General features: G+C 41.4%; 1 protein-coding gene across 1 annotated transcript; it reads right to left on the bottom strand.

The window, feature by feature from the left end:
• Positions 1 to 26,404: 26,404 nt before the first annotated feature.
• On the bottom strand, positions 26,405 to 142,238 carry LOC309793393 (RAD52 motif-containing protein 1-like; the record flags this gene model as incomplete). The annotated part of the gene is made up of 6 exons (XM_082603865.1): positions 26,405 to 26,627; positions 28,089 to 28,174; positions 29,825 to 29,923; positions 30,881 to 31,049; positions 31,426 to 31,548; positions 142,149 to 142,238. 6 exons carry the CDS (start codon positions 142,236 to 142,238, stop codon positions 26,526 to 26,528), a joined length of 669 nt encoding a protein of 222 aa, XP_082459991.1. The 3' UTR covers positions 26,405 to 26,525.
• Between the last annotated feature and the right edge of the window lie 1,941 nt (positions 142,239 to 144,179).

Raw genomic sequence — 144,179 nt, 5'->3', positions numbered from 1 at the left:
TTCATCTCTCTCACAATGTGCTATCTCTGCTTTCATTAGGACTAAATGGGGACCTCAGTCCATAATCACAATGAGCAAAACCACCACAGACCCGGGATCATGAAAATCATTGCATGCATGCTGGCCTTCCAGAAGTTCTCTGTGTCTGTCCAAAATGGACCCCAAGTGTCTCTGGAGAGACATTTCTATGTGGCTTAGCATGGAGCATAGGCAGGATTTTCAGCCCCGTTCACCTTTCTTTGCCCTTGGCCAACTGCCCTCGTGCAGTGAAAACACTGCACAACGGCACTGGGCAGAAACTTGTTACTCCCTTAGACGCGCTTCACACCAGTCCGCTTCGGACTTAGTCGCACATGCAGCATTTGCTGGGGGTGTGGGTGTGGGGAGAAGGCGATTTTATTTTCCTGGCTGCTCTATCCTATAAGTTGAATCACACCAAGTAAACACCTGAACCCAACGAGCAAAGTCATCTATAGCTCTCTGACTTTCACTCTGCAGGCTGTCACTCAGGTGTCAGTGAATTGTGGAATCCGTTTAAAGGCCACGACCAGCAGGGAAGCACAAAATACTCTTTTCGAATACAAATAGAAGAGAAAAAAATCACAGTGCACAATAAGTTTGTTTCAGAAACTACTTATGTCCATATAGTATGTGTCTACTCGACTGTGACATAAAACGTAGCTCACAGCCCAAGCACAGTGTGTGATCAGTGGAGAAGTCCTCAGTGGAAAGGGACCATCTTCTTCTTGGTAATCACTAGCAGTATGACCATGGGGCAAGATAGTTTCCCTTTCTCTTTCTCCAGTTCCTTATTACAAAAGGAAGAGACAAACTAGTGTCTAAAGTTTCTCCCGGTTAAAATTCTATGAGGTTTGGATAAAGGGAATAGAGAGTAGGGGCCTGAAAAACAGTACGATGAGAAGGAAAGTTTTCTTGCCACTTTCCAGGAGGGACTCATATGTTCTACCTTTCGTCAGCTTTGAGTGAGGCCAGCCCCTAAATCCCCAACCATGTGGCCCTCCCTACCCCAGAGCCTCCTAGAAGGCCTCTGGCCTGGCCTGATGCCTGGGAGCCAGGCATCAGCCCAGCAGGAACAGGTACAACCAAAACCTCTCCCCGTCCACCCTCTTTCCTTAAAGGACTAGTGAGAGCAGATGAATGTGTGCCAGTCCTGTTCTAACTCAGCTTGGGCTGGGGAGCTAATTCTGCTGATAAATAAACTAGGGTAAACCATTAGGGTAATTAAACGTTCTTCCTGCCTTTGGTGAGGAAACTGAAATAGATGAGCTCTAAGTTCTCCTCTAGTTATAAAATTCTGCTTTCAAAGACCAATATTTACCTTCTGCATCTTTTTCTATCTTCCTCTTTTGCAATTCTATGAGAAGAAATCTGTTTTGAAAGAAAACAGGATCATGATTATCCATTACAACTATTTCCAAATCCTTATTCATTCCTTTTTACTTTAAATCTGATCTATCCAGTAAGATGTTAACTCTTTCAAGGAAAGGAATTCTACCCTGTTTAAGAATCCTTTGACTCTTCCACAGTACCTAACTTAGGGTCTTGCATGCAGCTGGCGATATATTTTATTGACTGTTTTAGATAACGTTCAACAGATAATTCCTAATAAAAACTCTTAGAAGTAGGAAAAGAAAATAAAAGTATCTGGCAGAAACCTAAGCATTGTTTTAAAGTCAAGAACAAGAGTAGGATGCCCAATCATTACTGCTACTATTGAGCATTGTGGAGGAGGTCTTAATCAGTACGATAAGAAAAACGAAGTATTGGAAAGAAGAGACAAACATATCTGCATATGAAACAAGGGACCCAAAAAGACCAAAAGAATCAACTGAAATTTTACTGGAAGTAACATGAGTAAGATGGCTCCATACAAAATCAAGAGATCAACATATTAGCCTCAATAGCTTTCCCATATAACACAACTAACTAACTAAAAAACAGAAGAAACATCCCATTTACTATATCAATAAAAATGCATAAAGCACCTAGGAATAAATTTAGCCACAAATTTGTAAGACCTATGTGATGAAAATATTAAACCTTTTTTGAAGCACATTAAGAAGTACTTACATGGCATGAGATACCATCCTCCTAGAATGTTGTAAAGAGGTCAATTCTCTTCAAATGAAACTAAAAATTCAATGCAATCCATTTTATAACCAAAATAATTTTTAAATAAACCTGGCCAGCTGACATTTGGTAGAGAATATATGTGAGAATAGTTATGAGATGTATGCCAAAGAAGGTCAAAGAGTAGGACCTTGCCCTACCAGAAATAAAATATGTTATAGAGCAACTGGAATTAAGCAGTGTGATATCAGTACTGGTACAGGACAAGATAACTGGATCACAGAACAGCATCCAGATGAAGATAGCATAGTAGACCAGGGAAGAAAGAATAAACCATTCAGTGAAAGATTTGAAAAGAATCAGATCTTCATGTAGGGGGAAAAAGTTAGATCCCCTACCTCAACCACACGAACAAACAAATACAACAAATTCTGGACAGATTATAAAAGTACTTGAAGAAAATCTTAGAGGTGATTTTTACGTCACGAGGTGACAAAGGCCTGGCTAACAAAACCCACCCCACATGAGCCATGAGGAGACGACAGGCAGATATGGTGGCAGACTGTCAACACACCTCCTACTCTTCACAGCCCTCGCCCCCTTTTCCCCTGGACTGTTTGTCTTCTTCTTGTTGACTTATAAAACTCTTGGGAGTTCCCTGGTGGTCCACTGGTTAGGGCGTGGCTCTTTCACTGCTGTGGCCCGAGGTTCAATCCCTTGTCAAGGGACTAAGATCCTGCAAGCTGCACAGCATGGCCAAACCCCACCACTTCGAAACAAACAAACAAAAACTCTTTATGGTAAAGAAATACTGGCTTTCATTGAATTTCAGTGTTTCGAATATTTCCAGTGTTTTTGTCTCTAAGGAGACAAGACAAAAGAGTGGAGGAGGGAGCACCAGCTTTGCAGTCGGGTGAAACTGCCTTCTGCTTTCGGTTTGGCCGCTGGGGCCTTACACTGATCTCCTTCATCTATGAGGGAGGGATAGTAATATCATCCTCACAGGACTGTGGGCTTTAAATCAGACAATATATGGAAAACTCTTCATCTTACGCTCGGCATGAATCAGTGCTAAGCTGGTGTCACAGACAAGATGGTGGAATATATCAAAGGCTCTGCTTGTGGCATCAGGCTCTGAAGGCTCTTTCCCACCAGAAGATTATAGAAATATTGCTTTTATTTTCTTCTAATACCTTTATGTGGTCTTTTTTCACATTTATGGATATATGTTTATTTAACATGAAACATGGGGATCTGCTATTTACCCCCCAAATAGTTAGGCAGCTATTCTATCACCATTTATTCATTTTCTTCCCCTGATTGCAATATTAAAATATGACATTTCAAAAGTCTTAAGAACACAGGGGTCTATTGCTGGACTCTATCCTACTTCAAATAAATATTCGGTTGCATTATTCCTCACTGTGGAATTGACATAACGCCTCACCTCTCTTCCGTTGAACACCATTATTGTCTACCATAGGAAGAACACTGCATGGCCCCTGTCCTCCAAAAGCTTATCGTATAAGTGGGGAGAGGAAATAAAGGTTAGGACTCCTCGCTTTCACTGCCGAGGGTACAGGTCCAATCCCTGCTTGGGGAACTAAGATCACACAGGCCCAAACAAAACAAAACAAAACAAATGCAAGAAGTTAAAAACAATAAAAAGGGGACTTTACAGAAATTCTAAAAATGCCAAAGGCCATATGCCACCTGAGATGTAGAGGGTACAGTCTGGGCAACGGAAAATGACTAGCAAGCTAGTCCCCGGCCTCCTAGGCTCAGAAATCATACTCTTCCTCACCAAGCGAGAACTCACGTCTTCCTGTTGTAGCAGTCTCACTTTATCAATATCACAGGATTGATCAAACATCAGAATGCCAAATTATTACTTGACAATGAGAAATACATCTGTTCTACACACGGGGCATCTGTGTCTACACAGTCAGAGAATTACCTTCTGTGGGGACAGGCCTCCGTGGCACACTGAAGCACAATCACAGAATCGAAGGCTACTTGGTGAGATCAGAATTAGAAAAAGAATCAGCTGAATCCAGAACTTAATGGGAAGGCCTGAGGTAACTGGATCCATCCATCTCCTCAACAGGCAGCCTGGCTAGTGGGCCTGACTCTTCAGATATGCTGCCTAAGGTGCCATCTCTACTCTTGGGCAATGTGAAGATGGGCACTGCCCATGTTGGTCTCTCCTCACCTTTTCTATGCTTTCAGTAGTGACCAACCCTCCTGCAGATAGACACATTTCTCTTTAGAAGTTAGTACATCATGCCAGGTTTGATTCAAGTGTGATAGGCCAGGAAGCCATTGGTCCTTACACATCTCTGCTCAGCTCCATGATGTGCTAACCTTGGTGGTTCTCTCTTGGGGGGCTGCCTTTCAAAAAACTGCTTACCACTTTTGTGAGTTCTGAGGGGAGGGGACTGCTTTGCTATGGCCCCTAAGAAATGGTGACAAACCTCACAGGACTAGGGTCAGGAGGGCTGGAGTATTCAGGGAAGGCTTTACAGAGAAAGATATCTGAACTTGAGTTGGCTTTTCAGAGATTCATAGGAGTTCCACAGGCAAAGCAAAATAAAGGAATTTTCGATGGACAAAGGCACAGACAAAAGTAGGAATGGGTATGGTGTAACTAGCGTATAGTGAGGAGCTGCTTTGGCTGGAATGGAGGGCTGCCATTACAGGAGAAAAGATAACTAAAGTAATGTGGAGTGGTAGGGTAGAATCAAGACTGTCAGCCTATTAAAATCACTCTTTTAATGTTAGCAACTGCCTGCTGGGAAAAGTAATCAACCACTATGTAACTGAACAAAAGGTAAACAGGCTAGCTCCAGGAATTGGCTACTATAAATATTTGAGGGTAGCCTGCTGCAAGATTTTACTTGCAGTGTTTTAATGGAACCTATCTACACAATTCCTAATACACCGGAGAAGAAAGCTGCTAAGTAAACCTGAGGAATTGACGAGATCACACTTTTGTCTTTCAGGCATGTCCTTTTAGCCCTCCCAGGGTGACTGATAGCTCCTTGAGTATGGAGATCCTATATCTCTCATCACTTCAGCCAAGAAGGAAAGAAATCAACAGTAGAATGAGAGTGACTGGTGAGTACATCAAATCAGCATACTTTGTTGGGTTGAAGAAAATTTACTATCATGTCAACTCTGGCCTTCTTATAAACTTCACGTGTCAAAATAGTCCAATAGCTTGTTATCAGGGATCCAATTCCATAGGGATCTCCTGGGAGTGAAGTTCCTTTTAAAAATCCTGTGGGGACCTCCCTGGTGGTGCAATGGTTAAGGATCCGCCTGCCAGCACAGGGCACACAGGTTCGATCCCTGGTCTGGGGAGGTCCCACATGCTGCGGAGCAACTAAGTCAGTGTGCCACAACTCCTGAGCCCGTGCATCTACAGCCCATACTCCACAACAAGAGACGCCACCTCAGTAAGAAGCCCACGCACCGCAATGAAGACCCAACGCAGCCAAAAAAAAAAAAAAAAAAAAAAAACACAAAAAAAACATCCTGGGAATATACTTTTCATTAAAAGAACAAAGTGTATGTCAGTCCTCATGGCTAAAGGGAAGAATCAAGTAGTAGCAGGTGGAAAGGTGGATTTGATTCTCAGTTTCTGGGTTCTGAATCTGAATTAATTATTGTCCTTACCTCACTGAGACAGAGAATTCTAACACAAATCGTCACTACTACAGGTACAGATACTGCCAAGATGAGTTTGTTGTTATAGTCATAACCTGGAACTTCTTTTGTGAGCTAAAGAAATATATCACAATTTTTAAAAACAAGGAGATAGAAGGGATGAAAACTTACGATTCTTAATCCTATTCTAAACGATAGCTAACTCTTCTTAAACTACTATGAAACCGAATCCTTCCAGGCGAGTAGCTTCTATAAGAACAAGCCAAATTGAATGTTATTAGTCTTATCATTAGCATTTTCTTCTACAATTTATCTACAATTTATTTATCTTGTGTTATGTCCTTTTCGCGTCTACCCTAGGAATAGTGACACACTCTCTCAATGAGCAAAGTTGGAGATCACTGTCTTAGCCCGTTTCATGGCTGAAGATAAGATACTGACTAGGAGCCCGTGGTATTCCCGCTTGGGCACATTAATGGCATGTCCTAAACTGAGTAAAAGTCCAAGTCCCATGTGTCAGGGGTTATCCTCACCTCACTTGACTCCTGCTCTTTCTGCTCACTCTGGGCTTCTGTGCTCTCACTGATATAGTTGTCAGCTTTCCACTGGTCCATATCCCATTCCGCTTTGGACACATTTACTTCTTGCTGCTTGCTGAGAAGCTTCATCAGGAGGCCTGTTCTAGAGATGAGGTTGGCACAGGCCAGCTGCACGTGGGTGTCCGAGCAGTCTATTTTCAAAGTCTGGATAACATGAGAAATGAGCCTTTGCACGTCAGTGTTGGGGATGAGGGACCAGAGCTGCTGGTTTAGCTGAGTTTCAACTTGATCACCCGGGGATGCGAGCCCTGGGAAAGTGAAGCCTGTGGGCTTAGAGGATAATTCAGTGACCATGTTGTGGTGCTCCCATTGTGTTTTGTTGCTGTGTTGAACAGCTGGCATACTGTTGTCTACAGCAACAGTAGAATGTGCAGTGGAGACGTTCCTATGGCTAGTGTTTCCAGGGCCGGTTCCTCCTGGCAGAGTAGCGTTTCCTGTAGAAATAATTGCTTCAGAAACATTTTGTGCAGTATTGTTTTCTGAAATAGTGTTTTCAGCAGAAGGGTCTGAAAGAGAAAATAATTCTGGAAAGGGATTTTCCTGAGAAGTCACTTCTCCTGAAGATGAAACAGCCTCTCGTGGAGGGGAATTTATGAGACTCCTCACGACAGAGAACGGAGGGCTTGCAAGCATCATTCTATCAAGTGAACTTTTCTTTCTGAACTTTCGACTCCCTTTTTTTTTTTTTTTTTTTTTTTTTGCAGTACACAGGCCTCTCACCGGTGTGGCCTCTCCCGTTGCGGAGCACAGACTCTGGACGCACAGGCTCAGCGGCCATGGCTCACGGGCCCAGCCGCTCCACGGCATGTGGGATCTTCCCGGACCCGGACACGAAACCGTGTCTCCTGCATCGGCAGGCGGACTCCCAACCACTGTGCCACCAGGGAAGCCCCTCGACTCCTTTTAACTTTGGGTTTTCTGTGGACCCGATGAGACCTAATTTTATGGAAGATGTATTTTTTTTCCAGAATGTGAGATTAATTCGAAGTCCTTAATATTTCTAACTCTTGCCTTTGCATCTTCGAAAACATGAATAGCGTTGGATAAGTCTTTTGATTTGCTTTTAACCTCAGATGGGGATTTTGGCGGGATGGAGGCACAAGGCCTGCCCTTGAAGTACGGTTTCAGGGAAGAGGAGCCTGCGGCCTTGTGTTCCTTTAGGAATGAAGACTCTGCATTGGAGGACTTTCCCACCAGCTTCCTGGGCCTCTGCACCACGAGAAGCTGTTTCAGCTTTCTTGGGGATGGCCTCCTGAGCTTTCATTCTTTGGCAGTGTTCGCCACAGATGGCTGGGCATCCTGTTTCCTCCTGATGCTCTCATCTCCCACTGCTTTGAGGTGCATTTTCTGTATGCCCCTTGAGGACCTTGTTCACTCTCAGCAGCTTTTCCTCTGTACTCTCAATCTTTGCTAGGCTGTCTTTCTGTGGTTGAGCAGTTTCTAATTTCTTTTGAACGATGTAGCGTGTAAACATGGCACTTAAAAGGTTGGAACGCGTACACGTGGCAGGTTTTTCCTTCCTTTTTAACCTCATCAATTTTTTCTTGAGTTTCTGCATCTAACAAATTTTCCACAAAATGGAGTTCCCTCAATTTGTTTTTATTAGTTGAATTGTTGGGTACAGAGTTAACAGAAAGGCTCCTTGTATCGTTTTTCAAAAGGCCCAGCGGCATATCTCCATCTTGTGTATTTGAAAAAAGTAGTTGAATGAATGGTAATAATGTTGATTCCACATCTCCTAGATTTCCCTCTAAGACATAAGGCAGTATGTAATTTAGTGTACTGATAATATCACTTTTATTATAAAAGTCCAGCTGCTCATTCATGAAGCCTGACAAGCTGACAGCACTGTTAGGTGAGGACATCCTCTCTGACTCAATAGTCAGCTCGGTACTGTTTTTCTTCTTCTGGACTTGTAACAACTTCATCAACGATCCTCCTGCATTCTCTATAGATGTTTCTTCATCTGTCAAAAAAGAAGGGACTGTTTTTCATCACTGAAGACTGATGGGACAGCCTTTTTTCAGTCCACAGCCAAAGAAATGAGGAATCAGTCAAAGTTTGAGTGCCACTTAGGAGAAAAAGAAACCCACACTTAAGCCTATGACTGGCAACAACAAAATGTGAAAAAGATCTCTCTTGAAAAAGGGGCTATCTACTCAGAAAATTCTGTAGTGTGAAACATAGGAACTATATTCAGGATTACTCCACTGGTGCCCAGGGGCCAGTACTCAAGAAAAGCCAAGGCTGGAAGACAAATATTCCCCTAATCAGCTGGACTCTCTGCAGATCTACTGTGACTCCTCACATTCATATACCCCATCCTGTCCTGCCTCAGAGGCACAGGAGTGTGAGGCTTCCTCTCTCCACCTCTTCAGTGTGCTTGTGTTCTTGCTGCTATCACAGATCTCCACGACAACCACCGCCGCTAACAGGTCGTCATCTGGACATGTCCTTCTCCAACTACCCACTGAGTCCTTTGTTTAGTCCCTGCTTCTATATATACCAGTCCCCATAACAGAAGGCTCTATACAGAAAAAAAACACTATGTCCGTCCTGGCTCTTTGCTAAAATTTGGGCAGGGATCTCGGGTATAAGTTAAGAGATTTGCCAGATTGTATGCCCATGTGGAATGTTCAACAAATCAATGGAATAATACTTGAGGCCCTAAAATGTAGACGGGAAAAAGCAACTTCTGTCAGATGGCTACTTTGCTTTCAATTCATTTTACTTCTAATGTTTCCAGCTCTACTTGGGGAACCATCCAAATCTTCTGACTGTGTGAAGGTAATGTGTACCATTGTGTAGCTGGGCTTGTCTCCCAAAAGGATTAAAAGTATTTTTGGTGAGGGTCAAAGGAGGAGGGAAGGGTCATGAGAAAGGAGGAGCAGAGGCTAGCAGACAGCCCCAAACTGGGGACAGGAGATCGGGGCCCTAGGGTCATAGCACTTAACACCTCTGATCTTGTTTTTCCTCACCGGTAAAAGGAGAGTAAAAATGCCTTTTCTGCCCACTTCTGGGGGAGAAGGGAGTAATATAATTAGTAAAAAAAAATGTTTGGGGGAGTTCACAGGTGGTCTAGTGGTTAGGACCCGGCTCTTTCCCTGCTGTGGCACGGGTTCAATCCCTGGTGGGGGAACTAAGATCCCACCAGCTTGGTGGCCAAAGAAAAAAAAACTGTGTTGAAAAATCAGCAATATTGTCTTTATATAAGTGGCAAAGTGTTATTATTTATGATGTGTTCTAGATCACTGAAAGAGACCTGTATTCAAGCTACCTGGGCATGAAAGCACATTTTGGAAGTCATCAAGTTAGTGCCCATAAATCTAATATATAGAAAAATAGTTGAAAGCCCCTGAGTGTTTTGTGGATGGAAAAACTTGCGATTCAGAGCAAGTTCAGAGCTGGACAGTCAAAGAAATAACTAGCTCTCCCATGCATTAGAAGGGCTTGGTAGCAGCTTCTGCTTATGGAACCAGAAACTCTCAGGCTCCAGATAGGACCTAAAACAGCATCACTTGTACTCTTTATAAAATTGCAGAAACAAACAAAATAAACAAAAATATATTTACACCTGTCTTATAAGACAAAGGGTACTTGAGACCTAATGTATATAAAGTCAGTTTACAAACTGTGATGTACTATGTGAATAAGTTCTCATTTGCACAGAGGGCAGCATAGGATATGTGGCCATTAATGTGAATTCCCTTCCCCCTTCCATTCCTTTCTCTGGTTCCTTTACATATGCAGATCAGTTACATTATGAAGCTAATAATGTAACTGAGCTATTCTTAGCTTAATAATGTAACCAAGAATCTGATTTTTAGCAAGGGGGTAATTCTTAGAAATTTAGGGAGCTGGAACTCTGAATGAATGTATTAAAATAATGTAATTACATCATTAGTTTTAAAATGTATCATCCTTGATTAAAAATAAAAAATTAACTTAAAAATTAAAAATGTATTATCCTGCAATTGAGACTCACCACAACGTGTGACGTCCCTCAGGCGTTCACTGTCACAACGCAGCTTGACTGTCTCACAGACAACCTCAATAGTATTTTTAAATTGGCAGAGGCAGCAGGCCCTCCGGCTGGGTAAGATCCTATAAATGGAAACACAGGTCATTAAATTCGTGGTAAAAGAGTTACCTGAGTAGGTAGAAGAGGTAGGCCAAGGCCACCACAGACTAGTGCAAAAAGGAGTTCTTGGGGCATATGGACTATAGAACTGGATAGGGGCCGGTTGGCCAATTGCTGCCCTTGACTGTTGGAAATAAATATCGAGGAGGAGAGAGGTGCCCAACAGAAGGATTAGGATGGCAGTAGGTATGATATGCCTAGAAACAAGGGAATAGGGATTAGAATTGGGTGACATTGAACTGCAGTTTAATTCAGAAGTATCTCCTTCCAACCCGAAAGCCTCACTTTGGGTTGAGAGTACACAGGAAGAAGGCAGACTTCTAAGAAGAGTATGAATTAGACCGCACATTCTGGAGTCACTTTCTCAGTTCCTATTTGTGAGGAGTAATATATTAGAAATTATTCTAGTAATAAAAAAGCATCATGTGGCTAAACAATAACAGAGATCGCATTGACCAAATCTGGACAAAAGGAACATTTCAAAGAATAACATTATCATTATACTAAGGTATAACATAGTTAATTGAAAAAAAAGCACATGGGTTCATAATGATACTCCAAATGAAAAGTGGGGGAGCTCTTCTTTATAGAATAATGTCAGCTAATAAATGCAAAAGGAAGGATAGAATTAGGAAAGTGTTATTTTGCAACGATCAATGTAATAACCGATTCAGACAAGGATTATCATTGATGCACAGTTGGGTGAAGAGTTGTTTGAAAGTAGGATCTTCACTGATCCCAAGGATCACCCCACATATTATTTATCAATTACCAAGGGGAAAAATAACTTTACAATGGAGAGATATGGAATAGACCACCTTAATCAAGTGATCAAACTTAGCACTGGGCCACCTCAAGGGATGAAGTATGAAGAATACATCACCTATATAGTATTCTTCCCCAAAATGTTTACTTTGAATCTAATGAGGAAACAGACAAATACAGATTGTGGGGCAATTTACAAGACAACTGGCTTAGACTCTTCAAAAAAGCCAATGTCATAAAAGACCAAAAAATTATAGTAGGGAAAAATTCTAGGTTAACGGAAACACAGACATGACATGCAATGCCTCATCTTTAATTGGACCCTGTATCAAAACAAAACAGACTTAAAGAATGTTATTGGCTTCTGGCCAAGGTGAAGTACAAGGGCCAACTTAACCTCCCAGCTGAAACAAGGAAAAAATCAGATGGAACATATGAAACAACAGTTTTCAAGAAACTGAACCTCAGGCAATACATTTCAGTGATTCCCGAGGAGATGGGAAATATATGAAGTGATCCCTATAATTGCCCTTACTTCTCTGAGAGAGTATCCACGTCATGGTACAGGGAAGAGAAGTCCAGACAGAGACTAGTGGGCTCCCTGACAGACGAAATGGAGAGAAGAGTCTGGGAAAACCAAGGTAACTAGAGTTCACAAAGCAGAGTATCAGAGAGAAAAGAAGTGCACAGACAAAGAACTCTGGAGATATGCAGAGGGAGCTCTTGAGAATTCAACAAAGTATGGGTCAGTACATTTGTGTGAGGAATAACTTGATGCCAGGAAAAGAACCACATGAAAGGATTAATAAGAAGAACAACTGGATATCACACAGGGTTGTAGGAATAGTACCTGTTCCTACAAGTCAGACTGGAAAACCTCATGATACGCAGAAAGGACTTGTCTCAGTAGTTGCAAATAATGAGCTCCAGACTAAAGGCTACTTGGACTCCTACCCAACGAACCTTAAAAGCTAGACCTAAAAGAATACAATTGTTTTGAGTAACCTAATTTCACCCAAAACAAAGCCCAGGCATTTTACAGGAATAAAAATATACATAACACACAATAAACTAAAACTCACAATATCTGGGATCATATGAAAAATTGCATGCACGCATGCAAAGAAGTAGGAAAATATGACCCATACTGAGGAGAAAAGGCAATCAATCAACAATAACCCATAATCGATACAGATGTTAGAATGGGCAGGAAAGAACTTTTAAAAAGTTATTATACATGAAGAAAAGTTATTATAACTGTATTTCATATGTTAAAACACCCAGACTAAACCCTGAAAATGTTAAGTACAGGCATGCAAAATGTAAAACAGACCTAAATTGAGCGTCTAGAGATTAAAAACAATGTCTAAATGAAAAAGATATTGCAGGAGGTTAAAGGCTAATTAGACACGGCAGAAGGTCAGTGAACATTAAGGCATAGCAACAGAAACTATCCAAAATGAAACAAAAGGAGTAACAAAACAACAACAAAATGAATAGAGCCTCAGTGACTTGTGCAACAACTTCAAGTGGCCTAATACATGTGTACTTAGAGTCCATGAAGGAGAGGAGAAATATAAAAATTTGAAGAAATAATAGCCAAAATTTTTCCAACTTGGTAAACACTATAAACCCACAAAGTCAAGAAGATCAATGAACTTTAAGCAGAAGAAACATGGACAGAACTACACCAAGGCACAGAAAATAATCGAATTGCTCTAAACCAGCAATAAAGAGAAGAATTTAAAAGGAGCCAGAGGAAAAAATTATACACTACGTACAGAGGAACAAAGATAACAATGACAGCAGGATTCTTGCTTGAAAAATCATAAACGAGAACTCAGTGGAATAACATCTTTAAAGTAGTGAAGTGAATTCTACCAAGCTAGAATTTTATACCCAGATCTGTCAAAACAAAAGCAAAATAAAGACTATCTCAGACATACAGAAGCTGAAAGAATTCATTGCTAGTAGACTTTCACAATAAGAAATGTTAAAAGAACTATTTTTAAGCAGAAGGAAAATGACACCAGATTGGAATATGGATCTACATAAAAGATTAAGAATACTGGATACATACAACAAAGAAGACCCAATTCAACCAAAAATAAATAAACAAATTAAGAAAAGAAGGGAAAAATCATATAATCACTGCAATAGATGCAGGAAAAGAATGAAAACATCTAACATACATTCCTGATTAAAGAAAACAAAACAGCCCTCAGTAGACTAGGAATGGAAGGAGACTTCCTCAACTTGATAAATGACTTCTACAAAAAACCTAACATCATACTTAATGGTGAAGGACAAAGTACTTTCTCACCAGGATCAGGAACAAGGCAAGGATATCTGCTCTCATTGCTTCTATTTGACATTGCACTGAAGGTTCTAGCCAGTGCAATAGGGCAACAAAAAGAAAAGAGATATTCAGAATGCAAAGGAAGAAGTAAAACTATCTTTATTTGCAGATAACATGATTATGTAGAAAACCTGATAGAAGCTACGAAAATGCTACTGGAACTAATAAATGAGTTTATCAAGTTTGCAGGGTACAAGATCCACATACAAAAAGATGAATTTGTCTCAACAAACAATCAGAGATCAAAGTTTTAAAATGCTACTTATAAAAGAATCAAACATATAAAATACTTAGAATAAGTCTGACAAAAGACTTGCACACTGAAAACTGTAAAATATTGCCGGGGGAAATTAAGAAAGACCTAACTAAATGGAGAGATATAAAGTATTCATGGATCAGAAGATTCAATATTGTTGAGACATCAATTCTCCCCAAATCGATGTATACATCAAAACCCCAGAAGGCTTTTCTATAGACATTGACAAGCTAATTCTAAAATTCATATGGAAATAAAATTTAGAATAACTAAAACAACTTTGAGAAAGAACAAAGTTGAAGAACTAACAGTAACTGATTTCAAGGATTAAGAAGCTACACCTTCAAGACATTGTGATAGTAGTGTAAAGAGAGACAAAAAGACCAAAGGAACAGAATACAAAGTTCTGAAGTAGAGAGAGGGGGAGAACTGACTTTCAGGTTCAAAGGCATTTCAGTGGAGAAATGATAGTCTTTTCAACAAATGATGCTGGAACAACTGAATATCCAGGTGCAAAAAGGAAAAAAAAAGGAACTTCCATCTAAACCATATACAGAAGTGAACTCAAATTGGTTCAAAGATCTAAATGTAAAACATAAAACTATAAAACGTCTAGAACAAAACAGGTGAAAAATTTTATGACCTTGAGTTCGGCAAGATTTCTTAGATACAACACCAAAAGCATAATGCATAAAAGAAAAAAACAGATAAATTAGACACCATCGAAATTAAGAATTTCTGCCCTGCAAAAGACACTCCTGAGAGAACGAAAAGATGAGTCACAGAATGGGAGAAAATACCTAGCAACTTACCTATTGGATAAAGGACTAATTTCCAGAATATATAAAGAACTCTCAGAACTCCAGAAAAATATAAATAAAAGATTCAAAGATATACAGATGGAAAATAAGCATATGAAAAGATGTTTGACATGATTAATCATTAGAGATGCTACAGTGAGATACAACTACACACCTATTAAACTATCTAAAATTAAAAATACTGAGCATAGCAAATGTTGGCCACAACGTGAAGAAAATGCAGCTCTCATACACTGCTGGTAGAGATGTAAAATGATCAAACCACTATGGAAAATAGGTATTTTTTAAAAACTTAAACATACACTTACCAATGATGCAGCCATTCTACAGGCAGGCATTTACCCAGGAGAAATGGAAGTAAACATCCATACAAGACTTGTACACAAATAGTCATAGCAACTTTATCTGTAATAGACAAAGACTCAAACAACTCAAATGTCCATCAATGGTCAATACATAAATGGTGGTACATCCATATAAAGGAATGCTATTCAGCAATAAACAGAAATGAATTACTGATATATACAACAATATGGATGAAGATTAAAATAATTATGCTGAGTTAGAAGCCAGTTAGAAAAAAGTATACACTGTATGATTCCATTTATATAAAATTCTAGAAAATGCAAACAGAAAGCAGATCAATGGTTGCATGGCGATTGGGAAGTGCAAGGAACGATGGGAAGGAAGAATTACAAAGAGACATTAAGAAACTTTCTGAGGTGATGGACATTTTGATTTTCGTGATGTCTTCATGGTGTGTATGTATGTGAGTGTGTGAACACAGATTACTGCATGTCAATTGTACCTCAAAAAGCTGTTAAAAAAATGATATTATATAAGAGAGACAATTGGGGAAATTTGAATAGCAACACTTTATTAGGTAATATTATTGTGTAAGAATTTAATTTCTTCAATACTGTGTATTAACAGTATTGTCGTTAAACAGGGAAATAATTTTTAATATCCAGAGAGGAAGGCATGTAGCTGACAAGAGAGGGATCGCAATTGTGGCAGATGCTGTGGGACGCTGAGGAAGATGAGGCTAGAGCGGTGACCAATGCGTGACGGCACGGTGAAGGGAGTCATTTGTCAGGTGACCTGACAAAGACGGTTGGAACAGACTGCTAAATGCAGGGCCGTTTCTACATACTAATCTCATGCAATCCCCTCAACTAGCCTTGGCGTAACAGAAAGTTTCTATTAGCTTGCCATATGGGAGGGGGGATGGCACAATTTAAGGTGTAGTACGTTGTGTAATAAACTGTCACAATAGGGTCCTACAGAAATAGTTTTTTAAACCGCAAAAAAATAAAACTTGACCCTTCCCTCACAACATATATGAAAATTAACTCAAAATGAATCATAGACCTAAATGGAGCTATACAACATCTGGAAGAAAATGTAGGAGAAAATCTTTGTGCTTTGGGGTTAGACAGTGGGGTCTCAGAGAAAGATTTCTTAGATTAAGACACAAAAAAGCAGAAACCATCTAAGAAAAATTGCTAAGGGACTTCCCTGGTGGTTGAGACTTCGAGTTCCCAATTCTGGGGGCCCGGGTTCGACCCCTGGTCAGGGAACTAGGTCCCACATGCATGCCTCAACTATGAGTTCGCATGCCAGATCTAAGAAGCCCATGAGCCGCAACTAAGGGGCCCATCTGCCGCAACTAAGACCCAGCACAACCAAATAAATAAATTAAATAAATATGAAAAATTAAGAAAAACTGCTAAATTAGAGTTCATCAAAAAAAAAATTAACACTTCTAGTTTTCAGAGACACTTTAATATAATGAAGATAAGTCACAATCTGGGAGAAGATATTTACTAAACACATATCTGAGAGCAAAGACTTTTTCCATTGCTTTTTATATAAAGCACTCTTAAATCTCAATACAAATATCCAATTCAAAATGGATTTGAAGAGACACTTCATTTAAAAAGATATTTGCACATGAATAGACACTCAACATCATCAGCTATTACAGAAATGCAAAATGTGGCAAAAACCACGAGATTCAACTACACACCTACTAGAAAGGCTAAAATTTTTTTAAAAACAAATATAAGGATCAGGTGAAGAGGTAGAGCATCTGCAACTCTCATAGACTGCTTGTGGGAAAGCAACATGGCACAGGCACTTTAGAAAACAGTTCAGCAGTTTCTTAAAACGTTCAATAGGCACCTAGCATATGATGAAGCAATCCCACCCTGAGGTATTTTACCCCAAAGAAATGAAAACATATGCTCACACAAGACATATGTTCACACACACATGTGAGTGTTTTCAGAGGCTTTGTTCATAATAGCCAAAAAACAAGAAGAAACTCAAATGTTCATCAAACGATGAATGCGTATCCACACAACTAGAATACTGCTCAGCGCTCAAAAGGAATGAGCTACTGACGGGTGCAACAAAACAGATGAATCTCCAAAGAGACTGGCTAAGTGAAAGAAGCCAAAAACAAAAAGCTACATAACACATGATTTCATTTATCAAATATTCTGGAAAAGGCAACATTATACGGACAAAAATCAGATTGGTGGTTGCCAGGGGCTGGTAGTGACAGGAGGATGGATTGACTACAGAGGGACAGGAGGGGTCTTTTGGGAGTGCAGAAGTTTTCTTTACCTCAAATGTGGTGGTGGCGGCTACAAAACTATACGTTTGTCAAAACACATCACACTGTATATTTAAAAAGAGTGAATTTTGTTAAATGAAAATTATACATAAATAAACCTGACTTAAGAAGATAATCAAACAAACCTAAAAATACAATTGAGTGAAAATCAATGTAAGAAAAATCAACTTACAGTGTTTCCAATTCAAGGGTCATCATGAGGATGCTTTCAATTGCTGTAAGTGACACTTGTGCTGTTCCCATGTCTCTGAAGGAGAAGCCCAAACATGCATGATATAAAACCCAAAGACAAAATTTCTAAACTGAAAAAGATACTTAACATGTGATTACTTCAACTTTGGCTTCTTACTTGCCATAGATGATAATTCTAAAGAGCTCTTTTGGAAGAAATTTAAATTTGCATCATCAAATTAATGACCTTGGTGCTGAACAGTACAATCATTTTCTATTATCCTCACTTCTCATTTTCAATTGCATCTACCTCTTTTGATCACTCTTTTTAAAAAAAATAATGTACCCCTTATTCCTTTTTGCTTTCTTGGATAAATACTATTCCTATATGCATCTTCATGTTCCATATCTATATGTGTTCTTCAACACTCTTCTCATCCTCTGCTGGCTCTCTTACCCATATATATTCTTTCTTAATCCTTTTCTTTGCCAATAACTCTTATTTTCAATAACCCAGTTAAAATCTAAATTATGACTGTTTAGCCAAAGTACTCAATTTTTGACGAAAGTCAAAAGGAGCAGAAATTATCTCATGAGCCATGAAACTGTTACAATACTTACAAAGAGTTTAATGCTGGCACTTTAAAAAGACAAGAACCTTCAACTGTTGGCAAAGGATTATGATTGAGAATTCTGAAAAATGGAATGGAATTAAAATTATCTGCATTTTCAATTACTTCCATGAAAGTTTATATTCATTTTTTTTGGTATGGAACTTGAAGGTTAAAAAAATCATTTTCTGTCTTTACCTATAAATCACCCTTAGAATCTGTAAAACACTCTTTCACTGGGAGCTACCCAGGTCTCTAGATGATAAAGTGGAGAAGAGAAACAAACAAACAATAAAATAGAAAAAACGTGGCTAGCAAAGAAAAAATATGTCGAAGTACTTTTCACGTTAAAAACCCTCGAAGTGACTATGCTGGTAGGAAGCCCTTGCTCTGTAAAAAAGTACTATTTCTAGTGTCCTCCATAATTCAAGGGGTTTTTCTTTCATCTCTACAAAGTTTGAAAAACTTCATGATTTAAACTACCCAGCTAAAGACAAAAATAAGGCTAATTCCTTGGTTCTGGAGCCAAAGAAGAGAGAAATCCAAGAGGAACTGGTGAAAGCCATACTCCCATCACATAGTCCCGTGTGTATTCTTGTGCCATAGCCTTTGTTACTGTGTAATCAACTGTTTACTTGTCACTCTCCTAGATTGTCAGCAACTTGAGAGCAGGGACCACACTTTATTGTCATTATTATTCCTGTGCCTGACATAGTGCCTAATAGTTACTAGGCATTTAATAACTGTTTGCTGAATAAATAAATAACATTTTGTTTATATATCAATAAAATAAACAAATTAATTTTGAGGAACAAAATTTTATTCCAAAATGTTGGAATAGATTTTCTTCATAGTTCTTTCTTTCTTTCTTTTTTTTCCCCTTAGTTCTTTAAAACAAATAAGGGGGAAAAAAAAACAAAAAGAAACAGGAAGAAAGAAGAGAATATCTGACTTTAGGTTAGCTCTACTCAAGAATTATTAGTGTACTTTTGCAGAATATTATAAAGATAATTATCAAAACTAATATCTTTTGGGTTGCCATGCATATGTGATCAGCATTTAACATTTCATCCTCACAGTAACCTTATGTGATATATATATTACACAATTGTACAAATGAGGAAACTGAGGCACAGAGAAGTTACATAACTTGTCTTAAGTCATCAAGCTCGTAAGAAGCAGAGCTGGAGTTGGTACTCAGTTCTGACTCTAAAGCCTGTGTTTAACCTGAATGAAAAAAAAGGGTTTTTTTTTTTTTTTGAAACATCTGTTACTTTAACCTTAATTTTGACAGCACTAAATACAGAAATACCTTTTCAAACTTCATCTACCCATCTGGGAAAGCCTCTATGAGAACTATATTTTCTCTTTTTATTTATTTATTTCTCTTTTTATTTATTTTTTCCTTAATCATCTCTCGTGATAAATATTTAATTAGCCTATGGCCATTGAGACTTTATAGATTTTTTTAAAAAATTGCAGGAAAATCAGTAAAAATGATGGAGGAAGGACATCTGAAAATTCATCCCCGCATGGAAGCAACAATAACAACAACAACAAAACTGGCAAAAATGGTCAGAATCAACGTCTTCTGAACTCTGGGAATTTAACCAACACGCTGGCAGCAAATGGGGGAGCAAGTTATTCAAGGAAAACAAATTAATTTCTGTAAGAACAACGAGATCTGTGTTGCTTGAACTTGCCCTCGACCTTTGGTCTCCATGCCAGTGGTAGCCTTGAAAAACAGCCCACATCCCTGGTACCAGAACGAGCAGCATGGACTGGGAGGTCCTTCAAAGCCTCATCCCCAAAGAACTGTCATTGTTGTACATGTCTGGTGGTCCCCTGGAAGACCTCACTTGAAAGGCTTGCCTTTGACCTGACTGAGGGCTGTCTAGTGAGAAAAGCCTCTGCTCAGGTGGCATTTCTGGAAAACATTTTCAAGCAAATATTTTAACATGGCGGTGGCATGAGGCAATGGATAACAGTTTGGGGCAAAAAACAACCCAACCGCAAAGCTTTAAAAGAAAAGCTGAGGAATGAGATGTCCACAGACACTTTGCAATATTCCAATGTATTCCTGGGAAACTGGAAGACCACAAGACATATTCCTGGGCATCTAGGAAAATAACTGTTAGCATTAATAAATGAGTTCAGCAAGGTTGTAGGATATAAGATCAATATTATTTCTCCACACCAGCAATGAGTAATCGAAAAATGGACTTTAGAAAACAATTCCATGTGGAACAGCATCAAAACAAATATAATACTTAGGGGAAAATTTTACCAAGTAAGTGCAAGATTCACACTGAAAAGTACAAAACTGTTGAAAGAAATTGAAGAAGATCTAAATAAATATAAAGACATGCTGGATTCATGGACTGGAAGATAATCTTATTAAAATTTCACTACTTCCCAAATCGACCTATGGTTCCATTGCAATTCCTATCAAAATCCCAGCTGACTTCTTTCCAGAAATTGCCAAGCTCTTTCTAAAATTCCTATGGCAATTCAAGGAAACAGAATAACCAAAACAATGTCGGTAAAGAACAAAGTGGGAGGACTCACACATCCTGGTTTCAAAACTCAGTTCAAAGCTACTGCAATCACAGTGTGGTACTGGAATAAGAACAGACATGTAAATCAATGGAACAGAATTGACAATATAGAAATAAACCCTCATATTTATGGTCTATTGATTTTCAACAAGGGTGCCAAAACAATTCAATGTGGAAAGAACAGTCTTTTCAAATGATGCTGGGACAACTGTACATCCACACACAAAATAATGAAGCTTCACACCGTATATGAAAATTAACTCCAAATGGATCAAATATCCAAATGTCAGTGCTAAGGCTATAAAACTCTTAGAAGAAAACACAGGAGTAAATCTTTATGACCTTGCTTTAGACAACAGTTTCTTAGATATGATACCAGAAGCACAAACAACCAAAGGAAAAATAGATGAATTGGATTTTATAAAAACTAAAAAGTTTGTGCTTCAAAGGACACTATCAAGAAAGTGAATAAACATATAGAATGGGAGAAAATACTACAGGTGGGAAGAATAAGATGCAGTGGGGAGAAGAAAAGTATAGTAGTTGCTAGGTGTGGTAATCTCAAAATTTTGAACTATTACAAATAAAACAGCCACCCTGAATCACCCCAAAGGGCAGACCCAAGTTATTTTTGCTTTTAGTGTTTATGCCTTTCTAAATCTGAGAAGCTGCCAGGATTCTAGTACATAGCAAAAAGTGAGGACAACACCCTCAAGTGTGTAAGCTTTTGTGTGTACATAGCTATGTAAAGGAAACCAATGCTAGCTGACTGGGGGAGCATTAGGGCGGCTCTGTGACCGCAGCTCAATTTGCCTTCATAGTGTGGCCACACCTCCCGCACTGATATTCTCAACAATGGGGTAAATAATTCAATAGGGATAAGGCTTTGATTTTCCTCTTATTCTCTCTTCGTGCTTATGTTCTTGGTACAATATTGATGTACCACGGACAAGCCAGCATGTGAATGTGCTCTGTCTGGTTAAGTTATATAGCCTTTCTACATTGTAGAGTCCTTCAGTTTCTAAAATCATGGAGCTTGTATTGTTAGATCCAATGAAGTGACTAAAAGAATTTTTAAAAATAAGCCATCAGTCTGGACGTGCATAGGTGAATGAAGGAGAAACACTTTACAGTCAGAGAAAGAAAGCATACTTAACATTTAGGATTATCAACCACTGCCGGTTTTCCATAGTATATTTCATTCCTGATTTTATCTGAAAGAGATATGATTACTACCACCATTGAAAAAGTGGTACTTTATAAATTAATAAGCTCTTGGCTCATCTTTGAGGTAGATTTCGGATTTAAAATAGACTACCACACTGCTAACTACTTCACCTGATATTTCTCAATAACATAGAGCCTTCATTCAAGAAACCTACTGACTTATAATTACCTGACACCCGGTGATGAATCAAGGTTTTGTGGGGCCTGAACCTCATCTACTTTGGGAAATCCTATCTAATAAAAATATGCAAAGTTATAAATAGAAAAATCGCTAGGACCCCTCTCAAACCTTGGAAGGGTCCTATGCAAGTGAGGAGCCCTGAAGCCTAAGGTTCATTGAATTCATGATAAATCCACCTCAGCTGGGGCCCTTTTCCAAACTTATTTAATGCAAGCAACTTATAAACACCCCAGTAATATGTCATTATAGGTAGTAAAATGATTTAACTCGAGGGTGGCATCTTCCCTTGGTGGCTTGCCTTTGGTAAGAGATGCAATAAAGTTTATATCTCACCATGGCAAATGTTTCCTGAAGCAAATTAGCTTTGTCTATTAGAAAGACTTAGTCCAAAACAAAGACTTACTATACTGTGACAATCTTTTGAAAGCAACTGCGAATAAGTTTTCGGAGTACAGTACTAATTTATTTACAACACCGATAGCTCTGATTCTTTCACTACCTTTTTCTGTCATTTAAGAGGAGCACAAATTCCAAAGGAACAAGTTGGTGCCTCTTCCATTACAAATCTTTTCTAACCTACCACCCATTTGCTACTTCATCACCCCCCTCCCTCTCCTTGTTACCCTGCTGCATAGATGCTAGAATGGCTCTCATATATGTTTTCCCATCGACATCCATATTTCTCCTTCCAGTATGAAAGCTTCTTGGGGACAAAGTCCCTGCCCTATGTGTCTTTGTATCCCCAGCACTTAGTACAGTGTTCACAGACAGTGGGCAACGCACTCAGTGAAAGTTTTGGAATGAATTCATTAATTTTTAAACTGTGATTTATTTATTTATTTCCACAATGTATTTTCCTGTGTTGCCTACATTAACTATAGTGAAACTCTGATTCTTATAAGGAACTCTTGGTGTTCTAGGATGTTTAGGAAAAGTGGTGAGTTTCAGACGTTGTACTGACGCTACTAAAACCTCCTGGTGAAGGGACCTCACGAGCCTGCTCTCCGGTGTGCTAACAAAAGAAAAACCGACCCTTGGTGCTCTCTCCCCAAGGTAGGCGTCAGCAAACTAACAAGGGAAAGGAAGGAGGCCGCTAAATATAGGCATCTGCAGGAATTGTTAATCCAGCTCCAGACACAGCCTCAACACCTTCATTAACCCAAAATGTGGGAACTGTGTGAAACTGGATTTCTGAACCATAAGACAGGTAAGAGAGTCTTTTCCAAAGCCAGGTGTAGAAGAGCTCTTTACCTTGAGTCTAAAATCGCCTTCGGGCCATTGAACGTACCCACTATCATTTCCTTGTGTCATGAGAAATCAGAGAAGTTTTGAGCTGAAGGGGTGTAAAACCCACACTTCTTATTGAAGAGTAGTCAGCAAAGAAAACATATTGAATTAGGCTGCAGCAAAGTCTTTTCTTTATATTTTTCACACTACAGCTGAACACAAACGACGTCTTTTTCCATACCTCAAAGGTTCCTATTGGCCACAGATAATTCACTTCAGCAATATATGCTTTTTTGAAAAATAATGTTCTGGGTGGCTGGGGAGAGCCCTGTGGTGGGTGTTCAGGAATTCTTTCTGCTTTACCATTTAAAAGAGCTAATGATGGTTGGGGAAGCACCCACACCCACTGAACCACACCCTGCTAAACTTAGTTCTCTGCAGCTCTGTGTTGCATACATTTTAAGCAGTTAGGAACTTTGCACATGAAAAGGAATCAAAGTGAAATTCAAAAGTGGAAGTGCCTGGACCATTCGCATATTGGAGAGGCATCCATGGAGTGGGATTCCATGACAATGCTAATCTGAGTGTTTTGGTTCGGGGCCTTTAATTGACCATGCCAAAGATCAGTACTATGGAAAGCAGAGCCTTTCATATATATGAGTTAAACAAGTCTCTTGGCCTCTTTGTACCTTAGTTTCCTCATTTGAAAAAAAAAATAAATGGCTCTCAAGACATACTTTCCAGAATTCATACTGGGCTTACTTACACCCAGCTAACCAATAACTGCATGATTGTTTTTACACACAGTTGTTTACATGTATTCATCTTCTATTTCACTTACAACTTGTGTAAAAACTGCATTCCATGCCAGGCCTGAAACGTTCCAAAGCTCAGTTCTGGGAGTAAATTGCAACCAAGATTTCTACAAAAAAAGACACAAGCAAAAGAATTAGAAAAATAGATATTCTTTCAGAACATTTATCCTTTGGCAATAATTCTAATCTATATATGATGAAACATAACATCACTACTCCCTCCATACACTAAAGAAATCTCACTGTGGGAGATATTATGATTTATACTTTCATGATTATATATGTGGTGCATTAGATACAAAATACTAAATGCTCATTAAATACTTGTGTTAAGTCATCTTTATTTCTCTAGCTAGGCAGCACTATTGACACTTTGGGCTGGATAATTCTTTGCTGTGGGAGGCTCTCCTGTACACTGTTGGATGTTTAGTAGCATCTCTGGTCTCTGTCCACTAGATGCCAGTAGCATATACAGTTCTGACAAGCAAAACTGTCGCCAGACACTACCAAATGTCACCTGTGTGCAAAATCACCCTGGTTGAGAACCACTGCTCTTGATACTGGGTGATGTTGGATGCTCAGCATGATCCTGCTCTGTGCTGGAACTGTCACCTCGGGATACAATGGAGACTGAGCTACAACTTCCTTAAGGAGCTCTGGAGGCTGAGATGGGGTCTTCTGCTGGACTGGAGAAGGTTCAACCTCTTTAGTGACCTGTGGAGTTATGGGAAGGGCCAGAGCCAGAGATTTAACAGTGACATTGTACAAGTGTGACTGCTGAGCTTCATTTACCCCATGATGAACACATGGTCAAACTACAACCTCCTTAAGTGTCTCCAAGGGCCGGGCGAGGGCCTCCTGAGGACCTGAAGTTTCTAGTTCCTCAGGGGCCTCTGAAGGCTGAGATGGAGCCTCCTGCGGAAGTGGAGGTGGTTCTACCTCTTCAGTGGGCTCTGCATGCTGAGCCTGGGCCTCTGCCTGGGGTGAAAAAGATTCAACGTCCTCAGGGGTCTGTGGATGCTGAGCAGGGGCCTCTTGATGAGGTAAAGACTCAGCCTCCTCAGTGAGCTCTGGATGACGAGTTTGCGCCCCCTGCTGGGATGCAGACATTTCAGCTTCCTCATGGGGCTCTGGAAGTTCATCTGGGCTTCCCAGAAAATCCCTAGGTATGCTCTCCTCAGGATAAAAGGCCTCCATACTTGGATGTAAATAATCACCCTGCAACTGTTGTTCTAGACACTGAGTGTTTTTTTTCAAATTGGCCTATAGTTCCAACAACAACTTTGGCAAGCCGTCGATGCTGAACTAGATCTTTCTTCAGGTTTGGGGGTGAAACAATAAAGCTCATTGGTTTTGAGCTCTTACTACCTAGAGGTGGAACAAGTATTTCAAATGATTGGTGACCTTCAGCCTGATCTAGACCTATGTGTTTAGTCTTACTTTTGTGTCGAGGAGGCAGAACCAAGGGCTGATTCTGATCCCACTCTAGCACTGGAACCGCCTCTGGGAGCTTTTGATGTTGGATTTGCTCGTTATTCAGATACTGATGTGGAACAGCAAACTGATCTGGCCCTATAGGCAGCTCTACAACGGAATCCGTGTCCGGGTATGGAGCCTCAGTCTCACTCAACTCCTGATGAGGCAGGGCCAACATCTGGACTGGAGACGAGGACGTCAAGTAATTAAAGCCCCCGGCTTCTTCCAGGGGTGTAAGGGCAAGGGGCAATTTGGGAGGGCTGTCTGAGGTGTATGAAGACCAAGTCTCGGTCAGGCGCGGGGGTTAGGGGGTCACCTGGACGCGGCTCAGGGCCCACTCCGGAGGCTGAACTGCCTGGACTAGAAGCCACAGTCATTGCCATGTGAGGAGGAGCCGTGGGGTGCAGCAGCAACACAGAGGCACAGCCAGGACATAACATGTGGCGGCTCCCAGGCACAGCGACCCAGGCCAGCGAGAAGCCAGAGCCACATCCTCCTTCAGAGCCGAACTGAACCGTTATGCCAGCGCTGCAACACAGGGCTCACGGTTAGCAACCGTTAGCAACCACGTGTCCCTCCCTCACCTAACGTCCCACCCGTTATTTATGACATCTGTATTTACTCCACCTTTATTAGGCTCCCGCGGAGATCCAATGCACGCCACCAGAGTGAGCCTTTTTCCCAGAGTCCCCAGGGCACAAGCCACCCTTCCCCTTGCAAAGGAGACAATTACCTCCTGCTGGGCCCCCTTCCCAACCCCGCCCTGCCCTCCCAGGCCCCAAACAATGAGGCGGGATTTGGGCTGCAGACCCCAGTGGCCCCAAACTCCAGCAGCCCAGGGGTGGAGGGGGGTTGGGAAGGATGCAGAGCTTCCCGAGGAAACCACAGGATGTGGCATTCTGGGAAATTCAAAAGTGCTAGTCCAGTTCTGACAATCTGAACTCTTCCTCCTCGAAGCTGAAGTCTGAGAGACATTCTTCCTCCCTTTGGCTACAGGGCTGACAAGAAAAGTAGCTGACCTGCAAAATGAGCACCAGTCAGGGTGGCGGGAGGGGAACACACCTTACAAGTATTCTAAAATGTTGCCATTTCCTCCAAACTCTCAGTATTCACGTCTCATTATTAATTCACCACTCTGTCATCAGAGGTTACCACTGAATCAGTGATGACTCCAGAACTTCTGTAGGAGGGGTTTGGGGCAAGTGAGCAATTCATTCTGGGAAAGAGTGTCTAAAACCAAGCGAATGGCCCTTTATATTAGCATGGGAAAACTTCCCCCATCCCACCTTGTCTCAACAGAACCATTAATCTAGAAAAAACTACTGTGTCACTTTTCAGAGGTCTACCCTGTGTGCAGACATGGAGAAGACACTTAGAATGTTAAAGTCAGCATGTGAAGTAGTTTTCTCCAAATACTGTAACTAGCACCCAGTTTACTTTCTTCACAGTCCTTTTCATAATCTATTTAATTTTAGTCCTTTTTAATTGTCTGGTACACCTGTAACACCTAAACTCCAAGAGAGAAGGAGCTTCATCTTATTTCCAGTGCCTGGCACATAATGGTTTCTCAATGGAACTGATTCCAAGATTGGCCTCATTTAGGAATGGATCTGTTGTTACAATCAGTTTTCTGAAATCTTTACTATCAATACGGAGTCCTTTCCTCTCACATTTCACAGGAAGCTAGACTTCTTAATGTCCAAACATGGATACGTTTGAAGTTTCCTTGACTGATTTCAATTGAATTAAAATAATTATTTTGTACAGGAAAAACTTTCAAAATTTCTACATTTTTCAGAACATAACCACCTTTTCTTTCTCTACTTTCTTCCCTTCAAAACAAACTTTGCAACGTTGGGGTGAGTTAAATCATCAGAAAACTAGCCCCAAAATAAGCTCTCAATGACATGAAACACATTTTTTGCTCCTTTTTAATAAAAATCCTATATACAGTACATTAATGTTTTCTTTTAGAAGTTACGTTGACAACTTAATCCCTAATTCGAGGCATCCATATAATTGGTTTACAGAAAGGTGCTTCGGCAAAATATTTAACACAAGATATATATGAGATGCTGAGATCTGGGTAATATACCTTACTTGAAAGGCATGAATAGTTTTAAAACACTGTAGCATAATCACACTTAAGGCCATAGTTACTTTGTTCCCAAATCCCTGCAATTCTATTTGAGGGGAGTTCTAAAGGGCCTGTGTCTTCTCCTGTGTCCACAACTGTAGACGTACACTGATGGCCCTCAATCCTGCTCTCCAAACTTCAAATAACGGGCCAGAGACAAGGCTCGGGACTTGGGAAAGTCCTAGAAATTCCCTGCCTCAAAAGCAGTTTCAGAGTTTCACATTTTCCTAAGGAAGACAGAGCTGAGTAGACATGCCAAAGTCTTCCAAATCCTGCTGCTTGTTTTGAATTATGGCTACACTGGCTGTGTACCCCTTGAGTTTGTATCTCCACATACACATACTTGAATTAAATCCTGTAGTTCCTCTTTGGTTCTAGCATCTGTGACCTCTTCACAGAGTCTATATGCCACGGCTGTTTTACCAATTTCTGAGATAAAGTTAACAAGGATCAATTCAGAAGTTTTCTTGCTCTAAAACTTCCTGTATACAATGGTAGCACCCAATAATTAGACATTCTTTTGATTTCTAAAAGCAGAAAATAAGAGCATTTTCCTAGAAGTTCCCTCATCTGACACTCCAGTTTTTATCATAATTAGTTGTGAAAAAATATATAAGAAGTATCAACTTTGGTTCAAAAACCTTTATGATCTTAGAAATAAGAACTAAGGAATAATGACATAGAAATTAAAAGCTGTGGAAACAAAAATGTTCAATCACAATACAATGAAATAGGAAGGCATTAGGTGGGGGTCAAAATGAGTTCAAACCTGGAGAGGTACCACTGGACTATAATAGATACTTCATATTAGAAGCAAGGCAAGTGCCTACTCCTTGGGACTAAACTTCTACCAGATACAATGAACAAAGCTTTGGAGACAGAGACAGAGAGAGACAGCATTTGAACACTCTACTGGCAGAAACTAGCCCATGTACCTTTTGGACAATACAGCTTTCCTCAAGGCAAGCTAGAGCCACCAGGCTTTTTGGTCTAAGGAGTTTGGAGTACATATAAGGAATACCTTGGCATATTAGGGACAAACAACCCAGACATTTAGTTTCGTTCTTAAAGGTTGTTACCCAGAGTTGACAGCTGATGGAGATTCTGCCTGATGACCAGGGAAGTCAAACTTCACTGGAAGGACTGCCCAGGCTGGAAGGCCAAGACCAATCCAGGGTCAACTCTTACAAGCAAATAAGGTCTCTGACAACTTTGCTCGGATTTTCTCTAAGCCTGCAGGGCTGTGAAGCAGGGGAGCAATTCTGTTCCGGGAATCTACTCATCATAAAGTTTCCTTTGGGCACAGCCTGTGACATTCTCACTGCTGTATAACTCGATAGGGAACACAATCAACACTATTCAATAGCATGACCACTTTCAAGGCTCACAAAGACGTAGCCAATTATTATATAAGAATCATATTCACCCAATATATCAGAAATGAAAACTGAAATTAAACTGATTTCAAAAACATCATCTGATAAACTCTTCAACAAGAAAAAAACGATAATAATAATAGTCAATATATTTTCTCTGCTTACTATGTTTCAGGCATAGTTCTAAGCTTTTTACATTCATCATCTCATTTACTCTTACAATAGCCTCCATTAGGTGATAAGCTGTATTACTAGTCCTATTTGCAGATAAAGAAATTGCAGCTTAGAGATATTAAATACCTTCCAATGCCTCTGGCTAGAAAAGCCTAAAATTGCAACAACAACGACAACAACAAAATCTAAGAGACGAAGTTAGGACTCAAACGCAGGTGCCCAAGGCTTATCATCACTGCACTATTCTGGAAGATAAGCAAGCAATTGGGGAAGAACGGGATCAAACGCTTTCTGTAGGAACTGTGGCAAGTCACTCTACATCTAAACACTGGGGACAATAATATTTGCTGTCATTTTTCTCATAAATGCCACAAAGAACAAATTTAAGACTGCTGCTGTGAAAGCACCTGGTGAATGAAAGAATATGTAATGTTTTCGCTAACCATTATTTTCATCCAATTAACTTTTCAAGTAACTTTACTTGCTCACTGAAACTGAAGTACTTCAAGGACAATCAAAAAGGTCTTACCTAAAGCCACAATCAGCAGTTTCTGGAATGCATCTGTCATAGCCTTCTGAATAGCAAGCTTCTGGGTTACCTTCCTTTCCATAAGGAATGATAATGACCCTAAATCCAACCAAAACAGATGAATTTAAAATGCCTGTCTGAATAACTGATTTCTAGGTTATGTGTGTAAAACTAAAAATGCATCTGTGATTCTTAGATCATTATCTTAGTGATTAAGGGCAGGCACAACACTGGGGTACGGGTGAATGTCTCTGTTGTAGGTATACCCTGGCATGGCACATTTTGACTGCTCAGATCTATTCTGGAGGTTCCTAAAACACTCGATGGGAAATGGAAACCAAGAACGTGCACAAGTCTCATACTACTCACAGATTTCAAATGGACAAGCTGAGGCTGCACTGCTACAGACCCTGCTCTCCTGTGCGTAAAGGGCTGGATTCATACAGTGACATAGATTTGGCGGTAGTGCAGATGATCTGGCCTCTCCTCAACCATCACCCACTCAGGTGGATGGTGGAGCCTCCTCCACTCCATTCGCTAACAGCTCTGCCTCTGAGTTAAAACCCTAAGCCCAAGTGCCATGGATTCTAGGAAAAAACTCAGTACCAATCGGAATCCCCTTTCTAGGGATCTACATTAACTTTTTCTGCTCAGGCCCTTCTATAGGAGGCAAAGGACTGAATATTTACACAAGAGTTTATTTCAATCTTTAGACAATGATTTTCTTGGGATAACTGAAGGCCAGAAGACATCTGTATTTGAAGGAATATTTTAGCACGTAACAAATTATTAACAACAACCACAACAAAAACTAACTAATTTTCCTTCCTCCTAAGCTTCTTGGCAGGCGGTCAGTTCTCAAATTCTAAAGTTTAAGGTGCTGTCAGGTATTGCCTAAGATAAAAACCTATATTGTCAGGCAGAAAAAATCTGCCCAGGGCTTTAGTGGCTTAGAAAAGCGATGATGTGTCTGAAAAGGTGAGTTTCAGAAAGAAAGGAAAAAAGAGAAATCCCACTCCCTCACCTCCCCACACACAAACATACTGGAAAACAGACCTTCCTCCAACTTATGCAAAGGTTCCTCAGCCATGACAACTCCGGGACTCCTGCACTCATGGGAGGGCAACACCACCTCTAAAGCACAGAAGAACTTCAGGCTTTGCTTCTGAATTGGTGTCACAATAGCTTCATTTCCCCTTTCTTCAAGGTTAGAAAGATCCTGAAGCTGTTAGGATTATGAATTAAAGGCTAGACTTCAAAATATCCTGTTGTTAGAAATAAAAACGAAACTCCAGCAATCCCAGGTAATAGTTTAGGTATGCAATAGCTTCAAAATCAAGTTGGGACTTGCAAATGAATGACTAGATATGGACAACTATTTTTTATCATATACCATACAAATACTGGCGAAAATTATGGACACCGCCATCCAAGTCATTGAGATTATCACTAATTCTAGGTGGCAGGCCAATGCTCACATACTTCCATGTGGAAGGCTCTCACATCTCCTCCCCATAGCCCTGTTCTATTCTTCTCTCTAAAGTCTAGGAGTTCAATGTTGAAAGGAGTCTGGTGAGTCAAAGAAAATCTACAGACTTCACCTTGATGATCCTTTTTGACCACCCATTGAAACCAAAGTAGTGATTTGCCAATTCTTGGCATCTGGAGCTGTTTAGGGCCAGCGTATTATGTTGAACCGCCTTATGTCTGGTGCCAAGACGAACCTAAAGACATAAAAGTCCTAAAAATATCACAATCCTACATAGAGACTTGTTTTGGATATACCTGAGATTTATCAATACCAATTTCCTAGAGTGGTTGTGAAGATTAAGTAGGACATTTTAAGCAATGAGCTCACAGTCAGCCCTAAATAAATGTTATTTATTATTTTTAAGTCAGTACTTTTCTGCATCATTTCCAGGGCCCCTGATTAACCGGAAGGTTCCCTGACCTCTGGTGGTGAAAGTGATGATGAAAACAACCAAGGAAGCCCAGCAGAAGCCTATCATGGGGCTGGGGGTAAGCAAAGGAAGTGAACTGTTTTACTCGTCTCATCCTGTAGCTCCTGCTTGACAATATGACCTGAAGAGGAGGTAAGATGGACCTGCCACTGAATCAGGACCTTAATCTGTAGCACCCCCTCCCCAAGTTACTAACCCCTGTTAGAAGAGGGAATACCTATACCTCTATAAATGTAAATAAAGCAACCAAAAGAAGTAGGGGTTCATCTGCATGAACAAGCTTCTTGGAGAGTGCAAATATTGCCAGTCTTAACTCTCTAAATAACTTACATATTACTGTGGATTTTTTACATCACTAGTTCTTTCTTAAATATCTATTTCCACTTTGAACAGGGTGTAGTATATAAATATAGTCATAAAAATTCAAATAATACAAAGAAAGTCAAAGCATTGTTAATTCTTTATTGATTGGTTTGTGCATCTTCCTCTGTCACTAGTTTATGAGCTCCTTAAGTGCTTGAAGGAACCATATATTATTCTTTCCTTGTTACCAGAAGCAAGCATAGATCTTGGCATATAATAGAGGAGTGATGGTCTGTTGACTGAGTGAATGAACGAGTACATAAGAAAATGAAGTTACTTTCTCCAACTGAAGCTGCCTGCTGGGAAGGAGAAATGAAGACTAATTTTTAAATGTTGAGTGTCGCATGAGAGGCTAGGCCCTATACGGTGAGTCATAATGGAGCTGTCCTGGACAATTAGGAAGCTTCAGAAGGGCTCTGAGCCCCTGGTAGTAGAGACAGTTGACATCTGGGATAACCTTGCCACAGTTCTTGCTGGCAAACATTTCCCTTCGTGCTACTGAGAAAAACTCAGATACATTAGGCCTTTCCTTCATTTTATTTTAAGATGTTATTCACTTTTCTGTATTTATAAAAATACAGGGGGAAAAAGATAAGAATTATGTATACATGCCAATGAATAAAGGAACACATAATTGGAACTTCCCTGCTGGTGCAGTGGTTAAGACTCTGTGCTCCCAATGCAGGGAGCCCGGGTTCGATCCCTGGTCAGGGAACTAGGTCTCACATGCATGCTGCAACTAAGAGTTCACATGCCACAGTTCAGGAACCTGCGAGCCGCAACTAAAGGAGCCTGCCTGCTGCAACTGGGGAGCCCTTGAGCCGCAACTAAGGAGCCAACCTGCTGCAACTAAGACCCGGTGCAACCAAATAAATAAATAATTAAAATTTACAAAGAACACATAATTAAAGGAGGTAACAATATCGGGGGTGTGGGTAGTAAACTAAGGCTCGGCATTAACAAAAGAAATATAGGGCTTCCCTGGTGGCACAGTGTTTGAGAGTCCGCCTGCCGATGAAGGGGACACGGGTTTGTGTCCCGGTTCAGGGAGATCCCACATGCCGCAGAGTGGCTGGGCCCATGAGCCATGGCTGCTGTGCCTGCGCGTCCGGAGTCTGTGCTGCGCAACGGGAGAGGCCACAACAGTGAGAGGCCCGCGTACCGCCAAAAAAAAAAAAAAAAAAAAAAAAAAAAACCAGAAGGTGCAAAACTGTTTCCTATCCCAGACTCCTATCTTCCGTCTTACAATACTGTAACTGACACTTCAGAGAATCAAAGTCCACACCGTGTAGGATTTTTCCCACCAGTACAAAACACTGGCTCAAGGGCAAGTTCGAACTGGCTATTAATTCAGTTCAGCAAACATTTCCTGAGGCCAGGCCCTGTGTTAGCAGCACTAAACGCAAAGAGGAAGCATGCCATCACTGCTTTCAAGAAACTCAGACTCTAGCAAGACAGGCAAAGCACAAATGAAAAATAGCAAGAAATACCTTCCATCTGCCGAAAGGCATGAGCTGCCCTCAAAAGAAGAACACAAGTTCACTGTGCAGAGATGATAGGGAGAGCACAGGGGAGTTTATCAGAGAGAATGCACAAGAAGTCACCAAGACAAGAAAAAGCACATGATACACTCCAGGTGTGTCAGAGAAAGAGGGAAAGGAGCTAAGAATGCCCTCCAGTGCCACAGGAAGTGAGGGCTTTATTCCATAGCAATGGAGCATGATGGGAGGTGTTTAAATAAAGGAGGAACCTATCGGGCAGTGCAGTGGTTGGGACTCCGCGCTTCCTCCACGGCGGAAAGGGGCGGGGAGAGGGTTTGATCCCTAGTCGGGGAACTAAGATCCCGCAGGCGGCATGGTGTGGTCAAAAAAAAAAAAAAAAAAAAAAAAAAAAGAAGGAACCTGTCATGTAGAAGTCCTGTGAACAACTGGTGATAAGCAGGCATTGCCATTAAGAACAGACCACTAAGCAGTCCAAGTAATAGAGATTGAGAATTCAAGCGCAGCTATACCACTCATAATGCAGGGAGCAGCAATCCTGGGCAAAGAAGACCTAAGATCCTCTGACCTGACAGTCACAACATTGCTCCGGCGGACCACGCTTGCAGACCTCCCACCACCATCTCTGTTGGTTCCGAGACTGCTCTTCTTGCCTCTTCCCACCCTCGCTCACTCTCCCCACTTTCTACCTCACCAAACGGCCCCAAGGTACAGGTCTCCTCCATCCTTCCAAAGCTCAATTTATGCCACTTCGCTTTTAAGAAAGACCCACGTTAGCGCCTGTTTTCCCAACCAAAAGAAATCCAAAGAGGTATCTATTTTCACAAAAAAGGGGGGAAAATGAGAACAGTGCCCGGCACGTGTTGTGCAGCAGCCCGTACAGAGGCAATTCGCACTGTGCGCTGCAAAAGCGGGTGCAAGGGGCACCACCCAGCTCCTTCCTGGGAACCACACTCAGCACCTCAGCATCAAGCCACCATAGCTTTGAACTGTCACTGAGCTTCCGTACTTTAGCTCAATTTATTTTGTGCATCCGTTAGCAAGATGTGTCCTATGGTCACTGCTTCTTCGCTTTACGCCACTTCGGCTTATGAAAGGTTTCATGGGAACGCTCTGCTTTCAGTCATTGGGGGAAACCCATACTTATTGTCCTCCCGCCTCCCTCCAGCCTACGCATCCACTCTCGGCCTGGCCTTTCCAGCTTTGAAAAGACAACCTGGCTCCGCCCTCTACCGCCTATATACTGCAGTGAAAGATGAGGGGAGAAGCTGACAGGCAGACAAAAGGCAGCAGCAGTGAGTGAGGCCTGACGACAGACAACGGAAGAGTTCCAGGCCCCTTCAACTTTTGAGATGTTTGGTATAATAAAAAATGTAGAAACACCTAAGGGATGGGATGAGAAAGAGCTCAAAATGGACTTCAGTATTTGTTAGCATTTGTTAAATATGGGTGGTACATACACGGGGTACAATGTAAGATTCTCCACTTTTCTCAGTATGAAATTTTTAATTAAAAATATACCAAAACACGGTTTTAAAAATTACAGGATATTTAAAATGTTTATACATTTGACAAGTTAACACAACACAAAAAATGAAATCTAACTGTGTAATTCACAAGGTAATCCAACAAATATTTAGAGTATTGTATCCTCAGGCATTACATGGCCTCCCTTTAAACTTCCTCAGCTCTCCCTCAATGGGCTATAATTCCCAGTTTACTTTAAGGGAACTTCAATATTTAAGTTATGGTTGGTGTTTATGTCCCTTATACAAACATGCATTCATTTGGGGAAATCAATTATCAAACAAACATCAAAAGTAATCATTTCTACATTACTAATGTGACTTTGCCCGTTAGAGATCAGAATGGCATTACAAGGTCATCAGTCACTTATTCTATAGGCCAGAGTTGATGCTATTGACATTTTGGGCTGAACAATTCTTTGTTGCGGAAGGCTGTCCTGTGCTTCATAAATGTTTCAGCAGCATCCTGGCCTCTGACCACTAGGTGCCAGGAGCACGTCTCCTGACTTACGACAACTAAAGATGTCTGTCTCCAGACATCAGCAAATGTCCCCTGGGGGGCAAAATCATTCCTGGTTGACACCTACTGATCTAAACAAGCATAGAGTGTTTGCTTGCCAAATAACAGCAACAGAAGATGGATAAATCCATGGATTCCAAAGGTCCTAGAATTAGCAAATCTTCTCTATAAAACTCCTAGCCCACATCTAGAAAATATTACAAAAAGAAGCAAAATGAAAAGAAAAACTAACAACACATGAGCTAAAATCTTTACTAGGGACAGAACACAGCATAGTGATCCAAAGCACAGGCTTGGAGCCAGAGGACTTACATTCAGAACTCACCAGCTGTCACTCACCAACTGTGTCACTCACCAGCTGTGTGACCTGGAGCAAATGACTTAGCCTCAAGTATCTCAACTTGCTCACCTCTAAAATGGCAAGGAGACAACTAATACCTACCTCCTATGGTTATTTATTTTCACTTAAGAATTAAGCGAAATAATACGTGTAAAGTGCTTAAAAGAATGCCTGGCATACAGTGAGTGCTCAGTAAGTGTTAGCTATTGTTATTTCACTAAAATTCCATATTTTCAATTTATACAAAGTGGAAATCACTTTACAGATTTCAACATACAACACTCTATTTTTAGAAAATAAAATATCATGCTATGTAACTACTTTATCTACTTGACAGAGGAATTATTTTCACCCATTTTCACCATCTCGGTAAAATAATAATGGTTATGATTATGCAATCATAAGAATGATTATGCTCTCCAATAGCCATTGGAGAAACAAGTGTACTTGTACATCACTGACAAACACAAGCTAACCCCTAAAACTGGCTCTGAGGGGAGATCACAAAGCCTACCATCAACATTAATCACCAAACATATCAGCCAGGGATATCTCAATAAAAGTAACACAGAAGTAGAGATTAGGGACAGAATTACTAACTCCGGGAGCTATGGGGGGAACTGACTTAATTTCAAGAGTTAATGTCTCTGATATGTAGGCTCAGGTGCCCACCTCAGCACTGGATATGAAGATGCCTACCACAATTAATCAGGTCCCAACAGTTCATTTCTAACTGCGGTCTCCCTGAACCTCACTGCGGGTACTTCTGTAGCGTAGCTCTCCATACAAGGCAGGTCTCTGGTAACTGCCTTCTCTGGTTCTTCAGAAAACAGCATGACCTGGCTACACATACTCCTGAAGAAGTTCAAGCGTCTTCTTGAAAAACATAAAATAGAAACTGCCAGCCGAAGTCAAAGTGAGACAATGTCTCAAGCCACACTAAAATGGACTATAAAAAATACAGAGATCTAGGGCTTCCCTGGTGGCGCAGTGGTTGAGAGTCCGCCTGCCGATGTAGGGGACACGGATTCGTGCCCCGGTCCGGGAAGATCCCACAAGCCGCGGAGCGGCTGGGCCCGTGAGCGATGGCTGCTGGGCCTGCGCGTCCGGAGCCTGTGCTCCGCAACGGGAGAGGCCACAACAGTGAGAGGCCCGCGTATCACAAAAAAAAAAAAAAAAAAAAAAATACAGAGATCTAGAAACTACCTCTAAACGACGCCAGCACCAGACACACCTCACCATGTAGCCAACACTCTTGCCCAGGATACACAGATACACCCGTGTCTACAGCATGCAACCCTGCCATGTAGCGGACAGACACTGACCAAGCTGGGTCTTGTACAGCCTCTGCCACGGGGACAGAAAGGCCCGGAGAAGGGCGCTGAGTCGCTTAAACCCACCAGTGTGGGAAGAAGCACCACGTCCACCCATTGAGAAGGCCACCCCTATTTGCCTTGACTCTTTCTCTTCCTGTTAAACATTATCCGACTTTCACCAAAAGAATACACAACACTAACTTTCTGCAAACTCCTGCCCCTGTGGGGAACGGCATTCCTGGAGACAAAAAAGCTGGAATCAGTAACCAAGGTTCTAATTCAAATCCGGTCTAATTCAAATCCATTAACCCCTGTGATCCGTTGCCGATCTACAAAAAGAGCCTAACAGCACATTAGTCGTTTGACCAGCCAGCGTCCAGCCCTTTTTCTGGTAATAAAAGCCCACAAAGTCCCTCAGAGTAGGTACCTCTCCCCGCCTCTCAGTCAGCGTGGCTCTGGTGGGCTCGACTCCGCCAAAGAGCCACGGGTGACACGTGACCAGAACTGGCCAATCCCAGTCTCACAGCCTCAAACAGCGATTGGCTCCAGGTCAGACATGTGACCCCATAAGAGCCAATGAGACATCATGAGACGTTTGCTGAGGCTTCTGGGAAAGAGACAGGCGCTCTTTCCGGCTGAATCTAAACGCTGACAGGCTACAGGGGGTGAATATGCTACAGCCAAGTTTCTAACATACAGTTCCGACAACTGAAGTCCATACAGGAAAAGGCAGAGTTGACTCGTGGGGAGAACCTGAGTCCTGATGACTTTACTTGAGCCCTGAATCCAGCTAGCTGTGCCTGACTTTGCAGTTAGGTGAGCCTAACTCAAATTTCTTTCCAGCTTAAGCCAATTTAGGTTGATATTTCAGGCAGCTGAAGCGAACTGATGTATATGTGTATATCTGATTAGTACCTCACAGGATGTGAAAAATGGAATGAACTGATAGCTGGCTTGTAAAACAGTGTATATATATACATGATTATTAAAAACACTGGTCACAGGTATTGATTAATAATAACAAGTGCAAAGAGAAAAAAGTGGGCATGGGAGAGAAATGACTTAGTGTGATATGTGGTTATTCTGACTCTTGAAAATATTCCAAAACATTTGTTTAAACAATTTTATCATAAAGCTATTTCAGCAATAATAATAATAAGAGCCATTTGCTGAATGCTTCCTGCGGGCCAGAGGCCGTTGAAATGACTATATTATGTAATCTGCTTGAGTCCTCATAATGACCTTACAAGGTGGATGTTATTATTATCATTCCCACTAACAGATAAGGAAACTGAAGCACAGACAAGTTAAGTTACTCACCCACAGTTACACTGTAAATAAAAGGCAGGATTCAAATGCAGACATTCTGATGCAGCTCGTGCTTTTAGCCATGACACTGAATCTGAACCTACACTCAGAGTTCTAATGCTGTTCCAGTGAAGCAGAAACTCAAACTCAGGCACTCCCCAAAGCATCAAATGGGAATGTAATATACCACTATTTTAACCCTGGAAGAGTCTTAAGGACTAATTCCTACATAGTTCTGCATTACGAAAGTATACATATTTAACCACATTAGTGATCATCATTTTTTTAAAAAGTGTGAAAACCCTCACAAACCTCAACCAATTGCATCCTTTGGTTAAACAAAAGTCCTAGATGTTCCCAAGACTAAGAGGTATATTAATTAGTACTACCTTTCCAGAAAATAACATTTGCACCTTCCACAAAGTCAACTTTATGAGGACATTCCCATCACTAAGTTACTTTTCACCACTTTTATAGAACAGAAACTTATTTTAAAATCTACCCATCTTAGTATAATATAAAAAAGAAAACAATTTATGAACTGGACTTTCTCAAAATTAAACCTTTTTCCTCTTTGAAAGACACTATTATGTTAGAAGGATACGAAGCCAAGCTAAAGACTGAGAAAAAACCAACGGCAAATCACATACCTGAAAAAGGATTTGTATCCAAATATATAAAGAATTCTCAAAACTCAACAGTAAGAAAACAACCCAATTAAAAGCTAGGCAAAAGATTTCAATGGCACTCCACCAAGAGGATCTAATGATGGCAAATACGCACATGAAAAGATGTCCAATGGCATTAGTCATCAGAGAAATGCAAATTAAAACCATGATAAGATACTACCACATACCTATTAGAATGGCTAAATTAAAATCACTGATAGTGTCAGTGATGTGGAATAGGTGGAATTCTCGTACATTGCTAGTGGGAGAGTATAAAATGGTACAGACACTCTGGAAAAAGGGTTGACAGTTTCTTATAAAGTTAAAAATATACTCACTATACCATCCAGCAATCCCCTCTCCCCAGAGACAGCTACCCTAGAGATAGAGAAATGAAAACTATGTTTGCACAAAAGTCTGTACACAAATGTTTACAGCAGCTCTATTCCTAAATGTTAAAAATTGGAAACAACGCAAATGCCCTTTAATGAGTGACAATGGAAAACTACTGAGTAATAAAAAGGAATAAACTTTCAATACATGCAATAACTTAGATGAATCTCAAAGACAGAGTAAAAGAACCCAGTCTCAAAAGCTTACATGTATGATTCCATGTATAGGGCATTCTCAAAAAGGCAAAACTATAGGGATGGAGAAAAGGTCAGTGGTTGCAGAGGTTATAGGATGGGGACAGTTAACTATAAAAGGATAGCATCAGGGAATTCTGGGGGGTGATAATATTATTCTGTATTCTGATTGTAGTGATGGTTGCACAAACTACACGTGTTAAATTAACAGGATAAAAGAAAAAAGTTAGTTTTACTGTATGATAATTTTAAGAATAAAATTTTAAAATTATGTTTAAATATGAATCTCAATGTCACAATGGACACGGTTTTTAAAAACTGGAAAGAAATAAAGAAGGATAAGTTTGTTAATAAAAGGTAAACCTGGGCTTCCCTGGTGGCGCAGTGGTTGAGAGTCTGCCTGCCGATGGGGGGGGACACGGGTTCGAGACCTGGAATGGGAGGATCCCACATGCCACGGGGCAACTGGGCCCGTGAGCCACAACTACTGAGCATGCGCATCTAGAGCCTGTGCTCCGCAACAAGAGGGGCCACGGCAGTGAGAGGCCCACGCACCATGATGAGGAGTGGCCCCCGCTCGCCACAACTAGAGAAGGCCCTTGCACAGAAACGAAGACCCAACACAGACAAAAATAAATAAAAAATAAATAAAAATAAATACATTGAAAAGGAGAACCTATACATTTCCCTTTCTGCAAATGTAGGTTTTCGAGGCAAGAGTAGAGCCTCAGAAAGAATGTCTGCAAACAGAACAATCACTAGTTCACTAAGTACAAAATGTAGGATACTTTTGAAGAATCCCATCACAGCTGGATAATTGGTCCAGGACCAAAAGTAAATACTGGAAGAAAAATGAAATCAACAGTGTTCCACAGAGGTGGTAGGCAGACTGGCCTGGACTAAGACATGTTCAGTAATAGATAATAAGGGTGCTGATTTGTAAGCATCATTCTCGTCCCACTGTGGACTTCCTTCTGCGACAGTATAAGGATACCACCAGACCATCTTGAAATCAAGTCATGAAATGTACTTTTATGTTTTTAAAAATCCATTCTTGTCCTTAAATTAACTTTTCTTATTAGTTTAGTCATGGTCCTCTATTACTTCTAAAACATTAAATCTTATTTGATTAGAGACAGACTTCAAAAAATAAAAATAAACTGTGATCAAATAGCAGGAACAAAGAGTAGTAACTAAAATTTCTTCAATCTAAACTGAAGATGATTTCTGTATCTCTGTCTTTTACATTTGTCTCCATTAAGGGAAAAAAATGATGTACCTCATAATTAACTTGGCTGGAATGAATCAGACTGCATTTGCAAAGGTTTCAGAAGACCAATGAGCTGTGCTAAACAGTACCACTATCCACCTGAGCAGAAATTACTATCCATAAGTTTCTTTACATAACTAACGAAACAAAAATTTAAACAAAAGAAGAACTACTAGAAAAATATTAGAGATTCATTATTGAAGTCAATAATTTGCCTCACACATTATTATTTTCCCTGTGGAAACCCAATTATTACCCTGAAAACAAGACCACGTTAGAAAGTAAATGCATTGTGACAAAAGAAAGAAAAGGCAGATTGATACATTATTAAAATAACTCACACGCCATACCCTGAGGAGTAAGGAAGCCATGGCAGAGCAGGCCCCTTTCTCCTCAATGGACAGCACAGCTGTGGGGAAGACACTGCAGCTAGCACAAGCGTGTCACACTTCCTCAGGGAGGAAGCAAGTTACACACCACTCTAGAGAGGGCGCCCATAAACTGACGGCCACGCTCATTACCCAACGTCCAGGCCACCCACAGGCTGACTGCAACCCAACTTTCCCACCATTCCCACACAGGCCCCAGGAACCGTCAGGCCTCTGAGGCTCTGCCAATGCCCTTCCCTCTACCCAAATATCCTTTCCCTCCTCTCTCCGGACCTCAATCCTGCCCAGCTCTAAATGAACACTTCAAGGCCTATTTCCCTAAGAATGCCTCTCTCAAAACCAAAATTACTTCCTAGACAATGATCTGCCTCTTACTCATCCATTATCTTGGATTAAATACATCATGTAAGATGCCTTATCTGACCAACACAACTATTTTATAAATAGGAGTCATGTTTTATATCATCTATGACATGACATGACAACCAATCAGCTCACTAAAACCATTCAATAAATACTCTAATTGAATTTCCCAAAGAGTTGACCTAAAATAACCTAAATGCTAAGCAGTTCAAGAACTGTCCTGAACCAAATTCACTTCTCATTTGAATGCCAATGTCATAGACAGGGATGTTGTATTGTCTTTAAATGTACTTGCCTTTATCCAAAACTAGAATCTCTGATGAATCTATGGGACACACATGTAAAATATTCTGCAAAGGAAAAAAGCTTTATTTAGTGTACTGTGCTTAATATTCAGCCAGACTTGCATTTTTCTCTAAAACTTATACAATTACTGAGTATGCAAGAAGCATTAGAAGAGAGACTAAGTCTATTGAGAAGAAAACTGGAAGCCAAGGTCAGCAATCACTTTCTACGTTGAATCATCTCTTTCATAAAGAGGTAAATTCTCCTAAATTCCAGAATAAATGGAATTCAAAACAGCAAAGTAAAATGCTTTAAATACATAAAATAAATATCTTGATGGACCTTCCACCATCTGTTTTAGTAACTTAAATTATAAAAAAGAACCCTAACTTTAAGAAAAGTTATATCAAGAGCTAAAATTGAGATTGTTTTTCCATCTATTACTTTGATTTTCCTGACCCATTTTTGAGAACTGTCAGCATTCTGGATCAATAATTCCAAATTATTTCTTGAAGAGAGTGAGATTCCTCCCAAGTCATTTAATATGCTTACTAATCAATAAAGATATGAAAAAACAAAAAATCCATATTTATGAGGCAAGCAAATTATATTAAAAGACTGACTTTGAGAAAAGGTTGCTGCTTGCCAAGAAAATTTTATTATTATAAAATATTTTCTGTCATTTGTATTTCTTCATTTTCCCTTCCAGATTATCTGTGTAGCCTTGTAAACACATCATAATCCAAAGCAGTGGAGCTTTACCAATAAAATGTAAATCAACACAAGAGAGCCAACTGCATAATTAAAACAAAAGCGTACCGGGCTTCCCTGGTGGCGCAGTGGTTGAGAGTCTGCCTGCCGACGCAGGGGACACGGGTTCGTGCCCCAGTCCGGGAAGATCCCACATGCCGTGGAGCGGCTGGGCCCGTGAGCCATGGCCATTGAGCCTGCGCGTCCGGCGCCTGTGCTCCACAACAGGAGAGGCGACAACAGTGAGAGGCCCGCGTACCGCAAAAAAATAAAAAATGGGCTTCCCTGGTGGCGCAGTGGTTGAGAGTCCGCCTGCCGATGCAGGGGACACGGGTTTGTGTCCCGGTTCAGGAAGATACCACATGCCGCAGAGTGGCTGGGCCCATGAGCCATGGCTGCTGTGCCTGCGCGTCCGGAGTCTGTGCTGCGCAACGGGAGAGGCCACAACAGTGAGAGGCCCGCGTACCGCAAAGAAAAAAAAAAAAAACAGAAGGTGCAAAACTGTTTCCTATCCCAGACTCCTATCTTCCGTCTTACAATACTGTAACTGACACTTCAGAGAATCAAAGTCCACACCGTGTAGGATTTTTCCCACCAGTACAAAACACTGGCTCAAGGGCAAGTTCGAACTGGCTATTAATTCAGTTCAGCAAACATTTCCTGAGGCCAGGCCCTGTGTTAGCAGCACTAAACGCAAAGAGGAAGCATGGCATCACTGCTTTCAAAAAACTCAGACTCTAGCAGGACAGGCAAAGCACAAATGAAAAATAGCAAGAAATACCTTCCATCTGCCGAAAGACATGAGCTGCCCTCAAAAGAAGAACACAAGTCCACTGTGCAGAGATGATAGGGAGAGCACAGGGGAGTTTATCAGAGAGAATGCACAAGAAGTCACCAAGACAAGAAAAAGCACATGATACACTCCAGGTGTGTCAGAGAAAGAGGGAAAGGAGCTAAGAATGCCCTCCAGTGCCACAGGAAGTGAGGGCTTTATTCCATAGCAATGGAGCATGATGGGAGGTGTTTAAATAAAGGAGGAACCTATCGGGCAGTGCAGTGGTTGGGACTCCGCGCTTCCTCCACGGCGGAAAGGGGCGGGGAGAGGGTTTGATCCCTAGTCGGGGAACTAAGATCCCGCAGGCGGCATGGTGTGGTCAAAAAAAAAAAAAAAAAAAAAAAAAAGAAGGAACCTATCATGTAGAAGTCCTGTGAACAACTGGTGATAAGCAGGCATTGCCATTAATAACAGACCACTAAGCAGTCCAAGTAATAGAGATTGAGAATTCAAGCGCAGCCTCTCCTGAGCTATACCACTCATAATGCAGGGAGCAGCAATCCTGGGCAAAGAAGACCTAAGATCCTCTGACCTGACAGTCACAACATTGCTCCGGCGGACCATGCTTGCAGACCTCCCACCACCATCTCTGTTGGTTCCGAGACTGCTCTTCTTGCCTCTTCCCACCCTCGCTCACTCTCCCCACTTTCTACCTCACCAAACGGCCCCAAGGTACAGGTCTCCTCCATCCTTCCAAAGCTCAATTTATGCCACTTCGCTTTTAAGAAAGACCCACGTTAGCGCCTGTTTTCCCAACCAAAAGAAATCCAAAGAGGTATCTATTTTCACAAAAAAGGGGGGAAAATGAGAACAGTGCCCGGCACGTGTTGTGCAGCAGCCCGTACAGAGGCAATTCGCACTGTGCGCTGCAAAAGCGGGTGCAAGGGGCACCACCCAGCTCCTTCCTGGGAACCACACTCAGCACCTCAGCATCAAGCCACCATAGCTTTGAACTGTCACTGAGCTTCCGTACTTTAGCTCAATTTATTTTGTGCATCCGTTAGCAAGATGTGTCCTATGGTCACTGCTTCTTCGCTTTACGCCACTTCGGCTTATGAAAGGTTTCATGGGAACGCTCTGCTTTCAGTCATTGGGGGAAACCCATACTTATTGTCCTCCCACCTCCCTCCAGCCTACGCATCCACTCTCGGCCTGGCCTTTCCAGCTTTGAAAAGACAACCTGGCTCCGCCCTCTACCGCCTATATACTGCAGTGAAAGATGAGGGGAGAAGCTGACAGGCAGACAAAAGGCAGCAGCAGTGAGTGAGGCCTGACGACAGACAACGGAAGAGTTCCAGGCCCCTTCAACTTTTGAGATGTTTGGTATAATAAAAAATGTAGAAACACCTAAGGGATGGGATGAGAAAGAGCTCAAAATGGACTTCAGTATTTGTTAGCATTTGTTAAATATGGGTGGTACATACACGGGGTACAATGTAAGATTCTCCACTTTTCTCAGTATGAAATTTTTAATTAAAAATATACCAAAACACGGTTTTAAAAATTACAGGATATTTAAAATGTTTATACATTTGACAAGTTAATACAACACAAAAAATGAATTCTAATTGTGTAATTCACAAGGTAATCCAACAAATATTTAGAGTATTGTATCCTCAGGCATTACATGGCCTCCCTTTAAACTTCCTCAGCTCTCCCTCAGTGGGCTATAATTCCCAGTTTACTTTAAGGGAACTTCAATATTTAAGTTATGGTTGGTGTTTATGTCCCTTATACAAACATGCATTCATTTGGGGAAATCAATTATCAAACAAACATCAAAAGTAATCATTTCTACATTACTAATGTGACTTTGCCCGTTAGAGATCAGAATGGCATTACAAGGTCATCAGTCACTTATTCTATAGGCCAGAGTTGATGCTATTGACATTTTGGGCTGAACAATTCTTTGTTGCGGAAGGCTGTCCTGTGCTTCATAAATGTTTCAGCAGCATCCTGGCCTCTGACCACTAGGTGCCAGGAGCACGTCTCCTGACTTACGACAACTAAAGATGTCTGTCTCCAGACATCAGCAAATGTCCCCTGGGGGGCAAAATCATTCCTGGTTGACACCTACTGATCTAAACAAGCATAGAGTGTTTGCTTGCCAAATAACAGCAACAGAAGATGGATAAATCCATGGATTCCAAAGGTCCTAGAATTAGCAAATCTTCTCTATAAAACTCCTAGCCCACATCTAGAAAATATTACAAAAAGAAGCAAAATGAAAAGAAAAACTAACAACACATGAGCTAAAATCTTTACTAGGGACAGAACACAGCATAGTGATCCAAAGCACAGGCTTGGAGCCAGAGGACTTACATTCAGAACTCACCAGCTGTCACTCACCAACTGTGTCACTCACCAGCTGTGTGACCTGGAGCAAATGACTTAGCCTCAAGTATCTCAACTTGCTCACCTCTAAAATGGCAAGGAGACAACTAATACCTACCTCCTATGGTTATTTATTTTCTCTTAAGAATTAAGCGAAATAATACGTGTAAAGTGCTTAAAAGAATGCCTGGCATACAGTGAGTGCTCAGTAAGTGTTAGCTATTGTTATTTCACTAAAATTCCATATTTTCAATTTATACAAAGTGGAAATCACTTTACAGATTTCAACATACAACACTCTATTTTTAGAAAATAAAATATCATGCTATGTAACTACTTTATCTACTTGACAGAGGAATTATTTTCACCCATTTTCACCATCTCGGTAAAATAATAATGGTTATGATTATGCAATCATAAGAATGATTATGCTCTCCAATAGCCATTGGAGAAACAAGTGTACTTGTACATCACTGACAAACACAAGCTAACCCCTAAAACTGGCTCTGAGGGGAGATCACAAAGCCTACCATCAACATTAATCACCAAACATATCAGCCAGGGATATCTCAATAAAAGTAACACAGAAGTAGAGATTAGGGACAGAATTACTAACTCCGGGAGCTATGGGGGGAACTGACTTAATTTCAAGAGTTAATGTCTCTGATATGTAGGCTCAGGTGCCCACCTCAGCACTGGATATGAAGATGCCTACCACAATTAATCAGGTCCCAACAGTTCATTTCTAACTGCGGTCTCCCTGAACCTCACTGCGGGTACTTCTGTAGCGTAGCTCTCCATACAAGGCAGGTCTCTGGTAACTGCCTTCTCTGGTTCTTCAGAAAACAGCATGACCTGGCTACACATACTCCTGAAGAAGTTCAAGCGTCTTCTTGAAAAACATAAAATAGAAACTGCCAGCCGAAGTCAAAGTGAGACAATGTCTCAAGCCACACTAAAATGGACTATAAAAAATACAGAGATCTAGGGCTTCCCTGGTGGCGCAGTGGTTGAGAGTCCGCCTGCCGATGTAGGGGACACGGATTCGTGCCCCGGTCCGGGAAGATCCCACAAGCCGCGGAGCGGCTGGGCCCGTGAGCGATGGCTGCTGGGCCTGCGCGTCCGGAGCCTGTGCTCCGCAACGGGAGAGGCCACAACAGTGAGAGGCCCGCGTATCACAAAAAAAAAAAAAAAAAAAAAAAAAATACAGAGATCTAGAAACTACCTCTAAACGACGCCAGCACCAGACACACCTCACCATGTAGCCAACACTCTTGCCCAGGATACACGGATACACCCGTGTCTACAGCATGCAACCCTGCCATGTAGCGGACAGACACTGACCAAGCTGGGTCTTGTACAGCCTCTGCCACGGGGACAGAAAGGCCCGGAGAAGGGCGCTGAGTCGCTTAAACCCACCAGTGTGGGAAGAAGCACCACGTCCACCCATTGAGAAGGCCACCCCTATTTGCCTTGACTCTTTCTCTTCCTGTTAAACATTATCCGACTTTCACCAAAAGAATACACAACACTAACTTTCTGCAAACTCCTGCCCCTGTGGGGAACGGCATTCCTGGAGACAAAAAAGCTGGAATCAGTAACCAAGGTTCTAATTCAAATCCGGTCTAATTCAAATCCATTAACCCCTGTGATCCGTTGCCGATCTACAAAAAGAGCCTAACAGCACATTAGTCGTTTGACCAGCCAGCGTCCAGCCCTTTTTCTGGTAATAAAAGCCCACAAATTCCCTCAGAGTAGGTACCTCTCCCCGCCTCTCAGTCAGCGTGGCTCTGGTGGGCTCGACTCCGCCAAAGAGCCACGGGTGACACGTGACCAGAACTGGCCAATCCCAGTCTCACAGCCTCAAACAGCGATTGGCTCCAGGTCAGACATGTGACCCCATAAGAGCCAATGAGACATCATGAGACGTTTGCTGAGGCTTCTGGGAAAGAGACAGGCGCTCTTTCCGGCTGCATCTAAACGCTGACAGGCTACAGGGGGTGAATATGCTACAGCCAAGTTTCTAACATACAGTTCCGACAACTGAAGTCCATACAGGAAAAGGCAGAGTTGACTCGTGGGGAGAACCTGAGTCCTGATGACTTTACTTGAGCCCTGAATCCAGCTAGCTGTGCCTGACTTTGCAGTTAGGTGAGCCTAACTCAAATTTCTTTCCAGCTTAAGCCAATTTAGGTTGATATTTCAGGCAGCTGAAGCGAACTGATGTATATGTGTATATCTGATTAGTACCTCACAGGATGTGAAAAATGGAATGAACTGATAGCTGGCTTGTAAAACAGTGTATATATATACATGATTATTAAAAACACTGGTCACAGGTATTGATTAATAATAACAAGTGCAAAGAGAAAAAAGTGGGCATGGGAGAGAAATGACTTAGTGTGATATGTGGTTATTCTGACTCTTGAAAATATTCCAAAACATTTGTTTAAACAATTTTATCATAAAGCTATTTCAGCAATAATAATAATAAGAGCCATTTGCTGAATGCTTCCTGCGGGCCAGAGGCCGTTGAAATGACTATATTATGTAATCTGCTTGAGTCCTCATAATGACCTTACAAGGTGGATGTTATTATTATCATTCCCACTAACAGATAAGGAAACTGAAGCACAGACAAGTTAAGTTACTCACCCACAGTTACACTGTAAATAAAAGGCAGGATTCAAATGCAGACATTCTGATGCAGCTCGTGCTTTTAGCCATGCCACTGAATCTGAACCTACACTCAGAGTTCTAATGCTGTTCCAGTGAAGCAGAAACTCAAACTCAGGCACTCCCCAAAGCATCAAATGGGAATGTAATATACCACTATTTTAACCCTGGAAGAGTCTTAAGGACTAATTCCTACATAGTTCTGCATTACGAAAGTATACATATTTAACCACATTAGTGATCATCATTTTTTTAAAAAGTGTGAAAACCCTCACAAACCTCAACCAATTGCATCCTTTGGTTAAACAAAAGTCCTAGATGTTCCCAAGACTAAGAGGTATATTAATTAGTACTACCTTTCCAGAAAATAACATTTGCACCTTCCACAAAGTCAACTTTATGAGGACATTCCCATCACTAAGTTACTTTTCACCACTTTTATAGAACAGAAACTTATTTTAAAATCTACCCATCTTAGTATAATATAAAAAAGAAAACAATTTATGAACTGGACTTTCTCAAAATTAAACCTTTTTCCTCTTTGAAAGACACTATTATGTTAGAAGGATACGAAGCCAAGCTAAAGACTGAGAAAAAACCAACGGCAAATCACATACCTGAAAAAGGATTTGTATCCAAATATATAAAGAATTCTCAAAACTCAACAGTAAGAAAACAACCCAATTAAAAGCTAGGCAAAAGATTTCAATGGCACTCCACCAAGAGGATCTAATGATGGCAAATACGCACATGAAAAGATGTCCAATGGCATTAGTCATCAGAGAAATGCAAATTAAAACCATGATAAGATACTACCACATACCTATTAGAATGGCTAAATTAAAATCACTGATAGTGTCAGTGATGTGGAATAGGTGGAATTCTCGTACATTGCTAGTGGGAGAGTATAAAATGGTACAGACACTCTGGAAAAAGGGTTGACAGTTTCTTATAAAGTTAAAAATATACTCACTATACCATCCAGCAATCCCCTCTCCCCAGAGACAGCTACCCTAGAGATAGAGAAATGAAAACTATGTTTGCACAAAAGTCTGTACACAAATGTTTACAGCAGCTCTATTCCTAAATGTTAAAAATTGGAAACAACGCAAATGCCCTTTAATGAGTGACAATGGAAAACTACTGAGTAATAAAAAGGAATAAACTTTCAATACATGCAATAACTTAGATGAATCTCAAAGACAGAGTAAAAGAACCCAGTCTCAAAAGCTTACATGTATGATTCCATGTATAGGGCATTCTCAAAAAGGCAAAACTATAGGGATGGAGAAAAGGTCAGTGGTTGCAGAGGTTATAGGATGGGGACAGTTAACTATAAAAGGATAGCATCAGGGAATTCTGGGGGGTGATAATATTATTCTGTATTCTGATTGTAGTGATGGTTGCACAAACTACACGTGTTAAATTAACAGGATAAAAGAAAAAAGTTAGTTTTACTGTATGATAATTTTAAGAATAAAATTTTAAAATTATGTTTAAATATGAATCTCAATGTCACAATGGACACGGTTTTTAAAAACTGGAAAGAAATAAAGAAGGATAAGTTTGTTAATAAAAGGTAAACCTGGGCTTCCCTGGTGGCGCAGTGGTTGAGAGTCTGCCTGCCGATGGGGGGGGACACGGGTTCGAGACCTGGAATGGGAGGATCCCACATGCCACGGGGCAACTGGGCCCGTGAGCCACAACTACTGAGCATGCGCATCTAGAGCCTGTGCTCCGCAACAAGAGGGGCCACGGCAGTGAGAGGCCCACGCACCATGATGAGGAGTGGCCCCCGCTCGCCACAACTAGAGAAGGCCCTTGCACAGAAACGAAGACCCAACACAGACAAAAATAAATAAAAAATAAATAAAAATAAATACATTGAAAAGGAGAACCTATACATTTCCCTTTCTGCAAATGTAGGTTTTCGAGGCAAGAGTAGAGCCTCAGAAAGAATGTCTGCAAACAGAACAATCACTAGTTCACTAAGTACAAAATGTAGGATACTTTTGAAGAATCCCATCACAGCTGGATAATTGGTCCAGGACCAAAAGTAAATACTGGAAGAAAAATGAAATCAACAGTGTTCCACAGAGGTGGTAGGCAGACTGGCCTGGACTAAGACATGTTCAGTAATAGATAATAAGGGTGCTGATTTGTAAGCATCATTCTCGTCCCACTGTGGACTTCCTTCTGCGACAGTATAAGGATACCACCAGACCATCTTGAAATCAAGTCATGAAATGTACTTTTATGTTTTTAAAAATCCATTCTTGTCCTTAAATTAACTTTTCTTATTAGTTTAGTCATGGTCCTCTATTACTTCTAAAACATTAAATCTTATTTGATTAGAGACAGACTTCAAAAAATAAAAATAAACTGTGATCAAATAGCAGGAACAAAGAGTAGTAACTAAAATTTCTTCAATCTAAACTGAAGATGATTTCTGTATCTCTGTCTTTTACATTTGTCTCCATTAAGGGAAAAAAATGATGTACCTCATAATTAACTTGGCTGGAATGAATCAGACTGCATTTGCAAAGGTTTCAGAAGACCAATGAGCTGTGCTAAACAGTACCACTATCCACCTGAGCAGAAATTACTATCCATAAGTTTCTTTACATAACTAACGAAACAAAAATTTAAACAAAAGAAGAACTACTAGAAAAATATTAGAGATTCATTATTGAAGTCAATAATTTGCCTCACACATTATTATTTTCCCTGTGGAAACCCAATTATTACCCTGAAAACAAGACCACGTTAGAAAGTAAATGCATTGTGACAAAAGAAAGAAAAGGCAGATTGATACATTATTAAAATAACTCACACGCCATACCCTGAGGAGTAAGGAAGCCATGGCAGAGCAGGCCCCTTTCTCCTCAATGGACAGCACAGCTGTGGGGAAGACACTGCAGCTAGCACAAGCGTGTCACACTTCCTCAGGGAGGAAGCAAGTTACACACCACTCTAGAGAGGGCGCCCATAAACTGACGGCCACGCTCATTACCCAACGTCCAGGCCACCCACAGGCTGACTGCAACCCAACTTTCCCACCATTCCCACACAGGCCCCAGGAACCGTCAGGCCTCTGAGGCTCTGCCAATGCCCTTCCCTCTACCCAAATATCCTTTCCCTCCTCTCTCCGGACCTCAATCCTGCCCAGCTCTAAATGAACACTTCAAGGCCTATTTCCCTAAGAATGCCTCTCTCAAAACCAAAATTACTTCCTAGACAATGATCTGCCTCTTACTCATCCATTATCTTGGATTAAATACATCATGTAAGATGCCTTATCTGACCAACACAACTATTTTATAAATAGGAGTCATGTTTTATATCATCTATGACATGACATGACAACCAATCAGCTCACTAAAACCATTCAATAAATACTCTAATTGAATTTCCCAAAGAGTTGACCTAAAATAACCTAAATGCTAAGCAGTTCAAGAACTGTCCTGAACCAAATTCACTTCTCATTTGAATGCCAATGTCATAGACAGGGATGTTGTATTGTCTTTAAATGTACTTGCCTTTATCCAAAACTAGAATCTCTGATGAATCTATGGGACACACATGTAAAATATTCTGCAAAGGAAAAAAGCTTTATTTAGTGTACTGTGCTTAATATTCAGCCAGACTTGCATTTTTCTCTAAAACTTATACAATTACTGAGTATGCAAGAAGCATTAGAAGAGAGACTAAGTCTATTGAGAAGAAAACTGGAAGCCAAGGTCAGCAATCACTTTCTACGTTGAATCATCTCTTTCATAAAGAGGTAAATTCTCCTAAATTCCAGAATGAATGGAATTCAAAACAGCAAAGTAAAATGCTTTAAATACATAAAATAAATATCTTGATGGACCTTCCACCATCTGTTTTAGTAACTTAAATTATAAAAAAGAACCCTAAATTTAAGAAAAGTTATATCAAGAGCTAAAATTGAGATTGTTTTTCCATCTATTACTTTGATTTTCCTGACCCATTTTTGAGAACTGTCAGCATTCTGGATCAATAATTCCAAATTATTTCTTGAAGAGAGTGAGATTCCTCCCAAGTCATTTACTATGCTTACTAATCAATAAAGATATGAAAAAACAAAAAATCCATATTTATGAGGCAAGCAAATTATATTAAAAGACTGACTTTGAGAAAAGGTTGCTGCTTGCCAAGAAAATTTTATTATTATAAAATATTTTCTGTCATTTGTATTTCTTCATTTTCCCTTCCAGATTATCTGTGTAGCCTTGTAAACACATCATAATCCAAAGCAGTGGAGCTTTACCAATAAAATGTAAATCAACACAAGAGAGCCAACTGCATAATTAAAACAAAAGCGTACCGGGCTTCCCTGGTGGCGCAGTGGTTGAGAGTCTGCCTGCCGACGCAGGGGACACGGGTTCGTGCCCCAGTCCGGGAAGATCCCACATGCCGTGGAGCGGCTGGGCCCGTGAGCCATGGCCATTGAGCCTGCGCGTCCGGCGCCTGTGCTCCACAACAGGAGAGGCGACAACAGTGAGAGGCCCGCGTACCGCAAAAAAATAAAAAATGGGCTTCCCTGGTGGCGCAGTGGTTGAGAGTCCGCCTGCCGATGCAGGGGACACGGGTTTGTGTCCCGGTTCAGGAAGATACCACATGCCGCAGAGTGGCTGGGCCCATGAGCCATGGCTGCTGTGCCTGCGCGTCCGGAGTCTGTGCTGCGCAACGGGAGAGGCCACAACAGTGAGAGGCCCGCGTACCGCAAAGAAAAAAAAAAAAAAACAGAAGGTGCAAAACTGTTTCCTATCCCAGACTCCTATCTTCCGTCTTACAATACTGTAACTGACACTTCAGAGAATCAAAGTCCACACCGTGTAGGATTTTTCCCACCAGTACAAAACACTGGCTCAAGGGCAAGTTCGAACTGGCTATTAATTCAGTTCAGCAAACATTTCCTGAGGCCAGGCCCTGTGTTAGCAGCACTAAACGCAAAGAGGAAGCATGCCATCACTGCTTTCAAAAAACTCAGACTCTAGCAAGACAGGCAAAGCACAAATGAAAAATAGCAAGAAATACCTTCCATCTGCCGAAAGGCATGAGCTGCCCTCAAAAGAAGAACACAAGTTCACTGTGCAGAGATGATAGGGAGAGCACAGGGGAGTTTATCAGAGAGAATGCACAAGAAGTCACCAAGACAAGAAAAAGCACATGATACACTCCAGGTGTGTCAGAGAAAGAGGGAAAGGAGCTAAGAATGCCCTCCAGTGCCACAGGAAGTGAGGGCTTTATTCCATAGCAATGGAGCATGATGGGAGGTGTTTAAATAAAGGAGGAACCTATCGGGCAGTGCAGTGGTTGGGACTCCGCGCTTCCTCCACGGCGGAAAGGGGCGGGGAGAGGGTTTGATCCCTAGTCGGGGAACTAAGATCCCGCAGGCGGCATGGTGTGGTCAAAAAAAAAAAAAAAAAAAAAAAAAAGAAGGAACCTATCATGTAGAAGTCCTGTGAACAACTGGTGATAAGCAGGCATTGCCATTAATAACAGACCACTAAGCAGTCCAAGTAATAGAGATTGAGAATTCAAGCGCAGCCTCTCCTGAGCTATACCACTCATAATGCAGGGAGCAGCAATCCTGGGCAAAGAAGACCTAAGATCCTCTGACCTGACAGTCACAACATTGCTCCGGCGGACCATGCTTGCAGACCTCCCACCACCATCTCTGTTGGTTCCGAGACTGCTCTTCTTGCCTCTTCCCACCCTCGCTCACTCTCCCCACTTTCTACCTCACCAAACGGCCCCAAGGTACAGGTCTCCTCCATCCTTCCAAAGCTCAATTTATGCCACTTCGCTTTTAAGAAAGACCCACGTTAGCGCCTGTTTTCCCAACCAAAAGAAATCCAAAGAGGTATCTATTTTCACAAAAAAGGGGGGAAAATGAGAACAGTGCCCGGCACGTGTTGTGCAGCAGCCCGTACAGAGGCAATTCGCACTGTGCGCTGCAAAAGCGGGTGCAAGGGGCACCACCCAGCTCCTTCCTGGGAACCACACTCAGCACCTCAGCATCAAGCCACCATAGCTTTGAACTGTCACTGAGCTTCCGTACTTTAGCTCAATTTATTTTGTGCATCCGTTAGCAAGATGTGTCCTATGGTCACTGCTTCTTCGCTTTACGCCACTTCGGCTTATGAAAGGTTTCATGGGAACGCTCTGCTTTCAGTCATTGGGGGAAACCCATACTTATTGTCCTCCCACCTCCCTCCAGCCTACGCATCCACTCTCGGCCTGGCCTTTCCAGCTTTGAAAAGACAACCTGGCTCCGCCCTCTACCGCCTATATACTGCAGTGAAAGATGAGGGGAGAAGCTGACAGGCAGACAAAAGGCAGCAGCAGTGAGTGAGGCCTGACGACAGACAACGGAAGAGTTCCAGGCCCCTTCAACTTTTGAGATGTTTGGTATAATAAAAAATGTAGAAACACCTAAGGGATGGGATGAGAAAGAGCTCAAAATGGACTTCAGTATTTGTTAGCATTTGTTAAATATGGGTGGTACATACACGGGGTACAATGTAAGATTCTCCACTTTTCTCAGTATGAAATTTTTAATTAAAAATATACCAAAACACGGTTTTAAAAATTACAGGATATTTAAAATGTTTATACATTTGACAAGTTAATACAACACAAAAAATGAATTCTAATTGTGTAATTCACAAGGTAATCCAACAAATATTTAGAGTATTGTATCCTCAGGCATTACATGGCCTCCCTTTAAACTTCCTCAGCTCTCCCTCAGTGGGCTATAATTCCCAGTTTACTTTAAGGGAACTTCAATATTTAAGTTATGGTTGGTGTTTATGTCCCTTATACAAACATGCATTCATTTGGGGAAATCAATTATCAAACAAACATCAAAAGTAATCATTTCTACATTACTAATGTGACTTTGCCCGTTAGAGATCAGAATGGCATTACAAGGTCATCAGTCACTTATTCTATAGGCCAGAGTTGATGCTATTGACATTTTGGGCTGAACAATTCTTTGTTGCGGAAGGCTGTCCTGTGCTTCATAAATGTTTCAGCAGCATCCTGGCCTCTGACCACTAGGTGCCAGGAGCACGTCTCCTGACTTACGACAACTAAAGATGTCTGTCTCCAGACATCAGCAAATGTCCCCTGGGGGGCAAAATCATTCCTGGTTGACACCTACTGATCTAAACAAGCATAGAGTGTTTGCTTGCCAAATAACAGCAACAGAAGATGGATAAATCCATGGATTCCAAAGGTCCTAGAATTAGCAAATCTTCTCTATAAAACTCCTAGCCCACATCTAGAAAATATTACAAAAAGAAGCAAAATGAAAAGAAAAACTAACAACACATGAGCTAAAATCTTTACTAGGGACAGAACACAGCATAGTGATCCAAAGCACAGGCTTGGAGCCAGAGGACTTACATTCAGAACTCACCAGCTGTCACTCACCAACTGTGTCACTCACCAGCTGTGTGACCTGGAGCAAATGACTTAGCCTCAAGTATCTCAACTTGCTCACCTCTAAAATGGCAAGGAGACAACTAATACCTACCTCCTATGGTTATTTATTTTCTCTTAAGAATTAAGCGAAATAATACGTGTAAAGTGCTTAAAAGAATGCCTGGCATACAGTGAGTGCTCAGTAAGTGTTAGCTATTGTTATTTCACTAAAATTCCATATTTTCAATTTATACAAAGTGGAAATCACTTTACAGATTTCAACATACAACACTCTATTTTTAGAAAATAAAATATCATGCTATGTAACTACTTTATCTACTTGACAGAGGAATTATTTTCACCCATTTTCACCATCTCGGTAAAATAATAATGGTTATGATTATGCAATCATAAGAATGATTATGCTCTCCAATAGCCATTGGAGAAACAAGTGTACTTGTACATCACTGACAAACACAAGCTAACCCCTAAAACTGGCTCTGAGGGGAGATCACAAAGCCTACCATCAACATTAATCACCAAACATATCAGCCAGGGATATCTCAATAAAAGTAACACAGAAGTAGAGATTAGGGACAGAATTACTAACTCCGGGAGCTATGGGGGGAACTGACTTAATTTCAAGAGTTAATGTCTCTGATATGTAGGCTCAGGTGCCCACCTCAGCACTGGATATGAAGATGCCTACCACAATTAATCAGGTCCCAACAGTTCATTTCTAACTGCGGTCTCCCTGAACCTCACTGCGGGTACTTCTGTAGCGTAGCTCTCCATACAAGGCAGGTCTCTGGTAACTGCCTTCTCTGGTTCTTCAGAAAACAGCATGACCTGGCTACACATACTCCTGAAGAAGTTCAAGCGTCTTCTTGAAAAACATAAAATAGAAACTGCCAGCCGAAGTCAAAGTGAGACAATGTCTCAAGCCACACTAAAATGGACTATAAAAAATACAGAGATCTAGGGCTTCCCTGGTGGCGCAGTGGTTGAGAGTCCGCCTGCCGATGTAGGGGACACGGATTCGTGCCCCGGTCCGGGAAGATCCCACAAGCCGCGGAGCGGCTGGGCCCGTGAGCGATGGCTGCTGGGCCTGCGCGTCCGGAGCCTGTGCTCCGCAACGGGAGAGGCCACAACAGTGAGAGGCCCGCGTATCACAAAAAAAAAAAAAAAAAAAAATACAGAGATCTAGAAACTACCTCTAAACGACGCCAGCACCAGACACACCTCACCATGTAGCCAACACTCTTGCCCAGGATACACGGATACACCCGTGTCTACAGCATGCAACCCTGCCATGTAGCGGACAGACACTGACCAAGCTGGGTCTTGTACAGCCTCTGCCACGGGGACAGAAAGGCCCGGAGAAGGGCGCTGAGTCGCTTAAACCCACCAGTGTGGGAAGAAGCACCACGTCCACCCATTGAGAAGGCCACCCCTATTTGCCTTGACTCTTTCTCTTCCTGTTAAACATTATCCGACTTTCACCAAAAGAATACACAACACTAACTTTCTGCAAACTCCTGCCCCTGTGGGGAACGGCATTCCTGGAGACAAAAAAGCTGGAATCAGTAACCAAGGTTCTAATTCAAATCCGGTCTAATTCAAATCCATTAACCCCTGTGATCCGTTGCCGATCTACAAAAAGAGCCTAACAGCACATTAGTCGTTTGACCAGCCAGCGTCCAGCCCTTTTTCTGGTAATAAAAGCCCACAAATTCCCTCAGAGTAGGTACCTCTCCCCGCCTCTCAGTCAGCGTGGCTCTGGTGGGCTCGACTCCGCCAAAGAGCCACGGGTGACACGTGACCAGAACTGGCCAATCCCAGTCTCACAGCCTCAAACAGCGATTGGCTCCAGGTCAGACATGTGACCCCATAAGAGCCAATGAGACATCATGAGACGTTTGCTGAGGCTTCTGGGAAAGAGACAGGCGCTCTTTCCGGCTGCATCTAAACGCTGACAGGCTACAGGGGGTGAATATGCTACAGCCAAGTTTCTAACATACAGTTCCGACAACTGAAGTCCATACAGGAAAAGGCAGAGTTGACTCGTGGGGAGAACCTGAGTCCTGATGACTTTACTTGAGCCCTGAATCCAGCTAGCTGTGCCTGACTTTGCAGTTAGGTGAGCCTAACTCAAATTTCTTTCCAGCTTAAGCCAATTTAGGTTGATATTTCAGGCAGCTGAAGCGAACTGATGTATATGTGTATATCTGATTAGTACCTCACAGGATGTGAAAAATGGAATGAACTGATAGCTGGCTTGTAAAACAGTGTATATATATACATGATTATTAAAAACACTGGTCACAGGTATTGATTAATAATAACAAGTGCAAAGAGAAAAAAGTGGGCATGGGAGAGAAATGACTTAGTGTGATATGTGGTTATTCTGACTCTTGAAAATATTCCAAAACATTTGTTTAAACAATTTTATCATAAAGCTATTTCAGCAATAATAATAAGAATAATAACAAGAGCCATTTGCTGAATGCTTCCTGCGGGCCAGAGGCCGTTGAAATGACTATATTATGTAATCTGCTTGAGTCCTCATAATGACCTTACAAGGTGGATGTTATTATTATCATTCCCACTAACAGATAAGGAAACTGAAGCACAGACAAGTTAAGTTACTCACCCACAGTTACACTGTAAATAAAAGGCAGGATTCAAATGCAGACATTCTGATGCAGCTCGTGCTTTTAGCCATGCCACTGAATCTGAACCTACACTCAGAGTTCTAATGCTGTTCCAGTGAAGCAGAAACTCAAACTCAGGCACTCCCCAAAGCATCAAATGGGAATGTAATATACCACTATTTTAACCCTGGAAGAGTCTTAAGGACTAATTCCTACATAGTTCTGCATTACGAAAGTATACATATTTAACCACATTAGTGATCATCATTTTTTTAAAAAGTGTGAAAACCCTCACAAACCTCAACCAATTGCATCCTTTGGTTAAACAAAAGTCCTAGATGTTCCCAAGACTAAGAGGTATATTAATTAGTACTACCTTTCCAGAAAATAACATTTGCACCTTCCACAAAGTCAACTTTATGAGGACATTCCCATCACTAAGTTACTTTTCACCACTTTTATAGAACAGAAACTTATTTTAAAATCTACCCATCTTAGTATAATATAAAAAAGAAAACAATTTATGAACTGGACTTTCTCAAAATTAAACCTTTTTCCTCTTTGAAAGACACTATTATGTTAGAAGGATACGAAGCCAAGCTAAAGACTGAGAAAAAACCAACGGCAAATCACATACCTGAAAAAGGATTTGTATCCAAATATATAAAGAATTCTCAAAACTCAACAGTAAGAAAACAACCCAATTAAAAGCTAGGCAAAAGATTTCAATGGCACTCCACCAAGAGGATCTAATGATGGCAAATACGCACATGAAAAGATGTCCAATGGCATTAGTCATCAGAGAAATGCAAATTAAAACCATGATAAGATACTACCACATACCTATTAGAATGGCTAAATTAAAATCACTGATAGTGTCAGTGATGTGGAATAGGTGGAATTCTCGTACATTGCTAGTGGGAGAGTATAAAATGGTACAGACACTCTGGAAAAAGGGTTGACAGTTTCTTATAAAGTTAAAAATATACTCACTATACCATCCAGCAATCCCCTCTCCCCAGAGACAGCTACCCTAGAGATAGAGAAATGAAAACTATGTTTGCACAAAAGTCTGTACACAAATGTTTACAGCAGCTCTATTCCTAAATGTTAAAAATTGGAAACAACGCAAATGCCCTTTAATGAGTGACAATGGAAAACTACTGAGTAATAAAAAGGAATAAACTTTCAATACATGCAATAACTTAGATGAATCTCAAAGACAGAGTAAAAGAACCCAGTCTCAAAAGCTTACATGTATGATTCCATGTATAGGGCATTCTCAAAAAGGCAAAACTATAGGGATGGAGAAAAGGTCAGTGGTTGCAGAGGTTATAGGATGGGGACAGTTAACTATAAAAGGATAGCATCAGGGAATTCTGGGGGGTGATAATATTATTCTGTATTCTGATTGTAGTGATGGTTGCACAAACTACACGTGTTAAATTAACAGGATAAAAGAAAAAAGTTAGTTTTACTGTATGATAATTTTAAGAATAAAATTTTAAAATTATGTTTAAATATGAATCTCAATGTCACAATGGACACGGTTTTTAAAAACTGGAAAGAAATAAAGAAGGATAAGTTTGTTAATAAAAGGTAAACCTGGGCTTCCCTGGTGGCGCAGTGGTTGAGAGTCTGCCTGCCGATGGGGGGGGACACGGGTTCGAGACCTGGAATGGGAGGATCCCACATGCCACGGGGCAACTGGGCCCGTGAGCCACAACTACTGAGCATGCGCATCTAGAGCCTGTGCTCCGCAACAAGAGGGGCCACGGCAGTGAGAGGCCCACGCACCATGATGAGGAGTGGCCCCCGCTCGCCACAACTAGAGAAGGCCCTTGCACAGAAACGAAGACCCAACACAGACAAAAATAAATAAAAAATAAATAAAAATAAATACATTTAAAAGGAGAACCTATACATTTCCCTTTCTGCAAATGTAGGTTTTCGAGGCAAGAGTAGAGCCTCAGAAAGAATGTCTGCAAACAGAACAATCACTAGTTCACTAAGTACAAAATGTAGGATACTTTTGAAGAATCCCATCACAGCTGGATAATTGGTCCAGGACCAAAAGTAAATACTGGAAGAAAAATGAAATCAACAGTGTTCCACAGAGGTGGTAGGCAGACTGGCCTGGACTAAGACATGTTCAGTAATAGATAATAAGGGTGCTGATTTGTAAGCATCATTCTCGTCCCACTGTGGACTTCCTTCTGCGACAGTATAAGGATACCACCAGACCATCTTGAAATCAAGTCATGAAATGTACTTTTATGTTTTTAAAAATCCATTCTTGTCCTTAAATTAACTTTTCTTATTAGTTTAGTCATGGTCCTCTATTACTTCTAAAACATTAAATCTTATTTGATTAGAGACAGACTTCAAAAAATAAAAATAAACTGTGATCAAATAGCAGGAACAAAGAGTAGTAACTAAAATTTCTTCAATCTAAACTGAAGATGATTTCTGTATCTCTGTCTTTTACATTTGTCTCCATTAAGGGAAAAAAATGATGTACCTCATAATTAACTTGGCTGGAATGAATCAGACTGCATTTGCAAAGGTTTCAGAAGACCAATGAGCTGTGCTAAACAGTACCACTATCCACCTGAGCAGAAATTACTATCCATAAGTTTCTTTACATAACTAACGAAACAAAAATTTAAACAAAAGAAGAACTACTAGAAAAATATTAGAGATTCATTATTGAAGTCAATAATTTGCCTCACACATTATTATTTTCCCTGTGGAAACCCAATTATTACCCTGAAAACAAGACCACGTTAGAAAGTAAATGCATTGTGACAAAAGAAAGAAAAGGCAGATTGATACATTATTAAAATAACTCACACGCCATACCCTGAGGAGTAAGGAAGCCATGGCAGAGCAGGCCCCTTTCTCCTCAATGGACAGCACAGCTGTGGGGAAGACACTGCAGCTAGCACAAGCGTGTCACACTTCCTCAGGGAGGAAGCAAGTTACACACCACTCTAGAGAGGGCGCCCATAAACTGACGGCCACGCTCATTACCCAACGTCCAGGCCACCCACAGGCTGACTGCAACCCAACTTTCCCACCATTCCCACACAGGCCCCAGGAACCGTCAGGCCTCTGAGGCTCTGCCAATGCCCTTCCCTCTACCCAAATATCCTTTCCCTCCTCTCTCCGGACCTCAATCCTGCCCAGCTCTAAATGAACACTTCAAGGCCTATTTCCCTAAGAATGCCTCTCTCAAAACCAAAATTACTTCCTAGACAATGATCTGCCTCTTACTCATCCATTATCTTGGATTAAATACATCATGTAAGATGCCTTATCTGACCAACACAACTATTTTATAAATAGGAGTCATGTTTTATATCATCTATGACATGACATGACAACCAATCAGCTCACTAAAACCATTCAATAAATACTCTAATTGAATTTCCCAAAGAGTTGACCTAAAATAACCTAAATGCTAAGCAGTTCAAGAACTGTCCTGAACCAAATTCACTTCTCATTTGAATGCCAATGTCATAGACAGGGATGTTGTATTGTCTTTAAATGTACTTGCCTTTATCCAAAACTAGAATCTCTGATGAATCTATGGGACACACATGTAAAATATTCTGCAAAGGAAAAAAGCTTTATTTAGTGTACTGTGCTTAATATTCAGCCAGACTTGCATTTTTCTCTAACTTATACAATTACTGAGTATGCAAGAAGCATTAGAAGAGAGACTAAGTCTATTGAGAAGAAAACTGGAAGCCAAGGTCAGCAATCACTTTCTACGTTGAATCATCTCTTTCATAAAGAGGTAAATTCTCCTAAATTCCAGAATAAATGGAATTCAAAACAGCAAAGTAAAATGCTTTAAATACATAAAATAAATATCTTGATGGACCTTCCACCATCTGTTTTAGTAACTTAAATTATAAAAAAGAACCCTAACTTTAAGAAAAGTTATATCAAGAGCTAAAATTGAGATTGTTTTTCCATCTATTACTTTGATTTTCCTGACCCATTTTTGAGAACTGTCAGCATTCTGGATCAATAATTCCAAATTATTTCTTGAAGAGAGTGAGATTCCTCCCAAGTCATTTAATATGCTTACTAATCAATAAAGATATGAAAAAACAAAAAATCCATATTTATGAGGCAAGCAAATTATATTAAAAGACTGACTTTGAGAAAAGGTTGCTGCTTGCCAAGAAAATTTTATTATTATAAAATATTTTCTGTCATTTGTATTTCTTCATTTTCCCTTCCAGATTATCTGTGTAGCCTTGTAAACACATCATAATCCAAAGCAGTGGAGCTTTACCAATAAAATGTAAATCAACACAAGAGAGCCAACTGCATAATTAAAACAAAAGCGTACCGGGCTTCCCTGGTGGCGCAGTGGTTGAGAGTCTGCCTGCCGACGCAGGGGACACGGGTTCGTGCCCCAGTCCGGGAAGATCCCACATGCCGTGGAGCGGCTGGGCCCGTGAGCCATGGCCATTGAGCCTGCGCGTCCGGCGCCTGTGCTCCACAACAGGAGAGGCGACAACAGTGAGAGGCCCGCGTACCGCAAAAAAATAAAAAATGGGCTTCCCTGGTGGCGCAGTGGTTGAGAGTCCGCCTGCCGATGCAGGGGACACGGGTTTGTGTCCCGGTTCAGGAAGATACCACATGCCGCAGAGTGGCTGGGCCCATGAGCCATGGCTGCTGTGCCTGCGCGTCCGGAGTCTGTGCTGCGCAACGGGAGAGGCCACAACAGTGAGAGGCCCGCGTACCGCAAAGAAAAAAAAAAAAAACAGAAGGTGCAAAACTGTTTCCTATCCCAGACTCCTATCTTCCGTCTTACAATACTGTAACTGACACTTCAGAGAATCAAAGTCCACACCGTGTAGGATTTTTCCCACCAGTACAAAACACTGGCTCAAGGGCAAGTTCGAACTGGCTATTAATTCAGTTCAGCAAACATTTCCTGAGGCCAGGCCCTGTGTTAGCAGCACTAAACGCAAAGAGGAAGCATGGCATCACTGCTTTCAAAAAACTCAGACTCTAGCAGGACAGGCAAAGCACAAATGAAAAATAGCAAGAAATACCTTCCATCTGCCGAAAGACATGAGCTGCCCTCAAAAGAAGAACACAAGTTCACTGTGCAGAGATGATAGGGAGAGCACAGGGGAGTTTATCAGAGAGAATGCACAAGAAGTCACCAAGACAAGAAAAAGCACATGATACACTCCAGGTGTGTCAGAGAAAGAGGGAAAGGAGCTAAGAATGCCCTCCAGTGCCACAGGAAGTGAGGGCTTTATTCCATAGCAATGGAGCATGATGGGAGGTGTTTAAATAAAGGAGGAACCTATCGGGCAGTGCAGTGGTTGGGACTCCGCGCTTCCTCCACGGCGGAAAGGGGCGGGGAGAGGGTTTGATCCCTAGTCGGGGAACTAAGATCCCGCAGGCGGCATGGTGTGGTCAAAAAAAAAAAAAAAAAAAAAAAAAAAGAAGGAACCTATCATGTAGAAGTCCTGTGAACAACTGGTGATAAGCAGGCATTGCCATTAATAACAGACCACTAAGCAGTCCAAGTAATAGAGATTGAGAATTCAAGCGCAGCCTCTCCTGAGCTATACCACTCATAATGCAGGGAGCAGCAATCCTGGGCAAAGAAGACCTAAGATCCTCTGACCTGACAGTCACAACATTGCTCCGGCGGACCATGCTTGCAGACCTCCCACCACCATCTCTGTTGGTTCCGAGACTGCTCTTCTTGCCTCTTCCCACCCTCGCTCACTCTCCCCACTTTCTACCTCACCAAACGGCCCCAAGGTACAGGTCTCCTCCATCCTTCCAAAGCTCAATTTATGCCACTTCGCTTTTAAGAAAGACCCACGTTAGCGCCTGTTTTCCCAACCAAAAGAAATCCAAAGAGGTATCTATTTTCACAAAAAAGGGGGGAAAATGAGAACAGTGCCCGGCACGTGTTGTGCAGCAGCCCGTACAGAGGCAATTCGCACTGTGCGCTGCAAAAGCGGGTGCAAGGGGCACCACCCAGCTCCTTCCTGGGAACCACACTCAGCACCTCAGCATCAAGCCACCATAGCTTTGAACTGTCACTGAGCTTCCGTACTTTAGCTCAATTTATTTTGTGCATCCGTTAGCAAGATGTGTCCTATGGTCACTGCTTCTTCGCTTTACGCCACTTCGGCTTATGAAAGGTTTCATGGGAACGCTCTGCTTTCAGTCATTGGGGGAAACCCATACTTATTGTCCTCCCACCTCCCTCCAGCCTACGCATCCACTCTCGGCCTGGCCTTTCCAGCTTTGAAAAGACAACCTGGCTCCGCCCTCTACCGCCTATATACTGCAGTGAAAGATGAGGGGAGAAGCTGACAGGCAGACAAAAGGCAGCAGCAGTGAGTGAGGCCTGACGACAGACAACGGAAGAGTTCCAGGCCCCTTCAACTTTTGAGATGTTTGGTATAATAAAAAATGTAGAAACACCTAAGGGATGGGATGAGAAAGAGCTCAAAATGGACTTCAGTATTTGTTAGCATTTGTTAAATATGGGTGGTACATACACGGGGTACAATGTAAGATTCTCCACTTTTCTCAGTATGAAATTTTTAATTAAAAATATACCAAAACACGGTTTTAAAAATTACAGGATATTTAAAATGTTTATACATTTGACAAGTTAATACAACACAAAAAATGAATTCTAATTGTGTAATTCACAAGGTAATCCAACAAATATTTAGAGTATTGTATCCTCAGGCATTACATGGCCTCCCTTTAAACTTCCTCAGCTCTCCCTCAGTGGGCTATAATTCCCAGTTTACTTTAAGGGAACTTCAATATTTAAGTTATGGTTGGTGTTTATGTCCCTTATACAAACATGCATTCATTTGGGGAAATCAATTATCAAACAAACATCAAAAGTAATCATTTCTACATTACTAATGTGACTTTGCCCGTTAGAGATCAGAATGGCATTACAAGGTCATCAGTCACTTATTCTATAGGCCAGAGTTGATGCTATTGACATTTTGGGCTGAACAATTCTTTGTTGCGGAAGGCTGTCCTGTGCTTCATAAATGTTTCAGCAGCATCCTGGCCTCTGACCACTAGGTGCCAGGAGCACGTCTCCTGACTTACGACAACTAAAGATGTCTGTCTCCAGACATCAGCAAATGTCCCCTGGGGGGCAAAATCATTCCTGGTTGACACCTACTGATCTAAACAAGCATAGAGTGTTTGCTTGCCAAATAACAGCAACAGAAGATGGATAAATCCATGGATTCCAAAGGTCCTAGAATTAGCAAATCTTCTCTATAAAACTCCTAGCCCACATCTAGAAAATATTACAAAAAGAAGCAAAATGAAAAGAAAAACTAACAACACATGAGCTAAAATCTTTACTAGGGACAGAACACAGCATAGTGATCCAAAGCACAGGCTTGGAGCCAGAGGACTTACATTCAGAACTCACCAGCTGTCACTCACCAACTGTGTCACTCACCAGCTGTGTGACCTGGAGCAAATGACTTAGCCTCAAGTATCTCAACTTGCTCACCTCTAAAATGGCAAGGAGACAACTAATACCTACCTCCTATGGTTATTTATTTTCTCTTAAGAATTAAGCGAAATAATACGTGTAAAGTGCTTAAAAGAATGCCTGGCATACAGTGAGTGCTCAGTAAGTGTTAGCTATTGTTATTTCACTAAAATTCCATATTTTCAATTTATACAAAGTGGAAATCACTTTACAGATTTCAACATACAACACTCTATTTTTAGAAAATAAAATATCATGCTATGTAACTACTTTATCTACTTGACAGAGGAATTATTTTCACCCATTTTCACCATCTCGGTAAAATAATAATGGTTATGATTATGCAATCATAAGAATGATTATGCTCTCCAATAGCCATTGGAGAAACAAGTGTACTTGTACATCACTGACAAACACAAGCTAACCCCTAAAACTGGCTCTGAGGGGAGATCACAAAGCCTACCATCAACATTAATCACCAAACATATCAGCCAGGGATATCTCAATAAAAGTAACACAGAAGTAGAGATTAGGGACAGAATTACTAACTCCGGGAGCTATGGGGGGAACTGACTTAATTTCAAGAGTTAATGTCTCTGATATGTAGGCTCAGGTGCCCACCTCAGCACTGGATATGAAGATGCCTACCACAATTAATCAGGTCCCAACAGTTCATTTCTAACTGCGGTCTCCCTGAACCTCACTGCGGGTACTTCTGTAGCGTAGCTCTCCATACAAGGCAGGTCTCTGGTAACTGCCTTCTCTGGTTCTTCAGAAAACAGCATGACCTGGCTACACATACTCCTGAAGAAGTTCAAGCGTCTTCTTGAAAAACATAAAATAGAAACTGCCAGCCGAAGTCAAAGTGAGACAATGTCTCAAGCCACACTAAAATGGACTATAAAAAATACAGAGATCTAGGGCTTCCCTGGTGGCGCAGTGGTTGAGAGTCCGCCTGCCGATGTAGGGGACACGGATTCGTGCCCCGGTCCGGGAAGATCCCACAAGCCGCGGAGCGGCTGGGCCCGTGAGCGATGGCTGCTGGGCCTGCGCGTCCGGAGCCTGTGCTCCGCAACGGGAGAGGCCACAACAGTGAGAGGCCCGCGTATCACAAAAAAAAAAAAAAAAAAAAAAAAAAATACAGAGATCTAGAAACTACCTCTAAACGACGCCAGCACCAGACACACCTCACCATGTAGCCAACACTCTTGCCCAGGATACACGGATACACCCGTGTCTACAGCATGCAACCCTGCCATGTAGCGGACAGACACTGACCAAGCTGGGTCTTGTACAGCCTCTGCCACGGGGACAGAAAGGCCCGGAGAAGGGCGCTGAGTCGCTTAAACCCACCAGTGTGGGAAGAAGCACCACGTCCACCCATTGAGAAGGCCACCCCTATTTGCCTTGACTCTTTCTCTTCCTGTTAAACATTATCCGACTTTCACCAAAAGAATACACAACACTAACTTTCTGCAAACTCCTGCCCCTGTGGGGAACGGCATTCCTGGAGACAAAAAAGCTGGAATCAGTAACCAAGGTTCTAATTCAAATCCGGTCTAATTCAAATCCATTAACCCCTGTGATCCGTTGCCGATCTACAAAAAGAGCCTAACAGCACATTAGTCGTTTGACCAGCCAGCGTCCAGCCCTTTTTCTGGTAATAAAAGCCCACAAATTCCCTCAGAGTAGGTACCTCTCCCCGCCTCTCAGTCAGCGTGGCTCTGGTGGGCTCGACTCCGCCAAAGAGCCACGGGTGACACGTGACCAGAACTGGCCAATCCCAGTCTCACAGCCTCAAACAGCGATTGGCTCCAGGTCAGACATGTGACCCCATAAGAGCCAATGAGACATCATGAGACGTTTGCTGAGGCTTCTGGGAAAGAGACAGGCGCTCTTTCCGGCTGCATCTAAACGCTGACAGGCTACAGGGGGTGAATATGCTACAGCCAAGTTTCTAACATACAGTTCCGACAACTGAAGTCCATACAGGAAAAGGCAGAGTTGACTCGTGGGGAGAACCTGAGTCCTGATGACTTTACTTGAGCCCTGAATCCAGCTAGCTGTGCCTGACTTTGCAGTTAGGTGAGCCTAACTCAAATTTCTTTCCAGCTTAAGCCAATTTAGGTTGATATTTCAGGCAGCTGAAGCGAACTGATGTATATGTGTATATCTGATTAGTACCTCACAGGATGTGAAAAATGGAATGAACTGATAGCTGGCTTGTAAAACAGTGTATATATATACATGATTATTAAAAACACTGGTCACAGGTATTGATTAATAATAACAAGTGCAAAGAGAAAAAAGTGGGCATGGGAGAGAAATGACTTAGTGTGATATGTGGTTATTCTGACTCTTGAAAATATTCCAAAACATTTGTTTAAACAATTTTATCATAAAGCTATTTCAGCAATAATAATAAGAATAATAACAAGAGCCATTTGCTGAATGCTTCCTGCGGGCCAGAGGCCGTTGAAATGACTATATTATGTAATCTGCTTGAGTCCTCATAATGACCTTACAAGGTGGATGTTATTATTATCATTCCCACTAACAGATAAGGAAACTGAAGCACAGACAAGTTAAGTTGCTCACCCACAGTTACACTGTAAATAAAAGGCAGGATTCAAATGCAGACATTCTGATGCAGCTCGTGCTTTTAGCCATGCCACTGAATCTGAACCTACACTCAGAGTTCTAATGCTGTTCCAGTGAAGCAGAAACTCAAACTCAGGCACTCCCCAAAGCATCAAATGGGAATGTAATATACCACTATTTTAACCCTGGAAGAGTCTTAAGGACTAATTCCTACATAGTTCTGCATTACGAAAGTATACATATTTAACCACATTAGTGATCATCATTTTTTTAAAAAGTGTGAAAACCCTCACAAACCTCAACCAATTGCATCCTTTGGTTAAACAAAAGTCCTAGATGTTCCCAAGACTAAGAGGTATATTAATTAGTACTACCTTTCCAGAAAATAACATTTGCACCTTCCACAAAGTCAACTTTATGAGGACATTCCCATCACTAAGTTACTTTTCACCACTTTTATAGAACAGAAATTTATTTTAAAATCTACCCATCTTAGTATAATATAAAAAAGAAAACAATTTATGAACTGGACTTTCTCAAAATTAAACCTTTTTCCTCTTTGAAAGACACTATTATGTTAGAAGGATACGAAGCCAAGCTAAAGACTGAGAAAAAACCAACGGCAAATCACATACCTGAAAAAGGATTTGTATCCAAATATATAAAGAATTCTCAAAACTCAACAGTAAGAAAACAACCCAATTAAAAGCTAGGCAAAAGATTTCAATGGCACTCCACCAAGAGGATCTAATGATGGCAAATACGCACATGAAAAGATGTCCAATGGCATTAGTCATCAGAGAAATGCAAATTAAAACCATGATAAGATACTACCACATACCTATTAGAATGGCTAAATTAAAATCACTGATAGTGTCAGTGATGTGGAATAGGTGGAATTCTCGTACATTGCTAGTGGGAGAGTATAAAATGGTACAGACACTCTGGAAAAAGGGTTGACAGTTTCTTATAAAGTTAAAAATATACTCACTATACCATCCAGCAATCCCCTCTCCCCAGAGACAGCTACCCTAGAGATAGAGAAATGAAAACTATGTTTGCACAAAAGTCTGTACACAAATGTTTACAGCAGCTCTATTCCTAAATGTTAAAAATTGGAAACAACGCAAATGCCCTTTAATGAGTGACAATGGAAAACTACTCAGTAATAAAAAGGAATAAACTTTCAATACATGTAATAACTTAGATGAATCTCAAAGACAGAGTAAAAGAACCCAGTCTCAAAAGCTTACATGTATGATTCCATGTATAGGGCATTCTCAAAAAGGCAAAACTATAGGGATGGAGAAAAGGTCAGTGGTTGCAGAGGTTATAGGATGGGGACAGTTAACTATAAAAGGATAGCATCAGGGAATTCTGGGGGGTGATAATATTATTCTGTATTCTGATTGTAGTGATGGTTGCACAAACTACACGTGTTAAATTAACAGGATAAAAGAAAAAAGTTAGTTTTACTGTATGATAATTTTAAGAATAAAATTTTAAAATTATGTTTAAATATGAATCTCAATGTCACAATGGACACGGTTTTTAAAAACTGGAAAGAAATAAAGAAGGATAAGTTTGTTAATAAAAGGTAAACCTGGGCTTCCCTGGTGGCGCAGTGGTTGAGAGTCTGCCTGCCGATGGGGGGGACACGGGTTCGAGACCTGGAATGGGAGGATCCCACATGCCACGGGGCAACTGGGCCCGTGAGCCACAACTACTGAGCATGCGCATCTAGAGCCTGTGCTCCGCAACAAGAGGGGCCACGGCAGTGAGAGGCCCACGCACCATGATGAGGAGTGGCCCCCGCTCGCCACAACTAGAGAAGGCCCTTGCACAGAAACGAAGACCCAACACAGACAAAAATAAATAAAAAATAAATAAAAATAAATACATTTAAAAGGAGAACCTATACATTTCCCTTTCTGCAAATGTAGGTTTTCGAGGCAAGAGTAGAGCCTCAGAAAGAATGTCTGCAAACAGAACAATCACTAGTTCACTAAGTACAAAATGTAGGATACTTTTGAAGAATCCCATCACAGCTGGATAATTGGTCCAGGACCAAAAGTAAATACTGGAAGAAAAATGAAATCAACAGTGTTCCACAGAGGTGGTAGGCAGACTGGCCTGGACTAAGACATGTTCAGTAATAGATAATAAGGGTGCTGATTTGTAAGCATCATTCTCGTCCCACTGTGGACTTCCTTCTGCGACAGTATAAGGATACCACCAGACCATCTTGAAATCAAGTCATGAAATGTACTTTTATGTTTTTAAAAATCCATTCTTGTCCTTAAATTAACTTTTCTTATTAGTTTAGTCATGGTCCTCTATTACTTCTAAAACATTAAATCTTATTTGATTAGAGACAGACTTCAAAAAATAAAAATAAACTGTGATCAAATAGCAGGAACAAAGAGTAGTAACTAAAATTTCTTCAATCTAAACTGAAGATGATTTCTGTATCTCTGTCTTTTACATTTGTCTCCATTAAGGGAAAAAAATGATGTACCTCATAATTAACTTGGCTGGAATGAATCAGACTGCATTTGCAAAGGTTTCAGAAGACCAATGAGCTGTGCTAAACAGTACCACTATCCACCTGAGCAGAAATTACTATCCATAAGTTTCTTTACATAACTAACGAAACAAAAATTTAAACAAAAGAAGAACTACTAGAAAAATATTAGAGATTCATTATTGAAGTCAATAATTTGCCTCACACATTATTATTTTCCCTGTGGAAACCCAATTATTACCCTGAAAACAAGACCACGTTAGAAAGTAAATGCATTGTGACAAAAGAAAGAAAAGGCAGATTGATACATTATTAAAATAACTCACACGCCATACCCTGAGGAGTAAGGAAGCCATGGCAGAGCAGGCCCCTTTCTCCTCAATGGACAGCACAGCTGTGGGGAAGACACTGCAGCTAGCACAAGCGTGTCACACTTCCTCAGGGAGGAAGCAAGTTACACACCACTCTAGAGAGGGCGCCCATAAACTGACGGCCACGCTCATTACCCAACGTCCAGGCCACCCACAGGCTGACTGCAACCCAACTTTCCCACCATTCCCACACAGGCCCCAGGAACCGTCAGGCCTCTGAGGCTCTGCCAATGCCCTTCCCTCTACCCAAATATCCTTTCCCTCCTCTCTCCGGACCTCAATCCTGCCCAGCTCTAAATGAACACTTCAAGGCCTATTTCCCTAAGAATGCCTCTCTCAAAACCAAAATTACTTCCTAGACAATGATCTGCCTCTTACTCATCCATTATCTTGGATTAAATACATCATGTAAGATGCCTTATCTGACCAACACAACTATTTTATAAATAGGAGTCATGTTTTATATCATCTATGACATGACATGACAACCAATCAGCTCACTAAAACCATTCAATAAATACTCTAATTGAATTTCCCAAAGAGTTGACCTAAAATAACCTAAATGCTAAGCAGTTCAAGAACTGTCCTGAACCAAATTCACTTCTCATTTGAATGCCAATGTCATAGACAGGGATGTTGTATTGTCTTTAAATGTACTTGCCTTTATCCAAAACTAGAATCTCTGATGAATCTATGGGACACACATGTAAAATATTCTGCAAAGGAAAAAAGCTTTATTTAGTGTACTGTGCTTAATATTCAGCCAGACTTGCATTTTTCTCTAAAACTTATACAATTACTGAGTATGCAAGAAGCATTAGAAGAGAGACTAAGTCTATTGAGAAGAAAACTGGAAGCCAAGGTCAGCAATCACTTTCTACGTTGAATCATCTCTTTCATAAAGAGGTAAATTCTCCTAAATTCCAGAATGAATGGAATTCAAAACAGCAAAGTAAAATGCTTTAAATACATAAAATAAATATCTTGATGGACCTTCCACCATCTGTTTTAGTAACTTAAATTATAAAAAAGAACCCTAAATTTAAGAAAAGTTATATCAAGAGCTAAAATTGAGATTGTTTTTCCATCTATTACTTTGATTTTCCTGACCCATTTTTGAGAACTGTCAGCATTCTGGATCAATAATTCCAAATTATTTCTTGAAGAGAGTGAGATTCCTCCCAAGTCATTTAATATGCTTACTAATCAATAAAGATATGAAAAAACAAAAAATCCATATTTATGAGGCAAGCAAATTATATTAAAAGACTGACTTTGAGAAAAGGTTGCTGCTTGCCAAGAAAATTTTATTATTATAAAATATTTTCTGTCATTTGTATTTCTTCATTTTCCCTTCCAGATTATCTGTGTAGCCTTGTAAACACATCATAATCCAAAGCAGTGGAGCTTTACCAATAAAATGTAAATCAACACAAGAGAGCCAACTGCATAATTAAAACAAAAGCGTACCGGGCTTCCCTGGTGGCGCAGTGGTTGAGAGTCTGCCTGCCGACGCAGGGGACACGGGTTCGTGCCCCAGTCCGGGAAGATCCCACATGCCGTGGAGCGGCTGGGCCCGTGAGCCATGGCCATTGAGCCTGCGCGTCCGGCGCCTGTGCTCCACAACAGGAGAGGCGACAACAGTGAGAGGCCCGCGTACCGCAAAAAAATAAAAAATGGGCTTCCCTGGTGGCGCAGTGGTTGAGAGTCCGCCTGCCGATGCAGGGGACACGGGTTTGTGTCCCGGTTCAGGAAGATACCACATGCCGCAGAGTGGCTGGGCCCATGAGCCATGGCTGCTGTGCCTGCGCGTCCGGAGTCTGTGCTGCGCAACGGGAGAGGCCACAACAGTGAGAGGCCCGCGTACCGCAAAGAAAAAAAAAAAAAACAGAAGGTGCAAAACTGTTTCCTATCCCAGACTCCTATCTTCCGTCTTACAATACTGTAACTGACACTTCAGAGAATCAAAGTCCACACCGTGTAGGATTTTTCCCACCAGTACAAAACACTGGCTCAAGGGCAAGTTCGAACTGGCTATTAATTCAGTTCAGCAAACATTTCCTGAGGCCAGGCCCTGTGTTAGCAGCACTAAACGCAAAGAGGAAGCATGCCATCACTGCTTTCAAGAAACTCAGACTCTAGCAAGACAGGCAAAGCACAAATGAAAAATAGCAAGAAATACCTTCCATCTGCCGAAAGGCATGAGCTGCCCTCAAAAGAAGAACACAAGTTCACTGTGCAGAGATGATAGGGAGAGCACAGGGGAGTTTATCAGAGAGAATGCACAAGAAGTCACCAAGACAAGAAAAAGCACATGATACACTCCAGGTGTGTCAGAGAAAGAGGGAAAGGAGCTAAGAATGCCCTCCAGTGCCACAGGAAGTGAGGGCTTTATTCCATAGCAATGGAGCATGATGGGAGGTGTTTAAATAAAGGAGGAACCTATCGGGCAGTGCAGTGGTTGGGACTCCGCGCTTCCTCCACGGCGGAAAGGGGCGGGGAGAGGGTTTGATCCCTAGTCGGGGAACTAAGATCCCGCAGGCGGCATGGTGTGGTCAAAAAAAAAAAAAAAAAAAAAAAAAGAAGGAACCTATCATGTAGAAGTCCTGTGAACAACTGGTGATAAGCAGGCATTGCCATTAATAACAGACCACTAAGCAGTCCAAGTAATAGAGATTGAGAATTCAAGCGCAGCCTCTCCTGAGCTATACCACTCATAATGCAGGGAGCAGCAATCCTGGGCAAAGAAGACCTAAGATCCTCTGACCTGACAGTCACAACATTGCTCCGGCGGACCACGCTTGCAGACCTCCCACCACCATCTCTGTTGGTTCCGAGACTGCTCTTCTTGCCTCTTCCCACCCTCGCTCACTCTCCCCACTTTCTACCTCACCAAACGGCCCCAAGGTACAGGTCTCCTCCATCCTTCCAAAGCTCAATTTATGCCACTTCGCTTTTAAGAAAGACCCACGTTAGTGCCTGTTTTCCCAACCAAAAGAAATCCAAAGAGGTATCTATTTTCACAAAAAAGGGGGGAAAATGAGAACAGTGCCCGGCACGTGTTGTGCAGCAGCCCGTACAGAGGCAATTCGCACTGTGCGCTGCAAAAGCGGGTGCAAGGGGCACCACCCAGCTCCTTCCTGGGAACCACACTCAGCACCTCAGCATCAAGCCACCATAGCTTTGAACTGTCACTGAGCTTCCGTACTTTAGCTCAATTTATTTTGTGCATCCGTTAGCAAGATGTGTCCTATGGTCACTGCTTCTTCGCTTTACGCCACTTTGGCTTATGAAAGGTTTCATGGGAACGCTCTGCTTTCAGTCATTGGGGGAAACCCATACTTATTGTCCTCCCGCCTCCCTCCAGCCTATGCATCCACTCTCGGCCTGGCCTTTCCAGCTTTGAAAAGACAACCTGGCTCCGCCCTCTACCGCCTATATACTGCAGTGAAAGATGAGGGGAGAAGCTGACAGGCAGACAAAAGGCAGCAGCAGTGAGTGAGGCCTGACGACAGACAACGGAAGAGTTCCAGGCCCCTTCAACTTTTGAGATGTTTGGTATAATAAAAAATGTAGAAACACCTAAGGGATGGGATGAGAAAGAGCTCAAAATGGACTTCAGTATTTGTTAGCATTTGTTAAATATGGGTGGCACATACACGGGGTACAATGTAAGATTCTCCACTTTTCTCAGTATGAAATTTTTAATTAAAAATATACCAAAACACGGTTTTAAAAATTACAGGATATTTAAAATGTTTATACATTTGACAAGTTAATACAACACAAAAAATGAAATCTAATTGTGTAATTCACAAGGTAATCCAACAAATATTTAGAGTATTGTATCCTCAGGCATTACATGGCCTCCCTTTAAACTTCCTCAGCTCTCCCTCAGTGGGCTATAATTCCCAGTTTACTTTAAGGGAACTTCAATATTTAAGTTATGGTTGGTGTTTATGTCCCTTATACAAACATGCATTCATTTGGGGAAATCAATTATCAAACAAACATCAAAAGTAATCATTTCTACATTACTAATGTGACTTTGCCCGTTAGAGATCAGAATGGCATTACAAGGTCATCAGTCACTTATTCTATAGGCCAGAGTTGATGCTATTGACATTTTGGGCTGAACAATTCTTTGTTGCGGAAGGCTGTCCTGTGCTTCATAAATGTTTCAGCAGCATCCTGGCCTCTGACCACTAGGTGCCAGGAGCACGTCTCCTGACTTACGACAACTAAAGATGTCTGTCTCCAGACATCAGCAAATGTCCCCTGGGGGGCAAAATCATTCCTGGTTGACACCTACTGATCTAAACAAGCATAGAGTGTTTGCTTGCCAAATAACAGCAACAGAAGATGGATAAATCCATGGATTCCAAAGGTCCTAGAATTAGCAAATCTTCTCTATAAAACTCCTAGCCCACATCTAGAAAATATTACAAAAAGAAGCAAAATGAAAAGAAAAACTAACAACACATGAGCTAAAATCTTTACTAGGGACAGAACACAGCATAGTGATCCAAAGCACAGGCTTGGAGCCAGAGGACTTACATTCAGAACTCACCAGCTGTCACTCACCAACTGTGTCACTCACCAGCTGTGTGACCTGGAGCAAATGACTTAGCCTCAAGTATCTCAACTTGCTCACCTCTAAAATGGCAAGGAGACAACTAATACCTACCTCCTATGGTTATTTATTTTCACTTAAGAATTAAGCGAAATAATACGTGTAAAGTGCTTAAAAGAATGCCTGGCATACAGTGAGTGCTCAGTAAGTGTTAGCTATTGTTATTTCACTAAAATTCCATATTTTCAATTTATACAAAGTGGAAATCACTTTACAGATTTCAACATACAACACTCTATTTTTAGAAAATAAAATATCATGCTATGTAACTACTTTATCTACTTGACAGAGGAATTATTTTCACCCATTTTCACCATCTCGGTAAAATAATAATGGTTATGATTATGCAATCATAAGAATGATTATGCTCTCCAATAGCCATTGGAGAAACAAGTGTACTTGTACATCACTGACAAACACAAGCTAACCCCTAAAACTGGCTCTGAGGGGAGATCACAAAGCCTACCATCAACATTAATCACCAAACATATCAGCCAGGGATATCTCAATAAAAGTAACACAGAAGTAGAGATTAGGGACAGAATTACTAACTCCGGGAGCTATGGGGGGAACTGACTTAATTTCAAGAGTTAATGTCTCTGATATGTAGGCTCAGGTGCCCACCTCAGCACTGGATATGAAGATGCCTACCACAATTAATCAGGTCCCAACAGTTCATTTCTAACTGCGGTCTCCCTGAACCTCACTGCGGGTACTTCTGTAGCGTAGCTCTCCATACAAGGCAGGTCTCTGGTAACTGCCTTCTCTGGTTCTTCAGAAAACAGCATGACCTGGCTACACATACTCCTGAAGAAGTTCAAGCGTCTTCTTGAAAAACATAAAATAGAAACTGCCAGCCGAAGTCAAAGTGAGACAATGTCTCAAGCCACACTAAAATGGACTATAAAAAATACAGAGATCTAGGGCTTCCCTGGTGGCGCAGTGGTTGAGAGTCCGCCTGCCGATGTAGGGGACACGGATTCGTGCCCCGGTCCGGGAAGATCCCACAAGCCGCGGAGCGGCTGGGCCCGTGAGCGATGGCTGCTGGGCCTGCGCGTCCGGAGCCTGTGCTCCGCAACGGGAGAGGCCACAACAGTGAGAGGCCCGCGTATCACAAAAAAAAAAAAAAAAAAAAAAAATACAGAGATCTAGAAACTACCTCTAAACGACGCCAGCACCAGACACACCTCACCATGTAGCCAACACTCTTGCCCAGGATACACGGATACACCCGTGTCTACAGCATGCAACCCTGCCATGTAGCGGACAGACACTGACCAAGCTGGGTCTTGTACAGCCTCTGCCACGGGGACAGAAAGGCCCGGAGAAGGGCGCTGAGTCGCTTAAACCCACCAGTGTGGGAAGAAGCACCACGTCCACCCATTGAGAAGGCCACCCCTATTTGCCTTGACTCTTTCTCTTCCTGTTAAACATTATCCGACTTTCACCAAAAGAATACACAACACTAACTTTCTGCAAACTCCTGCCCCTGTGGGGAACGGCATTCCTGGAGACAAAAAAGCTGGAATCAGTAACCAAGGTTCTAATTCAAATCCGGTCTAATTCAAATCCATTAACCCCTGTGATCCGTTGCCGATCTACAAAAAGAGCCTAACAGCACATTAGTCGTTTGACCAGCCAGCGTCCAGCCCTTTTTCTGGTAATAAAAGCCCACAAATTCCCTCAGAGTAGGTACCTCTCCCCGCCTCTCAGTCAGCGTGGCTCTGGTGGGCTCGACTCCGCCAAAGAGCCACGGGTGACACGTGACCAGAACTGGCCAATCCCAGTCTCACAGCCTCAAACAGCGATTGGCTCCAGGTCAGACATGTGACCCCATAAGAGCCAATGAGACATCATGAGACGTTTGCTGAGGCTTCTGGGAAAGAGACAGGCGCTCTTTCCGGCTGAATCTAAACGCTGACAGGCTACAGGGGGTGAATATGCTACAGCCAAGTTTCTAACATACAGTTCCGACAACTGAAGTCCATACAGGAAAAGGCAGAGTTGACTCGTGGGGAGAACCTGAGTCCTGATGACTTTACTTGAGCCCTGAATCCAGCTAGCTGTGCCTGACTTTGCAGTTAGGTGAGCCTAACTCAAATTTCTTTCCAGCTTAAGCCAATTTAGGTTGATATTTCAGGCAGCTGAAGCGAACTGATGTATATGTGTATATCTGATTAGTACCTCACAGGATGTGAAAAATGGAATGAACTGATAGCTGGCTTGTAAAACAGTGTATATATATACATGATTATTAAAAACACTGGTCACAGGTATTGATTAATAATAACAAGTGCAAAGAGAAAAAAGTGGGCATGGGAGAGAAATGACTTAGTGTGATATGTGGTTATTCTGACTCTTGAAAATATTCCAAAACATTTGTTTAAACAATTTTATCATAAAGCTATTTCAGCAATAATAATAAGAATAATAACAAGAGCCATTTGCTGAATGCTTCCTGCGGGCCAGAGGCCGTTGAAATGACTATATTATGTAATCTGCTTGAGTCCTCATAATGACCTTACAAGGTGGATGTTATTATTATCATTCCCACTAACAGATAAGGAAACTGAAGCACAGACAAGTTAAGTTACTCACCCACAGTTACACTGTAAATAAAAGGCAGGATTCAAATGCAGACATTCTGATGCAGCTCGTGCTTTTAGCCATGCCACTGAATCTGAACCTACACTCAGAGTTCTAATGCTGTTCCAGTGAAGCAGAAACTCAAACTCAGGCACTCCCCAAAGCATCAAATGGGAATGTAATATACCACTATTTTAACCCTGGAAGAGTCTTAAGGACTAATTCCTACATAGTTCTGCATTACGAAAGTATACATATTTAACCACATTAGTGATCATCATTTTTTTAAAAAGTGTGAAAACCCTCACAAACCTCAACCAATTGCATCCTTTGGTTAAACAAAAGTCCTAGATGTTCCCAAGACTAAGAGGTATATTAATTAGTACTACCTTTCCAGAAAATAACATTTGCACCTTCCACAAAGTCAACTTTATGAGGACATTCCCATCACTAAGTTACTTTTCACCACTTTTATAGAACAGAAACTTATTTTAAAATCTACCCATCTTAGTATAATATAAAAAAGAAAACAATTTATGAACTGGACTTTCTCAAAATTAAACCTTTTTCCTCTTTGAAAGACACTATTATGTTAGAAGGATACGAAGCCAAGCTAAAGACTGAGAAAAAACCAACGGCAAATCACATACCTGAAAAAGGATTTGTATCCAAATATATAAAGAATTCTCAAAACTCAACAGTAAGAAAACAACCCAATTAAAAGCTAGGCAAAAGATTTCAATGGCACTCCACCAAGAGGATCTAATGATGGCAAATACGCACATGAAAAGATGTCCAATGGCATTAGTCATCAGAGAAATGCAAATTAAAACCATGATAAGATACTACCACATACCTATTAGAATGGCTAAATTAAAATCACTGATAGTGTCAGTGATGTGGAATAGGTGGAATTCTCGTACATTGCTAGTGGGAGAGTATAAAATGGTACAGACACTCTGGAAAAAGGGTTGACAGTTTCTTATAAAGTTAAAAATATACTCACTATACCATCCAGCAATCCCCTCTCCCCAGAGACAGCTACCCTAGAGATAGAGAAATGAAAACTATGTTTGCACAAAAGTCTGTACACAAATGTTTACAGCAGCTCTATTCCTAAATGTTAAAAATTGGAAACAACGCAAATGCCCTTTAATGAGTGACAATGGAAAACTACTGAGTAATAAAAAGGAATAAACTTTCAATACATGCAATAACTTAGATGAATCTCAAAGACAGAGTAAAAGAACCCAGTCTCAAAAGCTTACATGTATGATTCCATGTATAGGGCATTCTCAAAAAGGCAAAACTATAGGGATGGAGAAAAGGTCAGTGGTTGCAGAGGTTATAGGATGGGGACAGTTAACTATAAAAGGATAGCATCAGGGAATTCTGGGGGGTGATAATATTATTCTGTATTCTGATTGTAGTGATGGTTGCACAAACTACACGTGTTAAATTAACAGGATAAAAGAAAAAAGTTAGTTTTACTGTATGATAATTTTAAGAATAAAATTTTAAAATTATGTTTAAATATGAATCTCAATGTCACAATGGACACGGTTTTTAAAAACTGGAAAGAAATAAAGAAGGATAAGTTTGTTAATAAAAGGTAAACCTGGGCTTCCCTGGTGGCGCAGTGGTTGAGAGTCTGCCTGCCGATGGGGGGGACACGGGTTCGAGACCTGGAATGGGAGGATCCCACATGCCACGGGGCAACTGGGCCCGTGAGCCACAACTACTGAGCATGCGCATCTAGAGCCTGTGCTCCGCAACAAGAGGGGCCACGGCAGTGAGAGGCCCACGCACCATGATGAGGAGTGGCCCCCGCTCGCCACAACTAGAGAAGGCCCTTGCACAGAAACGAAGACCCAACACAGACAAAAATAAATAAAAAATAAATAAAAATAAATACATTTAAAAGGAGAACCTATACATTTCCCTTTCTGCAAATGTAGGTTTTCGAGGCAAGAGTAGAGCCTCAGAAAGAATGTCTGCAAACAGAACAATCACTAGTTCACTAAGTACAAAATGTAGGATACTTTTGAAGAATCCCATCACAGCTGGATAATTGGTCCAGGACCAAAAGTAAATACTGGAAGAAAAATGAAATCAACAGTGTTCCACAGAGGTGGTAGGCAGACTGGCCTGGACTAAGACATCTTCAGTAATAGATAATAAGGGTGCTGATTTGTAAGCATCATTCTCGTCCCACTGTGGACTTCCTTCTGCGACAGTATAAGGATACCACCAGACCATCTTGAAATCAAGTCATGAAATGTACTTTTATGTTTTTAAAAATCCATTCTTGTCCTTAAATTAACTTTTCTTATTAGTTTAGTCATGGTCCTCTATTACTTCTAAAACATTAAATCTTATTTGATTAGAGACAGACTTCAAAAAATAAAAATAAACTGTGATCAAATAGCAGGAACAAAGAGTAGTAACTAAAATTTCTTCAATCTAAACTGAAGATGATTTCTGTATCTCTGTCTTTTACATTTGTCTCCATTAAGGGAAAAAAATGATGTACCTCATAATTAACTTGGCTGGAATGAATCAGACTGCATTTGCAAAGGTTTCAGAAGACCAATGAGCTGTGCTAAACAGTACCACTATCCACCTGAGCAGAAATTACTATCCATAAGTTTCTTTACATAACTAACGAAACAAAAATTTAAACAAAAGAAGAACTACTAGAAAAATATTAGAGATTCATTATTGAAGTCAATAATTTGCCTCACACATTATTATTTTCCCTGTGGAAACCCAATTATTACCCTGAAAACAAGACCACGTTAGAAAGTAAATGCATTGTGACAAAAGAAAGAAAAGGCAGATTGATACATTATTAAAATAACTCACACGCCATACCCTGAGGAGTAAGGAAGCCATGGCAGAGCAGGCCCCTTTCTCCTCAATGGACAGCACAGCTGTGGGGAAGACACTGCAGCTAGCACAAGCGTGTCACACTTCCTCAGGGAGGAAGCAAGTTACACACCACTCTAGAGAGGGCGCCCATAAACTGACGGCCACGCTCATTACCCAACGTCCAGGCCACCCACAGGCTGACTGCAACCCAACTTTCCCACCATTCCCACACAGGCCCCAGGAACCGTCAGGCCTCTGAGGCTCTGCCAATGCCCTTCCCTCTACCCAAATATCCTTTCCCTCCTCTCTCCGGACCTCAATCCTGCCCAGCTCTAAATGAACACTTCAAGGCCTATTTCCCTAAGAATGCCTCTCTCAAAACCAAAATTACTTCCTAGACAATGATCTGCCTCTTACTCATCCATTATCTTGGATTAAATACATCATGTAAGATGCCTTATCTGACCAACACAACTATTTTATAAATAGGAGTCATGTTTTATATCATCTATGACATGACATGACAACCAATCAGCTCACTAAAACCATTCAATAAATACTCTAATTGAATTTCCCAAAGAGTTGACCTAAAATAACCTAAATGCTAAGCAGTTCAAGAACTGTCCTGAACCAAATTCACTTCTCATTTGAATGCCAATGTCATAGACAGGGATGTTGTATTGTCTTTAAATGTACTTGCCTTTATCCAAAACTAGAATCTCTGATGAATCTATGGGACACACATGTAAAATATTCTGCAAAGGAAAAAAGCTTTATTTAGTGTACTGTGCTTAATATTCAGCCAGACTTGCATTTTTCTCTAAAACTTATACAATTACTGAGTATGCAAGAAGCATTAGAAGAGAGACTAAGTCTATTGAGAAGAAAACTGGAAGCCAAGGTCAGCAATCACTTTCTACGTTGAATCATCTCTTTCATAAAGAGGTAAATTCTCCTAAATTCCAGAATGAATGGAATTCAAAACAGCAAAGTAAAATGCTTTAAATACATAAAATAAATATCTTGATGGACCTTCCACCATCTGTTTTAGTAACTTAAATTATAAAAAAGAACCCTAACTTTAAGAAAAGTTATATCAAGAGCTAAAATTGAGATTGTTTTTCCATCTATTACTTTGATTTTCCTGACCCATTTTTGAGAACTGTCAGCATTCTGGATCAATAATTCCAAATTATTTCTTGAAGAGAGTGAGATTCCTCCCAAGTCATTTAATATGCTTACTAATCAATAAAGATATGAAAAAACAAAAAATCCATATTTATGAGGCAAGCAAATTATATTAAAAGACTGACTTTGAGAAAAGGTTGCTGCTTGCCAAGAAAATTTTATTATTATAAAATATTTTCTGTCATTTGTATTTCTTCATTTTCCCTTCCAGATTATCTGTGTAGCCTTGTAAACACATCATAATCCAAAGCAGTGGAGCTTTACCAATAAAATGTAAATCAACACAAGAGAGCCAACTGCATAATTAAAACAAAAGCGTACCGGGCTTCCCTGGTGGCGCAGTGGTTGAGAGTCTGCCTGCCGACGCAGGGGACACGGGTTCGTGCCCCAGTCCGGGAAGATCCCACATGCCGTGGAGCGGCTGGGCCCGTGAGCCATGGCCATTGAGCCTGCGCGTCCGGCGCCTGTGCTCCACAACAGGAGAGGCGACAACAGTGAGAGGCCCGCGTACCGCAAAAAAATAAAAAATGGGCTTCCCTGGTGGCGCAGTGGTTGAGAGTCCGCCTGCCGATGCAGGGGACACGGGTTTGTGTCCCGGTTCAGGAAGATACCACATGCCGCAGAGTGGCTGGGCCCATGAGCCATGGCTGCTGTGCCTGCGCGTCCGGAGTCTGTGCTGCGCAACGGGAGAGGCCACAACAGTGAGAGGCCCGCGTACCGCAAAGAAAAAAAAAAAAAACAGAAGGTGCAAAACTGTTTCCTATCCCAGACTCCTATCTTCCGTCTTACAATACTGTAACTGACACTTCAGAGAATCAAAGTCCACACCGTGTAGGATTTTTCCCACCAGTACAAAACACTGGCTCAAGGGCAAGTTCGAACTGGCTATTAATTCAGTTCAGCAAACATTTCCTGAGGCCAGGCCCTGTGTTAGCAGCACTAAACGCAAAGAGGAAGCATGCCATCACTGCTTTCAAGAAACTCAGACTCTAGCAAGACAGGCAAAGCACAAATGAAAAATAGCAAGAAATACCTTCCATCTGCCGAAAGGCATGAGCTGCCCTCAAAAGAAGAACACAAGTTCACTGTGCAGAGATGATAGGGAGAGCACAGGGGAGTTTATCAGAGAGAATGCACAAGAAGTCACCAAGACAAGAAAAAGCACATGATACACTCCAGGTGTGTCAGAGAAAGAGGGAAAGGAGCTAAGAATGCCCTCCAGTGCCACAGGAAGTGAGGGCTTTATTCCATAGCAATGGAGCATGATGGGAGGTGTTTAAATAAAGGAGGAACCTATCGGGCAGTGCAGTGGTTGGGACTCCGCGCTTCCTCCACGGCGGAAAGGGGCGGGGAGAGGGTTTGATCCCTAGTCGGGGAACTAAGATCCCGCAGGCGGCATGGTGTGGTCAAAAAAAAAAAAAAAAAAAAAAAAAAAGAAGGAACCTATCATGTAGAAGTCCTGTGAACAACTGGTGATAAGCAGGCATTGCCATTAAGAACAGACCACTAAGCAGTCCAAGTAATAGAGATTGAGAATTCAAGCGCAGCCTCTCCTGAGCTATACCACTCATAATGCAGGGAGCAGCAATCCTGGGCAAAGAAGACCTAAGATCCTCTGACCTGACAGTCACAACATTGCTCCGGCGGACCACGCTTGCAGACCTCCCACCACCATCTCTGTTGGTTCCGAGACTGCTCTTCTTGCCTCTTCCCACCCTCGCTCACTCTCCCCACTTTCTACCTCACCAAACGGCCCCAAGGTACAGGTCTCCTCCATCCTTCCAAAGCTCAATTTATGCCACTTCGCTTTTACGAAAGACCCACGTTAGCGCCTGTTTTCCCAACCAAAAGAAATCCAAAGAGGTATCTATTTTCACAAAAAAGGGGGGAAAATGAGAACAGTGCCCGGCACGTGTTGTGCAGCAGCCCGTACAGAGGCAATTCGCACTGTGCGCTGCAAAAGCGGGTGCAAGGGGCACCACCCAGCTCCTTCCTGGGAACCACACTCAGCACCTCAGCATCAAGCCACCATAGCTTTGAACTGTCACTGAGCTTCCGTACTTTAGCTCAATTTATTTTGTGCATCCGTTAGCAAGATGTGTCCTATGGTCACTGCTTCTTCGCTTTACGCCACTTCGGCTTATGAAAGGTTTCATGGGAACGCTCTGCTTTCAGTCATTGGGGGAAACCCATACTTATTGTCCTCCCGCCTCCCTCCAGCCTACGCATCCACTCTCGGCCTGGCCTTTCCAGCTTTGAAAAGACAACCTGGCTCCGCCCTCTACCGCCTATATACTGCAGTGAAAGATGAGGGGAGAAGCTGACAGGCAGACAAAAGGCAGCAGCAGTGAGTGAGGCCTGACGACAGACAACGGAAGAGTTCCAGGCCCCTTCAACTTTTGAGATGTTTGGTATAATAAACAATGTAGAAACACCTAAGGGATGGGATGAGAAAGAGCTCAAAATGGACTTCAGTATTTGTTAGCATTTGTTAAATATGGGTGGCACATACACGGGGTACAATGTAAGATTCTCCACTTTTCTCAGTATGAAATTTTTAATTAAAAATATACCAAAACACGGTTTTAAAAATTACAGGATATTTAAAATGTTTATACATTTGACAAGTTAATACAACACAAAAAATGAAATCTAATTGTGTAATTCACAAGGTAATCCAACAAATATTTAGAGTATTGTATCCTCAGGCATTACATGGCCTCCCTTTAAACTTCCTCAGCTCTCCCTCAGTGGGCTATAATTCCCAGTTTACTTTAAGGGAACTTCAATATTTAAGTTATGGTTGGTGTTTATGTCCCTTATACAAACATGCATTCATTTGGGGAAATCAATTATCAAACAAACATCAAAAGTAATCATTTCTACATTACTAATGTGACTTTGCCCGTTAGAGATCAGAATGGCATTACAAGGTCATCAGTCACTTATTCTATAGGCCAGAGTTGATGCTATTGACATTTTGGGCTGAACAATTCTTTGTTGCGGAAGGCTGTCCTGTGCTTCATAAATGTTTCAGCAGCATCCTGGCCTCTGACCACTAGGTGCCAGGAGCACGTCTCCTGACTTACGACAACTAAAGATGTCTGTCTCCAGACATCAGCAAATGTCCCCTGGGGGGCAAAATCATTCCTGGTTGACACCTACTGATCTAAACAAGCATAGAGTGTTTGCTTGCCAAATAACAGCAACAGAAGATGGATAAATCCATGGATTCCAAAGGTCCTAGAATTAGCAAATCTTCTCTATAAAACTCCTAGCCCACATCTAGAAAATATTACAAAAAGAAGCAAAATGAAAAGAAAAACTAACAACACATGAGCTAAAATCTTTACTAGGGACAGAACACAGCATAGTGATCCAAAGCACAGGCTTGGAGCCAGAGGACTTACATTCAGAACTCACCAGCTGTCACTCACCAACTGTGTCACTCACCAGCTGTGTGACCTGGAGCAAATGACTTAGCCTCAAGTATCTCAACTTGCTCACCTCTAAAATGGCAAGGAGACAACTAATACCTACCTCCTATGGTTATTTATTTTCACTTAAGAATTAAGCGAAATAATACGTGTAAAGTGCTTAAAAGAATGCCTGGCATACAGTGAGTGCTCAGTAAGTGTTAGCTATTGTTATTTCACTAAAATTCCATATTTTCAATTTATACAAAGTGGAAATCACTTTACAGATTTCAACATACAACACTCTATTTTTAGAAAATAAAATATCATGCTATGTAACTACTTTATCTACTTGACAGAGGAATTATTTTCACCCATTTTCACCATCTCGGTAAAATAATAATGGTTATGATTATGCAATCATAAGAATGATTATGCTCTCCAATAGCCATTGGAGAAACAAGTGTACTTGTACATCACTGACAAACACAAGCTAACCCCTAAAACTGGCTCTGAGGGGAGATCACAAAGCCTACCATCAACATTAATCACCAAACATATCAGCCAGGGATATCTCAATAAAAGTAACACAGAAGTAGAGATTAGGGACAGAATTACTAACTCCGGGAGCTATGGGGGGAACTGACTTAATTTCAAGAGTTAATGTCTCTGATATGTAGGCTCAGGTGCCCACCTCAGCACTGGATATGAAGATGCCTACCACAATTAATCAGGTCCCAACAGTTCATTTCTAACTGCGGTCTCCCTGAACCTCACTGCGGGTACTTCTGTAGCGTAGCTCTCCATACAAGGCAGGTCTCTGGTAACTGCCTTCTCTGGTTCTTCAGAAAACAGCATGACCTGGCTACACATACTCCTGAAGAAGTTCAAGCGTCTTCTTGAAAAACATAAAATAGAAACTGCCAGCCGAAGTCAAAGTGAGACAATGTCTCAAGCCACACTAAAATGGACTATAAAAAATACAGAGATCTAGGGCTTCCCTGGTGGCGCAGTGGTTGAGAGTCCGCCTGCCGATGTAGGGGACACGGATTCGTGCCCCGGTCCGGGAAGATCCCACAAGCCGCGGAGCGGCTGGGCCCGTGAGCGATGGCTGCTGGGCCTGCGCGTCCGGAGCCTGTGCTCCGCAACGGGAGAGGCCACAACAGTGAGAGGCCCGCGTATCACAAAAAAAAAAAAAAAAAAAAAAAAATACAGAGATCTAGAAACTACCTCTAAACGACGCCAGCACCAGACACACCTCACCATGTAGCCAACACTCTTGCCCAGGATACACGGATACACCCGTGTCTACAGCATGCAACCCTGCCATGTAGCGGACAGACACTGACCAAGCTGGGTCTTGTACAGCCTCTGCCACGGGGACAGAAAGGCCCGGAGAAGGGCGCTGAGTCGCTTAAACCCACCAGTGTGGGAAGAAGCACCACGTCCACCCATTGAGAAGGCCACCCCTATTTGCCTTGACTCTTTCTCTTCCTGTTAAACATTATCCGACTTTCACCAAAAGAATACACAACACTAACTTTCTGCAAACTCCTGCCCCTGTGGGGAACGGCATTCCTGGAGACAAAAAAGCTGGAATCAGTAACCAAGGTTCTAATTCAAATCCGGTCTAATTCAAATCCATTAACCCCTGTGATCCGTTGCCGATCTACAAAAAGAGCCTAACAGCACATTAGTCGTTTGACCAGCCAGCGTCCAGCCCTTTTTCTGGTAATAAAAGCCCACAAATTCCCTCAGAGTAGGTACCTCTCCCCGCCTCTCAGTCAGCGTGGCTCTGGTGGGCTCGACTCCGCCAAAGAGCCACGGGTGACACGTGACCAGAACTGGCCAATCCCAGTCTCACAGCCTCAAACAGCGATTGGCTCCAGGTCAGACATGTGACCCCATAAGAGCCAATGAGACATCATGAGACGTTTGCTGAGGCTTCTGGGAAAGAGACAGGCGCTCTTTCCGGCTGCATCTAAACGCTGACAGGCTACAGGGGGTGAATATGCTACAGCCAAGTTTCTAACATACAGTTCCGACAACTGAAGTCCATACAGGAAAAGGCAGAGTTGACTCGTGGGGAGAACCTGAGTCCTGATGACTTTACTTGAGCCCTGAATCCAGCTAGCTGTGCCTGACTTTGCAGTTAGGTGAGCCTAACTCAAATTTCTTTCCAGCTTAAGCCAATTTAGGTTGATATTTCAGGCAGCTGAAGCGAACTGATGTATATGTGTATATCTGATTAGTACCTCACAGGATGTGAAAAATGGAATGAACTGATAGCTGGCTTGTAAAACAGTGTATATATATACATGATTATTAAAAACACTGGTCACAGGTATTGATTAATAATAACAAGTGCAAAGAGAAAAAAGTGGGCATGGGAGAGAAATGACTTAGTGTGATATGTGGTTATTCTGACTCTTGAAAATATTCCAAAACATTTGTTTAAACAATTTTATCATAAAGCTATTTCAGCAATAATAATAAGAATAATAACAAGAGCCATTTGCTGAATGCTTCCTGCGGGCCAGAGGCCGTTGAAATGACTATATTATGTAATCTGCTTGAGTCCTCATAATGACCTTACAAGGTGGATGTTATTATTATCATTCCCACTAACAGATAAGGAAACTGAAGCACAGACAAGTTAAGTTACTCACCCACAGTTACACTGTAAATAAAAGGCAGGATTCAAATGCAGACATTCTGATGCAGCTCGTGCTTTTAGCCATGCCACTGAATCTGAACCTACACTCAGAGTTCTAATGCTGTTCCAGTGAAGCAGAAACTCAAACTCAGGCACTCCCCAAAGCATCAAATGGGAATGTAATATACCACTATTTTAACCCTGGAAGAGTCTTAAGGACTAATTCCTACATAGTTCTGCATTACGAAAGTATACATATTTAACCACATTAGTGATCATCATTTTTTTAAAAAGTGTGAAAACCCTCACAAACCTCAACCAATTGCATCCTTTGGTTAAACAAAAGTCCTAGATGTTCCCAAGACTAAGAGGTATATTAATTAGTACTACCTTTCCAGAAAATAACATTTGCACCTTCCACAAAGTCAACTTTATGAGGACATTCCCATCACTAAGTTACTTTTCACCACTTTTATAGAACAGAAACTTATTTTAAAATCTACCCATCTTAGTATAATATAAAAAAGAAAACAATTTATGAACTGGACTTTCTCAAAATTAAACCTTTTTCCTCTTTGAAAGACACTATTATGTTAGAAGGATACGAAGCCAAGCTAAAGACTGAGAAAAAACCAACGGCAAATCACATACCTGAAAAAGGATTTGTATCCAAATATATAAAGAATTCTCAAAACTCAACAGTAAGAAAACAACCCAATTAAAAGCTAGGCAAAAGATTTCAATGGCACTCCACCAAGAGGATCTAATGATGGCAAATACGCACATGAAAAGATGTCCAATGGCATTAGTCATCAGAGAAATGCAAATTAAAACCATGATAAGATACTACCACATACCTATTAGAATGGCTAAATTAAAATCACTGATAGTGTCAGTGATGTGGAATAGGTGGAATTCTCGTACATTGCTAGTGGGAGAGTATAAAATGGTACAGACACTCTGGAAAAAGGGTTGACAGTTTCTTATAAAGTTAAAAATATACTCACTATACCATCCAGCAATCCCCTCTCCCCAGAGACAGCTACCCTAGAGATAGAGAAATGAAAACTATGTTTGCACAAAAGTCTGTACACAAATGTTTACAGCAGCTCTATTCCTAAATGTTAAAAATTGGAAACAACGCAAATGCCCTTTAATGAGTGACAATGGAAAACTACTGAGTAATAAAAAGGAATAAACTTTCAATACATGCAATAACTTAGATGAATCTCAAAGACAGAGTAAAAGAACCCAGTCTCAAAAGCTTACATGTATGATTCCATGTATAGGGCATTCTCAAAAAGGCAAAACTATAGGGATGGAGAAAAGGTCAGTGGTTGCAGAGGTTATAGGATGGGGACAGTTAACTATAAAAGGATAGCATCAGGGAATTCTGGGGGGTGATAATATTATTCTGTATTCTGATTGTAGTGATGGTTGCACAAACTACACGTGTTAAATTAACAGGATAAAAGAAAAAAGTTAGTTTTACTGTATGATAATTTTAAGAATAAAATTTTAAAATTATGTTTAAATATGAATCTCAATGTCACAATGGACACGGTTTTTAAAAACTGGAAAGAAATAAAGAAGGATAAGTTTGTTAATAAAAGGTAAACCTGGGCTTCCCTGGTGGCGCAGTGGTTGAGAGTCTGCCTGCCGATGGGGGGGACACGGGTTCGAGACCTGGAATGGGAGGATCCCACATGCCACGGGGCAACTGGGCCCGTGAGCCACAACTACTGAGCATGCGCATCTAGAGCCTGTGCTCCGCAACAAGAGGGGCCACGGCAGTGAGAGGCCCACGCACCATGATGAGGAGTGGCCCCCGCTCGCCACAACTAGAGAAGGCCCTTGCACAGAAACGAAGACCCAACACAGACAAAAATAAATAAAAAATAAATAAAAATAAATACATTTAAAAGGAGAACCTATACATTTCCCTTTCTGCAAATGTAGGTTTTCGAGGCAAGAGTAGAGCCTCAGAAAGAATGTCTGCAAACAGAACAATCACTAGTTCACTAAGTACAAAATGTAGGATACTTTTGAAGAATCCCATCACAGCTGGATAATTGGTCCAGGACCAAAAGTAAATACTGGAAGAAAAATGAAATCAACAGTGTTCCACAGAGGTGGTAGGCAGACTGGCCTGGACTAAGACATGTTCAGTAATAGATAATAAGGGTGCTGATTTGTAAGCATCATTCTCGTCCCACTGTGGACTTCCTTCTGCGACAGTATAAGGATACCACCAGACCATCTTGAAATCAAGTCATGAAATGTACTTTTATGTTTTTAAAAATCCATTCTTGTCCTTAAATTAACTTTTCTTATTAGTTTAGTCATGGTCCTCTATTACTTCTAAAACATTAAATCTTATTTGATTAGAGACAGACTTCAAAAAATAAAAATAAACTGTGATCAAATAGCAGGAACAAAGAGTAGTAACTAAAATTTCTTCAATCTAAACTGAAGATGATTTCTGTATCTCTGTCTTTTACATTTGTCTCCATTAAGGGAAAAAAATGATGTACCTCATAATTAACTTGGCTGGAATGAATCAGACTGCATTTGCAAAGGTTTCAGAAGACCAATGAGCTGTGCTAAACAGTACCACTATCCACCTGAGCAGAAATTACTATCCATAAGTTTCTTTACATAACTAACGAAACAAAAATTTAAACAAAAGAAGAACTACTAGAAAAATATTAGAGATTCATTATTGAAGTCAATAATTTGCCTCACACATTATTATTTTCCCTGTGGAAACCCAATTATTACCCTGAAAACAAGACCACGTTAGAAAGTAAATGCATTGTGACAAAAGAAAGAAAAGGCAGATTGATACATTATTAAAATAACTCACACGCCATACCCTGAGGAGTAAGGAAGCCATGGCAGAGCAGGCCCCTTTCTCCTCAATGGACAGCACAGCTGTGGGGAAGACACTGCAGCTAGCACAAGCGTGTCACACTTCCTCAGGGAGGAAGCAAGTTACACACCACTCTAGAGAGGGCGCCCATAAACTGACGGCCACGCTCATTACCCAACGTCCAGGCCACCCACAGGCTGACTGCAACCCAACTTTCCCACCATTCCCACACAGGCCCCAGGAACCGTCAGGCCTCTGAGGCTCTGCCAATGCCCTTCCCTCTACCCAAATATCCTTTCCCTCCTCTCTCCGGACCTCAATCCTGCCCAGCTCTAAATGAACACTTCAAGGCCTATTTCCCTAAGAATGCCTCTCTCAAAACCAAAATTACTTCCTAGACAATGATCTGCCTCTTACTCATCCATTATCTTGGATTAAATACATCATGTAAGATGCCTTATCTGACCAACACAACTATTTTATAAATAGGAGTCATGTTTTATATCATCTATGACATGACATGACAACCAATCAGCTCACTAAAACCATTCAATAAATACTCTAATTGAATTTCCCAAAGAGTTGACCTAAAATAACCTAAATGCTAAGCAGTTCAAGAACTGTCCTGAACCAAATTCACTTCTCATTTGAATGCCAATGTCATAGACAGGGATGTTGTATTGTCTTTAAATGTACTTGCCTTTATCCAAAACTAGAATCTCTGATGAATCTATGGGACACACATGTAAAATATTCTGCAAAGGAAAAAAGCTTTATTTAGTGTACTGTGCTTAATATTCAGCCAGACTTGCATTTTTCTCTAAAACTTATACAATTACTGAGTATGCAAGAAGCATTAGAAGAGAGACTAAGTCTATTGAGAAGAAAACTGGAAGCCAAGGTCAGCAATCACTTTCTACGTTGAATCATCTCTTTCATAAAGAGGTAAATTCTCCTAAATTCCAGAATGAATGGAATTCAAAACAGCAAAGTAAAATGCTTTAAATACATAAAATAAATATCTTGATGGACCTTCCACCATCTGTTTTAGTAACTTAAATTATAAAAAAGAACCCTAACTTTAAGAAAAGTTATATCAAGAGCTAAAATTGAGATTGTTTTTCCATCTATTACTTTGATTTTCCTGACCCATTTTTGAGAACTGTCAGCATTCTGGATCAATAATTCCAAATTATTTCTTGAAGAGAGTGAGATTCCTCCCAAGTCATTTAATATGCTTACTAATCAATAAAGATATGAAAAAACAAAAAATCCATATTTATGAGGCAAGCAAATTATATTAAAAGACTGACTTTGAGAAAAGGTTGCTGCTTGCCAAGAAAATTTTATTATTATAAAATATTTTCTGTCATTTGTATTTCTTCATTTTCCCTTCCAGATTATCTGTGTAGCCTTGTAAACACATCATAATCCAAAGCAGTGGAGCTTTACCAATAAAATGTAAATCAACATAAGAGAGCCAACTGCATAATTAAAACAAAAGCGTACCGGGCTTCCCTGGTGGCGCAGTGGTTGAGAGTCTGCCTGCCGACGCAGGGGACACGGGTTCGTGCCCCAGTCCGAGAAGATCCCACATGCCGTGGAGCGGCTGGGCCCGTGAGCCATGGCCATTGAGCCTGCGCGTCCGGCGCCTGTGCTCCACAACAGGAGAGGCGACAACAGTGAGAGGCCCGCGTACCGCAAAAAAATAAAAAATGGGCTTCCCTGGTGGCGCAGTGGTTGAGAGTCCGCCTGCCGATGCAGGGGACACGGGTTTGTGTCCCGGTTCAGGAAGATACCACATGCCGCAGAGTGGCTGGGCCCATGAGCCATGGCTGCTGTGCCTGCGCGTCCGGAGTCTGTGCTGCGCAACGGGAGAGGCCACAACAGTGAGAGGCCCGCGTACCGCAAAGAAAAAAAAAAAAAACAGAAGGTGCAAAACTGTTTCCTATCCCAGACTCCTATCTTCCGTCTTACAATACTGTAACTGACACTTCAGAGAATCAAAGTCCACACCGTGTAGGATTTTTCCCACCAGTACAAAACACTGGCTCAAGGGCAAGTTCGAACTGGCTATTAATTCAGTTCAGCAAACATTTCCTGAGGCCAGGCCCTGTGTTAGCAGCACTAAACGCAAAGAGGAAGCATGCCATCACTGCTTTCAAGAAACTCAGACTCTAGCAAGACAGGCAAAGCACAAATGAAAAATAGCAAGAAATACCTTCCATCTGCCGAAAGGCATGAGCTGCCCTCAAAAGAAGAACACAAGTTCACTGTGCAGAGATGATAGGGAGAGCACAGGGGAGTTTATCAGAGAGAATGCACAAGAAGTCACCAAGACAAGAAAAAGCACATGATACACTCCAGGTGTGTCAGAGAAAGAGGGAAAGGAGCTAAGAATGCCCTCCAGTGCCACAGGAAGTGAGGGCTTTATTCCATAGCAATGGAGCATGATGGGAGGTGTTTAAATAAAGGAGGAACCTATCGGGCAGTGCAGTGGTTGGGACTCCGCGCTTCCTCCACGGCGGAAAGGGGCGGGGAGAGGGTTTGATCCCTAGTCGGGGAACTAAGATCCCGCAGGCGGCATGGTGTGGTCAAAAAAAAAAAAAAAAAAAAAAAAAGAAGGAACCTATCATGTAGAAGTCCTGTGAACAACTGGTGATAAGCAGGCATTGCCATTAATAACAGACCACTAAGCAGTCCAAGTAATAGAGATTGAGAATTCAAGCGCAGCCTCTCCTGAGCTATACCACTCATAATGCAGGGAGCAGCAATCCTGGGCAAAGAAGACCTAAGATCCTCTGACCTGACAGTCACAACATTGCTCCGGCGGACCACGCTTGCAGACCTCCCACCACCATCTCTGTTGGTTCCGAGACTGCTCTTCTTGCCTCTTCCCACCCTCGCTCACTCTCCCCACTTTCTACCTCACCAAACGGCCCCAAGGTACAGGTCTCCTCCATCCTTCCAAAGCTCAATTTATGCCACTTCGCTTTTACGAAAGACCCACGTTAGCGCCTGTTTTCCCAACCAAAAGAAATCCAAAGAGGTATCTATTTTCACAAAAAAGGGGGGAAAATGAGAACAGTGCCCGGCACGTGTTGTGCAGCAGCCCGTACAGAGGCAATTCGCACTGTGCGCTGCAAAAGCGGGTGCAAGGGGCACCACCCAGCTCCTTCCTGGGAACCACACTCAGCACCTCAGCATCAAGCCACCATAGCTTTGAACTGTCACTGAGCTTCCGTACTTTAGCTCAATTTATTTTGTGCATCCGTTAGCAAGATGTGTCCTATGGTCACTGCTTCTTCGCTTTACGCCACTTCGGCTTATGAAAGGTTTCATGGGAACGCTCTGCTTTCAGTCATTGGGGGAAACCCATACTTATTGTCCTCCCGCCTCCCTCCAGCCTACGCATCCACTCTCGGCCTGGCCTTTCCAGCTTTGAAAAGACAACCTGGCTCCGCCCTCTACCGCCTATATACTGCAGTGAAAGATGAGGGGAGAAGCTGACAGGCAGACAAAAGGCAGCAGCAGTGAGTGAGGCCTGACGACAGACAACGGAAGAGTTCCAGGCCCCTTCAACTTTTGAGATGTTTGGTATAATAAAAAATGTAGAAACACCTAAGGGATGGGATGAGAAAGAGCTCAAAATGGACTTCAGTATTTGTTAGCATTTGTTAAATATGGGTGGCACATACACGGGGTACAATGTAAGATTCTCCACTTTTCTCAGTATGAAATTTTTAATTAAAAATATACCAAAACACGGTTTTAAAAATTACAGGATATTTAAAATGTTTATACATTTGACAAGTTAATACAACACAAAAAATGAAATCTAATTGTGTAATTCACAAGGTAATCCAACAAATATTTAGAGTATTGTATCCTCAGGCATTACATGGCCTCCCTTTAAACTTCCTCAGCTCTCCCTCAGTGGGCTATAATTCCCAGTTTACTTTAAGGGAACTTCAATATTTAAGTTATGGTTGGTGTTTATGTCCCTTATACAAACATGCATTCATTTGGGGAAATCAATTATCAAACAAACATCAAAAGTAATCATTTCTACATTACTAATGTGACTTTGCCCGTTAGAGATCAGAATGGCATTACAAGGTCATCAGTCACTTATTCTATAGGCCAGAGTTGATGCTATTGACATTTTGGGCTGAACAATTCTTTGTTGCGGAAGGCTGTCCTGTGCTTCATAAATGTTTCAGCAGCATCCTGGCCTCTGACCACTAGGTGCCAGGAGCACGTCTCCTGACTTACGACAACTAAAGATGTCTGTCTCCAGACATCAGCAAATGTCCCCTGGGGGGCAAAATCATTCCTGGTTGACACCTACTGATCTAAACAAGCATAGAGTGTTTGCTTGCCAAATAACAGCAACAGAAGATGGATAAATCCATGGATTCCAAAGGTCCTAGAATTAGCAAATCTTCTCTATAAAACTCCTAGCCCACATCTAGAAAATATTACAAAAAGAAGCAAAATGAAAAGAAAAACTAACAACACATGAGCTAAAATCTTTACTAGGGACAGAACACAGCATAGTGATCCAAAGCACAGGCTTGGAGCCAGAGGACTTACATTCAGAACTCACCAGCTGTCACTCACCAACTGTGTCACTCACCAGCTGTGTGACCTGGAGCAAATGACTTAGCCTCAAGTATCTCAACTTGCTCACCTCTAAAATGGCAAGGAGACAACTAATACCTACCTCCTATGGTTATTTATTTTCACTTAAGAATTAAGCGAAATAATACGTGTAAAGTGCTTAAAAGAATGCCTGGCATACAGTGAGTGCTCAGTAAGTGTTAGCTATTGTTATTTCACTAAAATTCCATATTTTCAATTTATACAAAGTGGAAATCACTTTACAGATTTCAACATACAACACTCTATTTTTAGAAAATAAAATATCATGCTATGTAACTACTTTATCTACTTGACAGAGGAATTATTTTCACCCATTTTCACCATCTCGGTAAAATAATAATGGTTATGATTATGCAATCATAAGAATGATTATGCTCTCCAATAGCCATTGGAGAAACAAGTGTACTTGTACATCACTGACAAACACAAGCTAACCCCTAAAACTGGCTCTGAGGGGAGATCACAAAGCCTACCATCAACATTAATCACCAAACATATCAGCCAGGGATATCTCAATAAAAGTAACACAGAAGTAGAGATTAGGGACAGAATTACTAACTCCGGGAGCTATGGGGGGAACTGACTTAATTTCAAGAGTTAATGTCTCTGATATGTAGGCTCAGGTGCCCACCTCAGCACTGGATATGAAGATGCCTACCACAATTAATCAGGTCCCAACAGTTCATTTCTAACTGCGGTCTCCCTGAACCTCACTGCGGGTACTTCTGTAGCGTAGCTCTCCATACAAGGCAGGTCTCTGGTAACTGCCTTCTCTGGTTCTTCAGAAAACAGCATGACCTGGCTACACATACTCCTGAAGAAGTTCAAGCGTCTTCTTGAAAAACATAAAATAGAAACTGCCAGCCGAAGTCAAAGTGAGACAATGTCTCAAGCCACACTAAAATGGACTATAAAAAATACAGAGATCTAGGGCTTCCCTGGTGGCGCAGTGGTTGAGAGTCCGCCTGCCGATGTAGGGGACACGGATTCGTGCCCCGGTCCGGGAAGATCCCACAAGCCGCGGAGCGGCTGGGCCCGTGAGCGATGGCTGCTGGGCCTGCGCGTCCGGAGCCTGTGCTCCGCAACGGGAGAGGCCACAACAGTGAGAGGCCCGCGTATCACAAAAAAAAAAAAAAAAAAAAAAAATACAGAGATCTAGAAACTACCTCTAAACGACGCCAGCACCAGACACACCTCACCATGTAGCCAACACTCTTGCCCAGGATACACGGATACACCCGTGTCTACAGCATGCAACCCTGCCATGTAGCGGACAGACACTGACCAAGCTGGGTCTTGTACAGCCTCTGCCACGGGGACAGAAAGGCCCGGAGAAGGGCGCTGAGTCGCTTAAACCCACCAGTGTGGGAAGAAGCACCACGTCCACCCATTGAGAAGGCCACCCCTATTTGCCTTGACTCTTTCTCTTCCTGTTAAACATTATCCGACTTTCACCAAAAGAATACACAACACTAACTTTCTGCAAACTCCTGCCCCTGTGGGGAACGGCATTCCTGGAGACAAAAAAGCTGGAATCAGTAACCAAGGTTCTAATTCAAATCCGGTCTAATTCAAATCCATTAACCCCTGTGATCCGTTGCCGATCTACAAAAAGAGCCTAACAGCACATTAGTCGTTTGACCAGCCAGCGTCCAGCCCTTTTTCTGGTAATAAAAGCCCACAAATTCCCTCAGAGTAGGTACCTCTCCCCGCCTCTCAGTCAGCGTGGCTCTGGTGGGCTCGACTCCGCCAAAGAGCCACGGGTGACACGTGACCAGAACTGGCCAATCCCAGTCTCACAGCCTCAAACAGCGATTGGCTCCAGGTCAGACATGTGACCCCATAAGAGCCAATGAGACATCATGAGACGTTTGCTGAGGCTTCTGGGAAAGAGACAGGCGCTCTTTCCGGCTGAATCTAAACGCTGACAGGCTACAGGGGGTGAATATGCTACAGCCAAGTTTCTAACATACAGTTCCGACAACTGAAGTCCATACAGGAAAAGGCAGAGTTGACTCGTGGGGAGAACCTGAGTCCTGATGACTTTACTTGAGCCCTGAATCCAGCTAGCTGTGCCTGACTTTGCAGTTAGGTGAGCCTAACTCAAATTTCTTTCCAGCTTAAGCCAATTTAGGTTGATATTTCAGGCAGCTGAAGCGAACTGATGTATATGTGTATATCTGATTAGTACCTCACAGGATGTGAAAAATGGAATGAACTGATAGCTGGCTTGTAAAACAGTGTATATATATACATGATTATTAAAAACACTGGTCACAGGTATTGATTAATAATAACAAGTGCAAAGAGAAAAAAGTGGGCATGGGAGAGAAATGACTTAGTGTGATATGTGGTTATTCTGACTCTTGAAAATATTCCAAAACATTTGTTTAAACAATTTTATCATAAAGCTATTTCAGCAATAATAATAATAAGAGCCATTTGCTGAATGCTTCCTGCGGGCCAGAGGCCGTTGAAATGACTATATTATGTAATCTGCTTGAGTCCTCATAATGACCTTACAAGGTGGATGTTATTATTATCATTCCCACTAACAGATAAGGAAACTGAAGCACAGACAAGTTAAGTTACTCACCCACAGTTACACTGTAAATAAAAGGCAGGATTCAAATGCAGACATTCTGATGCAGCTCGTGCTTTTAGCCATGCCACTGAATCTGAACCTACACTCAGAGTTCTAATGCTGTTCCAGTGAAGCAGAAACTCAAACTCAGGCACTCCCCAAAGCATCAAATGGGAATGTAATATACCACTATTTTAACCCTGGAAGAGTCTTAAGGACTAATTCCTACATAGTTCTGCATTACGAAAGTATACATATTTAACCACATTAGTGATCATCATTTTTTTAAAAAGTGTGAAAACCCTCACAAACCTCAACCAATTGCATCCTTTGGTTAAACAAAAGTCCTAGATGTTCCCAAGACTAAGAGGTATATTAATTAGTACTACCTTTCCAGAAAATAACATTTGCACCTTCCACAAAGTCAACTTTATGAGGACATTCCCATCACTAAGTTACTTTTCACCACTTTTATAGAACAGAAACTTATTTTAAAATCTACCCATCTTAGTATAATATAAAAAAGAAAACAATTTATGAACTGGACTTTCTCAAAATTAAACCTTTTTCCTCTTTGAAAGACACTATTATGTTAGAAGGATACGAAGCCAAGCTAAAGACTGAGAAAAAACCAACGGCAAATCACATACCTGAAAAAGGATTTGTATCCAAATATATAAAGAATTCTCAAAACTCAACAGTAAGAAAACAACCCAATTAAAAGCTAGGCAAAAGATTTCAATGGCACTCCACCAAGAGGATCTAATGATGGCAAATACGCACATGAAAAGATGTCCAATGGCATTAGTCATCAGAGAAATGCAAATTAAAACCATGATAAGATACTACCACATACCTATTAGAATGGCTAAATTAAAATCACTGATAGTGTCAGTGATGTGGAATAGGTGGAATTCTCGTACATTGCTAGTGGGAGAGTATAAAATGGTACAGACACTCTGGAAAAAGGGTTGACAGTTTCTTATAAAGTTAAAAATATACTCACTATACCATCCAGCAATCCCCTCTCCCCAGAGACAGCTACCCTAGAGATAGAGAAATGAAAACTATGTTTGCACAAAAGTCTGTACACAAATGTTTACAGCAGCTCTATTCCTAAATGTTAAAAATTGGAAACAACGCAAATGCCCTTTAATGAGTGACAATGGAAAACTACTCAGTAATAAAAAGGAATAAACTTTCAATACATGCAATAACTTAGATGAATCTCAAAGACAGAGTAAAAGAACCCAGTCTCAAAAGCTTACATGTATGATTCCATGTATAGGGCATTCTCAAAAAGGCAAAACTATAGGGATGGAGAAAAGGTCAGTGGTTGCAGAGGTTATAGGATGGGGACAGTTAACTATAAAAGGATAGCATCAGGGAATTCTGGGGGGTGATAATATTATTCTGTATTCTGATTGTAGTGATGGTTGCACAAACTACACGTGTTAAATTAACAGGATAAAAGAAAAAAGTTAGTTTTACTGTATGATAATTTTAAGAATAAAATTTTAAAATTATGTTTAAATATGAATCTCAATGTCACAATGGACACGGTTTTTAAAAACTGGAAAGAAATAAAGAAGGATAAGTTTGTTAATAAAAGGTAAACCTGGGCTTCCCTGGTGGCGCAGTGGTTGAGAGTCTGCCTGCCGATGGGGGGGACACGGGTTCGAGACCTGGAATGGGAGGATCCCACATGCCACGGGGCAACTGGGCCCGTGAGCCACAACTACTGAGCATGCGCATCTAGAGCCTGTGCTCCGCAACAAGAGGGGCCACGGCAGTGAGAGGCCCACGCACCATGATGAGGAGTGGCCCCCGCTCGCCACAACTAGAGAAGGCCCTTGCACAGAAACGAAGACCCAACACAGACAAAAATAAATAAAAAATAAATAAAAATAAATACATTTAAAAGGAGAACCTATACATTTCCCTTTCTGCAAATGTAGGTTTTCGAGGCAAGAGTAGAGCCTCAGAAAGAATGTCTGCAAACAGAACAATCACTAGTTCACTAAGTACAAAATGTAGGATACTTTTGAAGAATCCCATCACAGCTAGATAATTGGTCCAGGACCAAAAGTAAATACTGGAAGAAAAATGAAATCAACAGTGTTCCACAGAGGTGGTAGGCAGACTGGCCTGGACTAAGACATGTTCAGTAATAGATAATAAGGGTGCTGATTTGTAAGCATCATTCTCGTCCCACTGTGGACTTCCTTCTGCGACAGTATAAGGATACCACCAGATCATCTTGAAATCAAGTCATGAAATGTACTTTTATGTTTTTAAAAATCCATTCTTGTCCTTAAATTAACTTTTCTTATTAGTTTAGTCATGGTCCTCTATTACTTCTAAAACATTAAATCTTATTTGATTAGAGACAGACTTCAAAAAATAAAAATAAACTGTGATCAAATAGCAGGAACAAAGAGTAGTAACTAAAATTTCTTCAATCTAAACTGAAGATGATTTCTGTATCTCTGTCTTTTACATTTGTCTCCATTAAGGGAAAAAAATGATGTACCTCATAATTAACTTGGCTGGAATGAATCAGACTGCATTTGCAAAGGTTTCAGAAGACCAATGAGCTGTGCTAAACAGTACCACTATCCACCTGAGCAGAAATTACTATCCATAAGTTTCTTTACATAACTAACGAAACAAAAATTTAAACAAAAGAAGAACTACTAGAAAAATATTAGAGATTCATTTTTTAAGTCAATAATTTGCCTCACACATTATTATTTTCCCTGTGGAAACCCAATTATTACCCTGAAAACAAGACCACGTTAGAAAGTAAATGCATTGTGACAAAAGAAAGAAAAGGCAGATTGATACATTATTAAAATAACTCACACGCCATACCCTGAGGAGTAAGGAAGCCATGGCAGAGCAGGCCCCTTTCTCCTCAATGGACAGCACAGCTGTGGGGAAGACACTGCAGCTAGCACAAGCGTGTCACACTTCCTCAGGGAGGAAGCAAGTTACACACCACTCTAGAGAGGGCGCCCATAAACTGACGGCCACGCTCATTACCCAACGTCCAGGCCACCCACAGGCTGACTGCAACCCAACTTTCCCACCATTCCCACACAGGCCCCAGGAACCGTCAGGCCTCTGAGGCTCTGCCAATGCCCTTCCCTCTACCCAAATATCCTTTCCCTCCTCTCTCCGGACCTCAATCCTGCCCAGCTCTAAATGAACACTTCAAGGCCTATTTCCCTAAGAATGCCTCTCTCAAAACCAAAATTACTTCCTAGACAATGATCTGCCTCTTACTCATCCATTATCTTGGATTAAATACATCATGTAAGATGCCTTATCTGACCAACACAACTATTTTATAAATAGGAGTCATGTTTTATATCATCTATGACATGACATGACAACCAATCAGCTCACTAAAACCATTCAATAAATACTCTAATTGAATTTCCCAAAGAGTTGACCTAAAATAACCTAAATGCTAAGCAGTTCAAGAACTGTCCTGAACCAAATTCACTTCTCATTTGAATGCCAATGTCATAGACAGGGATGTTGTATTGTCTTTAAATGTACTTGCCTTTATCCAAAACTAGAATCTCTGATGAATCTATGGGACACACATGTAAAATATTATGCAAAGGAAAAAAGCTTTATTTAGTGTACTGTGCTTAATATTCAGCCAGACTTGCATTTTTCTCTAAAACTTATACAATTACTGAGTATGCAAGAAGCATTAGAAGAGAGACTAAGTCTATTGAGAAGAAAACTGGAAGCCAAGGTCAGCAATCACTTTCTACGTTGAATCATCTCTTTCATAAAGAGGTAAATCCTCCTAAATTCCAGAATGAATGGAATTCAAAACAGCAAAGTAAAATGCTTTAAATACATAAAATAAATATCTTGATGGACCTTCCACCATCTGTTTTAGTAACTTAAATTATAAAAAAGAACCCTAACTTTAAGAAAAGTTATATCAAGAGCTAAAATTGAGATTGTTTTTCCATCTATTACTTTGATTTTCCTGACCCATTTTTGAGAACTGTCAGCATTCTGGATCAATAATTCCAAATTATTTCTTGAAGAGAGTGAGATTCCTCCCAAGTCATTTAATATGCTTACTAATCAATAAAGATATGAAAAAACAAAAAATCCATATTTATGAGGCAAGCAAATTATATTAAAAGACTGACTTTGAGAAAAGGTTGCTGCTTGCCAAGAAAATTTTATTATTATAAAATATTTTCTGTCATTTGTATTTCTTCATTTTCCCTTCCAGATTATCTGTGTAGCCTTGTAAACACATCATAATCCAAAGCAGTGGAGCTTTACCAATAAAATGTAAATCAACACAAGAGAGCCAACTGCATAATTAAAACAAAAGCGTACCGGGCTTCCCTGGTGGCGCAGTGGTTGAGAGTCTGCCTGCCGACGCAGGGGACACGGGTTCGTGCCCCAGTCCGAGAAGATCCCACATGCCGTGGAGCGGCTGGGCCCGTGAGCCATGGCCATTGAGCCTGCGCGTCCGGCGCCTGTGCTCCACAACAGGAGAGGCGACAACAGTGAGAGGCCCGCGTACCGCAAAAAAATAAAAAATGGGCTTCCCTGGTGGCGCAGTGGTTGAGAGTCCGCCTGCCGATGCAGGGGACACGGGTTTGTGTCCCGGTTCAGGAAGATACCACATGCCGCAGAGTGGCTGGGCCCATGAGCCATGGCTGCTGTGCCTGCGCGTCCGGAGTCTGTGCTGCGCAACGGGAGAGGCCACAACAGTGAGAGGCCCGCGTACCACACACACACACAAAAAAAACCAGAAGGTGCAAAACTGTTTCCTATCCCAGACTCCTATCTTCCGTCTTACAATACTGTAACTGACACTTCAGAGAATCAAAGTCCACACCGTGTAGGATTTTTCCCACCAGTACAAAACACTGGCTCAAGGGCAAGTTCGAACTGGCTATTAATTCAGTTCAGCAAACATTTCCTGAGGCCAGGCCCTGTGTTAGCAGCACTAAACGCAAAGAGGAAGCATGCCATCACTGCTTTCAAGAAACTCAGACTCTAGCAAGACAGGCAAAGCACAAATGAAAAATAGCAAGAAATACCTTCCATCTGCCGAAAGGCATGAGCTGCCCTCAAAAGAAGAACACAAGTTCAATGTGCAGAGATGATAGGGAGAGCACAGGGGAGTTTATCAGAGAGAATGCACAAGAAGTCACCAAGACAAGAAAAAGCACATGATACACTCCAGGTGTGTCAGAGAAAGAGGGAAAGGAGCTAAGAATGCCCTCCAGTGCCACAGGAAGTGAGGGCTTTATTCCATAGCAATGGAGCATGATGGGAGGTGTTTAAATAAAGGAGGAACCTATCGGGCAGTGCAGTGGTTGGGACTCCGCGCTTCCTCCACGGCGGAAAGGGGCGGGGAGAGGGTTTGATCCCTAGTCGGGGAACTAAGATCCCGCAGGCGGCATGGTGTGGTCAAAAAAAAAAAAGAAGGAACCTATCATGTAGAAGTCCTGTGAACAACTGGTGATAAGCAGGCATTGCCATTAAGAACAGACCACTAAGCAGTCCAAGTAATAGAGATTGAGAATTCAAGCGCAGCCTCTCCTGAGCTATACCACTCATAATGCAGGGAGCAGCAATCCTGGGCAAAGAAGACCTAAGATCCTCTGACCTGACAGTCACAACATTGCTCCGGCGGACCACGCTTGCAGACCTCCCACCACCATCTCTGTTGGTTCCGAGACTGCTCTTCTTGCCTCTTCCCACCCTCGCTCACTCTCCCCACTTTCTACCTCACCAAACGGCCCCAAGGTACAGGTCTCCTCCATCCTTCCAAAGCTCAATTTATGCCACTTCGCTTTTAAGAAAGACCCACGTTAGCGCCTGTTTTCCCAACCAAAAGAAATCCAAAGAGGTATCTATTTTCACAAAAAAGGGGGGAAAATGAGAACAGTGCCCGGCACGTGTTGTGCAGCAGCCCGTACAGAGGCAATTCGCACTGTGCGCTGCAAAAGCGGGTGCAAGGGGCACCACCCAGCTCCTTCCTGGGAACCACACTCAGCACCTCAGCATCAAGCCACCATAGCTTTGAACTGTCACTGAGCTTCCGTACTTTAGCTCAATTTATTCTGTGCATCCGTTAGCAAGATGTGTCCTATGGTCACTGCTTCTTCGCTTTACGCCACTTCGGCTTATGAAAGGTTTCATGGGAACGCTCTGCTTTCAGTCATTGGGGGAAACCCATACTTATTGTCCTCCCACCTCCCTCCAGCCTACGCATCCACTCTCGGCCTGGCCTTTCCAGCTTTGAAAAGACAACCTGGCTCCGCCCTCTACCGCCTATATACTGCAGTGAAAGATGAGGGGAGAAGCTGACAGGCAGACAAAAGGCAGCAGCAGTGAGTGAGGCCTGACGACAGACAACGGAAGAGTTCCAGGCCCCTTCAACTTTTGAGATGTTTGGTATAATAAACAATGTAGAAACACCTAAGGGATGGGATGAGAAAGAGCTCAAAATGGACTTCAGTATTTGTTAGCATTTGTTAAATATGGGTGGTACATACACGGGGTACAATGTAAGATTCTCCACTTTTCTCAGTATGAAATTTTTAATTAAAAATATACCAAAACACGGTTTTAAAAATTACAGGATATTTAAAATGTTTATACATTTGACAAGTTAATACAACACAAAAAATGAAATCTAATTGTGTAATTCACAAGGTAATCCAACAAATATTTAGAGTATTGTATCCTCAGGCATTACATGGCCTCCCTTTAAACTTCCTCAGCTCTCCCTCAGTGGGCTATAATTCCCAGTTTACTTTAAGGGAACTTCAATATTTAAGTTATGGTTGGTGTTTATGTCCCTTATACAAACATGCATTCATTTGGGGAAATCAATTATCAAACAAACATCAAAACATCAAAAGTAATCATTTCTACATTACTAATGTGACTTTGCCCGTTAGAGATCAGAATAGCATTACAAGATCATCAGTCACTTATTCTATAGGCCAGAGTTGATGCTATTGACATTTTGGGCTGAACAATTCTTTGTTGCGGAAGGCTGTCCTGTGCTTCATAAATGTTTCAGCAGCATCCTGGCCTCTGACCACTAGGTGCCAGGAGCACGTCTCCTGACTTACGACAACTAAAGATGTCTGTCTCCAGACATCAGCAAATGTCCCCTGGGGGGCAAAATCATTCCTGGTTGACACCTACTGATCTAAACAAGCATAGAGTGTTTGCTTGCCAAATAACAGCAACAGAAGATGGATAAATCCATGGATTCCAAAGGTCCTAGAATTAGCAAATCTTCTCTATAAAACTCCTAGCCCACATCTAGAAAATATTACAAAAAGAAGCAAAATGAAAAGAAAAACTAACAACACATGAGCTAAAATCTTTACTAGGGACAGAACACAGCATAGTGATCCAAAGCACAGGCTTGGAGCCAGAGGACTTACATTCAGAACTCACCAGCTGTCACTCACCAACTGTGTCACTCACCAGCTGTGTGACCTGGAGCAAATGACTTAGCCTCAAGTATCTCAACTTGCTCACCTCTAAAATGGCAAGGAGACAACTAATACCTACCTCCTATGGTTATTTATTTTCACTTAAGAATTAAGCGAAATAATACGTGTAAAGTGCTTAAAAGAATGCCTGGCATACAGTGAGTGCTCAGTAAGTGTTAGCTATTGTTATTTCACTAAAATTCCATATTTTCAATTTATACAAAGTGGAAATCACTTTACAGATTTCAACATACAACACTCTATTTTTAGAAAATAAAATATCATGCTATGTAACTACTTTATCTACTTGACAGAGGAATTATTTTCACCCATTTTCACCATCTCGGTAAAATAATAATGGTTATGATTATGCAATCATAAGAATGATTATGCTCTCCAATAGCCATTGGAGAAACAAGGGTACTTGTACATCACTGACAAACACAAGCTAACCCCTAAAACTGGCTCTGAGGGGAGATCACAAAGCCTACCATCAACATTAATCACCAAACATATCAGCCAGGGATATCTCAATAAAAGTAACACAGAAGTAGAGATTAGGGACAGAATTACTAACTCCGGGAGCTATGGGGGGAACTGACTTAATTTCAAGAGTTAATGTCTCTGATATGTAGGCTCAGGTGCCCACCTCAGCACTGGATATGAAGATGCCTACCACAATTAATCAGGTCCCAACAGTTCATTTCTAACTGCGGTCTCCCTGAACCTCACTGCGGGTACTTCTGTAGCGTAGCTCTCCATACAAGGCAGGTCTCTGGTAACTGCCTTCTCTGGTTCTTCAGAAAACAGCATGACCTGGCTACACATACTCCTGAAGAAGTTCAAGCGTCTTCTTGAAAAACATAAAATAGAAACTGCCAGCCGAAGTCAAAGTGAGACAATGTCTCAAGCCACACTAAAATGGACTATAAAAAATACAGAGATCTAGGGCTTCCCTGGTGGCGCAGTGGTTGAGAGTCCGCCTGCCGATGTAGGGGACACGGATTCGTGCCCCGGTCCGGGAAGATCCCACAAGCCGCGGAGCGGCTGGGCCCGTGAGCGATGGCTGCTGGGCCTGCGCGTCCGGAGCCTGTGCTCCGCAACGGGAGAGGCCACAACAGTGAGAGGCCCGCGTATCACAAAAAAAAAAAAAAAAAAATACAGAGATCTAGAAACTACCTCTAAACGACGCCAGCACCAGACACACCTCACCATGTAGCCAACACTCTTGCCCAGGATACACGGATACACCCGTGTCTACAGCATGCAACCCTGCCATGTAGCGGACAGACACTGACCAAGCTGGGTCTTGTACAGCCTCTGCCACGGGGACAGAAAGGCCCGGAGAAGGGCGCTGAGTCGCTTAAACCCACCAGTGTGGGAAGAAGCACCACGTCCACCCATTGAGAAGGCCACCCCTATTTGCCTTGACTCTTTCTCTTCCTGTTAAACATTATCCGACTTTCACCAAAAGAATACACAACACTAACTTTCTGCAAACTCCTGCCCCTGTGGGGAACGGCATTCCTGGAGACAAAAAAGCTGGAATCAGTAACCAAGGTTCTAATTCAAATCCGGTCTAATTCAAATCCATTAACCCCTGTGATCCGTTGCCGATCTACAAAAAGAGCCTAACAGCACATTAGTCGTTTGACCAGCCAGCGTCCAGCCCTTTTTCTGGTAATAAAAGCCCACAAATTCCCTCAGAGTAGGTACCTCTCCCCGCCTCTCAGTCAGCGTGGCTCTGGTGGGCTCGACTCCGCCAAAGAGCCACGGGTGACACGTGACCAGAACTGGCCAATCCCAGTCTCACAGCCTCAAACAGCGATTGGCTCCAGGTCAGACATGTGACCCCATAAGAGCCAATGAGACATCATGAGACGTTTGCTGAGGCTTCTGGGAAAGAGACAGGCGCTCTTTCCGGCTGAATCTAAACGCTGACAGGCTACAGGGGGTGAATATGCTACAGCCAAGTTTCTAACATACAGTTCCGACAACTGAAGTCCATACAGGAAAAGGCAGAGTTGACTCGTGGGGAGAACCTGAGTCCTGATGACTTTACTTGAGCCCTGAATCCAGCTAGCTGTGCCTGACTTTGCAGTTAGGTGAGCCTAACTCAAATTTCTTTCCAGCTTAAGCCAATTTAGGTTGATATTTCAGGCAGCTGAAGCGAACTGATGTATATGTGTATATCTGATTAGTACCTCACAGGATGTGAAAAATGGAATGAACTGATAGCTGGCTTGTAAAACAGTGTATATATATACATGATTATTAAAAACACTGGTCACAGGTATTGATTAATAATAACAAGTGCAAAGAGAAAAAAGTGGGCATGGGAGAGAAATGACTTAGTGTGATATGTGGTTATTCTGACTCTTGAAAATATTCCAAAACATTTGTTTAAACAATTTTATCATAAAGCTATTTCAGCAATAATAATAAGAATAATAACAAGAGCCATTTGCTGAATGCTTCCTGCGGGCCAGAGGCCGTTGAAATGACTATATTATGTAATCTGCTTGAGTCCTCATAATGACCTTACAAGGTGGATGTTATTATTATCATTCCCACTAACAGATAAGGAAACTGAAGCACAGACAAGTTAAGTTACTCACCCACAGTTACACTGTAAATAAAAGGCAGGATTCAAATGCAGACATTCTGATGCAGCTCGTGCTTTTAGCCATGCCACTGAATCTGAACCTACACTCAGAGTTCTAATGCTGTTCCAGTGAAGCAGAAACTCAAACTCAGGCACTCCCCAAAGCATCAAATGGGAATGTAATATACCACTATTTTAACCCTGGAAGAGTCTTAAGGACTAATTCCTACATAGTTCTGCATTACGAAAGTATACATATTTAACCACATTAGTGATCATCATTTTTTTAAAAAGTGTGAAAACCCTCACAAACCTCAACCAATTGCATCCTTTGGTTAAACAAAAGTCCTAGATGTTCCCAAGACTAAGAGGTATATTAATTAGTACTACCTTTCCAGAAAATAACATTTGCACCTTCCACAAAGTCAACTTTATGAGGACATTCCCATCACTAAGTTACTTTTCACCACTTTTATAGAACAGAAACTTATTTTAAAATCTACCCATCTTAGTATAATATAAAAAAGAAAACAATTTATGAACTGGACTTTCTCAAAATTAAACCTTTTTCCTCTTTGAAAGACACTATTATGTTAGAAGGATACGAAGCCAAGCTAAAGACTGAGAAAAAACCAACGGCAAATCACATACCTGAAAAAGGATTTGTATCCAAATATATAAAGAATTCTCAAAACTCAACAGTAAGAAAACAACCCAATTAAAAGCTAGGCAAAAGATTTCAATGGCACTCCACCAAGAGGATCTAATGATGGCAAATACGCACATGAAAAGATGTCCAATGGCATTAGTCATCAGAGAAATGCAAATTAAAACCATGATAAGATACTACCACATACCTATTAGAATGGCTAAATTAAAATCACTGATAGTGTCAGTGATGTGGAATAGGTGGAATTCTCGTACATTGCTAGTGGGAGAGTATAAAATGGTACAGACACTCTGGAAAAAGGGTTGACAGTTTCTTATAAAGTTAAAAATATACTCACTATACCATCCAGCAATCCCCTCTCCCCAGAGACAGCTACCCTAGAGATAGAGAAATGAAAACTATGTTTGCACAAAAGTCTGTACACAAATGTTTACAGCAGCTCTATTCCTAAATGTTAAAAATTGGAAACAACGCAAATGCCCTTTAATGAGTGACAATGGAAAACTACTCAGTAATAAAAAGGAATAAACTTTCAATACATGCAATAACTTAGATGAATCTCAAAGACAGAGTAAAAGAACCCAGTCTCAAAAGCTTACATGTATGATTCCATGTATAGGACATTCTCAAAAAGACAAAACTATAGGGATGGAGAAAAGGTCAGTGGTTGCAGAGGTTATAGGATGGGGACAGTTAACTATAAAAGGATAGCATCAGGGAATTCTGGGGGGTGATAATATTATTCTGTATTCTGATTGTAGTGATGGTTGCACAAACTACACGTGTTAAATTAACAGGATAAAAGAAAAAAGTTAGTTTTACTGTATGATAATTTTAAGAATAAAATTTTTAAATTATGTTTAAATATGAATCTCAATGTCACAATGGACACGGTTTTTAAAAACTGGAAAGAAATAAAGAAGGATAAGTTTGTTAATAAAAGGTAAACCTGGGCTTCCCTGGTGGCGCAGTGGTTGAGAGTCTGCCTGCCGATGGGGGGGGACACGGGTTCGAGACCTGGAATGGGAGGATCCCACATGCCACGGGGCAACTGGGCCCGTGAGCCACAACTACTGAGCATGCGCATCTAGAGCCTGTGCTCCACAACAAGAGGGGCCACGGCAGTGAGAGGCCCACGCACCATGATGAGGAGTGGCCCCCGCTCGCCACAACTAGAGAAGGCCCTTGCACAGAAACGAAGACCCAACACAGACAAAAATAAATAAAAAATAAATAAAAATAAATACATTTAAAAGGAGAACCTATACATTTCCCTTTCTGCAAATGTAGGTTTTCGAGGCAAGAGTAGAGCCTCAGAAAGAATGTCTGCAAACAGAACAATCACTAGTTCACTAAGTACAAAATGTAGGATACTTTTGAAGAATCCCATCACAGCTGGATAATTGGTCCAGGACCAAAAGTAAATACTGGAAGAAAAATGAAATCAACAGTGTTCCACAGAGGTGGTAGGCAGACTGGCCTGGACTAAGACATCTTCAGTAATAGATAATAAGGGTGCTGATTTGTAAGCATCATTCTCGTCCCACTGTGGACTTCCTTCTGCGACAGTATAAGGATACCACCAGATCATCTTGAAATCAAGTCATGAAATGTACTTTTATGTTTTTAAAAATCCATTCTTGTCCTTAAATTAACTTTTCTTATTAGTTTAGTCATGGTCCTCTATTACTTCTAAAACATTAAATCTTATTTGATTAGAGACAGACTTCAAAAAATAAAAATAAACTGTGATCAAATAGCAGGAACAAAGAGTAGTAACTAAAATTTCTTCAATCTAAACTGAAGATGATTTCTGTATCTCTGTCTTTTACATTTGTCTCCATTAAGGGAAAAAAATGATGTACCTCATAATTAACTTGGCTGGAATGAATCAGACTGCATTTGCAAAGGTTTCAGAAGACCAATGAGCTGTGCTAAACAGTACCACTATCCACCTGAGCAGAAATTACTATCCATAAGTTTCTTTACATAACTAACGAAACAAAAATTTAAACAAAAGAAGAACTACTAGAAAAATATTAGAGATTCATTTTTTAAGTCAATAATTTGCCTCACACATTATTATTTTCCCTGTGGAAACCCAATTATTACCCTGAAAACAAGACCACGTTAGAAAGTAAATGCATTGTGACAAAAGAAAGAAAAGGCAGATTGATACATAATAAATAACTCACCCGCCATACCCTGAGGAGTAAGGAAGCCATGGCAGAGCAGGCCCCCTTCTCCTCAATGGACAGCACAGCTGTGGGGAAGACACTGCAGCTAGCACAAGCGTGTCACACTTCCTCAGGGAGGAAGCAAGTTACACACCACTCTAGAGAGGGCGCCCATAAACTGACGGCCACGCTCATTACCCAACGTCCAGGCCACCCACAGGCTGACTGCAACCCAACTTTCCCACCATTCCCACACAGGCCCCAGGAACCGTCAGGCCTCTGAGGCTCTGCCAATGCCCTTCCCTCTACCCAAATATCCTTTCCCTCCTCTCTCCGGACCTCAATCCTGCCCAGCTCTAAATGAACACTTCAAGGCCTATTTCCCTAAGAATGCCTCTCTCAAAACCAAAATTACTTCCTAGACAATGATCTGCCTCTTACTCATCCATTATCTTGGATTAAATACATCATGTAAGATGCCTTATCTGACCAACACAACTATTTTATAAATAGGAGTCATGTTTTATATCATCTATGACATGACATGACAACCAATCAGCTCACTAAAACCATTCAATAAATACTCTAATTGAATTTCCCAAAGAGTTGACCTAAAATAACCTAAATGCTAAGCAGTTCAAGAACTGTCCTGAACCAAATTCACTTCTCATTTGAATGCCAATGTCATAGACAGGGATGTTGTATTGTCTTTAAATGTACTTGCCTTTATCCAAAACTAGAATCTCTGATGAATCTATGGGACACACATGTAAAATATTCTGCAAAGGAAAAAAGCTTTATTTAGTGTACTGTGCTTAATATTCAGCCAGACTTGCATTTTTCTCTAAAACTTATACAATTACTGAGTATGCAAGAAGCATTAGAAGAGAGACTAAGTCTATTGAGAAGAAAACTGGAAGCGAAGGTCAGCAATCATTTTCTACTTTGAATCACCTCTTTCATAAAGAGGTAAATTCTCCTAAATTCCAGAATGAATGGAATTCAATACAGCAAAGTAAAATGCTTTAAATACATAAAATAAATATCTTGATGGACCTTCCACCATCTGTTTTAGTAACTTAAATTATAAAAAAGAACCCTAACTTTAAGAAAAGTTATATCAAGAGCTAAAATTGAGATTGTTTTTCCATCTATTACTTTGATTTTCCTGACCCATTTTTGAGAACTGTCAGCATTCTGGATCAATAATTCCAAATTATTTCTTGAAGAGAGTGAGATTCCTCCCAAGTCATTTAATATGCTTACTAATCAATAAAGATATGAAAAAACAAAAAATCCATATTTATGAGGCAAGCAAATTATATTAAAAGACTGACTTTGAGAAAAGGTTGCTGCTTGCCAAGAAAATTTTATTATTATAAAATATTTTCTGTCATTTGTATTTCTTCATTTTCCCTTCCAGATTATCTGTGTAGCCTTGTAAACACATCATAATCCAAAGCAGTGGAGCTTTACCAATAAAATGTAAATCAACACAAGAGAGCCAACTGCATAATTAAAACAAAAGCGTACCGGGCTTCCCTGGTGGCGCAGTGGTTGAGAGTCTGCCTGCCGACGCAGGGGACACGGGTTCGTGCCCCAGTCCGGGAAGATCCCACATGCCGTGGAGCGGCTGGGCCCGTGAGCCATGGCCATTGAGCCTGCGCGTCCGGCGCCTGTGCTCCACAACAGGAGAGGCGACAACAGTGAGAGGCCCGCGTACCGCAAAAAAATAAAAAATGGGCTTCCCTGGTGGCGCAGTGGTTGAGAGTCCGCCTGCCGATGCAGGGGACACGGGTTTGTGTCCCGGTTCAGGAAGATACCACATGCCGCAGAGTGGCTGGGCCCATGAGCCATGGCTGCTGTGCCTGCGCGTCCGGAGTCTGTGCTGCGCAACGGGAGAGGCCACAACAGTGAGAGGCCCGCGTACCGCAAAGAAAAAAAAAAAAAAAACCAGAAGGTGCAAAACTGTTTCCTATCCCAGACTCCTATCTTCCGTCTTACAATACTGTAACTGACACTTCAGAGAATCAAAGTCCACACCGTGTAGGATTTTTCCCACCAGTACAAAACACTGGCTCAAGGGCAAGTTCGAACTGGCTATTAATTCAGTTCAGCAAACATTTCCTGAGGCCAGGCCCTGTGTTAGCAGCACTAAACGCAAAGAGGAAGCATGCCATCACTGCTTTCAAGAAACTCAGATTCTAGCAAGACAGGCAAAGCACAAATGAAAAATAGCAAGAAATACCTTCCATCTGCCGAAAGGCATGAGCTGCCCTCAAAAGAAGAACACAAGTTCACTGTGCAGAGATGATAGGGAGAGCACAGGGGAGTTTATCAGAGAGAATGCACAAGAAGTCACCAAGACAAGAAAAAGCACATGATACACTCCAGGTGTGTCAGAGAAAGAGGGAAAGGAGCTAAGAATGCCCTCCAATGCCACAGGAAGTGAGGGCTTTATTCCATAGCAATGGAGCATGATGGGAGGTGTTTAAATAAAGGAGGAACCTATCGGGCAGTGCAGTGGTTGGGACTCCGCGCTTCCTCCACGGCGGAAAGGGGCGGGGAGAGGGTTTGATCCCTAGTCGGGGAACTAAGATCCCGCAGGCGGCATGGTGTGGTCAAAAAAGAAGGAACCTATCATGTAGAAGTCCTGTGAACAACTGGTGATAAGCAGGCATTGCCATTAAGAACAGACCACTAAGCAGTCCAAGTAATAGAGATTGAGAATTCAAGCGCAGCCGCTCCTGAGCTATACCACTCATAATGCAGGGAGCAGCAATCCTGGGCAAAGAAGACCTAAGATCCTCTGACCTGACAGTCACAACATTGCTCCGGCGGACCACGCTTGCAGACCTCCCACCACCATCTCTGTTGGTTCCGAGACTGCTCTTCTTGCCTCTTCCCACCCTCGCTCACTCTCCCCACTTTCTACCTCACCAAACGGCCCCAAGGTACAGGTCTCCTCCATCCTTCCAAAGCTCAATTTATGCCACTTCGCTTTTAAGAAAGACCCACGTTAGCGCCTGTTTTCCCAACCAAAAGAAATCCAAAGAGGTATCTATTTTCACAAAAAAGGGGGGAAAATGAGAACAGTGCCCGGCACGTGTTGTGCAGCAGCCCGTACAGAGGCAATTCGCACTGTGCGCTGCAAAAGCGGGTGCACCACCCAGCTCCTTCCTGGGAACCACACTCAGCACCTCAGCATCAAGCCACCATAGCTTTGAACTGTCACTGAGCTTCTGTACTTTAGCTCAATTTATTTTGTGCATCCGTTAGCAAGATGTGTCCTATGGTCACTGCTTCTTCGCTTTACGCCACTTCGGCTTATGAAAGGCTTCATGGGAACGCTCTGCTTTCAGTCATTGGGGGAAACCCATACTTATTGTCCTCCCGCCTCCCTCCAGCCTACGCATCCACTCTCGGCCTGGCCTTTCCAGCTTTGAAAAGACAACCTGGCTCCGCCCTCTACCGCCTATATACTGCAGTGAAAGATGAGGGGAGAAGCTGACAGGCAGACAAAAGGCAGCAGCAGTGAGTGAGGCCTGACGACAGACAACGGAAGAGTTCCAGGCCCCTTCAACTTTTGAGATGTTTGGTATAATAAAAAATGTAGAAACACCTAAGGGATGGGATGAGAAAGAGCTCAAAATGGACTTCAGTATTTGTTAGCATTTGTTAAATATGGGTGGTACATACACGGGGTACAATGTAAGATTCTCCACTTTTCTCAGTATGAAATTTTTAATTAAAAATATACCAAAACACGGTTTTAAAAATTACAGGATATTTAAAATGTTTATACATTTGACAAGTTAATACAACACAAAAAATGAAATCTAATTGTGTAATTCACAAGGTAATCCAACAAATATTTAGAGTATTGTATCCTCAGGCATTACATGGCCTCCCTTTAAACTTCCTCAGCTCTCCCTCAGTGGGCTATAATTCCCAGTTTACTTTAAGGGAACTTCAATATTTAAGTTATGGTTGGTGTTTATGTCCCTTATACAAACATGCATTCATTTGGGGAAATCAATTATCAAACAAACATCAAAACATCAAAAGTAATCATTTCTACATTACTAATGTGACTTTGCCCGTTAGAGATCAGAATAGCATTACAAGATCATCAGTCACTCATTCTATAGGCCAGAGTTGATGCTATTGACATTTTGGGCTGAACAATTCTTTGTTGCGGAAGGCTGTCCTGTGCTTCATAAATGTTTCAGCAGCATCCTGGCCTCTGACCACTAGGTGCCAGGAGCACGTCTCCTGACTTACGACAACTAAAGATGTCTGTCTCCAGACATCAGCAAATGTCCCCTGGGGGGCAAAATCATTCCTGGTTGACACCTACTGATCTAAACAAGCATAGAGTGTTTGCTTGCCAAATAACAGCAACAGAAGATGGATAAATCCATGGATTCCAAAGGTCCTAGAATTAGCAAATCTTCTCTATAAAACTCCTAGCCCACATCTAGAAAATATTACAAAAAGAAGCAAAATGAAAAGAAAAACTAACAACACATGAGCTAAAATCTTTACTAGGGACAGAACACAGCATAGTGATCCAAAGCACAGGCTTGGAGCCAGAGGACTTACATTCAGAACTCACCAGCTGTCACTCACCAACTGTGTCACTCACCAGCTGTGTGACCTGGAGCAAATGACTTAGCCTCAAGTATCTCAACTTGCTCACCTCTAAAATGGCAAGGAGACAACTAATACCTACCTCCTATGGTTATTTATTTTCACTTAAGAATTAAGCGAAATAATACGTGTAAAGTGCTTAAAAGAATGCCTGGCATACAGTGAGTGCTCAGTAAGTGTTAGCTATTGTTATTTCACTAAAATTCCATATTTTCAATTTATACAAAGTGGAAATCACTTTACAGATTTCAACATACAACACTCTATTTTTAGAAAATAAAATATCATGCTATGTAACTACTTTATCTACTTGACAGAGGAATTATTTTCACCCATTTTCACCATCTCGGTAAAATAATAATGGTTATGATTATGCAATCATAAGAATGATTATGCTCTCCAATAGCCATTGGAGAAACAAGGGTACTTGTACATCACTGACAAACACAAGCTAACCCCTAAAACTGGCTCTGAGGGGAGATCACAAAGCCTACCATCAACATTAATCACCAAACATATCAGCCAGGGATATCTCAATAAAAGTAACACAGAAGTAGAGATTAGGGACAGAATTACTAACTCCGGGAGCTATGGGGGGAACTGACTTAATTTCAAGAGTTAATGTCTCTGATATGTAGGCTCAGGTGCCCACCTCAGCACTGGATATGAAGATGCCTACCACAATTAATCAGGTCCCAACAGTTCATTTCTAACTGCGGTCTCCCTGAACCTCACTGCGGGTACTTCTGTAGCGTAGCTCTCCATACAAGGCAGGTCTCTGGTAACTGCCTTCTCTGGTTCTTCAGAAAACAGCATGACCTGGCTACACATACTCCTGAAGAAGTTCAAGCGTCTTCTTGAAAAACATAAAATAGAAACTGCCAGCCGAAGTCAAAGTGAGACAATGTCTCAAGCCACACTAAAATGGACTATAAAAAATACAGAGATCTAGGGCTTCCCTGGTGGCGCAGTGGTTGAGAGTCCGCCTGCCGATGTAGGGGACACGGATTCGTGCCCCGGTCCGGGAAGATCCCACAAGCCGCGGAGCGGCTGGGCCCGTGAGCGATGGCTGCTGGGCCTGCGCGTCCGGAGCCTGTGCTCCGCAACGGGAGAGGCCACAACAGTGAGAGGCCCGCGTATCACAAAAAAAAAAAAAAAAAAATACAGAGATCTAGAAACTACCTCTAAACGACGCCAGCACCAGACACACCTCACCATGTAGCCAACACTCTTGCCCGGGATACACGGATACACCCGTGTCTACAGCATGCAACCCTGCCATGTAGCGGACAGACACTGACCAAGCTGGGTCTTGTACAGCCTCTGCCACGGGGACAGAAAGGCCCGGAGAAGGGCGCTGAGTCGCTTAAACCCACCAGTGTGGGAAGAAGCACCACGTCCACCCATTGAGAAGGCCACCCCTATTTGCCTTGACTCTTTCTCTTCCTGTTAAACATTATCCGACTTTCACCAAAAGAATACACAACACTAACTTTCTGCAAACTCCTGCCCCTGTGGGGAACGGCATTCCTGGAGACAAAAAAGCTGGAATCAGTAACCAAGGTTCTAATTCAAATCCGGTCTAATTCAAATCCATTAACCCCTGTGATCCGTTGCCGATCTACAAAAAGAGCCTAACAGCACATTAGTCGTTTGACCAGCCAGCGTCCAGCCCTTTTTCTGGTAATAAAAGCCCACAAATTCCCTCAGAGTAGGTACCTCTCCCCGCCTCTCAGTCAGCGTGGCTCTGGTGGGCTCGACTCCGCCAAAGAGCCACGGGTGACACGTGACCAGAACTGGCCAATCCCAGTCTCACAGCCTCAAACAGCGATTGGCTCCAGGTCAGACATGTGACCCCATAAGAGCCAATGAGACATCATGAGACGTTTGCTGAGGCTTCTGGGAAAGAGACAGGCGCTCTTTCCGGCTGAATCTAAACGCTGACAGGCTACAGGGGGTGAATATGCTACAGCCAAGTTTCTAACATACAGTTCCGACAACTGAAGTCCATACAGGAAAAGGCAGAGTTGACTCGTGGGGAGAACCTGAGTCCTGATGACTTTACTTGAGCCCTGAATCCAGCTAGCTGTGCCTGACTTTGCAGTTAGGTGAGCCTAACTCAAATTTCTTTCCAGCTTAAGCCAATTTAGGTTGATATTTCAGGCAGCTGAAGCGAACTGATGTATATGTGTATATCTGATTAGTACCTCACAGGATGTGAAAAATGGAATGAACTGATAGCTGGCTTGTAAAACAGTGTATATATATACATGATTATTAAAAACACTGGTCACAGGTATTGATTAATAATAACAAGTGCAAAGAGAAAAAAGTGGGCATGGGAGAGAAATGACTTAGTGTGATATGTGGTTATTCTGACTCTTGAAAATATTCCAAAACATTTGTTTAAACAATTTTATCATAAAGCTATTTCAGCAATAATAATAATAACAAGAGCCATTTGCTGAATGCTTCCTGCGGGCCAGAGGCCGTTGAAATGACTATATTATGTAATCTGCTTGAGTCCTCATAATGACCTTACAAGGTGGATGTTATTATTATCATTCCCACTAACAGATAAGGAAACTGAAGCACAGACAAGTTAAGTTACTCACCCACAGTTACACTGTAAATAAAAGGCAGGATTCAAATGCAGACATTCTGATGCAGCTCGTGCTTTTAGCCATGCCACTGAATCTGAACCTACACTCAGAGTTCTAATGCTGTTCCAGTGAAGCAGAAACTCAAACTCAGGCACTCCCCAAAGCATCAAATGGGAATGTAATATACCACTATTTTAACCCTGGAAGAGTCTTAAGGACTAATTCCTACATAGTTCTGCATTACGAAAGTATACATATTTAACCACATTAGTGATCATCATTTTTTTAAAAAGTGTGAAAACCCTCACAAACCTCAACCAATTGCATCCTTTGGTTAAACAAAAGTCCTAGATGTTCCCAAGACTAAGAGGTATATTAATTAGTACTACCTTTCCAGAAAATAACATTTGCACCTTCCACAAAGTCAACTTTATGAGGACATTCCCATCACTAAGTTACTTTTCACCACTTTTATAGAACAGAAACTTATTTTAAAATCTACCCATCTTAGTATAATATAAAAAAGAAAACAATTTATGAACTGGACTTTCTCAAAATTAAACCTTTTTCCTCTTTGAAAGACACTATTATGTTAGAAGGATACGAAGCCAAGCTAAAGACTGAGAAAAAACCAACGGCAAATCACATACCTGAAAAAGGATTTGTATCCAAATATATAAAGAATTCTCAAAACTCAACAGTAAGAAAACAACCCAATTAAAAGCTAGGCAAAAGATTTCAATGGCACTCCACCAAGAGGATCTAATGATGGCAAATACGCACATGAAAAGATGTCCAATGGCATTAGTCATCAGAGAAATGCAAATTAAAACCATGATAAGATACTACCACATACCTATTAGAATGGCTAAATTAAAATCACTGATAGTGTCAGTGATGTGGAATAGGTGGAATTCTCGTACATTGCTAGTGGGAGAGTATAAAATGGTACAGACACTCTGGAAAAAGGGTTGACAGTTTCTTATAAAGTTAAAAATATACTCACTATACCATCCAGCAATCCCCTCTCCCCAGAGACAGCTACCCTAGAGATAGAGAAATGAAAACTATGTTTGCACAAAAGTCTGTACACAAATGTTTACAGCAGCTCTATTCCTAAATGTTAAAAATTGGAAACAACGCAAATGTCCTTTAATGAGTGACAATGGAAAACTACTCAGTAATAAAAAGGAATAAACTTTCAATACATGCAATAACTTAGATGAATCTCAAAGACAGAGTAAAAGAACCCAGTCTCAAAAGCTTACATGTATGATTCCATGTATAGGACATTCTCAAAAAGACAAAACTATAGGGATGGAGAAAAGGTCAGTGGTTGCAGAGGTTATAGGATGGGGACAGTTAACTATAAAAGGATAGCATCAGGGAATTCTGGGGGGTGATAATATTATTCTGTATTCTGATTGTAGTGATGGTTGCACAAACTACACGTGTTAAATTAACAGGATAAAAGAAAAAAGTTAGTTTTACTGTATGATAATTTTAAGAATAAAATTTTTAAATTATGTTTAAATATGAATCTCAATGTCACAATGGACACGGTTTTTAAAAACTGGAAAGAAATAAAGAAGGATAAGTTTGTTAATAAAAGGTAAACCTGGGCTTCCCTGGTGGCGCAGTGGTTGAGAGTCTGCCTGCCGATGGGGGGGGACACGGGTTCGAGACCTGGAATGGGAGGATCCCACATGCCACGGGGCAACTGGGCCCGTGAGCCACAACTACTGAGCATGCGCATCTAGAGCCTGTGCTCCACAACAAGAGGGGCCACGGCAGTGAGAGGCCCACGCACCATGATGAGGAGTGGCCCCCGCTCGCCACAACTAGAGAAGGCCCTTGCACAGAAACGAAGACCCAACACAGACAAAAATAAATAAAAAATAAATAAAAATAAATACATTTAAAAGGAGAACCTATACATTTCCCTTTCTGCAAATGTAGGTTTTCGAGGCAAGAGTAGAGCCTCAGAAAGAATGTCTGCAAACAGAACAATCACTAGTTCACTAAGTACAAAATGTAGGATACTTTTGAAGAATCCCATCACAGCTGGATAATTGGTCCAGGACCAAAAGTAAATACTGGAAGAAAAATGAAATCAACAGTGTTCCACAGAGGTGGTAGGCAGACTGGCCTGGACTAAGACATGTTCAGTAATAGATAATAAGGGTGCTGATTTGTAAGCATCATTCTCGTCCCACTGTGGACTTCCTTCTGCGACAGTATAAGGATACCACCAGATCATCTTGAAATCAAGTCATGAAATGTACTTTTATGTTTTTAAAAATCCATTCTTGTCCTTAAATTAACTTTTCTTATTAGTTTAGTCATGGTCCTCTATTACTTCTAAAACATTAAATCTTATTTGATTAGAGACAGACTTCAAAAAATAAAAATAAACTGTGATCAAATAGCAGGAACAAAGAGTAGTAACTAAAATTTCTTCAATCTAAACTGAAGATGATTTCTGTATCTCTGTCTTTTACATTTGTCTCCATTAAGGGAAAAAAATGATGTACCTCATAATTAACTTGGCTGGAATGAATCAGACTGCATTTGTAAAGGTTTCAGAAGACCAATGAGCTGTGCTAAACAGTACCACTATCCACCTGAGCAGAAATTACTATCCATAAGTTTCTTTACATAACTAACGAAACAAAAATTTAAACAAAAGAAGAACTACTAGAAAAATATTAGAGATTCATTTTTTAAGTCAATAATTTGCCTCACACATTATTATTTTCCCTGTGGAAACCCAATTATTACCCTGAAAACAAGACCACGTTAGAAAGTAAATGCATTGTGACAAAAGAAAGAAAAGGCAGATTGATACATAATAAATAACTCACCCGCCATACCCTGAGGAGTAAGGAAGCCATGGCAGAGCAGGCCCCCTTCTCCTCAATGGACAGCACAGCTGTGGGGAAGACACTGCAGCTAGCACAAGCGTGTCACACTTCCTCAGGGAGGAAGCAAGTTACACACCACTCTAGAGAGGGCGCCCATAAACTGACGGCCACGCTCATTACCCAACGTCCAGGCCACCCACAGGCTGACTGCAACCCAACTTTCCCACCATTCCCACACAGGCCCCAGGAACCGTCAGGCCTCTGAGGCTCTGCCAATGCCCTTCCCTCTACCCAAATATCCTTTCCCTCCTCTCTCCGGACCTCAATCCTGCCCAGCTCTAAATGAACACTTCAAGGCCTATTTCCCTAAGAATGCCTCTCTCAAAACCAAAATTACTTCCTAGACAATGATCTGCCTCTTACTCATCCATTATCTTGGATTAAATACATCATGTAAGATGCCTTATCTGACCAACACAACTATTTTATAAATAGGAGTCATGTTTTATATCATCTATGACATGACATGACAACCAATCAGCTCACTAAAACCATTCAATAAATACTCTAATTGAATTTCCCAAAGAGTTGACCTAAAATAACCTAAATGCTAAGCAGTTCAAGAACTGTCCTGAACCAAATTCACTTCTCATTTGAATGCCAATGTCATAGACAGGGATGTTGTATTGTCTTTAAATGTACTTGCCTTTATCCAAAACTAGAATCTCTGATGAATCTATGGGACACACATGTAAAATATTCTGCAAAGGAAAAAAGCTTTATTTAGTGTACTGTGCTTAATATTCAGCCAGACTTGCATTTTTCTCTAAAACTTATACAATTACTGAGTATGCAAGAAGCATTAGAAGAGAGACTAAGTCTATTGAGAAGAAAACTGGAAGCGAAGGTCAGCAATCATTTTCTACTTTGAATCACCTCTTTCATAAAGAGGTAAATTCTCCTAAATTCCAGAATGAATGGAATTCAATACAGCAAAGTAAAATGCTTTAAATACATAAAATAAATATCTTGATGGACCTTCCACCATCTGTTTTAGTAACTTAAATTATAAAAAAGAACCCTAACTTTAAGAAAAGTTATATCAAGAGCTAAAATTGAGATTGTTTTTCCATCTATTACTTTGATTTTCCTGACCCATTTTTGAGAACTGTCAGCATTCTGGATCAATAATTCCAAATTATTTCTTGAAGAGAGTGAGATTCCTCCCAAGTCATTTAATATGCTTACTAATCAATAAAGATATGAAAAAACAAAAAATCCATATTTATGAGGCAAGCAAATTATATTAAAAGACTGACTTTGAGAAAAGGTTGCTGCTTGCCAAGAAAATTTTATTATTATAAAATATTTTCTGTCATTTGTATTTCTTCATTTTCCCTTCCAGATTATCTGTGTAGCCTTGTAAACACATCATAATCCAAAGCAGTGGAGCTTTACCAATAAAATGTAAATCAACACAAGAGAGCCAACTGCATAATTAAAACAAAAGCGTACCGGGCTTCCCTGGTGGCGCAGTGGTTGAGAGTCTGCCTGCCGACGCAGGGGACACGGGTTCGTGCCCCAGTCCGGGAAGATCCCACATGCCGTGGAGCGGCTGGGCCCGTGAGCCATGGCCATTGAGCCTGCGCGTCCGGCGCCTGTGCTCCACAACAGGAGAGGCGACAACAGTGAGAGGCCCGCGTACCGCAAAAAAATAAAAAATGGGCTTCCCTGGTGGCGCAGTGGTTGAGAGTCCGCCTGCCGATGCAGGGGACACGGGTTTGTGTCCCGGTTCAGGAAGATACCACATGCCGCAGAGTGGCTGGGCCCATGAGCCATGGCTGCTGTGCCTGCGCGTCCGGAGTCTGTGCTGCGCAACGGGAGAGGCCACAACAGTGAGAGGCCCGCGTACCGCAAAGAAAAAAAAAAAAAAAACCAGAAGGTGCAAAACTGTTTCCTATCCCAGACTCCTATCTTCCGTCTTACAATACTGTAACTGACACTTCAGAGAATCAAAGTCCACACCGTGTAGGATTTTTCCCACCAGTACAAAACACTGGCTCAAGGGCAAGTTCGAACTGGCTATTAATTCAGTTCAGCAAACATTTCCTGAGGCCAGGCCCTGTGTTAGCAGCACTAAACGCAAAGAGGAAGCATGCCATCACTGCTTTCAAGAAACTCAGATTCTAGCAAGACAGGCAAAGCACAAATGAAAAATAGCAAGAAATACCTTCCATCTGCCGAAAGGCATGAGCTGCCCTCAAAAGAAGAACACAAGTTCACTGTGCAGAGATGATAGGGAGAGCACAGGGGAGTTTATCAGAGAGAATGCACAAGAAGTCACCAAGACAAGAAAAAGCACATGATACACTCCAGGTGTGTCAGAGAAAGAGGGAAAGGAGCTAAGAATGCCCTCCAATGCCACAGGAAGTGAGGGCTTTATTCCATAGCAATGGAGCATGATGGGAGGTGTTTAAATAAAGGAGGAACCTATCGGGCAGTGCAGTGGTTGGGACTCCGCGCTTCCTCCACGGCGGAAAGGGGCGGGGAGAGGGTTTGATCCCTAGTCGGGGAACTAAGATCCCGCAGGCGGCATGGTGTGGTCAAAAAAAAAGGAACCTATCATGTAGAAGTCCTGTGAACAACTGGTGATAAGCAGGCATTGCCATTAAGAACAGACCACTAAGCAGTCCAAGTAATAGAGATTGAGAATTCAAGCGCAGCCGCTCCTGAGCTATACCACTCATAATGCAGGGAGCAGCAATCCTGGGCAAAGAAGACCTAAGATCCTCTGACCTGACAGTCACAACATTGCTCCGGCGGACCACGCTTGCAGACCTCCCACCACCATCTCTGTTGGTTCCGAGACTGCTCTTCTTGCCTCTTCCCACCCTCGCTCACTCTCCCCACTTTCTACCTCACCAAACGGCCCCAAGGTACAGGTCTCCTCCATCCTTCCAAAGCTCAATTTATGCCACTTCGCTTTTAAGAAAGACCCACGTTAGCGCCTGTTTTCCCAACCAAAAGAAATCCAAAGAGGTATCTATTTTCACAAAAAAGGGGGGAAAATGAGAACAGTGCCCGGCACGTGTTGTGCAGCAGCCCGTACAGAGGCAATTCGCACTGTGCGCTGCAAAAGCGGGTGCACCACCCAGCTCCTTCCTGGGAACCACACTCAGCACCTCAGCATCAAGCCACCATAGCTTTGAACTGTCACTGAGCTTCTGTACTTTAGCTCAATTTATTTTGTGCATCCGTTAGCAAGATGTGTCCTATGGTCACTGCTTCTTCGCTTTACGCCACTTCGGCTTATGAAAGGCTTCATGGGAACGCTCTGCTTTCAGTCATTGGGGGAAACCCATACTTATTGTCCTCCCGCCTCCCTCCAGCCTACGCATCCACTCTCGGCCTGGCCTTTCCAGCTTTGAAAAGACAACCTGGCTCCGCCCTCTACCGCCTATATACTGCAGTGAAAGATGAGGGGAGAAGCTGACAGGCAGACAAAAGGCAGCAGCAGTGAGTGAGGCCTGACGACAGACAACGGAAGAGTTCCAGGCCCCTTCAACTTTTGAGATGTTTGGTATAATAAAAAATGTAGAAACACCTAAGGGATGGGATGAGAAAGAGCTCAAAATGGACTTCAGTATTTGTTAGCATTTGTTAAATATGGGTGGTACATACACGGGGTACAATGTAAGATTCTCCACTTTTCTCAGTATGAAATTTTTAATTAAAAATATACCAAAACACGGTTTTAAAAATTACAGGATATTTAAAATGTTTATACATTTGACAAGTTAATACAACACAAAAAATGAAATCTAATTGTGTAATTCACAAGGTAATCCAACAAATATTTAGAGTATTGTATCCTCAGGCATTACATGGCCTCCCTTTAAACTTCCTCAGCTCTCCCTCAGTGGGCTATAATTCCCAGTTTACTTTAAGGGAACTTCAATATTTAAGTTATGGTTGGTGTTTATGTCCCTTATACAAACATGCATTCATTTGGGGAAATCAATTATCAAACAAACATCAAAACATCAAAAGTAATCATTTCTACATTACTAATGTGACTTTGCCCGTTAGAGATCAGAATAGCATTACAAGATCATCAGTCACTCATTCTATAGGCCAGAGTTGATGCTATTGACATTTTGGGCTGAACAATTCTTTGTTGCGGAAGGCTGTCCTGTGCTTCATAAATGTTTCAGCAGCATCCTGGCCTCTGACCACTAGGTGCCAGGAGCACGTCTCCTGACTTACGACAACTAAAGATGTCTGTCTCCAGACATCAGCAAATGTCCCCTGGGGGGCAAAATCATTCCTGGTTGACACCTACTGATCTAAACAAGCATAGAGTGTTTGCTTGCCAAATAACAGCAACAGAAGATGGATAAATCCATGGATTCCAAAGGTCCTAGAATTAGCAAATCTTCTCTATAAAACTCCTAGCCCACATCTAGAAAATATTACAAAAAGAAGCAAAATGAAAAGAAAAACTAACAACACATGAGCTAAAATCTTTACTAGGGACAGAACACAGCATAGTGATCCAAAGCACAGGCTTGGAGCCAGAGGACTTACATTCAGAACTCACCAGCTGTCACTCACCAACTGTGTCACTCACCAGCTGTGTGACCTGGAGCAAATGACTTAGCCTCAAGTATCTCAACTTGCTCACCTCTAAAATGGCAAGGAGACAACTAATACCTACCTCCTATGGTTATTTATTTTCACTTAAGAATTAAGCGAAATAATACGTGTAAAGTGCTTAAAAGAATGCCTGGCATACAGTGAGTGCTCAGTAAGTGTTAGCTATTGTTATTTCACTAAAATTCCATATTTTCAATTTATACAAAGTGGAAATCACTTTACAGATTTCAACATACAACACTCTATTTTTAGAAAATAAAATATCATGCTATGTAACTACTTTATCTACTTGACAGAGGAATTATTTTCACCCATTTTCACCATCTCGGTAAAATAATAATGGTTATGATTATGCAATCATAAGAATGATTATGCTCTCCAATAGCCATTGGAGAAACAAGTGTACTTGTACATCACTGACAAACACAAGCTAACCCCTAAAACTGGCTCTGAGGGGAGATCACAAAGCCTACCATCAACATTAATCACCAAACATATTAGCCAGGGATATCTCAATAAAAGTAACACAGAAGTAGAGATTAGGGACAGAATTACTAACTCCGGGAGCTATGGGGGGAACTGACTTAATTTCAAGAGTTAATGTCTCTGATATGTAGGCTCAGGTGCCCACCTCAGCACTGGATATGAAGATGCCTACCACAATTAATCAGGTCCCAACAGTTCATTTCTAACTGCGGTCTCCCTGAACCTCACTGCGGGTACTTCTGTAGCGTAGCTCTCCATACAAGGCAGGTCTCTGGTAACTGCCTTCTCTGGTTCTTCAGAAAACAGCATGACCTGGCTACACATACTCCTGAAGAAGTTCAAGCGTCTTCTGGAAAAACATAAAATAGAAACTGCCAGCCGAAGTCAAAGTGAGACAATGTCTCAAACCACACTAAAATGGACTATAAAAAATACAGAGATGTAGAAACTACCTCTAAACGACGCCAGCACCAGACACACCTCACCATGTAGCCAACACTCTTGGCCGGGATACACGGATACACCCGTGTCTACAGCATGCAACCCTGCCATGTAGCGGACAGACACTGACCAAGCTGGGTCTTGTACAGCCTCTGCCACGGGGACAGAAAGGCCCGGAGAAGGGCGCTGAGTCGCTTAAACCCACCAGTGTGGGAAGAAGCACCACGTCCACCCATTGAGAAGGCCACCCCTATTTGCCTTGACTCTTTCTCTTCCTGTTAAACATTATCCGACTTTCACCAAAAGAATACACAACACTAACTTTCTGCAAACTCCTGCCCCTGTGGGGAACGGCATTCCTGGAGACAAAAAAGCTGGAATCAGTAACCAAGGTTCTAATTCAAATCCGGTCTAATTCAAATCCATTAACCCCTGTGATCCGTTGCCGATCTACAAAAAGAGCCTAACAGCACATTAGTCGTTTGACCAGCCAGCGTCCAGCCCTTTTTCTGGTAATAAAAGCCCACAAAGTCCCTCAGAGTAGGTACCTCTCCCCGCCTCTCAGTCAGCGGGGCTCCGGTGGGCTCGACTCCGCCAAAGAGCCACGGGTGACACGTGACCAGAACTGGCCAATCCCAGTCTCACAGCCTCAAACAGCGATTGGCTCCAGGTCAGACATGTGACCCCATAAGAGCCAATGAGACATCATGAGACGTTTGCTGAGGCTTCTGGGAAAGAGACAGGCGCTCTTTCCGGCTGAATCTAAACGCTGACAGGCTACAGGGGGTGAATATGCTACAGCCAAGTTTCTAACATACAGTTCCGACAACTGAAGTCCATACAGGAAAAGGCAGAGTTGACTCGTGGGGAGAACCTGAGTCCTGATGACTTTACTTGAGCCCTGAATCCAGCTAGCTGTGCCTGACTTTGCAGTTAGGTGAGCCTAACTCAAATTTCTTTCCAGCTTAAGCCAATTTAGGTTGATATTTCAGGCAGCTGAAGCGAACTGATGTATATGTGTATATCTGATTAGTACCTCACAGGATGTGAAAAATGGAATGAACTGATAGCTGGCTTGTAAAACAGTGTATATATATACATGATTATTAAAAACACTGGTCACAGGTATTGATTAATAATAACAAGTGCAAAGAGAAAAAAGTGGGCATGGGAGAGAAATGACTTAGTGTGATATGTGGTTATTCTGACTCTTGAAAATATTCCAAAACATTTGTTTAAACAATTTTATCATAAAGCTATTTCAGCAATAATAATAAGAATAATAACAAGAGCCATTTGCTGAATGCTTCCTGCGGGCCAGAGGCCGTTGAAATGACTATATTATGTAATCTGCTTGAGTCCTCATAATGACCTTACAAGGTGGATGTTATTATTATCATTCCCACTAACAGATAAGGAAACTGAAGCACAGACAAGTTAAGTTACTCACCCACAGTTACACTGTAAATAAAAGGCAGGATTCAAATGCAGACATTCTGATGCAGCTCGTGCTTTTAGCCATGACACTGAATCTGAACCTACACTCAGAGTTCTAATGCTGTTCCAGTGAAGCAGAAACTCAAACTCAGGCACTCCCCAAAGCATCAAATGGGAATGTAATATACCACTCTTTTAACCCTGGAAGAGTCTTAAGGACTAATTCCTACATAGTTCTGCATTATGAAAGTATACATATTTAACCACATTAGTGATCATCATTTTTTTAAAAAGTGTGAAAACCCTCACAAACCTCAACCAATTGCATCCTTTGGTTAAACAAAAGTCCTAGATGTTCCCAAGACTAAGAGGTATATTAATTAGTACTACCTTTCCAGAAAATAACATTTGCACCTTCCACAAAGTCAACTTTATGAGGACATTCCCATCACTAAGTTACTTTTCACCACTTTTATAGAACAGAAACTTATTTTAAAATCTACCCATCTTAGTATAATATAAAAAAGAAAAAAATTTATGACTGGACTTTCTCAAAATTAAACCTTTTTCCTCTTTGGAAGACACTATTATGTTAGAAGGATACGAAGCCAAGCTAAAGACTGAGAAAAAACCAACGGCAAATCACATACCTGAAAAAGGATTTGTATCCAAATATATAAAGAATTCTCAAAACTCAACAGTAAGAAAACAACCCAATTAAAAGCTAGGCAAAAGATTTCAATGGCACTCCACCAAGAGGATCTAATGATGGCAAATAAGCACATGAAAAGATGTCCAATGGCATTAGTCATCAGAGAAATGCAAATTAAAACCATGATAAGATACTACCACATACCTATTAGAATGGCTAAATTAAAATCACTGATAGTGTCAGTGATGTGGAATAGGTGGAATTCTCGTACATTGCTAGTGGGAGAGTATAAAATGGTACAGACACTCTGGAAAAAGGGTTGACAGTTTCTTATAAAGTTAAAAATATACTCACTATACCATCCAGCAATCCCCTCTCCCCAGAGACAGCTACCCTAGAGATAGAGAAATGAAAACTATGTTTGCACAAAAGTCTGTACACAAATGTTTACAGCAGCTCTATTCCTAAATGTTAAAAATTGGAAACAACGCAAATGTCCTTTAATGAGTGACAATGGAAAACTACTCAGTAATAAAAAGGAATAAACTTTCAATACATGCAATAACTTAGATGAATCTCAAAGACAGAGTAAAAGAACCCAGTCTCAAAAGCTTACATGTATGATTCCATGTATAGGACATTCTCAAAAAGACAAAACTATAGGGATGGAGAAAAGGTCAGTGGTTGCAGAGGTTATAGGATGGGGACAGTTAACTATAAAAGGATAGCATCAGGGAATTCTGGGGGGTGATAATATTATTCTGTATTCTGATTGTAGTGATGGTTGCACAAACTACACGTGTTAAATTAACAGGATAAAAGAAAAAAGTTAGTTTTACTGTATGATAATTTTAAGAATAAAATTTTTAAATTATGTTTAAATATGAATCTCAATGTCACAATGGACACGGTTTTTAAAAACTGGAAAGAAATAAAGAAGGATAAGTTTGTTAATAAAAGGTAAACCTGGGCTTCCCTGGTGGCGCAGTGGTTGAGAGTCTGCCTGCTGATGGGGGGGGGGCACGGGTTCGAGACCTGGAATGGGAGGATCCCACATGCCACGGGGCAACTGGGCCCGTGAGCCACAACTACTGAGCATGCGCATCTAGAGCCTGTGCTCCGCAACAAGAGGGGCCACGGCAGTGAGAGGCCCACGCACCATGATGAGGAGTGGCCCCCGCTCGCCACAACTAGAGAAGGCCCTTGCACAGAAACGAAGACCCAACACAGACAAAAATAAATAAAAAATAAATAAAAATAAATACATTGAAAAGGAAAACCTATACATTTCCCTTTCTGCAAATGTAGGTTTTCGAGGCAAGAGTAGAGCCTCAGAAAGAATGTCTGCAAACAGAACAATCACTAGTTCACTAAGTACAAAATGTAGGATACTTTTGAAGAATCCCATCACAGCTAGATAATTGGTACAGGACCAAAAGTAAATACTGGAAGAAAAATGAAATCAACAGTGTTCCACAGAGGTGGTAGGCAGACTGGCCTGGACTAAGACATGTTCAGTAATAGATAATAAGGGTGCTGATTTGTAAGCATCATTCTCGTCCCACTGTGGACTTCCTTCTGCGACAGTATAAGGATACCACCAGATCATCTTGAAATCAAGTCATGAAATGTACTTTTATGTTTTTAAAAATCCATTCTTGTCCTTAAATTAACTTTTCTTATTAGTTTAGTCATGGTCCTCTATTACTTCTAAAACATTAAATCTTATTTGATTAGAGACAGACTTCAAAAAATAAAAATAAACTGTGATCAAATAGCAGGAACAAAGAGTAGTAACTAAAATTTCTTCAATCTAAACGGAAGATGATTTCTGTATCTCTGTCTTTTACATTTGTCTCCATTAAGGGAAAAAAATGATGTACCTCATAATTAACTTGGCTGGAATGAATCAGACTGCATTTGTAAAGGTTTCAGAAGACCAATGAGCTGTGCTAAACAGTACCACTATCCACCTGAGCAGAAATTACTATCCATAAGTTTCTTTACATAACTAACGAAACAAAAATTTAAACAAAAGAAGAACTACTAGAAAAATATTAGAGATTCATTTTTTAAGTCAATAATTTGCCTCACACATTATTATTTTCCCTGTGGAAACCCAATTATTACCCTGAAAACAAGACCACGTTAGAAAGTAAATGCATTGTGACAAAAGAAAGAAAAGGCAGATTGATACGTTATTAAAATAACTCACACGCCATACCCTGAGGAGTAAGGAAGCCATGGCCGAGCAGGCCCCTTTCTCCTCAATGGACAGCACAGCTGTGGGGAAGACACTGCAGCTAGCACAAGCATGTCACACTTCTTCAGGGAGGAAGCAAGTTACACACCACTCTAGAGAGGGCGCCCATAAATTCACGGCCACGCTCATTACCCAACGTCCAGGCCACCCACAGGCTGACTGCAACCCAACTTTCCCACCATTCCCACACAGGCCCCAGGAACCGTCAGGCCTCTGAGGCTCTGCCAATGCCCTTCCCTCTACCCAAATATCCTTTCCCTCCTCTCTCCGGACCTCAATCCTGCCCAGCTCTAAATGAACACTTCAAGGCCTATTTCCCTAAGAATGCCTCTCTCAAAACCAAAATTACTTCCTAGACAATGATCTGCCTCTTACTCATCCATTATCTTGGATTAAATACATCATGTAAGATGCCTTATCTGACCAACACAACTATTTTATAAATAGGAGTCATGTTTTATATCATCTATGACATGACATGACAACCAATCAGCTCACTAAAACCATTCAATAAATACTCTAATTGAATTTCCCAAAGAGTTGACCTAAAATAACCTAAATGCTAAGCAGTTCAAGAACTGTCCTGAACCAAATTCACTTCTCATTTGAATGCCAATGTCATAGATAGGGATGTTGTATTGTCTTTAAATGTACTTGCCTTTATCCAAAACTAGAATCTCTGATGAATCTATGGGACACACATGTAAAATATTCTGCAAAGGAAAAAAGCTTTATTTAGTGTACTGTGCTTAATATTCAGCCAGACTTGAATTTTTCTCTAAAACTTATACAATTACTGAGTATGCAAGAAGCATTAGAAGAGAGACTAAGTCTATTGAGAAGAAAACTGGAAGCGAAGGTCATCAATCATTTTCTACTTTGAATCATCTCTTTCATAAAGAGGTAAATTCTCCTAAATTCCAGAATGAATGGAATTCAATACAGCAAAGTAAAATGCTTTAAATACATAAAATAAATATCTTGATGGACCTTCCACCATCTGTTTTAGTAACTTAAATTATAAAAAAGAACCCTAACTTTAAGAAAAGTTATATCAAGAGCTAAAATTGAGATTGTTTTTCCATCTATTACTTTGATTTTCCTGACCCATTTTTGAGAACTGTCAGCATTCTGGATCAATAATTCCAAATTATTTCTTGAAGAGAGTGAGATTCCTCCCAAGTCATTTACTATGCTTACTAATCAATAAAGATATGAAAAAACAAAAAATCCATATTTATGAGGCAAGCAAATTATATTAAAAGACTGACTTTGAGAAAAGGTTGCTGCTTGCCAAGAAAATTTTATTATTATAAAATATTTTCTGTCATTTGTATTTCTTCATTTTCCCTTCCAGATTATCTGTGTAGCCTTGTAAACACATCATAATCCAAAGCAGTGGAGCTTTATAAATAAAATGTAAATCAACGCAAGAGAGCCAACTGCATAATTAAAACAAAAGTGTACCGGGCTTCCCTGGTGGCGCAGTGGTTGAGAGTCCGCCTGCCGATGCAGGGGACACGGGTTCGTGCCCCAGTCCGGGAGGATCCCACATGCCGTGGAGCGGCTGGGCCCGTGAGCCATGGCCGTTGAGCCTGCGCGTCCGGCGCCTGTGCTCCACAACAGGAGAGGCCACAACAGTGAGAGGCCCGCGTACCGCAAAAAAAATAAAAAATGGGCATCCCTGGTGGCGCAGTGGTTGAGAGTCCGCCTGCCGATGCAGGGGACACGGGTTCGTGCCCCGGTCCGGGAAGAACCCACGTGCCGCGGAGCGGCCAGGCCCGTGACCCATGGCCACTGAACCTGCACGTCCGGAGCCTGTGCTCCGCAACGGGAGAGGCCACAACAGTGAAAGGCCGCGTACTTAAAAAAAAAAAAAAAGCATACCACCATCATCCCAACCAGATTACAAAATAGCAAGCAGATTATAAAATAATAGTCTACAAGCATGCTTTTTAAAATATATATCTATATGCACTGAATATCTTATATAAAAAGCCAAGAGAGAGAGATGAAACAAAATATTAAAAGTAAACATCTCCTTCCCCAAAACCCTAACTCCATTCCAGTCATGAGGAGGACATCACACAAACCCAAGTTGAGGGACAGTCTATGAAATACATGAACCAGGAGTCTTCAAAATTGTCATTAAAAAAAGGAACGTCTGGGGGCCTCCCTGGTGGCGCAGTGGTTGAGAGTCCGCCTGCCGATGCAGGGGATACGGGTTCGTGCCCCGGTCTGGGAGGATCCCATATGCCGCGGAGCGGCTGGGCCCGTGAGCCATGGCCGCTGGGCCTGCGCATCCGGAGCCTGTGCTCCGCAACGGGAGAGGCCACAACAGTGAGAGGCCCGCATACCGCAAAAAGAAAAAAAAAAAAAAAAAAAAAAAAAAAAAAAGGAACGTCTGGGACTTTCCTGGTGGTGCAGTGGTTACGAATCCATCTCCCAATACAGGAGACACGGGTTCCAGCCCTGGTCCGAGAAGATCCCACATGCCGCAGAGCAACTAAGCCCGTACGTCACAACTACTGAGCCTGTGCTCTAGAGCCTGCGAGCCACAACTACTGAGGCCACACGCCGCAACTACTGAAGCCCACACACTCTAGGGCCTGTGTGCCGCAACTACTGAGCCTGGGTGCTGCAATTACTGAAGCCCGCGCACTTAGAGCCCGTGCTCCGCAACAAGAGAAGCCACCACAATGAGAATTCCGCGCACCACAATAAAGAGTAGCCCCCACTTGCCACAACTAGAGAAAGCCCGCGCGCAGCAACAAAGACCCAACACAGCCAAAAATAAACAATAATAAAAATAAATAAATAAAGGCATCATCACATAAAAACAAATGAGGAAATAATTTTTTGATAAAAGAAGAACTGGTGGGGCAGTGGTAAAGAATCCGCCTGCCAGTGCAGGGGACACGGGTTTGAGCCCTGGTCCGGGAAGATCCCACATGCTGCAGAGCAAGTAAGCCCGTGCGCCACAACTGCTGAAGCCCACACGCCTAGAGCCCATGCTCCACAACAAGGGAAGCCACCACAGTGAGAAGCGCGTGCACCGCAATGAAGAGTAGCCCCTGCTCGCCGCAACTAGAGAAAGCCCACACACAGGAACGAAGACCCAACGCAGCCAAAAATAAATACATTAAATAAATTAATTAAAAAAAAAGAAACTAAAGAGTCAAAAACAAACTAAAGAAATAAAATATATTTTGGGAAGAAATAGGAAAAATTATACATGGACTTGATATCTGATAGTATAACTATTAGTATTACTGAATTATCTTCTTAGGTGTGATAATGGTATTATGTTTATGAAGAAATATGTCCTCATTCTTAGGAGACACATGATGAAGTATGAATGAAATGCCATGTAAGATGTCTGCCACTTACTTTCAGCTGGCTCAGGAAAAAAAAATTCTATCTATTTGACAGAGAAAGGGAGACAAGGCAAATTATGACATAACGCTAACAATTGGGTATTGATTATACTATTCTTACAACTTTGCTGTAGGCGTAAAGATTTTCATAATATAAATTAAACTAACAGTTTTCTTTAACTTAAAAATGATTCAAAACCCAAACTAATCCAGAAGTTATAATCTTCTCGTAAATATAAAATATATTTTATTTTATGCTGCTTAACTCATCTCCTCCAAATTAAAAAAAAAATTGAAAAGGGGTGACTTATTTTCCATAGTAAGGAATTATAGCTAACATCCAGGAGTAATATTTAGGTTTCCTTCAAATTGATATTGAATAGAGTCTTTTTAATCATCTGAGCAGTTTATACTGATCTTGGGCTCATTAATTGCTAACTTACCTAGTTTTTTTAAATAAAAATGTTTATTTGAATACAATTACCTTATCCCTTAATGAAGCTGGAAAGAAGATTAAATAACCCAGAAGACACAGTTGGAAACTGTAAAGAAGTATAAGAAAGAGAGTCACTGGCAGAAGAGAAGAGCAGATCTCTGGCAAAGCTGCATTCCATGTACCCTGCCTGGGTCAGACATAGTTCATCTTGAGCCGAAGATCCAGTAGAGACCCATCTGCCCAAAATGCCTTTCTCCAACTGAGAAAGAAGTGAAAATGCTAAGACATATGAGAACATTTGTTGCTGTCTACAGCTAATTGAACCAGAAATCTTTAATACCATTTCCAGTCCTGAAATTCTATTATTCTACATAAAACACCTTTAAAAACAAGTATATATTATCATTTCACACCCATTAGGATGGCTACTATCCAAAAAATAGAAAATAACTGTTTGCGAGGATGTGGAGAAATTGGAACCCTTTTACATTTCTGGTGGACATCAAACGGTGCTACTGCTATGGAATACAATATGGGGATTCCTCAAAAAATTAAACACAGAATTACCATATGATCTAACAATTCTTCTGGGTATTTCCTGAAAGAACTGAAAGTAGGGACCTGAACAGATATGTATACACCCAAGTTCACAGCAACATTATTCACAACAGCCAAAAGGTGGAAGCAACCTGAGTGTCTATCAAAAACTGGATGGATTTTAAAAAATGTGGTATTTACATACAATGGCATAGTATTTAGCCTTAAAAAGGAAGAAAATGCTGCCACGTGCTACAATATGGATGAACCTTGAAGACAGGCTAAGTGAAATTAGCCAGTCACAAAAAGACAAATATTGTATCAGTGCACTTACATGAGGTACCTATGGTATGAATGGACCCTATTCAAATTCTGAGAAACAGAAAGTAGAATGATGTTTGCCAGGTGCTTGAGGGAGAGGGGGATGGAGGGTTAGTGTTTAATGAGTACAGACTTCAATTTGGGAAGATGAAGTTCTGGAGATGGATGGTGGTGATGGTTGTACAACAATGTGAATGCACTTAATGACACTGAATTGTATGCTAAAATGATTAAAATGGTAAATTTTATGTTATGTATATTTTAACAATATTCAAAAAAAACCCCACAGGTATGCAAGCCATAATACCCTCCTAACCCTCCTTAAAAGGAGTGAGGCCCATGTCCTAATCCTGATGCAAACTTAAGGAATGCTCACTGCCCATTTCCCCATCTTCCCTGCCCAGGAAGAAGAACCACGAGCTGGCAAGGCAGAACCAGAGCCAGAGGCGGGAAATTGGTCCTGACGTTAGTCCCGCTGAAGAAACTCAGAAGAGCCACAACAGAGTGTAAGGCCCAAGAAGACGGACAGAGGCAGGCTAGGGAAGAGAAGGCAAAAGCAGAAGGAAGGAAATCCCTGAGAACATGGGCAGCTGATGACACTGGGAAGGGACACCACAGCTGTGAGGAAAAGGAGGATCAGACAACAGGGGAAATCAGAGAAGGGAACTGCCCCAAGGTAAGGAAAGAGAGGAGTAGGAGAAAAAAGAAGAATTGTAAGCAAGAAGGAGATTCATTCAAGAAGAGACTCTTCCCAAGTACCAGCAGGAAAATGACTTCGTTCCACTGAGGTGGCCATTTGTATCTAAAGAATCCAAGAAAGTTGCTGAAGCCTATAAAAAGTTAGGAAGAAACATTCTTTTCTGTGTAAGAATACTAATATACCCCCATCCACAGAGAACTGTGTACTGCCATTTTTTTCATTTGGTTTTGTCTTTTTTTCTCCCTCAAGAAGAGAACACTTACTTGTTTAGGAATAATTTCAATCAGGGCCTACCTTTTGTATTTGTACCAAACACTAGTACGCCATGAATGAGCTAAAGCGTTTTAATGGCACAGGGGTAAGAGTACAGGCTTGAAGCCAGCTCTGCCTGAATCTGAATCCTGGCATTGTGACCTGAGGCAATCTGCTTAAAAATCTGCTTTGATTTCCAAATCTGCAAAATGGGAATAGTAACAGGGCTACACTTCAAGGCATTACTGCAAGAATTAAATAGGGTAAAATATGAAAGCACTTAGAACAGTGTCTGGCCCACACTAATCACTATTAAGGTAGTAGCTTCCTATTATACTCCAGACCTAGAACATGAGTTCCAGGAGAGCTGAGATTTTGTCTGTTTTGTTCCCTGTTGAAGCCTCAGGTACCTCACATCATTCTTTGTTGAATAATAAAAATGTATTGAATGCCAGCAACACAGAAGCCCAAAGGAATAGCACTACCTTTCTGTTATTACCAACAACTAAAATCTGCATAACACTTCAGGCTCACAGTTCACAGAGGGTTTTCTACACCTTATCTCAGGTGATTCTGTGACGCTGCCATTATTACCTCCGTCTCACAGACAAACGAAGGCTCAGAAGACGTAAGTGACTTGCCCAGGAATCCTGGCAATTAATGCTACTTCTGTTCACTCTAGACCCCCACCCAGAAAGCTCAGAACATACCCTACTGAACTGTTCAATTCTCCTTAACTACAGATACGCAGAGTTCAAGTTCACCAAAACACTTTATCCGATTTGCTTCAATAGAATTGATGGAGAGGGAGGAAACAGAGGAAACAATATCACTAACTATTAAAGTTGAACAATGGGTACAGTGGGATTGATTATACCCTTTCCACTTCTATACATCTGAAATTTTCCATAATAAAAAAATGTAATTAAAAAATAAACTCTTCACTCCCAACATAAGCTCTGCCACTTCCAACTTCCTATTGAGCACACCTGGGTGCGAGGAAAACACCACAGCAGAGAAGTTTCTCAGTCTGAGGCACTGAAGAGAGTGCTGCACTGGGAATCAGGAAGCTTCAGTCTTCACTCTGCTTTATCTAACTGTGAGACCTCACTGGTCCCTCTAGCTCCTCTGGGCCCTGAACTTCCTCATCTGTTCCTTCCAGGGTTAAGATTCTGATTTCACCTTTCTACTAGTTCCTTAAACTCAACACACAAAACCAAAATCATCTTTTCTCTATTCTAAACCCCTAAGACCTGCTCTTCCTCCTGACCTCTGTATTCCTGCTGTCCCATTCTGCCAGCCATCCAACCACAAATACCTCAGCATCATCTCTGACTTAAGACACAGAACTGACTGTTCCTTCCCCTCCTACCTAATCAGTCACCACATCTCTCTGTTCAACCTCCAAAGTACCTCTTGACTCCACCACCTCCTTTCATTCCCAAGCACACTAACTCAGGCACTCATCATCCCTCACCTGGAGTAGTGCCATGAACTCGACTGAAAACCCTGTCTCTAGTTTCTCCTCACTCACAATCCATCATATGCATTCTCCAAAACCCAGTCATGACCTCTCAACAGCCTCACTGTCCACTATGTTCTTTCATGTAACCCAGGGTCCGGGTAATTTGGATACTCAGTTTCCGGACATCCACCTCATTTCCAACACCACCCCTCAGCCTTTGCTCGAGCTACCCTTCCCTCCAGAATGCCCTCTTCTTGCCCTGGGGCAAGTGGTGCAATTTAATGGTGCAATTTAAATGCCACCTCCTCAGTTGAAGTGTTCCCTTACATCCGCAAGGGGGCAGTATCACTCCCTCCACTGAACCCCTAAGCACCTTGTCTGAACCCCTCTTACAGCACCCTTCAAATTCCTATTAGTCCTTTCTTGTTTTGGTGCCCCTACTCTCTCTACTAGATGATTCGCTCCTTGTCAGAGGAAATGATGCTTTATTCGTCTTTGTATCCTTCAGAACAGAGCTTCTCAAAGACTGTGCCGTGGCACTGTGGTATGCCCTGAATGAGCTAAAGAGGTTCTAGTCAGTCATCCCCTCAGCCCTCCACAAAGAGACTTCAGCAGCCAAAGTCCCACAAGTCAAGCCTCAAGCAGCCTCAAGCAGCCTCCTCCTTCAGCCAAGTATACGCCACGATGACTTGAGAAGCACTAAGAGGATGCAACACGTGGTACACAATGGATGCGCACTAAACATGTGCTGAGCTGAACCTTGGAATAACTCACCCGTTCCCCTTCAACCACTATGTTCTCAAGAAAACTTACCATCCAGACTAGACTCTCTCTGAACATTCTCCCCGAACAGGTTCTGATCATCTTTTTAATAATCACCTGTTTATTAGCTGGTTATACTTGCCTTACCATCCAAAGCCCACATCGATAGTTTACTGATTAAAATAGCAAAGGATATGAACAAACAATTCACCATGAAGAGACTCAAAGAGAAAAATTCAACATTATAGAACAAAGAAGTACAAAGGCCAATTTACACTATTAAATAAGCAAAAACTTTTAAGGAAAAAATGTATTTATATCCAGTTATGGCGAAACAGGTACATCTGTATATCTCTTAGTAGTACAAACTGGTATAACATTCTTGAAAAACAGGATGGCGATATATATATCAAAAGCCATAAAAACATTCATACCATTTAACACAATAATGCATTCAAAAATTTATCCTAGAGATATAATGAGCCAGAAGAAAAGGACAATAATATCTACAATAATGTACATTAAAGTATTAACTGAAAACGAGCCAGCAACATAAATAACTAACATAAAAAGAGTTAAGTAAATTATTGACGGCATGACTTGATGAAATATTTTGCAGCCTCTCAAAGTGTAATCATGTCAATTAAAATTGTGACAACTATAACATGGAAATGTTTCATAATCTAATAAGTAGGAAAAATTCAAATTATATACATTATAATTAAAAAGGAGTACAATAATCTATGTGTGTGTGTATGTATATATAGATAGATATAGAGAGATATATATCTCTCTATATATATTTTTAACAGAATGCCAAAAATAAAATCAACTGTTTTAGGGGTAGTAACCCAAATATTTAACAATTTACTTAATAACAATTCTTAAATTATTTTATAATTTAAGAGAGAAAGTTCTACCATACTGAGCAAACTTAGGGGTCCCAGGATGCAAACTCGATATAGTCTCAGGAAGAGGTCCACACCTCTCTTTTATTGCTCACTTTGTCCTTAACTGAGAACGCTCATGTACTTCTGATCACAATGACCTATGACAACCCAGACCCCAGCTTTCCAAGGACCAAGAAACCAGCTCAGCTAGCCTTCTGATCATCCCCATGAACCTGTGGGGGATGAATCGTGCAAACTACCCTAACTCAAGAAACAAAGAACCCCTACAACAATGTTTTACTTTAGCAATCAATAAGTAGCCAAGCCTAAGTTTAATTATAAACCCTAAAAGTATATAGCATTGTCTCATTAAAGTCTCTGGGACTAGCATTAAAAATACATCAAAAAATAATTTTAGCACTGATGCCCCACAAGGACAATATTAGAACAGTCTTCTAATTGTTTTTCTGTAGTATTACCATTTTCTTAGTTTAATACTGAATGGCCAAGATACTATAATGGACCAAGAAGATTAATTACTGTGAAATAATAAATACTCAAGACTAAAATGTCATTCTTAGGGCATTTCAGCAATAAACAAATAATTTGAAGGACTAATACAACCATTAGGGAAAAAGTTTAACCTTCTGTTTCCATTGGTATGTTCCTGGTATCCAGATCCTCAGAAATGCAGATATATAGTCATTCATGACAATACACACATAGTAGATAACAGGAAAAACAGACAATGTAACACTTAACCCGTTCATCAGAGCACTGGGCGGTCAACACTCAAGAATGTTGACACAAAAACTGAAGGACCTCTGAAGAGCCAATCATATGCAGATAGGTTGAATCCCTGTGCAGTTACTCATGCAAAACAGAAGTGGAAGATTAACCTACCCTCACTTCTCTTCAAACAAACTGACAAAGCATCAGGCAGTCTGTTTGGAGTAGGTTCACCATCATCCAGTCGGCCCCAGAAGTAGCCAATTGAGTCAGGTCACCGCTGCTGCACCAGGGCCCTACTTCCTCCACCTTGTCCCAGCTCATCTTGCTGACCAGACACCCTCCTCTAGATTAAGTCCCTTTGGTCTTTTCCTCAGGCATTACCAAGTCCTTGCTTTGTAAATAAGGCTCTCCCAGACCTTACTCACCTGCAGTTCACTGCACTGGGTATCACCCAAAGAGCCCATCAGAGCTCTTTATAATTTCTGAAAGAGAGAGAAGGAACCTTTGAATACATACTAGAAAACACCACTGCTGATGTATCAGTTCTGAAGCATTTGTATCCAGTGGTCACAGCATATGGTCCTTTGGTCCACAGTACTTCAGTAAAATGTAGCATAACCAGCCAGGACCAAGAGTCCTGAGATAAAAGTTTGGTTTAATGTTACTACTAATCAGCTGTATGACCTTGGGAAAGTCACTTGACTTCTCCAGGCCTCAATTTCCTCATCTGGAAAATAAGACAGACTAGATAGAAGCAGCAGAGCATACTGCAGTGGAAAGAGAACGCCCTTTCCAAGGCACAGCGCCAGCACCACCACTTACTGGTCTTGCGACGTTATGTTCGTTAATTCACATTTAACCTAAATCTCCTCTGCAAAGCAGAAATAACAGCTATCTTGGAGTTGTTCTGAAAACTAAAGGAAACATAATGAGTTATAAAAAGCCTAGAGTAAGTATACTGTGCATCTCATCATAAAATTCCACAGATGATAATTACCAACATTACTCCCAGCCCTAAGGTTACGTGAATTCAATTTCCAAACATTTATTTCCTTACAAGATCAACAAATCAAAACTTTACCAACCTGACAATGCAATTAACTGTTTGAGTGTTTCACTAACAATTCAATTACAGTTATCTTAAACTAATGGAAGTTTAAGATGATCAATATTAATTAACATCACAGGAAATAAGGGTGGAATACCTGCCTAACATCTAAACGGGTTCCGTGGCCATGCCTTCCATGACTTCTCCCTCTGCTTTCACTACTGCCCGCGCACCGAGTCAAGAGAGGTCTTCCAAACACCAAGTAACACCAACTGCTTTCTACGGTCAGATTAGGGGGACATGGCTAACGATGGAGGAAGGAGAGCAGAGGCTTTTTATCTTTTTTCCTATATACACTTAGCACTGCTTGGATTTGTTGACCATAGCATGCATCAGTTTTACATAAAAATAAATAAGTTTTTAAACTATATTAGTTACACATATTGCCTACTGAAAGGAAGCTCGCCTCACAGGATTATTTTCACCACTAGGAGAATATCGACAGAAGAAAGCAAAAAGGCAAATTCAGATGTTCCGAGAACACCTAAAATATGGCACAGAAATAACAAAAATCACAAACATTCACACGTCACAATGGTTTACTCAAAAAAATGTGCCTGCATTCTTTGAAGAACCTAATGATGAATCAGGGTTTCTGGGGGTCAAAACAAGTTGAACACACAAATTCTGGCTTTAGGGGCTTCTCTGGTGGCGCAGTGGTTGAGAGTCCGCCTGCTGATGCAGGGGACACGGGTTCGTACCCCGGTCCGGGAAGATCCCACATGCCGCGGAGCGGCTGGGCCCGTGAGCCATGGCCGCTGAGCCTGCGCGTCCGGAGCCTGTGCTCCACAACGGGAGAGGCCACAGCAGTGAGAGGCCTGCCTACCGCAAAAAAAACAAAACAAAAAAAACAAATTCTGGCTTTACCAGACAACTTCCTGCCCTTGGAGAAACTGACCCAGTACAATTTACACCAGTAAACAAGTTGGTATGACTCTTTAGTAGTATGCTGAAAAACGTTCAATTTGCTTTAGACAATTGGTAGCTTTTAAAATAAAGATAGATACATATATAAATATATATGTACACACATATATATACATATAAATTAAAAATCTTCATGTTATATCTACTATTTATTTTTGAAAGAGGAATATTAACCTTATTAAATTCAGGATAGCTCAAAAGTATAATCTCAGCCACCGGTGAAGTGA

This window comes from Mesoplodon mirus (genome assembly GCF_964341445.2).
Source record: "Mesoplodon mirus genome assembly, chromosome: 18".
Taxonomy (NCBI): domain Eukaryota; kingdom Metazoa; phylum Chordata; class Mammalia; order Artiodactyla; family Ziphiidae; genus Mesoplodon; species Mesoplodon mirus.
Note: the sequence above shows the minus strand (reverse complement) of the source record. Positions and strands in the feature narration are given on the sequence as shown.